Source organism: Ylistrum balloti, unplaced genomic scaffold, assembly GCF_031769215.1.
Source record: "Ylistrum balloti isolate Yb309-2 unplaced genomic scaffold, AGI_CSIRO_Ybal_v1 Utg370184, whole genome shotgun sequence".
Taxonomy (NCBI): Eukaryota; Metazoa; Mollusca; class Bivalvia; order Pectinida; family Pectinidae; genus Ylistrum; species Ylistrum balloti.
Window position 1 is genome coordinate 390,382 of NW_026782168.1, and position 133,872 is coordinate 524,253.

The 133,872-nt window shown below is 36.8% G+C and overlaps 5 protein-coding genes across 5 annotated transcripts; 2 read left to right on the top strand and 3 right to left on the bottom strand.

Moving 5' to 3' along the window:
- Positions 1-975: 975 nt before the first annotated feature.
- On the bottom strand, positions 976-8,271 carry LOC132551195 (leucine-rich repeat and immunoglobulin-like domain-containing nogo receptor-interacting protein 3). Its single transcript, XM_060215305.1, has one exon. The coding sequence runs from the start codon at positions 8,093-8,095 to the stop codon at positions 6,572-6,574; it is 1,524 nt and encodes a 507-aa protein (XP_060071288.1). The 5' UTR covers positions 8,096-8,271; the 3' UTR covers positions 976-6,571.
- A 66,032-nt stretch (positions 8,272-74,303) lies between these two features.
- LOC132551178 (uncharacterized) lies at positions 74,304-75,449 on the top strand. Its single transcript, XM_060215286.1, has one exon. It carries the CDS (start codon positions 74,304-74,306, stop codon positions 75,447-75,449), a length of 1,146 nt encoding a protein of 381 aa, XP_060071269.1.
- Positions 75,450-81,012: 5,563 nt separating this feature from the next.
- On the bottom strand, positions 81,013-89,393 carry LOC132551179 (NK-tumor recognition protein-like). The gene is made up of 12 exons (XM_060215287.1): positions 89,322-89,393; positions 88,992-89,136; positions 88,260-88,307; positions 87,836-87,908; positions 87,254-87,318; positions 85,243-86,581; positions 84,919-85,035; positions 83,819-83,894; positions 83,382-83,503; positions 83,069-83,127; positions 82,484-82,570; positions 81,013-81,671 (listed from the first exon to the last, which is right to left on the bottom strand). The coding sequence occupies exons 1-12, from the start codon at positions 89,391-89,393 to the stop codon at positions 81,553-81,555; spliced, it is 2,322 nt and encodes a 773-aa protein (XP_060071270.1). The 3' UTR covers positions 81,013-81,552.
- Positions 89,394-95,627: 6,234 nt separating this feature from the next.
- On the top strand, positions 95,628-103,654 carry LOC132551186 (uncharacterized protein C6orf163 homolog). Its single transcript, XM_060215294.1, has 4 exons — positions 95,628-96,081; positions 98,040-98,242; positions 102,526-102,728; positions 102,943-103,654. The coding sequence occupies exons 1-4, from the start codon at positions 95,919-95,921 to the stop codon at positions 103,373-103,375; spliced, it is 1,002 nt and encodes a 333-aa protein (XP_060071277.1). The 5' UTR covers positions 95,628-95,918; the 3' UTR covers positions 103,376-103,654.
- A 4,363-nt stretch (positions 103,655-108,017) lies between these two features.
- Positions 108,018-119,673, bottom strand: LOC132551194 (exosome complex component CSL4-like). Its single transcript, XM_060215303.1, has 8 exons — positions 119,567-119,673; positions 117,105-117,223; positions 115,047-115,118; positions 113,220-113,308; positions 112,384-112,417; positions 109,460-109,510; positions 108,356-108,437; positions 108,018-108,161 (listed from the first exon to the last, which is right to left on the bottom strand). The coding sequence occupies exons 1-8, from the start codon at positions 119,598-119,600 to the stop codon at positions 108,046-108,048; spliced, it is 597 nt and encodes a 198-aa protein (XP_060071286.1). The 5' UTR covers positions 119,601-119,673; the 3' UTR covers positions 108,018-108,045.
- Positions 119,674-133,872: the final 14,199 nt, after the last annotated feature.

A 133,872-nucleotide genomic window follows, 5' to 3' on the forward strand; every position in this document is an offset into this window, starting at 1 on the left:
AGCAATTGTTTACGAAAATGATGCTTATATTTAGAAGGTATCGTACTTGCCAATGCAAGTATGATTTGTTCGCTTATGAACATTTCGTTAAATTAATGGGCTGGCATTGGTAGACGAAAACATTTGCTGGTAAATATCATCTTAAATTTATATTATAGGAAGTGCTCTTCATGATATGCTAATATCAGAATATCCTTAACTTCATAACAGAATACCTTTAACTTAATATCAAAATATCCTTAACTTAATATCACAATATCCTTAACTTAATATCACATATCCTTTACTTAATATCAGAATATCTTAACTTAATATTAGATTATCTAAACTTAATATTATAATATCTAAACTTAATATAACAGAATATCTAAACTTAATATCATAATATCGGAACTTGATATTACAGAATATCTAAACTTAATATTAGAATATCTGAACTTGATATTACAGAATATCTAAACTTGATATCAGAATATCTAACCTTAATATCAGAATATCTAAACTTAATATAACAGAATATCTAAACTTAATATTAGAATATCGGAACTTGATATTACAGAATATCTAAACTTAATATTTTAATATATAAACTTAATATCAGAATATCGGAACTTATTATCAGAATATCTAAACTTGATATCAGAATATCTAAACTTAATATCAGAGTATCCTTTACTTAATAACAGAATATCTTAACTTAATATAACAGAAAATCGGAACTTAATATCAGAATATCAGAACTTAATATGACAGAATATTTAAACTTAATATTAGAATATCTAAACTTAATATCAGAATATCGGAAATTAATATAACAGAACATCTAAACTTATTATTAGAATATCGGAACTTAATATCAGAATATCTAAACTTATTATCAGAATATCTAGACTTAATATGACAGAATATTTAAATTCAAGAAAATGATATCTAACACGAAAAAGATAGTATGGAAATAAATAACAGAATGCTACATGTTTTGTCATGTTTTATTTACTTTAGTGTTGGCAACTCATCCTTTGTAACATTTCATTTTCACATGATATTGGTATAAACACAAAAATAAATTACAACTGTATATATATATATATATATATTTATATTGTTTAATAAAAGTGTTCGCCTCTCTCGGCAGCCCAGCCAACATTTCACTTTCTCACACTCTCTTCCCTGCACACATTCACACACAAAGCTTCGTGTCGCTCGACGATTACACTGGATGACAAATTTGACATTTAGTAAAGTTAATATCTATGTCAAGTATTCAATTTCATATTTCTATCTTTGTGAACAAACTTTGTTCATTGTAAGATCCTATCATGAGAATTCATCTGAAATTATTGTATGAAGCTTATGATAATAATGGGAACGTACTTGAAAAGATGTGTTTTAAAACTTAAATCTTAAGCTACATCTTTGTTATTTGAAATATGATATGTGCGATCTTGTGAACTAGAAATTATGATACGTTATGCTGTAATACTCACTCAAGGATGAAGAAAATGTCTCAATACATTTATTATAATGAGAAAACTCACAAACCGTAAATTACACCGATAAGAAATGATATATCTAACTAATCTGATGGGCTAAAAGGAGTCGTGACGCATTAAAATGTATGCACTTGATCGGCGAAGCTTAATCACCCTAAGCCTATGATAATTGTCAAGAGATACACATCTCTGTGTACTTGCGAACCAATCATACAACATCATATTGTAATTTCAAGACAAAAATATTTTCGCGGTGAATTCAAAAGGATAGGATTTCAATACACATTTTTGTCTTATATTTTCTCGGTATTTCTGAGAATATGGGTATATTTAAAATAATTTTACAGATATAGATGAATTTGTTGGTTTTTATTAAAACATGGTTCATGTGGTTTTTTTTCATCAATTAGAAATGCCATTAATAGTGAACATTTTGCAGTAATTTCGAAAAGAAAAATCACATTCTATTATATAATACACTTCTTAAATTCCTTTGAAACACACTCAATGGCAAATATTCCTGACAACAACGCAATGGACTGAATAGAGGAAACATGACGTTTACAATTGAGAACTAACTAGGAGGGTATTTCCACGTTGATGATCATTATATGTTGGGTGTCAGAATGACAACCTGGAAGTGAACAGTTGACATTTCAGTAAAAGGATATCTTGTGTGATTACTCGGCTATATAGTGGCTTCTCCCTTAGTCACGAAGGGAAAGTCTAATCGATAAACTTATTTTTTATGATGGAAAACCAGCACGCCATAGGGTTCGGATAACTTGCCACCTACGATATACCAACGGGATTTGCCTTAAATAGCTTTCCAAAGTATCATGCATGCAAAGTATTGATGGTTAAACAAATCCTGGTCATAACTTGTGTAAAGCTCATAACGCTGAGGTTTGTTGCCAGCTTAAGATGATAAAATATATACACATTAGCACAAAGTAGCCGTAGATGTGAAAATGTATTTTTCTACCATAACTTAGTCATTGATTACAGCAAGGAATGTCACCTCTAATACACATGGATGCATTCTTCTAACATGACAAATTTCAGGTTTCCGCTTCAATGATTTATATGTTCACTAAAATATTAATACGCGTCCTAAAATTCAATTCTATCAATTTTCTTGACATTCAGATGCGATCCCTCAAGCGAAGATTGTTTGTTACTTCTGAATATTAAATCAGATCTTGAACTCGATGCATTAGCAATCGTGATAATAGAATTATTGATTCAAATTAAAACCTGAATTAAACCATGTATGAATCAATATTATGCCTGCATCATCGTATGGTGTGATGTACTTTATATTATGTGTCAGTTCTAAGCCTCTGTCACAGATCTCTAACACACTGTTCTGTTTTTCTCTTTTGCAAGGACAATGAAATTACGTGTATATTGGTTTAATTAAATTGAAGTAATTTTAATAACTGATATCTTCTAGGGATAGCCTATCCGTTAATTCAAATCCACATCATCGTTAGTTGATAACACTATTAAAATTGAAAGAGAAAAAAAATCTTTAATCCTTATTTCAAAAAAGTTAGATAATAACTTTTTACCAAAGTAATTATTTGTTAAAAAAAATCCAATAATTCCATGCATGCCACAGATACAGATCACAATCAATAATAGCCTATTAACTACAATAATGACGTCGATCAATTGACTGACTACGGGGGAAATCCCGCATGAAACTATGGAGATTTTGTCAAATTCTTACGTAAACGACATATTCAGATGTTAAGCGGTTTTCGTGGTCCGCGATAACAGTTTGAACCACCATATGGTATGGATTAGACTGCCATTGCATGTCGCGTGCCACAAACATAGCGGCTATTTGTTGCAGTTTTTATATCTTAAATTGTGATCTAGGTTTCTTAAAATTGACTTGCGGTATCATACGATATAGTAAATACTGATGTGTACACATTATAGATATACTGTCCACCACTACGACCAGAGTTATTGACGGACATACAGGACCAGGAAATAATGAGTATATTACCTTTATAACAGTTATATGATCGAATTGTCTCGAGAATGGTTTTTCCTATGATTAATTACATGTCATTAATGATTAACTCTACGTAAGGGTAACGATCTGGATGTCAATTTCCGAGGCCTACGTAGTGTTATTTTATTTGCTCAATTTTATCATGTTTGCCAAGGTAAACCATCAAATCAAGCAATAATATTTGATTGTTTATCCTAATTAATAAAATATCTGCTGAACTGATCTTGTAAACTTCGATATCCGTTATAGATAATATACGGTTTTTTTTATATAAAATATCCCTTAAAGTTTATTTTATTTGAACTCTGCTTTTTCATTCCATTAAGATATCAAGAGGATATTCTCATGCAATATCTGTTCATGAATAATAAACCCACTATTTTCCATAGAATCACAAAGGTTGATGTAAGGTGACTGTTTACCTAAAGCCCTCTCAGACAACATTGTACTCTCCCAGTTTCTATAACAGCAGTTCGGACAGAAGCCATACGAAGTAGCCGCCATGAATAACAAATCAGGTGATTGATATAACATGACGTGCGGTAGATCGGTGTAAGTAGATTATACTACTACAGAGGGACGCCATATCCCGTGTTAATTAAACATCAGTGTGTTTACCTCACGTTCTAATTCCGTCAACTATTTATGTGAGCACACGTCCATTGTGATGTGAACCAGAGTTTAAATATACCGGCTTTGGTTGGGAGTACAGGTATAACAAACATACATCACCTGTCTACAATATCACCTGTTATGTCAAATATCACTAATGTATACCAAAATTTTCCAGGTTGGTGGAATGTCTCGGTTGTAGTCAGAAATGTTCTATTTTACATATGTTGTTCCATAAAGAAGTATTCGTTTTCAGTTAAAATGCAGCTGCAAATTTCCTCATTGATATATTATTGATGTATAAAATCTATTCATTGTTATTTTAAATAGAATGATAATAATCCTTATAGTTATACAGTTGAGCTGTCAAACAAAATCGTGAATATTTGTTTTGTAGGTATGTAAATAAGTGAATTTAAGCGTTGGAGTGACGTTAATGACCATTAACAAAGTACATACTTTAGGCAAATGTATACAATTACATTTTAAAGTATTAAGAAAATAAACATCATACCTCCCTTCATATAATATAAATGAATGGAGATTATATTTAAAGTTCGAGGTCAGCCTGACAAGTTATGTGGCATAAGGTTTCATGTCTCACATGAGGATTATGTTTCATTTTAGCAATTTTGGGACAAATTGTGCTGTCATTCTACCATGTCGAGTATTTACATCATAAATACAAGTGGCATTCATAAAATTCACACCTACTTAGTGCCGACAGTGATAATTTTACTTTACAGTGCTACAGGTGAATATGTTAAATCGCCTGTAGATATTTGACAAGGTCAAAATGTCGAGGAACGCTGTTTTCTCGCAGGGATAAATATGTAGATGTAATATCGTACAGATTGAAGTGTCAATGTTGTGTTACTTGACAAATCAAAAATCGTCGCCACAGGGTGACGATTTCGAGTGAAGCTGGGACAGGTAAAATGTGGGAATGCGAGAGCTGTAGGCAGATGGTAGCATATTATAGAATCATCGGGCCATGGAAATGGAGATAACTAGACGTCTTTGATCCTATCTCAAATAGGTAACATCTCCATATATACAGTTACATAGAGACTATCACAGTAACTAGTCATGTATATAAACAACACCACTAATGGACGTCGGAACCACTTCGTGGGCGATCACGGTGACTGCGCATTATTCAAAAATAACATTCGTTGATATTTTTTCATTAAAGTTGTGATATTTATCAGCTTTAACCAACCGAAGATAATTTGAGATCGAAAAAGGAAAACTCTTTTTTTCCGAGAAATGAATTTAGTAGGCTGCTCTCAAGTCAAAAGTTAAAGAACTGTATACAATTTAGCTATATTACTCTACATTGAATTTTGGGAAACATTCATATTCATATTATGTATTTTTAAAAGGGCAATTTTAAGTGCAATATTATATTTACACCACGGTCGATTTGTAAAGATGAATATCATTTCAAAACTATAAACTCAAGAGTGGTATAGCAATTAGATATTGTTTTCTCAGCAGTCTGTTGATCGACATTTAAAAGTGATTGAAATCAGACCATATCTGTCTATTTTATACATGAAAAGCTAAAAGCGATTAAAAACTTTTAATAAAAAATATGTCATGGATGATAAAATCTATACTTTATGTTTTGTTTTTTCTATTAACTTTTGAGCACAAATGGGGTACACATTCTTACAATGAAGGATCTGGTACGGCAGATGTCAGCAGCTCCAGCTTCATAGAGACAGAAAAGATGTCGGAGCTGGAAAAAGAAACATCCATCACACGACCTGTAAATGTCGGCACTTGACCACTTTTATGTCCAACTGTCAACATGTTACAGGAAATCCCCTTTGACATGGGCACTGACATTCGACTAGAGACCATTTTCATGGTGACAAGTCATGGAGGAGACACACGTCCACAAAGATAAACACTCAACAGATCCTTGTAGATATTATGAAATCACAAATGTAAACATCGAGTTTCAAATTCATACTATTCCCCGCACACTGGAAAAGAGGAAAAAATCAGAAAGAAAACAGCATACTTGTTTTCATATAATCCTGGTACACATTTGAAAACGCTGTTAGCAATCCACGGAATCTACTGGGAAGTTTTGTAGTAATTAGGAGAAATTTCTCCACACATTCTTCTGCAGCGTTCTTCAGCTAATATTCCTCTCTATTGGTGATATTAGTTTAAACAAAGATACATAAGGAAATTACTGTACATAAGTGAAATAACTGACGAATCGGACCCATGCACTCTATGACCACTGGAAATGTTTGATTTAATGACGAACTGTTTAAATGATTTTGTTAAAGACAGTAAATCTCACATACAAACATAATATTTTTGTAATGTATAATATAATTCCACATAGAATGACGAATATTTTGTTTACAGTTAACGAAAAATATCACACATGTCTGAAAAATTTTTGATTTTCTGATCATACTGTGCAGTGATTATTCTGTAGCATTTTCACGTTCTCATTGCGCACGTCCGTCACAAGGTGTTTGTTGTTTGCTCGAGTTTCATTTACGCCATTCTGGTCTCTGTAGAAAAATCGCTCCTGATGACGATGAAAAAGATGAAATATGATGATGCAAGCAAGTAACGTTAAGAGAAATGTACCTACAACTGCACCAACGATATCAATGATTGAAAATATTACTTCCGTTTCCGGTTCGTTCGAAGCTACCTGGCTGATTCCGGAGGACTGTCCCGCATTGATAACTATCTGTTGTTTGTTTTTAGTTATGCTTTTGGTAGCGTTTGGTTCCAGTCGTGGCGGGTGGGTTTGTTTGTTGTGTGGGGTATGGATTTCCGGGGTAGGTTTCGAATCTACGATGCCAGGGTCCTGTACAAACTCCTGTGAGTATGAAGGTGGCCAACGCACACTCAATGTGAAGGTCACATTACCCGCGGGGTTTTTAGCTATACACTGATATTTCACGTTGTCTTCTGACCGCGGATCCGACAAATACAGTACACCCTCATTATCATCGGGTGTGTCTTTAACCTCTTTAGGAGCATAAACTTCCTTTGTCTTGTCTGGTTTCACCCAAATAATTGTAGGAACTGGGTCACCACTGGCAAGACAAGTCAACTTACCTAAAGACTCCACAAAAATAACGTCCACTGTTTTAAACACTGGTAATTGGCACCGGAAGTCTTCTTCTGTCAGTATTTTTAAACTTTTACCCCGTAGTCTGGGTGGGGTACGACAGGAGGGCGGATCCACCCCTGCGAATACTGAATCGTGCGACACATAGAAATTGTATAGCCACTTAATTTCACAGTTACAATGTAAGGGATTGTTGCCCAGTCTTACATAACTCATCGTGTTAAACAAATACTTCCAATCATTTTTGAAATACTCAAGTTTATTTCCATCGAGCCATAACGATTTTAAGGTACCGTTCAACGGTTTTATATGGTCAATTGTGATATCTGCTATGGCACAGTTATGTATGTACAGACCCATTGCCTTCAGTCCCTGAAAAGCATTGGTAGAGAGTACCATTCCAGGGTTATCGTTCAGGAACAAATGGTCTAAATGAAGTCCCTGGAATGTATTGTCATAAATAATCTTCAGCCGGTTCTTACTTATATCCAGCCATTTAAGTTTCTTCAGGTCAATGAAAGTATCCTTCTCTATGTATTCTAATCCACATTCGATAAGAAACAGTTGTTCCAGTGAAGTTAGGTATGTAAAATTACTCCGACTTAGGTTCGGGTTTTGGAAGTTGTTTTCATTCAGAGACAAATGCGTTGTTTCATTAGATATACCACTTGGGATGAAAGGAAGATTTTTCCTGGAACAATGAACATATCGAGACACTGATGGACAGAAACAAACACCCGGACACCCAAAAGTTGCAACTACATTGACAAATCCAAAAAGGAGTAATGTCCATTTAGTTCCTGGGCGAAGGGCGAACCAGCGTTTCACCCTGTTCGCATCAACCATGATTGATTTTGGTTGTGCCTTGTATCATGTCCACGAAGCCGGGTCCACGAAAAGGTAGTGGGGTTCGGATACATCCTTCATCACAATACTGTACGCCACCGTCCACGCTCTGCCACTGTAAACACAAGACTAACGCTGGAACACTCACGGCCGTGTGTGTACTATCGCTAGCCAGCACCGCCCCCTGTCGGCGTTGTGTGCAATGAGCCATCACACCACAAGGAACTCCACACGCTAGTGTGTACTAATGGCTATACGGAATGAGAGGCATCATTGGCGCTCGGGTTGGTGTGAGTTCTCTCATACATAGGTAGGCCTCTGTCAGACACCACTGTCAAATACACACTCAACTCACGGATTACCTCTGTTGCTAAACATTTCTCTCCAGATTTACAGTCACATCGAATAAGAATTCGGCGCAAAGAAACATGGAAATGTCTGTTGTGATAATGTTACTGTTGCCGGGTAGACAGGGCTAGACGCTTCATTCCTCTCTCTAGTCGCCACATATTATCAACTACTTTCATAAATGTCGTTTAGCATAGTATAACTAATTGGTAATGGGTTTGTAAAGAAGGAAATATCCATGTCTTATGTCATATTCCTTCGAGTGATGAAAATGTGCTTGTAATTTCCTAATCCCTAATCAGTATCTGTCCTAGCCAGTAGGAGCTTCGGTTTCATACGCAATCATCTCTTTGTACAGTGTACATACATATTACCTAATTAAAGAATTACACCTGTAGCACCACTCAATGCATTAAAGGATTCTGTGAACCATATGTAATTACTACTGTGGATCTTCTTTTAATCAACTGTTAACTATAGCTTTTCTCATGTTAACGTGCAGAAATATGTCCTTCGTGCGTTCCAGGAACGTTTGTTACACCCAATGTCTACACTTTATCCTTGATGATGTTTCCTTCGTTACACAATTCCTTGTTTGGACTGAATTTTGGGATTTTATTTATTATGTTTATCTGAATTATTTTAAGACCAATGTCATTAAACTCGTATTTGTTTTTGTTTATCTGTGATCTATCTATAAATGGGTCATTCATTGTTATTATTGTTCAGAAAATACTGATAATATTGCTATTTTTAAGATGAATAAATCTTGAGTTTTAATAACAAAATTAAAAAAAACCATGAAATTGTTTTAGAATATTCCAACCGTCAAAGAAGACGTGACGTTAGCCTGGTAATTTTCACCGCATGTGACGACGATTTCTGTTCCTTAACACTACGTTATAGTAAAATGGACAGGTTTCCCTCCAGTTCAGTGTTGACGATAATCATGGAGAACTACAACGTTCCCAGGACTTCTGTAAATGTTCAGTTTACCAGATGTGGACCTCCCTAGAATGTTAAAAAAATTATAATTAATGTATTTTCGCTTTCAATTGATTAGTTTACTATTGAAAAAGTAGCATATTAGTGATTAAATTATTAAGTATTTGTCGTAGTTGTTGTGGTCCTCATAATCAGCCCATGCTATCACACCATCATGACTAAGCTGTGACTGGAGACAAGATCTGACGGTATCCCTTCAGTTAAAAACAACGTGACAATTGTCTCTAATGAATAAAGCCATAGATTTAGTTCCTACTTAAATAACATACAGAAGTTTTCCCTTCCCATACCTCTGCTTATAATTTATATTTCCTGATGGTAAAAGTTTTCATATATTATCGATTTCTGTTTGTGTTGTGTACATAAAATGATAATATGGACCTAACAGATCAATACGTTGTCTGTCAGAGTCTCCAGGTGTGCATGCTTTGTAAGTATCACCTGTCTGGGCTTTAATTTAATTGTATACCGTAGTATGCAAATATTTGTTACATACAGATGTACTTTATAGTTTATACGACACACAAGGATGAATAGATCCGTGGTTTGTAATGATAATTCATTCCCTGAAAGTTTATATATGTTCATGTGTGGGACACACATATTTACAAATTTCCTACCGAGTAAAAGTTTTGTCATGATTTTTATAACTCAAGTCCATTTTAACAAGGTATAATGTTTTAATGAGTATCCTGTTACAAATTCAAAATTAATGAAAATCAGATAGATTTGATAATCAAATATAATGAATGTTTAAGACCGAATTTCTAATAACTTTCCAATCCTGAAATCATTATGTGAAATACTAAATGATACTGTTATAGAGGCAAACTAACATTTCAAGATGAGAGATGCCCGTACACTGTTGGTATGTAACAACATATTTTAATAAACATTATTGACTTAAAGTTACTGCAATATGTTGCCAACATGAATTTTCTCGAAATCTTCGTTTGACGATAGCGGCTTAAGAATTATCCACTGGTATGTCAATTTTATCATCTTATGAAGTAAAACGTACTTACAATATTGTGTTGTTTTATGCGCATTCCTTTTCACTTTGTATACATCAGAAATTATCAAACGTACACGAAAGCATGTGCGTACTGCAGTAAAAGAAAAGCTAAATTCCTCCGTTATTTAAATGTATAATAGAGTCTCTGATGTATCTTTACAGTAAATACTATCATATTGCAATTTGCATAATCATATGCGGGTTTTTCCTTTGTGTTAAAAGTATCTTATCCTTCATAGCAATGCCGGCTGGAGCTAAAGCAAACCTCCTTTTACTCAAGTGTATGTAAATACCTCTATTTCTTTAGCTAACAGTAATAACAAGATTCAGAGTTTTTTCACGTTCTACACACAGGAATTATATGAGAATCATATCATAAGTTTTATGGTACGGTAAGATGGTACAGCGAATTCAAAGCACTCGAGCACATCTAGATTATGATGCAACAGGGGCACATGAAGAATCCAAATTGATTCCGGTGCAGTTATGTGATAATATTTCTATGTTATCTGGCTTAGGGATGGGTGAAAATCATATGATATTAAAAACAATCTAATCTTAAATTGTAAAATGTAACAAAAGAACACGATAAAGTTTTGAACGGCGGGCATGTTTCCCCAGATAATGAACGCACTGTTTCCATGTGTATATAACTTCAGGAACCTGATTGTTTTAGTGATGTGATTTAACATGGCGAATAGTTTCATAATTTTGAAAATATTTCTAATCTAGTATCCAATCCCATTCAAGTGCCTAAAAATGAATAAAATATCAGTTTATTAGAGATTAAATAAATAGATGATAACAGAAAACAACAAGAAAATACCAGCATGTCAATAAATTCAGTAAGACTAGGGCAGAATATTAACAAAAGAACAGAAACGACACCCGCCATGTAAATCTTGTTCAATCCAAGTAAGTAATGCCCGGTGTGTTTTTTAAACGGGTCTTAGGTGTTTTAGGCTAGCAAAAATAAAAACGTCAAGACGAGTTTTATGAAATAAAAAATAAATACTTTTAATCTTATAAAAGTTACATATGGAAAGTTTTTATGATGAGGACAAAATTAAATAGAGGCAGCCATTTGGTGCGCCATTTTAAATTCATGACGTAATTATCCATGTTATGACATCACAATCGATTTCCTATTGGTGCAACCAATAAAAAACGCTCCCGAATATATTACACTAGTGACATATGCAAAAATAGTAAATATTCACTGGATTACAGGCCGCATTGTACAGAAGGAGCCCCTACAGTTATGTATTGGGGTATTTCCTATCCTACTGTTTTTGCATTTTTACGTAATATGAAAAAACTATCCAGAATGCGTTCATTATAAAAAATATGCAAAGACATTGTAAACAATGCAGTTTATACTTTATGAAGATTCCTCACCAAGACAGTGAACAGTTATTCTAAATCTTATATATATCATGCTGCCCATATCAATTGATTAAAATATTGGTTGGTTAATGCCTAGAAACTTTCAAAAATAAGTACATAAGTGCATGATTATTCATAAAGTAAAAATTTAAAATCTCAGATATTACTATGATGATCTGGAGATTTCATTTAAATGTACCAAAATAATTTATACAGCTGGAGTTTCGTTGCTAAAGACGTCGATAACTGGCACCTAAACATGCATTCGTTACAGTGTTTTGTACAAAATGTGCAGACAAGACTTCATAAAAAGGCCATAAAGATGCATACAAGTATTGTATTATAAACGAAATGCGCATATTTAAATTTCCCCCGTGGCATCCTGCACTAATTTTATAATATCTTACAATCAGTCGTATTTTGAGCAGAACAGCATACAATAGAGACCCTATCTCCACTGGCGTGACGGTATTCACTGCACCATAGACTCTGATGATAGTAATGGCCACATCAACCATATTTGTTAAAATTAGATACTTTTTTTGTCAGACATTGACTGTCTTCCTTAGATAGACACACATGTTCTGGTTCTGATGACAATACAAGAAAGTCAATGACAATCAGCATACAGATACATTCAGGAAAAAAATGGGATCAAAACACAACAAAGGATTATAGGCAATTGTCAAACAGACACACTCAGGCAGATATAATCGAAACAGCGGCATAAAGACAATCTGTGAACACCACAGGGAACCCGACACAATGGCTGAGTAAAACACTGCAGTTTAATGAGGATTTATGTTCAGTTCAGTTGCAGATATGTTTGAATTCTCAACATTATCGGACGAATTCGACGTCGTCTGTCCGCCATTACTAGGAGGGACAGTGAGGTTAATGGTCGGGTGTTTTCTACGCCATCAGTTACTGTCGGGTTAAGTATATGTTTCTCTGATAGGGCAAGCGCCGCACGTGCAGAATTGTGCATGAGAAATGACAAATGCAGTGTTTCAGAACTTTATCATTCAAACACTTTTATTCTCAGAAAGGATTTGGTATTGAATTGATTTGCAGATTTCAATAAAAGGAGTTTACAGAAGACATCTCAGTATTAGATAGAATTACATACAACTGTTCCATATCTCGAGGAATGCTCACAGATATTAAAGACCTATATCTCATTTTGGATGGGAATGCTTCTTCCTGTATGTTAATCAATTTACTGCATTGTGATTAAACACTCATTATAACTTTTACATTCCTGTACCGTGTGTAATTATTTTTATCATTGACAATGTTGTAAGACTTTCAAACATGTTCTGGTGAAGATATCAAGAAGTCTGTGACGAATAATTATATCTCATATAACATTGTAATCATGTTTATAATCTCTACTCTGATGTAGAGTATTTACGGTAAAACTCCAATATCAGTGTCATATAAAATTGTAATCATGTTTATAAACTTTACTACGATGTAGAGTGTTTACGGTAAAACACCTCTATCAGTGTCATATAACATTGTAATCATGTTTATAATCTCTACTCTGATGTAGAGTATTTACGGCAAAACACCTCTATCAGTGTCATATAACATTGTAATCATGTTTATAATCTCTACTCTGATGTAGAGTATTTACGGCAAAACACCTCTATCAGTGTCATATAACATTGTTATCATGTTTATAATCTCTACTCTGATGTAGAGTGTTTACGGTAAAACACCTCTATCAGTGTCATATAACATTGTAATCATGTTTATAATCTCTACTCTGATGTAGAGTATTTACGGCAAAACACCTCTATCAGTGTCATATAACATTGTTATCATGTTTATAATCTCTACTCTGATGTAGAGTATTTACGGTAAAACACCTCTATCAGTGTCATATAACATTGTAATCATGTTTATAATCTCTACTCTGATGTAGAGTATTTACGGCAAAACACCTCTATCAGTGTCATATAACATTGTTATCATGTTTATAATCTCTACTCTGATGTAGAGTATTTACGGCAAAACACCTCTATCAGTGTCATATAACATTGTTATCATGTTTATAATCTCTACTCTGATGTAGAGTGTTTACGGTAAAACACCTCTATCAGTGTCATATAACATTGTTATCATGTTTATAATCTCTACTCTGATGTAGAGTATTTACGGCAAAACACCTCTATCAGTGTCATATAACATTGTAATCATGTTCATAATCTCTACTCTGATGTAGAGTATTTACGGCAAAACACCTCTATCAGTGTCATATAACATTGTTATCATGTTTATAATCTCTACTCTGATGTAGAGTATTTACGGCAAAACACCTTTATCAGTGTCATATAACATTGTTATCATGTTTATAATCTCTACTCTGATGTAGAGTATTTACGGCAAAACACCTCTATCAGTGTCATATAACATTGTAATCATGTTCATAATCTCTACTCTGATGTAGAATATTTACGGTAAAACACCTCTATCAGCTCATCATATAATATTGTAATCAATTTTATGCAGTTTAATAGCTCGAACCGATTCGTATTTTCACTATTAATCAGGATTATGGTCTTTGCTTCATTATTCTGAACAGAAACAATACAAGTGCACAGTTCTCTCCGTAAATAGCCTCCAAAACGGCATTTTGTGTCCCAGTGGAGTCGTATCGGGAAGTAATCAAGCATTTTGTATCTGTGTTACAGACGTCGATGGTTAAACCTGTATTACCTCGGGATTATTCGCGTGTTACACAAACCTTCGTCAGGAAACTGCCAGTTTACGTAATCAGTAGCGAGATCGCGTAAATTTCAATGAAATAAAATGAAATAGAAAAAAAAATTATTACCATGGCCTATCAACCCCACAGAATCGGTATTAAATGAAATAACATGCACAGAAACAGCGTATATTGAGGCTACACGTTTAACACGAACATCAGCTTGGGGAAATAGCTTTAATACGCCCTGATTGACGTATCCAATTTTAAAGGCGCTATGGCTGAACATACAGAGTTAAACATCAATAGTATTGGTAGAATTATCCCGAACTTAAATCTTCCATTGAAAATAGGATCAGCCCTCTTAGAGAAAAAAGGTGAGACACTCGACATTTCAATGTAACACCTGAATTACTGGTATCACGAGTACCACCAAAGGTACCGCGTTCCTCACTGAACATTCATCGAGCATTGTCAGGCTTATTGCTTACTTAATCAGTTGTTTGTTTGATAACCAGTCAGGATAGGGTATGACCGTTTGTAATCAGTTTAAAACGTTACGAAACCTGGGCAGTGAAAACACTTCAGACTGACCGCTTCAAACGTTTATGTTCAAATCAAATTAGGCAAAAGCTTAAGCTTTCAATTAATAAAAATTGTTCATAAAGAAAGGGGAATTTCAATTTCATGTCCATCGGTCACACTCATTTTGATGCTTGGTGTGGGATAAGCTTTAATATAAAATGGACTGAGCCTTGATAAAGAGCCGGACATCACCAAAATATACCCTTTACAGTTTCTGCTTATTTTTGTTTTTGCAATTTCATTGTCCCGGAAATCTGCAAGGCCTCTTTGGAAGACTTTAAATACTTTAGAATCGTCATGAGTGTAGATTCTAACCTCAGCTGGAAATCTAATTAACCAGTTTTACTAGATAAGAGATTGACATACCGGCTAGTATCTATTTATTATAGAAGTATTCACCACTAGAAAGGGTTCTGGTGTATGTAGGTATGTCAGTTATATAGATGTATTACTTATGTGTTTACTAAATAAAGAAGAAAACACGCAAATTTTGCGGTTTGGATTGTTTTGCTATTTTGAAAGTGTCGCTAAATTCACAAAAATTAGATACCCGCAAAAATATCCAGATATACTGTATATTCTGACTTTTCATGATTATGCACGAAGTACTAGCTTATCCTGTTACTTAAATTCGATCAATATTTTTGTTTTCTATGTCTTATTGACTAAATATAAGGTTAATGAAGAGGCGGAAATAAAAGCCACGAACTTTAGATCTGATATACTTGGTATTTGTTTCGTTTTTCCCCTACTCTTGTTTGTCCTCCGCCACAGAACATCAGTGTCCACTTTGTCAACACTTTCTGTAGGAGACGATGACCAGTCCGAAGCATCCGGCATGGACACTTGATCCTGAGTTACGAGACGTCCCGGGGCTATTTTCTTGTTGTGACGGGGTAATTGTGCCTTATGATGTGTCAAAGTAAAGTGTTGATGGCCAACGCTTTGTGCCTCAACGAGCTAAAGCATTCAAATGTCCACACCTGCCGGACCCTCCTCGTGCACGATACACTGACCGTGGTCTGTTGATGACTCTGTTAATCACAAAGACATCTATGGTGACAGTAGACACGTGAGACTCGTAGTCAATGTACAGACATGTCACGTAGTTCTGTCTTCATTATCCCGACAGATGTTGATGGGACTGGGAAAACATCAGAACTCATTTATAAAATATGTTCCGTAGGTTATAGAAATAATGAATTAATGATATTGATACAGGACAGTATAACGACCCGACAATATCACCAGTACGCCGAGGGTCGCACTTATATAGCGACGGTTTATTTAATTAAGGTTATATCAACATGACGTCATATCTAGTATTCTGCTCACCCCTGTCTAGAACGTAGACCTGTACAATCAGGACATTAATATAAACTAGAATTGTGTATAAGGCGGATGCAAGTAAAAGAACTACTGCATCTTGGGTAAAATTGAAAATCGAATTTGCTGAATTGTATAAAAGGGTTTATTTTTAACTTCTTTACCATATATCAGACGAAATAGACACATCGGACAACAATTTTGATGTGTTAAACTTAAATTTGAATATTCACTAAGGCAATATTCTCGCGCAGTAAATTCGCTGAACGCGTCGACCTATGTAACGTACTTCTGTAAAATTGTATCTATATCTCCTTGTGATATAATACTGATTTTATTAGTTTAGGAAGGGACACTTGAACATGAACACAACTTGATCTCGTTAGTCGTTATGTTTATGATCTACTTCTGTCCATAAAACGTGCTTAAGTACCAAACACCATAGATCGTCAATGATTCTCGTCCTTTGATCAAATAACTACGTTCTTATATGTAAATCTATGTTTTCTGGGCTGATCTGATAAGTCCGAATTGATCAGGTTGTACGTCTGTCTGTTTGTGTAAGTCATCGTAATAGTACAAATACACACTCGGGATTTAATCAAATCAGTATTATCGAATACTGCCTTGGGCGTGAGGATTAGTGTTTCAAATAGGAAGACTTAACGTTAAAATATGACGTAACTATAAACTTTGAAAGTGTGAAAGAACTAATCCATTTTCACATATCTCAGCAAAAAGATTTTTTAAACGTGTTCTTTCATTTATTTTATTATAAGTTTAACTGTCAATTGAGGCTATTGGTTGAACAGAAACATTGCTTTTTCTCTTGAATATATATAAATACTGAGATTGTACATTTCCTATGGTGAAATAATGACAGAAAATTAAAAGCCAATGCAATGAGTCTACTCCCGGGGTCGTTTCACGAGTGTCCACACAAGTCATAATCGTTTGTTCCATCATCTATCAAACACTTTCTTAAATCTAACTTGACAAACTGAGGTTTGTTAAGTACAACTTAACTAACGTGACGAAGAAGACACTCCCCACGTGTATACAGCTGTGACGTGCACTGTTAATTATGTCTCTTGTACTAAAGATGTTGTATCCCCGTATTATACTTACATATAATTGGCTACAAAAATAAGTTTCTGTTTCCGGTAATTTCTATTCTGTGGTTTTAACTACGCCAAACCTCCTTAAAACCTGCAAATGAGTTACATTCCGCGTCTAATGTTTAAGGGGTTTAGACTTTACTGGTATGTTCATTGCTTTAAACACAATTATTCTGATAATTACTTAAGAGTTTTATACTCCCAAGCCAAGTTTTGATGAAATGCTTCAGTAATGAAATTTCAAAGCAGCTAAATAATTCAAATCCCCTAAATCAAATTTATATATTACGTGTGACGTAAAGTTATGGTTTAAGATAATTTTCAGAAATATTTCCAATTTTTTGTTTCGTTACATTATGGAGATACAGTTCATTATCATTCGTCAGACTTTATTGTTAATAATACAAACAAGATTTAGCATTGAAAACACTAATAAAAACGTAATTCAAATGTATGTATAACTTTTCACACTTACTTAAATCATTTTTCTTCTCTCCGATATCATTATCCTTATGTTCATTCCTATGCTTTCATGCGCGTGGTTGACCTAAATACATGTTCATGATCTAATTCCGACGAACATTTCATAACAGTTGTTTGTTAATGTTTCCTGGCACCATGGAAGCTCGTTGTTATTTAGTTCAATTCTTGAGGGAAAATTTAGCTCCTGATAGTATTACCTACATGAACAATCAACGCCAAAAACGTATTTTTTATTTAATTTTTTTATTTATTTATTTTTTGTTTGTTTGTAAAATAAATGTTTAATGACCATCAAGTACCCAACATGCCCGAAAATACACGTGGTATTCATTTACCTTGTTATACGTAACCTGACAGTATCACACTCGTTCACTAATAAAATACTGGACAGGTAATATAAACGTGTTCACGTTTAATTTTCCTTGGGACGATGTAACAGTCTGTACCAACCTTCCGTCCGGAATAAGTAAACAAAGCTGTTGCAATTTGTATAAAGTTACACAATGAAACACGTGCATTTCGAGACGTTGCCATATCGCTTGTTGTAATGAATGTAAACTTTCATTATCTTTAACATTGTTATTATGAAACTAGATATGACTTATTCATGAAATGGATTTCTAGCGTCCATTGACAGCAATATTCTCTGAAATATCTACCGATAAACTTCGATAAATGTATATCGACCAAGGTTCAATTAATTATCACCTACAAACTCATACGGCAAATTTGAATACAGAGGTCCAATTTTGTGGAAATATTTGATGGCAATATCGTAATTGGGCAATGACTTTCGATTTTTTTAATATGACGCAGATATTCTAACGGTAAGGAATGCTGGTGACTTCATCGAGGTATCCGTACTACTTCAATCGTATTTATGGAAGGTAAATTGAGTCATCCTTTGTATTTATTTACAACACTGCGGATTAGTGTTTTTGATTGGGCGTGACTCACGTGATGACAAGTCCAGGTAGACGGAAATGACCTTGACCCGTATTCACTGACCAATCATAATACCGCATTGTCCAAGCTGCTGCCGTGGTAAGTCTCTGATGGTGACACATGTTATTTAATTAATAATTGTAAATAGGATTATGTACCTTTCATAAAAAATGTGAAATTAGCTGCGTCAAAACGCAAATGAATTAATCTTTTTCTGAAATAACTTTATTTCATATGAAATCTGAATATACATGTATTTCAAAAGTTTTAATATGAACGGGCTAATTCATTCACATAAAGCTTTCGGACACAATAAAATGTGCTTTTACACGTGCAAGCTAAAATATTAAGGACCAATCAAATGCCCGCGTGGGGTAGTATATCTTATCAAGGATTCCAAGGGCATACAATTTAGAATCAAAGCATTTATGTAAATAAAACTTTCGATGAAGCATTCTTAGAAAATACAACAAACAAACAAAACAGCCAGGGGCTGACCTGAAATAAAATGTGTCTCATGGATACATGAAATACGTCTGGTACAAAAAAAAATCATATTTCGAATGGATAGTGACAGATTATTATGTTAACATGCATTTAATATCGTTGTGAATATTTATAAAGTCAATAGTTTGAATAAAAACAACATAGAAAATACCAACATGTGAACATAACCGTAATCCAAACTCAAATTCAATAAAAATAGGGCAAAATATGAAAAAAAGAAAAGATTTATAGGGAAACTCCTGAAAAGGTACACAGATACTCAGATCAGGCGTTCCGGAAGGACAAGCGTATTTTTCTACTTCGTCGACGACATTCGCCATATAAATATTGGTAAATTCAATAAGGGCACTACCACGTTCCCAAAATGAGAACAAGGTAAACAATAATGGAACCAACAGGTATAATAACGAACATCAAACACGTCCACCTTCATATCGGAAAAGGAAATAGGAGATCATTATTATAATAAAAGTTGTAATCGGAAAAATATGGATCAGAAATTATCACATGCCACATAATCTTGTAGTCACAACTGCTTCGTGAAACGAAGTTTGTATCCGTACTGCACATCACAATATCACTAAAAATGTTTACAGTACAACAAAGCTAAACAGTCAAACACTACGAAATTGGTAAACGATAAATTCCCAAAAAACAGACATAACCAGAATCTAGATGAAACTAAAACCAAAATAACTAAGATCATCGCCATAGTTACAAATACATACAAAGAAAGAAACAGTGAAAAGATGGACGAGGAGGCACCAACACAAAAGAAAAAAAAACGTATACCCACGAGACGTTGAAACAAAGGGGGAGAACAACGTAGGATCAGTATAAAACAAACCTCTCACAGCACTCATATCAAATCAATGTAGCACTCAGCAGTTTGTATACTTCAATTCGTAATGGTACTATTGGCCAATTGTCTTCTGAAAAAATCCTTTTATTTGGATATGAGTATGAATACCAACTGTTCGACTGTTCATATACAGAACATGAGACAGACATTTTGATTATCCATTCCCAATCTACAAGCGTTTTAACGTCTGGTAACCTTACCAGATCAAATGGCGCCATGTTAATGATGATTTGCTTTGACAGAATTTTGTCTGGCTTGTGTAGAAAAGTAGCGGAAGAGAGACCATGACGACTGCGATATGTTGAAACAAGATCAGCATAAAATAACATGAGACAAGCTTTTCTCTCACTTCATGGAGTTTTTTTTAATTGGTGGAGGGGGGGATGACATTTAAATGAATTTATTTCAAGAGTTGAAAATGAACAAAATTTTCATTTCATGTGGAAAATATCATTTTTCTTTTTATGTGTTTCAGCAGAGATAAATTAGAAATTAGATTATGGTAATGTGTTTAGAGATTTGCAGCTGTACACATCTTCTCCTACTGTCACTAATTTAATCAAAATGGTGACGCGGAGGGAATTCATAACAGTAGATATATGCAACAGTATGGTTACTATATACCATATGACGTCTTAAAAAACCGAGTTATTTCCTTTCTAAAGTTTAATGTCGATATACTCAGAAAAAAATTGATGTATGAGATACCAGCTGCAACACCTGCCTTGGTTTTAGATGAAAAATTCAGTATTAGAAAATAGAACTTTGTGTTTATAAAAAAAATTTTGGTTGATTCTTCGATGGGGACGTCGACTGAAACTGCCTATTGATATAAATAAGAGAAAGCTGGAATATGGTTGGGATATATACTACACTAGCCTGCACTTACATATCATAAAAAAACCCTTTATCAATATTACATATCAAATATCTATCATTTAAACAAAACAACGATAATGTGACCATGAGTCACATCATCGCAGTGTTGCAATGAATCATCTGTACCAGAATTGAAAACCAGGCCACACATTTACAAAATTGGCGCATGCATTACGTTACAATTGCACGGCCCAAAGACCGATAAATCGCACGTTGTACAGATTGTACAACGATTTAGGAAAGAAGAACTAGACAGGACAATAGGATTACGACACAGTGTGTCATCCCCTGGTAACTGCCCTTTGTTTGGTGCCGACCCTTCGTCAAAATCACGTGCGATGTTATCTTTCGAAATTAACGTATTCTTCTTCAAACTTGCATACTCCAAATTAGTTTTCCAAATTGTATGCACTTTTCACACTGCAGTGTTATTGCAGTATTGAAGTTTAATTATAAACTTTGACCGGTTCATTACGCGCGGGGGTCTAATGACCGCTTAGGTTTCGGTAAAACGCGTTTTCACCCCTTCAGTGCCAGTCACCATCTGCTTTGGTTACAGTTCAACGACAGGAAAACATGCTTTACATCTGTACGGGATAGACATCCAATGAAATATGTATTGCGGCAAATCATTTTTGAAATTTCATTATTTGCAATAAGAGATTTGCCATGGATGTCCTCCTGCAATGATACTTTGCGGCTATCTGAACGGTCGTTATGGGAACCACATGGCAGACAGAAATATTTCTAGAACGGTTTTTTCTCAATTCTCCGCTTCAAAATTACATACAGTTTCAATGAGACATAACAACGAAAAGCACCACTTTATGGCTCCACAGTTATGGACGTTAGTACTGTTTAATTTACAAAAAAGAATACAAGAACGTTTCAATTTACAGAATTCTTTGGGTCAATAACATAAGAACGTTTGTTTCTACATATTGGCTATACTGTCTGATTCATTCGTTGGGTTTTGAGAGAACACCTTCATACTCCTCAGTACTACTACTAGGACTGTTAAAAGAAACAATACTTCATTTGTAGCATACAATGAATAGCACGTGCTATAAACTCGAACACAGGTTTACATCCTCACAACAGCCAGTGTCTGGTGAAGACGATGACCACAGACGATGAAATTTGTATGTTTGGACTAGGTAACATTAACACCCGACCCGGTTATATTATACCGACAGCGAGCTATCTGGTCCTTGTGTATTCAATACAGTGCTCAGCGACAAGCAAGGTGAACAAAGTACCATTTCATTGACTTATCTATCACGAATGGGGAACAGAACTTATAACCTTCATTTTGGCATTAAACACTAAGGCCAAAGCTGAAGGAGGATACTTTTTTACCCTGCACCTGCAGAACAGGTTAATACAAGGTATCCTATAGAAGTTTATTACCACTGGCGATAACAATTGAAAAAACTAGAAACTAGTCGACAATTTACTTACTTTGTTGATAACTGGCCGTTTTTAATCTAAAATTGTTTGACACACGTGTTTTTTTTTTTTTTTTAATTTCACAAGCCATTATCCAAAAAAAAAATCTTATCATTTGGGACAATGGGCTTCTCCTCCAACAAATCTTCCCCTTTGTTTAGGCAGATTTCCCTCACTCCACTTTTAGATTTTTATCTTTTAGGTCGCTTGCGTCACTGAGAAATTTAGATTTCCATCCTCTAGGTCGCTTGCGTCACTGAGAAATTCTGAATGGTTATATCAGTTGTAGGAAAGAATTTTATTCATTTCTCAAAATAAACCGTACATCATACTTAAGTGATGTTTATTTTCGTGGGTTTGATGAAGTCTTTATCAACTTAGATATCGTATAAACATCTTAGATATAACGGATGTTGTGAAGCGTCCAAATATATCTTATGGAGTCGTTACACAGGTATTCTATCCAGTTAGCGACATGATTTGTAGTGTGACGGGTGAGGGGTTCCGAACTGGAGTCTCTCTGCCCGTCAGATAGAGGACAAAACATGTACATAAATTGCTTCTATCTTGAAAACATCTCTTACTGATAGAAATCCGGTACCTCTGGAAGTGATGTAGTCGACTCAGGGCGAAATGTACCGTCACTGTAGGTGTCTTCAATCGGTCGTAAACAACAGCTATTTCTACATCGTATCTCAACGGCAGTCACTGCACCGTAAGCAGTTGATGCACACACTACACCCTCCAAAAAACAAACAGTTCTAACGAAACACTTCATGCTTTTCTCTGTAACGTGTAGTCCGGAAAATAGTGACAATGTTTAAATGATGAAAAAGGGATATACTGACCAAGAAAGAAACACACAAAAACAAATAAAACAAAATCAAAAATAAAAACATAAATAAAAATAGAAAAAAACAAACAAACAAAAATCAACAGCAACAAAAAACCAAAAACTAAAAAAAAAAAAAAAGTGACAAGGACCGTTTAATTGTCATATAACCGTATCTTGGCTATGTCAGGAAGGGCCACTTCAAAAATTTCTGATGGCTTACAGTTGCGATAAATGAGAGGAAAATCATTAACATTAACACGTGTATGTTTAATACTGTGTTTTATCCTCAATCCCCAAACATAGGAAATCTGGTATGCAGGCCTTCCATTAATTCTCTTTTGATATTGTAAAGTTACCATTTCTATCGATAAAGGTATAATGAATAATTATTGTTTTATGTTTACTAAGTGAGAAAGGTTAAAAAATATGTATTCAAATGTTTGATAACGCGGAAAGCGTCTGTATTCAATAAAAACGATATTGCCTAAAGCTATACCAGTAAGCACGGTGATCTTTCTGATAGGGGTTTGTCGTCGTCCTGCTGGAGGACCGGGATAGTCGATACAAGACCTCTGAAAGTTTTTACGACAGGCGAAGGAACTGGAATCTTCAACGGCCGAATGAGATTTCCCAGATTTACGACAGGTATTGAGTCTGGATCGTGTAGAACAGATCGTAACATGTCGGCATGGTTGTAATCATAAACACCGAGTTTTCATGACACACTAACATGCCTCGTAGACATGGTTACCTGCAGATCACCGTTTACTAGACGCTATTTCAGATGATGGCCAATCGATCAAATCTATTAATAAAAAAATACTGTGATTAGGTAACGGTCTTAAAACTATCCTGCACGTGTCTTTCATGTCAGCCGGCCATTAATCAGTTTTCCATTCGTCGTGTTTAGACCAATCACTCACTGTTTCTGTCAATTCGCATGGCTCTTTGTCTTAATGACCTTACACATGCATGTTTCAAACAAAATAAAAACTGATTGATGTTTGTGACAGGATGGAGACAGAAATATCTTCCTTTCTTCCTGCAGCGATATATTTCGTATGTAAATATACTCAGAAGTGTCAGATAGAGATAGTTGCACGAATGTTTACTGTGAATATGTAGAAAGACACCCGGATGTAGCGTTGCCATGACATTGTAGTATCAGGTTGACTGATGCTATAAGTCTAGATCACAAACACGCTTTGGAAAAGCCTAACGAGTTTCTCACATTTACACAAAGGATTACATTTCTACTCTGTGAAGACATTACGTCATAACAGGTTATGTCACAGTGTAGATCTTAGCTTGTAACTCCCGGAACATTCACCCACACGTCTATCGTCTCCAGTCATCATGGCAGCAAGCTCCAAAAATATCACAGAAACGTGTATCTGGTCAACAGCGTTTACAAATCTTATAAGAAGAAATCAAAAGGCGTTGCCAAGGCATCAGCGTACTGGTATTTTTTGTCGGATAGCAACAGCTTTATCGGGGGCACAAAAAGTGTAAGAGCGTTTCCGAGTTAATGTTTCCACTCTATCTGAAAAAAACCCGCGTAAATAAATGAAAGCAAGAAATCCTGAACAGGTATATATGGCCTAGTCAGATTTCTTCTACTTTTGTTACAGTAGTGAAGTAGCGTAATGTCAGAATCTCTGTCCCTTGCGACAAATAAAGTATAAAAATGAGACCGACGATAACAAGAAAAAACGCATACATATCAACCAACGCGTGCAATTATAAAACCCATTAAATAGCCATAAAGCATCTGTTCTCTATACAAAGATACACTGTAAGTTACACGAGAGTGTACGGCAACAGCCAGACGATCTTGACGACATCTGAGCCTGGAGGTTTTTAGGAGGACGCTGCTTTGGCGCCTCTTATGTGCGTTAAACTCGTCGATATAATGTTCATCGCCAGTATAAGTAATAACGTCTACATGTCATCTAATGTATATGTAATCAATTTGTTGGTAAATGTAATTATTCAACCATTAATCCCCTGTACCAGCTGTAGTAAGGGGAAACAAGTGGGGTAATTCGATATTCCCTCCCAGCCAGTAGAGGGAGCTACCGCTCCCCGATTGAAGAAGTCTCCTGTCTAGACGGTCGGGGTTATCACCACACGAGTCACAATTAACTTAATCTTATTGATGATTAGACAAAATTAAAAATAGAAAGAGAGATATAAAAAATTCCACGATACCATTTGAAATATACATATGTATCTATGGCACTGCCGCGTAGTTGCACAACAGCCACAGAAGTTAATTACGTTGTCGAATTAGTCTGTCATGAGTCCCTTAGGACTGTGGGGAGGGCATTCCTGTGGTTCTCCAATGAGACTGGAAAGCACGGAAATATAGCGTTATTGCTCGGTTAATAAAACTAATTGATTAAACCATGGTTCTAGACAAATATACCTTTCAAAGAAAGATTACTTCATTTAACAACAGTAGGAATTATTCCCTTGGCGACAGAACACCTACCCACAAGGGTCAGACATAGTACCTTTAATTCTTGAACTTGGCACTCCGTTCTCTACAATTATAGAAATGTAGTTCTTCCCAGTTAGGAAAATGGTTATTAGTTATAACTAGAATATACAAGAATTACCAGATAAGCGTTTTAATTTGAAAACATCAGTTGCTACTTATACTTAAATATTTTTATTAGTCCCTATCAAATCAGCAAGATTAGATTATATACTTTGTGTATATATATATGACACAACAGTTTATGACGTGTCGGTTAACAGCGTTTGTGTGTGATAAACTGTATGATAGTTGTGTATAAGCTATATGATAAAGTGATTATGATAATCTGAATGTGATAAACTGTATGATAACTTGTGTATGAGAAGATGTGTGATAAGTTGTGTATGATAAACTGTATGATAACTTGTGTATGAGAAGATGTGTGATAAGTTGTGTATGATAAACTGTATGATAACTTGTGTATGAGAAGATGTGTGATAAGTTGTGTATGATAAACTGTATGATAACTTGTGTATGAGAAGATGTGTGATAAGTTGTGTATGATAAACTGTATGATAACTTGTGTATGAGAAGATGTGTGATAAGTTGTGTATGATAAACTGTATGATAACTTGTGTATGATAAGATGTGTGATAAGTTGTGTATGATAAACTGTATGATAACTTGTGTATGAGAAGATGTGTGATAAGTTGTGTATGATAAACTGTATGTGTGTATGAGAAGATGTGTGATAAGTTGTGTATGATAAACTGTATGATAACTTGTGTATGAGAAGATGTGTGATAAGTTGTGTATGATAAACTGTATGATAACTTGTGTATGAGAAGATGTGTGATAAGTTGTGTATGATAAACTGTATGATAACTTGTGTATGATAAGATGTGTGATAAGTTGTGTATGATAAACTGTATGATAACTTGTGTATGATAAGATGTGTGATAAGTTGTGTATGATAAACTGTATGATAACTTGTGTATGAGAAGATGTGTGATAAGTTGTGTATGATAAACTGTATGATAAAGTGATTCTGATAATCTGTATGTGATAAACTATATGATAAAATGTGTGTGATAAATTTTATTTGATAAACTTTACGATAAACTGTTTATGATAATCTGTATGTAATAAACCGCATGTTACTATATAAAACAGATCGATGACATGTTCCAAGACAAAGGGAAATACGGACACATTTAATGCCGCTTGGTTTCACAGAATGCAAATCATAAAATGATTTTACCAATTTTATTTTATCTCTGTCTTGGTGATAAAAACTCGCCAAAAACCCCCGGTAAACATGTGGATTACACATCAATAAAGGACAACATGGTACCATTATATATGTTTACGAGAGTGAACATTCCAAACAGCATCGCGACCACGGAATCGGTATGTAAACACCAAAATATGCTGATTAACAGATTCGGGGAATTTATAAAAGACATCACGATATCAACAATTCATTAGAACTAATTTGCTGACGATGCGAATTTTCGCTGCCCAAGTAATGTTGAACTCTGCTTAGCGTAACTGTTCGGCTTGTATATTTAGTAAATAATTGAGAGGACCATCACTCAATGTGGCGGTGTAATGGTCTTACTGTCACAGAGGTTTACGTTATCAAAGTACAAAACACGTGTATCGGATTCACCCACAACACACTCTAGGTTGTCTTCATTTAATGTAACGTAAAGCGATGTTGTTGGGTAAATCTTTTCTCGGTGGACGTGCTTCTTTGCACGTGCATATGAACTTTTGTGAAATATATATCATGATGCTGTTCACAGCTTGTACATAGTTGTGGTTAAGTCGTCGGTGGCCGTCGCGTGTATCTGTTGGCGGAAATGTACATCACATATACTTAGAAACTCAATACAAATTTACACATGAAGTAGTGTCCATAAACTTAAAGGACATGTCGTTCTAAAGCTATCGGATGGTGGGATGTTCGGAACCCCTCGTGACCGATGGTATAAACAACCAGGAGGCGCTGACGGAGATCTGATGGATAGCCTCGTTATCGATTAGAAGCCGTCCCTTTATCGTCGGATCTATATGGAGGTCAGGAAAACGGAGGCTGAAAAGAAACGTATGGTGTTTCTTGGCAAGGGAAGAAGCCCTGGGACTTCCTTGTGTTCTAGCTGACGAATCCACTTAGATACCATCACCTTATCTACATATAAACGTACTTATTCCCTAGAATCAGTGTTGTATCATTTCCATACTTTGACTCCTTAAATGGATTTTAAATCAATGTTATATTATATACACTTGCTATGAGCTCGAAACATTTTGAAACATTTTATTGTCATATAAGACAGACAATTCGACTATAAGAACGACTAGGAACTTGTGGGTATATGTAAGTGATTTTATTGTGACCAATTACGTGTACGACGAAAGCAGCTGTTGATGCACGCGTATACAAACGCCGGCGTCGGAGAAATAAAAACACCTTGTAAATTAAACCTTTAAGTACACAGTTCGGAGGGACTTTTTTTCCCCGAGGTGTGGTACGCACGTGATATTCCAACATTAAATGTCAGGCAGGAGAACTGTAAACAAGACTGGCATTTATAGGTCGAAGTGTAAAACACTCGCGGTTATTTTTTTTATATTTTCGTCAATTAAAGATTTGGCCTAGAATCAGGATATAAGCTGATGATTTTGTACCTCGTCGTATCATGTTGAACCTATACCCTCCAACCTTTTTTGTTTCTGGTGTTTTTTCTTTTGTTTTTTGTCCCAATCTCTTAAAATTTTACTTTTTTTATCAAGTATTATGTCCTCTACAGCTGAGACTCAAAATAACACGTATATTTCTCACGGTAATTTACTATAGCTCTTATCATTCATAGTACATGTCACATTTAAACAGGAAATGTGCCGTACGCCATTTTCAGGCAATCACGATAATGTTGTGCCGAAAACTATAATATTAATGAAGTTTGAAAAAAAAATTACATAATAATCATTAATTTAAAACTAAATTATGATCTATTTTCCTGAAGATGTTCTCTACTTAAATGTTAATAAACCATTCCACTGACAGGTGCGACATTCAGAAGTTCAGAAAAATACCTAACATTTCTGAAATAGTTCAATAGGACTCGAGACAATGCATTTCATCGATGACGTTTCCTGTGAAGTGACTGTTGCAAATATGATAAGACGATTGTCCGTCAGTCAATCCGTCCGCCTCGGTTTCGATCGATCTTATTGACTGGGTAAAATGTTGGATGTTAACACACATTGGTGAAAGTTATTTCATTCTTTTAGTTCCTGTAGCATCAGACTTCGGAAATGTAAGCGCGACCAAATTATTAATTGACCAATATCATGCTAAATCGACTTTTATTGGTTTGTCTCTGACCAAGTTTCCAGTTGATGGATGTTTGGGTGAACGTTTTACCTAAACATACGATACTTGTTTGTCCTGTGACATTCAAACATAACATTTCATTTGCATGAAAATGCCAGTATATCCACTTCTATAACTGACAACGTTTGACCATCATTACGTCATTATCGTTGACTTCAAGACTTACAGTGCCGGTAATATACATTTTCTCTAGTTGTACTTATTTTCAGCACATGATATTGTAACATTCTTATGTGATGTGAATATGAGAATCAATCTGTCTTGTTGTGGCATTTATTGTCGAGAATAAATGACACAGAGGTTTGCAAGTCAACATTCTATACTGCACTAGCTATCGTGAAATATGATTTTAGCCTTCAAAGACCTACCGGATATCATGGGTAAACATTTCTCTAATATCAGTTTACTGTTGGTAAGTAACTACAATGTACTGACCGGATACATGGTGTACAATTATCTTACACCAGTTTACATTTGGTAAATAACTACAATGTACTGACCGGATACAGGGTGTACAGTTCTCTTATATCAGTTTACTGTTGGTAAGTAACTACAATGTACTGACCGGATACATGGTGTACAATTATCTTACACCAGACTAGTGTTGGTAAGTAACTACAATGTACTGACCGGATACATGGTGTACAATTATCTTACACCAGACTAGTGTTGGTAAGTAACTACAATGTACTGACCGGATACATGGTGTACAATTATCTTACACCAGTTTACTGTTGGTAAGTAACTACAATCTACTGACCGGATACAGGGTGTACAGTTCTCTAACACCAGATTATTGTTGATAAGTAACTACAATGTACTGACCGGATATAGGATGTACAGTTCTTTTACACCAGTTTACTGTTTGTAAGTAACTACAATCTACTGACCGGATACAGGGTGTACAGTTCTCTAACACCAGACTAGTGTTGATAAGTAACTGTAATCTACTGGCTATTGGTACGTAACTACAATCTACTGGCTATTGGTACGTAACAACAATTTACTGACTATTGGTACGTAACTACAATCTACTGGCTATTGGTACGTAACTACAATCTACTGACTATTGGTACGTAACTACAATCTACTGGCTATTGGTACGTAACTACAATCTACTGGCTATTGGTACGTAACTACAATCTACTGACTATTGGTACGTAACTACAATCTACTGACTATTGGTACGTAACTACAATCTACTGGCTATTGGTACGTAACTACAATCTACTGGCTATTGGTACGTAACTACAATCTGCTGACTATTGGTACGTAACTACAATCCACTGGCTATTGGTACGTAACTACAATCTACTGACTATTGGTACGTAACTACAATCTGCTGACTATTGGTACGTAACTACAATCCACTGGCTATTGGTACGTAACTACAATCTACTGGCTATTGGTACGTAACTACAATCTACTGACTATTGGTACGTAACTACAATCTACTGGTATACGCTACCAACAGAGAGGTTGGCAAACAAATCGGTGAATTGATTTTTTTCTTTGCTTCTGTTTTGTTTTGTTTTTGTTTTCAGAAAAAAAAAAAACAGTTGAAAGTGTCAGGTCACGTGATCGTGATTGTCTGTTACATTAATGTATTTTAGTTCATTTCGGTCAATATCTAAAATACCTTACGCGTCCGTGCATGCATGTTGCGTGCTTTAGACGATACGCCATGTTGAAATGCTAAGTTGGCGTTTGACAAAGTACACTTGGATGTCTACAGCAAGCGTTTGATGTTGTTGAGCGGACCTTGGCGAACTGTGTAAGTAGCTCAGGCATTCATGTTTAGGTGCGGAATGTGAAAAAAATCGATCTTTTGACACGTCTGGTTTTAGTCTTGGATAAAACAGATACACACACCAGTATTGAAGAACTAAATATTTTGGAATGCTGTGAAAAAATGATGTTATAAATTTTGTTACTCCCCACCATTTCCCACGAATACTAGTAAGGAGGTTTTTTCATCGGTGTGAAGTTTTTTTTTTAAAAATATCCTCGCTTGTATGATAAAATATATTTCTCATTACGTAAAATTATGATTGATGTATAAAACCCATATGCTGGATGTCGCTCTATCTATCTAAGTGTCTGGCTAATTTGTGACGCACAGAGTGAGTGATTGGTTTATCATTATCCCACACATACCCAGCAGGGGCGGCAAAACAAAGAACACTTCATCAAAAAAAAATGTCGAAAACAGCTTGAGATTGGTCAAGAAATTATACATATCTATATTTTTCGAGTTCCAATTTCAACGTGATACCAGAACAAAAAGTGTGTGTGTTGAACATCTGAGAAACTCGTCGGAAATCTAAACATTCCCGTGCCAAGGGAGGTCTTTGACAAAAAATAGTCGAGGTTTATTTCTGATCATTTGATTATTTATTTGGTTACAACAACATACAGATCAATGTTATCCTGAAAACACACATGTTTAGAGAATATCTCCGGATACGTGCGGCTTTTTCACCGATTCGCCACGTGAGTTTCCATAGTAACTTGCCATGGTGTTGTGACAGTTATCTGCATGTATGAAAGTTGATTGCAAAAAAGGCCTCTGGATCTTCTTTGCTGAATATATTCTGTTTTTTGGCCGTTTTGCATCAAGATATGTCTAGTTAGACAGGTGTAGAGCCTAGGTACGTCTAATTAGACAACCGTTTTCCTAAGGAATGTCTGGTTAGAGAGTTATGTCCCCTAACCCTATGTACCTCTGGCAAACAGTTGTCTCCTCTTGGTAAATCTGGCTAGACAGATATAATATTGCAGAAAATCAATAAGGCACCAAACAAGCAAGTAAGCAAACAAACAAACAAAAAAAACAAAACAAACAAACAAAAACAAGCAAGCAAACAAACAAACAAAACTGTATCTACCTAGTATGTATGCAAAGAAACAAACAAAAATATATTGAAAATAGCATTCCCTGTCTCTAATGCACAATAGTCCTACCTACTCATTTATTCACGTTCACAAAGGCGGAGTTAGTCATGAACCAATACATCACAAATAGCTATTATTACAGCCACTCCGTGTTTAAATCGACTTCTGCGAATTGGATAGAAAGCAGTAAGTTTTAAGAGCAGTCAGTTTTATACATTTCAGTCCTATACCACATGTCTTTACCAGACCTCTGATATGTACAGTACAACCTTCAATTCTAGGTCGACTCTTTGAAACGAACCTGTCGGGAAGAAATCGATTTTTAAAGACTTTTTCGCCATATAACACTTTGTCCATTTCAATTGTCTTTAGAGAAGAACAATTTCCTTCTCGACTGCTCAATTAGGCCCCCAAACACCGTTAGGATGATCTATTTCTCCAGCTCTTGTCACGTCGAGGACGAGATCTCGAGGCACTCCATCTCCAACGAGAATGTCTACCATTAAGTGGGAGCTGGATGAACGTTATGTAACTAGCTGTGAGACAACACGGGGAGTGTTTTATCATGTGTCTGACTTTGATCAACAATCAGAACGTTTTATATACTAACCATCAAGCACAAAACTCTTCATTACGCATTATGTCAAGAACCAAGAGTGTTCGGTATTTCGTTTTAACCCGCCTTTATTGTAAAACGGCAAAGGGAGATTACTGAATTTATGTTTGAAGCCATCTATCAAGGTTGCAGCCCACTAATACCTGGTAACAGACAGCAGGTGCGAGGGAAGCGATCTCTAGTGGCACGTTGCATCATTATAAAGACATGTAGGGGTTTGAGCGCCTGTTATATAGCGGGTTTAGGAACATGGTGAAGGCGAGAGATATCGAACATCTGAGAGTTGCTACTTGATGAAACGAGTGTCTATCATTGATGGCGATATAGTCCCCAGTATTCCTACGGCTGTCAAAAACCAGTAATACTGACTCGGATATCCGGGTGATACGAAATGGCAATATTACTACTTCATTCCCCTCTCTTAAATCATCTTCTGATTTTTTTTCTTTTTAATGGTAAACAAGTTGCTGTCATATAGAATTTTACGCTATTTAAAGTAACGAAATTGACATTGTCTCGAATAAAGCATTGCCAGAGAGACAAAGACATCGAGATATGTACACTTTCCGTTACCAAGGAGCAACTATAACCCATCGGAATGAGATTATTTGTGGATGCCCTATAAATAGCACGATCTTAAAAGAGATTACAAAGACGCTGTGACAGAAAACCACGAATAGACGTTAGTTCAGAGATAACATTATCATGGAACTACTATAGATCACGTTACCATGGAACTGTTAGAGATCACGTTACCATGGAACTGTTAGAGATCACGTTGCCATGGAACTGTTAGAGATCACGTTACCATGGAACTGTTAGAGATCACATTACCATGGAACTGTTAGAGATCACGTTACCATGGAACTGTTAGAGATCACGTTACCATGGAACTGTTAGAGATCACATTACCATGGAACTGTTAGAGATCACATTAACATGGAACTGTTAGAGATCACGTTACAATGGAACTGTTAGAGATCACATAACCATGGAGCTGTTAGAGATCACGTTACCATGGACCTGTTAGAGATCACGTTACCATGGAACTGTTAGAGATCACATCACCATGGAACTGTTAGAGATCACGCTACCATGGAACTGTTAGAAATCACCTTACCATGAAACTGTTAGAGATCACATTAACATGGAAGTGTTAGAGATCACGTTACCATGGAACTGTTAGAGATCACATTAACATGGAACTGTTAGAGATCACGTTACCATGGACCTGTTAGAGATCACGTTACCATGGAACTGTTAGAGATCACATCACCATGGAACTGTTAGAGATCACGCTACCATGGAACTGTTAGAAATCACCTTACCATGAAACTGTTAGAGATCACATTAACATGGAAGTGTTAGAGATCACGTTACCATGGACCTGTTAGAGATCACGTTACCATGGAACTGTTAGAGATCACATCACCATGGAACTGTTAGAGATCACGTTACCATGGAACTGTTAGAGATTACATCACCATGGAACTGTTAGAGATCACATCACCATGGAACTGTTAGAGATCACGTTACCATGGAACTGTTAGAGATCACATCACCATGGAACTGTTAGAGATCACATTACCATGGAACAGTTAGAGATCACATAACCATGGAACTGTTAGAGATCACATTAACATGGACCTGTTGGAGATCACATCACCATGGACCTGTTAGAGATCACATTACCATGGAACTGTTAGATAATGCGTTACCATGGAACTGTTAGAGATCACATTACCATGGAACAGTTAGAGATCACATAACCATGGAACTGTTAGAGATCACATTAACATGGACCTGTTGGAGATCACATTACCATGGACCTGTTAGAGATCACATTACCATGGAACTGTTAGAGATCACATAACCATGGAACTGTTAGAGATCACATTACCATGGAACTGTTAGAGATCACATTACCATGGACCTGTTAGAGATCACATTACCATGGAACTGTTAGAGATCACATAACCATGGAACTGTTAGAGATCACATTACCATGGAACTGTTAGAGATCACATTACCATGGAACTGTTAGAGATCACATTCCCATGGAACTGTTAGAGATCACATTCCCATGGAACTGTTAGAGATCACATTACCATGGAACTGTTAGAGATCACATTACCATGGAACTGTTAGAGATCACATTAACATGGAACTGTTAGAGATCACATTACCATGGAACTGTTAGAGATCACATTAACATGGAACTGTTAGAGATCACATTAACATGGAACTGTTAGAGATCACATTACCATGGACCTGTTAGAGATCACATTAACATGGAACTGTTAGAGATCACATTACCATGGAACTGTTAGAGATCACATTAACATGGAACTGTTAGAGATCACATTAACATGGAACATGGAACTGTTAGAGATCACATTACCATGGAACTGTTAGAGATCACATTACCATGGAACTGTTAGAGATCACATTAACATGGAACTGTTAGAGATCACATTAACATGGAACTGTTAGAGATCACATTAACATGGAACTGTTAGAGATCACATTAACATGGAACTGTTAGAGATCACATTAACATGGAACTGTTAGAGATCACATTAACATGGAACTGTTGGAGATCACATTAACATGGAACTGTTAGAGATCACATTACCATGGAACTGTTAGAGATCACATTACCATGGACCTGTTGGAGATCACATTACCATGGACCTGTTGGAGATCACATTACCATGGACCTGTTGGAGATCACATTACCATGGACCTGTTGGAGATCACATTACCATGGACCTGTTGGAGATCACATTACCATGGACCTGTTGGAGATCACATTACCATGGACCTGTTGGAGATCACATTACCATGGACCTGTTGGAGATCACATTACCATGGACCTGTTGGAGATCACATTACCATGGACCTGTTGGAGATCACATTACCATGGACCTGTTGGAGATCACATTACCATGGATCACATTACCTGGACCTGTTGGAGATCACATTACCATGGACCTGTTGGAGATCACATTACCATGGACCTGTTGGAGATCACATTACCATGGACCTGTTGGAGATCACATTACCATGGACCTGTTGGAGATCACATTACCATGGACCTGTTGGAGATCACATTGGAGATCACATTACCATGGACCTGTTGGAGATCACATTACCATGGACCTGTTGGAGATCACATTACCATGGACCTGTTGGAGATCACATTACCATGGACCTGTTGGAGATCACATTACCATGGACCTGTTGGAGATCACATTACCATGGACCTGTTAGAGATCACATTACCATGGACCTGTTAGAGATCACATTACCATGGACCTGTTGGAGATCACATTACCATGGACCTGTTGGAGATCACATTAACATGGAACTGTTAGAGATCACATTAACATGGAACTGTTAGAGATCACATTAACATGGAACTGTTAGAGATCACATTACCATGGAACTGTTAGAGATCACGTTACCATGGAACTGTTGGAGATCACATTACCATGGAACTGTTAGAGATCACGTTACAATGGAACTGTTAGAGATCACATTAACATGGAACTGTTAGAGATCACATTAACATGGAAACCATGGAACTGTTAGAGATCACATTCCCATGGAACTGTTAGAGATCACATTACCATGGAACAGTTAGAGATCACATAACCATGGAACTGTTAGAGATCACGTTAATATGTTACAGTAATTTTAAATAATTCAACGGTTGAATTAAACTTTACCCTAAAACACTAAAAGACTGTCAATGGAGGAACTGTTAAGAAATGACATAGGAACTGTTACAATCCTCACATTCAATATCTAAACACTGAGATATTGTGCAGGAACCGTAAATGTTTCCAGATTTCACAGAAAGTAAATCTCGACCGTTCATATTTTTCAAAAAGAACATCATTTAATCATATCTGGAAAAACTTTCTGCGATTCAAACATTTGATTTTTTTCTGCTTTTGAAACGTGATCACGGTTGTAAAAACGGTTCTTTTTAACTAGAACACGTAACGGTTATCTACACACCAATATATGACATGATCACCTTATAAAAATTACCAAACGTCATTACAACTACTGATTAAGGTTCCTTTCATACCAGAATACTACATGCTTATATCGTCGTGAATTTTATTAAATTCATGAGCACGCATTCATGGGCAATGACTGGTAATGAATGTGATAATTACATCTTCAGACTCTCGTCAGGCTCCCGTACCCTATAACCCCATCACTCGGCTGTCAGATCTCTGCCAACAAACTTGCAGTATATATATACACCACACCAATAGCAATAAAATTGTATCCACAGTGATATGTAATAACAATTTCGGTCTAATTTATGGTAAGGACCCGCCATAGCCAGTTCGACATCTCCGTTAGTCTCCAGAAAACTGTAGCCAAGAAATCAATGAGATAAAATGAACAGTTATAATATGAACAGCCTTAGGGAAGCAACGAGCTGGAAATATATTCTACGATCAGTAATTTCCTTCAGTGAAATAAAAACATTGTAAGTATGCGAAGCTGCAATATTGGTCACGCTGCGGTGTTTTGTACTGGTATGCTGCTTAGGTTAAACGAATTTGTGTAAATAAAACATCCTGGGACAAGCAATAGCATATTGCATATAGACAGGCCAAACAATATACAACACAATTGGGGACTGTATTACGCAGTGTATATCGGAATCATGATACAGCCATATGCTGGTAATTTTCTAGATTTCTACAACACTTCTAAAACATGGAGGATGTGTCTCAATTTTCTTTAAAAAGTCTCTTTTATGCCTGCAAAATTCTTTTCGTCAAACACTAGGTACAAAACTCACGTCGCCACATTTCTAACCACCCTAGTCCTCAACCCCCTCCCAACTTCCAAAAAGAGAACTACAAAAATCCTTTACATTACCCACTACAAATTAAACCCTTCTCAAAACCATCTCTGATCTTACGGGAAAAATCCCTATATTTCCCACAATGGACCTAAGAATAATTTAAAATGCTTTAAGGCATACGAACATTACAGGAAAAACGATCTGGTTCATTATCTGAATACCGTGACAAACGTGCAGATTACTCTGACGTACTTCAGAAGAATATACTGACGTACTGGGCAAAATTTTCTGACGTAACCAGAGACTACATTGACGTACTAGGCAAAATATTCTGACGTAACTAGAGAACTACATTGACGTACTGGGCAAAATATTCCAAAGAAATCAAAGGAACTGCGATGACGTAAGGGGCAAATTATTCAGACATAACTATGGAACTGCAGTGACGTCCTGGACAAAATACTATGACGTAATTGAGGAACAGCAGCGACGTACCGGGCAGGATACTCTAATGTAATTGAGGGAACTGCAATAACGTACCGGGCAGAATACTCTATCGTTATTAAGGGAACTGCAGTGACAAAATGGGCAGAATACCATGGCGTAATTAAGGGAACTCCTGTGACATAATGGGCTGAATACCATGACGTAATTAAGGGAACTCCTGTGACATAATGGGCTGAATACCATGGCGTAATTAAGGGAACTCCTGTGACATAATGGGCTGAATACCATGGCGTAATTAAGGGAACTCCAGTGACATAATGGGTAATTGTAATTAAGGGAACTCCTGTGACATAATGGGCTGAATACCATGGCGTAATTAAGGGAACTCCTGTGACATAATGGGCCGTAATTAAGGGAACTCCTGTGACATAATGGGCTGAATACCATGGCGTAATTAAGGGAACTCCTGTGACATAATTAAGGGAACTCCTGTGACATAATGGGGAACTAAGGGAACTCCTGTGACATAATGGGCTGAATACATGGCGTAATTAAGGGAACTCCTGTGACATAATGGGCTGAATACCATGGCGTAATTAAGGGAACTCCTGTGACATAATGGGCTGAATACCATGGCGTAATTAAGGGAACTCCTGTGACATAATGGGCTGAATACCAATTAAGGGAACTCCTGTGACATAATGGGCTGAATACCATGGCGTAATTAAGGGAACTCCTGTGACATAATGGGCTGAATACCATGGCGTAATTAAGGGAACTCCTGTGACATAATGGGCTGAATACCATGGCGTAATTAAGGGAACTCCTGTGACATAATGTGCTGAATACCATGACGTAATTAAGGAAACTCCTGTGACATAATGGGCTGAATACCATGACGTAATTAAGGGAACTCCTGTGACATAATGGGCTGAATACCATGACGTAATTAAGGGAACTCCTGTGACATACTGGGCTGAATACCATGACGTAATTAAGGGAACTCCTGTGACATAATGGGCTGAATACCATGGCGTAATTAAGGGAACTCCTGTGACATAATGGGCTGAATACCATGACGTAATTAAGGGAACTCCAGTGACGATGTGGACAGGATAGGCTATCGTGCTAAAGGGAACTGCAGTGGCATAAAGGGCAGAATACTCTTACCAGTAATTGAAGGAACTACACTGACATACATAGATAGGCTGGATACTCTATCGTAATGAACAAAACTGCTGTGACGTTCTTGGCAGAATACTCAACATAATTTAGAGAACAGCGGTAACGTAATTGGCAAATTATTCAGACGTAATTATGGAGCTGCTGTGACGTAGTAGATTGTACTGAAATTCGTGCTGGGCAGAATACTCTGACGTAATTGAGGTAACTGCTGTGACGTACTGGTCAGGATACTCTAGCGTAATTAAGCGAACTTATGTACTTTAAAAGACTGCTAATCATATTCAAAGTTATTTACTGCGATTTTTTGTAATGATATCACAGATTTAGGTGCCCGTATGTGGGCAATGGTTTCTTTGTATCAATGAATATACATTTTATGACTTCCTTAACCTCATCGTCGAGTTCCTCTCCTGCCTAACTTGATGTTTGTTTTTCATACGAGGAAGAATTGACCTAAGAGCTTGTTAAAACAGGCCACAAACCTTGGCAAAGTCACTCATTTTCACTATCAGATATATTTGATATATGAACGGCATGCTTGTCATCAACAAGAAACGTTGTATTTATTGACCACGGTCATTGTATAGATCAAGCAGAACTGGAAATCAAGGACACGACAGACTCTTCTACATCAGTCGGATAGCTTTTGACCAAGCGGTACCGAAAGCCTGATGACTTCAGTTTCCAAAAATTTGAATTTTCCCTTCCTGGATAGCAACCCTCCTGCATTAAAAAAAGCTATGGTGTTGACATGTCGTAATTAACTCAATATCCAAGGGCCTGTCACCAATATCATCATTTTTATGCAACATTGTTTTTTTTAATTCTCAACATGGAGTTTCGATAGACGCAAGTTGATGAAAAGTATGGAAAGGTTTTTTGATTCCCATAGAGATCTCATTGAGAAATAATCTACTTTTTTGTGTGATGTAAAGCTGGACGTGTTGATGCTGCTTAGTTTGTCTGTTGGTTCCGCGACATTGCTTACTTGGATTGACCAAGGTTTGCATGGTGGATGTCGGCAAGGAAGCAGAAGACGCATACCTTTCCGGAACATCTGATCTTCTTCTCCTAGAACTATTGACAGGAGTCTCTGTGTAAATAATTCTTTTATTCGTAGTTTGACACTGTTTTATTGAATTTGAGTTTGGATTATGATTATGTTGACATGTTGGTAATTTCTTGCTGTCCCGCTCACCCCCTCTCCTCCAAGATGTACATACGTGTGATAAATACTTGATATAAAGTATGTCTAGTAAGTACGTTGTGTAAACCTGTGTCTCGTTAAACAAAGTGATATTTACTAGTGATGAAACAGATTAGCATGTCAGGTGTTTTCCATGAACAAATGGTCTTATTCTTTTTGCACGTTTTTAGATGTTAAAGAAATCCTTCCATTTTTTTAATATCTAGCCCTTATTTCTTATTGATTTTGATTGTGAATTCTGATTTGCTGATAACTTTCTAATTTTTTATCAGTAAGATAAGGAATGTTCGTGAAAACGGGGTCAGGAAAGACATGCATGGTAGATATTTTTCTGTAAGAGTTTGCATGACTTTAAAAATGCCAATTGTCCCATCAAAACCCATAGCTCACGTAAATGTCTATTAAGTGTTATCTAACTGCAGAGAAAATTGCATTATGTCGAAGAATGATGGTTTACTGCAAGGAAGTGTCAAAGAAACATTACAACATCATCAATCAAATGTGACAGACGTCTCTCCACACAGCTCTCAAAGGTCAAACGTACTGTCTCCTGTAAACAGGTGGGCGTGTGGACTGTAAACAGGTGGGCGTGTGGACTGTAAACAATGTTTATTATCTGGTAACAATGGTTGACATTCATTCACTCCTATATTAGTGGTGCCCAGTACAAATATTTTCAGAATAAAAACAAAACAATTCAAGTGTTAGATAAACGAATACAATAAATAATACAATACTACCTTTCGTATCGTTTTAGTTTAACCCAGTCTGTGTTGCTGTATTTCGTATCGTTTTAGTTTAACCCAGTCTCTGTTGCTGTATTTCGTATTGTTTCAGGACAACCCAGTCTCTGTTGCTGTATTTCGTATCGTTTTAGTTTAACCCAGTCTCTGTTGCTGTATTTCATATTTTTTCAGGACAACCCAGTCTCTGTTGCTGTATTTCGTATCGTTTTAGTTTAACCCAGTCTCTGTTGCTGTTTTTCGTATCGTTCAGTATAACCCAGTCCCTTTTGCTGCTTTCGTATCTTTGTAACGTAACCCAGTCTGTGTTACTGTATTTCGTATCGTTTAGTTTAACCCAGTCTCTGTTGCTGTATTTCGTATTGTTTCAGGACAACCCAGTCTCTGTTGTTGTATTTCGTATCGTTTTAGTTTAACCCAGTCTCTGTTGCTGTATTTCGTATCGTTTTAGTTTAACCCAGTCTGTGTTACTGTATTTCGTATCGTTTAGTTTAACCTAGTCTCTGTTGCTGTTTTTCGTATCGTTCAGTATAACCCAGTCCCTTTTGCTGTCTTTCGTATCTTTGTAATGTAACCCAGTCTCTGTTGCTGTATTTCGTATCGTTTAGTTTAACCCAGTCTCTGTTGCTGTGTTTCGTATTGTTTCAGGACAACCCAGTCTCTGTTGTTGTATTTCGTATCGTTTTAGTTTAACCCAGTCTCTGTTGCTGTATTTCGTATCGTTTTAGTATAACCCAGTCTGTGTTACTGTATTTCGTATCGTTTAGTTTAACCCAGTCTCTGTTGCTGTTTTTCGTATCGTTCAGTATAACCCAGTCCCTTTTGCTGTCTTTCGTATCTTTGTAATGTAACCCAGTCTCTGTTGCTGTATTTCGTATCGTTTAGTTTAACCCAGTCTCTGTTGCTGTATTTCGTATTGTTTCAGGACAACCCAGTCTCTGTTGTTGTATTTCGTATCGTTTTAGTTTAACCCAGTCTCTGTTGCTGTATTTCGTAACGTTTAGTGGAACCCAGTCTCTGTTTCTATCTGTTGTTATATTTTGTGTAACTGTACTTCTGTTATCTTTCGTTTTCTTTTTAGCTTTTTCATAATTTTTTTCATTTGAAAAGAACTTATCACAATAACCTCAAATCAAAAACATATTTTGCGCCCAATAACTGTTATGATTCCAGATAGAACCTCGACATGTAAACCTTTTTTTCTGTTGATATCAAAAGTTATATATTCATCGACATTGTTTAGCGAAAGTAAAAACAGAACTATATGAAGATGTTTAATTCTGTATCAGGATTGATCTTGTCATGCAATATTGCGGAAGGAAGAAAACATTTATTTTTTATAACATTTTCAAATCCGTGTTAGCAATAGAAATATAGCGGTTATTTACAGGTAGGAAATGGTGTGGTGAAGAGGTATGGTGGCTGGATAGATAGATAGTCATTTCTGAATCACCGGAATCAAAATCCACGCCGTAAAACAACTTTCCTACGGTTTGTGTTGGATGAGATATAATTAATCGCATCGCTATCTCCGTAAAATGTCTTAACCGTTTTTACTACGAATGATAGAAACATACATTATCTAGCTGAAATACTCCTGTACGCCAAGGTCGCAGCAGCAGTGTTTCATCTTGTGGCGCTCTACAGCATCCAGGAAATACCACAATATGGTAAAGTGGGACGTCTGATAGAGAACTCAGACCAAACTATTGTAACCTAAACACCACTATTATACAAACAGTTATGATATATACATCAACCATTGCAGTATATTCCAAAAAGGTCAGCCATTCCATAACTCACTTCCTAAATCACCGGCAGCACGCGACCAGGCAATGATAGACAGCGGGTGTACCCATTCATCTGGTTCTATAAGGTAAAGAAGTCATTGTTACCAGTCAATATCGTCTAAGTCAGGCAATTCTTCGTGCTTGAGCGGAAACTGAAATTCATGTGCTAAATATTCATGTAGGAGATTTCGTGTTCACCCACTTCTATCTTTGTTCCAACCTTTAGGCAGGCTTAATGATCTATTTGTCAAGCGCTGGCAGTGCGATGCCATGGTGGGGCCACACAAGGGCAATTTAGCAAGTTAAAGCATTCAATTGCGAAAATTGCTAAATGGAATATATTGGATACAACTAAACAATAAATTTCCGGTTCTGAAAGGTTAACGGTTGCTATATATTTTAACTATTAAATGTTTAACACTTAAATCAAATCAAGAACAGCGTAATAAATGCTCCTTTGCAATAAATGGAGGGATTCGGTGCTTTGTTTAGTGGGACACTCAGATACTGGGTATGTTGGTCTATCGACACCGACGAACTACTTCCGCCAGACACCGGAAGTCACGAGTGATACATTATAGAAGTAGAAAAGCTAATTTATATCGGTTATAATGATTGTGATTGGCAACGTATCAGAGAAAATACACGAGGGTGTATTACTGGACTGGCAGCACTGAATAAACATACGTGAACAGAACTCGGATTGGCAAAAGGTGTCATCTTTCCCTGCACATGACTAGTCTGTAATGGGATAACGTTGTACGTCTCTGGTGCGGATCACAGTTCTTCATTATTGTCCGACAATCGCCTTCCGGAAACGTCGGTAGTCGAGTGTCGCCTGGGACCAGCCAATATGCGGGTTCGGCCAATGCATATCACATGGAAGTCCCAAAGATGTCTGTTTCTTTGAGATGCACGTCTCGAGACCATCTCCTAGAGAAAGCTGATCTCAAGAGGGTAAAGGTCATCTATATATGCCAGCTTCCTCATCCACGAAGCTGGCCATAATAAAAAAAAAAGTGTGATTGGTATATGTTTTCAGAGCTAACATATTTCTTTTTAGTAACTGAGAAAATAGCATTTCTCATTAATTGGTGTTGTTGGTTGTATCCTGTGATGCGATCTTCGCTTTCTGTGTGATTAAACAGAAAACGATTTCCGCGATAAATGCCGTCCATGTGATGGCCATCGGTCAAATGAATCTAAATACTGATATGTTAATATAGACAGAAGATACAAAAGTTCACGTGCCTTAGTTCCGCAAACAACGCCCATTCTGACACGGAACATCACCGACATACATGTAGGGTAATCTTATCAGGGACAGGAAAGATCGATCTGGCCACTGCCGGTCACGTAGGGATACTCACTAAGGACACAGATGACCGGAGATGACCGGCGATACGCACCGATGCGAGATCGATGAGCATCATACTGCCGTGACTTTTGTTGTCAGTAATAATGTTAATATAACGCTACCACAGCCCAATCCGATTACAGTCTAATTTACATCGTCTCTTCTTTCAATCTCACCACAACAACTACATTGGAGACGATTCAGGACAAATGGACTTTAGTCACTTTTTACACGGAATGAAAAGTTATGGAAATAATTCAAATACTGTACTATTGATCATTGTTGTCGAGTTCCATTATTGTAGAACTATCCGTTGAATCTAGTTCACAACTATGTGTTAGACGAGTTAAAAATCAAAACTATGACCTCCTTAGAAAACAATAATTTCCTTTGTTTAATTTGATTACTGTTTCCGAAACTTGAAATTTCGCTCGAGGTAATGTTCCTACTATTTAAATCCTGACTTTAACAATAATTTGAGGTTATGATTTAACAATATTAACACATATATTTCATTTCGGGTAGGAAAACAACCTTTAATGTTAAATGATTCTTTCTTTTATAACCTTACATAAGATGGACTTGCTTCTACTTCTAAGACGGACATTTCTGAAGAAAAGAAATACGCTTACCCTTCCGGAGCACCTGGTTTTACTCTCTGTATTTTTAAAAATTATTATTATTATCCAATTATTTTCCCAATCTATTAGTACCACGGGTTTTTTTTATAAATAAGACAGTTTTCTGTATCTGTTGATGTGCAATATCATTTGGCATGACAGTAGATTCATCACATTAGTGATTACACATGTATGAATTCATTTTTTCGCGTTTACATGTAGCATGGTGGTCAACTCGTAATTGTTATTGATACGGCTGTAATTCTCTAAATGAGAGGCAGCTATTTTGAACTGTCCCAATATTGACTTCGCGTGCACAAAAAACTGCTTCGACACGAACACTAATCCACTGGATGAGATAGAGCCACAGGGCACCTTCCGGGCTTTATACAGAGATTACAATGAGTTCACAGGCATTCGTTCTAAAGTTAGCCGAGGTGTTAATTAATTTTTGAAGTGGCTCGCTGGCTGAATCTGTGATGAGGTGTCACAGTTATCTCTACCCCAGTCTGGCGGTGTTGGCACGAGGCGGGGTTGAGGGTAGGCATGCTCTAATTGATCAAATACTCGAGAATGATTGGCTAATTGGGTCGATGGCGGTAAATCGCTGTAATCCCTACAAACTCGGCATTAATTGGAACAGTTGGGCCATAAAATTCCTATCGATTGCCGTCGTTCTCGCCGAGTGATGTGACCGTAGCTGACCCTGCACCCTTCAAGTACTGTACCTACTGCTTAACTGGAGAGTATTAGGATGAGGGATAATAAATAAGCTGGTACACATAAGGATTTTCTACAATTTAAATCTTTTTATTATCCTTTCATTAAAAATTATCATTTCTCGTGAAGTCATCTTCCATTAGCATCACAGTTACAACTGATAGATAATTAAAAATAATTAAGAACGTAGCCAAATCCATTTAATTTGTCCCAAGATCTTCAAATGTTTGAACTTGTGTACTAGGTGCTAAGTTTTCACGGCTAAATGTTGATAACTCAAGTCAAACATATTTGCAAATTAGAGTTATTATGTACTTTTATGTGAGTTTCTGTGTTAGACTGGCAGTAGGTGCTGGAGGGGAAGTAGGTATTTTAACAATGGCGGCCAAAAAGTCTTCATAGCATGAACTTTATCACTTTCAGTTTCAGATATTTATAAATATATATATATATCTATTACAGAATGTAGCAACAAAAGTTTCACTACATACCTAACCAACACTTTACACAAAGATACAAATAATTTCATTGCACTTTAATGGAGGATACTAACGGTTGATTTAACAACAATACAATTACCGTAATAGATTATGTTATATTTGCATTTGGTATGACCGAAAACTTTACAGAAAATTACATAAAAATTTGCATAACGACAATGACATTATCACTGCAGCTGCACTGTGTAGTAATTCCCTGAAACCTAATTACCTGCTGAATCGAAACATCCAACGCCGAGCCATCCGATATTTTTTTCATTCTGTTGTTCTTAGAAATGAACAGAGTGAAATCAATCAGATATATGTTTTAGTTGATATCAAAAATATATGTAAAGCGAGAATGAATAATTTCCAAACAATTAGAAATTGTCGAAGGAACTATATATCATGTGGTGTTACTATGACTGTTACTATGATCGTGCTTCTAAATTTTCCTCGAAAAATGCTGTTCTAACATCTGAATCCCTCCCGCATACAAACGATATAAATGCCTGGTATACATGTATGTACTCGTTGGCTTCCCTACTTTAAGTAAACTCAATTGTAATCGGGATCTATGGAATTTGTCTAGAAATTCATTGTCGTTATCATCTATTGAAAAATGTTGAAAAAATAAAGATTACTCCTCAGATAAGTGTGTTCAAGACTGTGGAATGTGCCAGAGTTTTGATAGGATAATCAAACAAGTAAAGGAAAAATATAAGAAAAATCCACATTGAACACTGGTCTTATTTTACCGGAAAAAGTAAAGCATTTCCTTAACTATATATATCGATTACACGAATGGTTGCAAATAACCTCTCCAATTACCCGAAGCATAATGACGGTAATAAGCGAACTTCCTGTCACGATTGGTTTCTTATTTAAGTGTCTGACCGTTATATCGTCTCTATGGTTAGCAGCTTCGTCTATATCGTAATAGGTGTTTTGTGGATGAAGGAAGAGTCTCACGCACTCGGTTTTATTCTTTAAAACGTCTTGACCCTTGCGAAAGCCTGGCCCGAGTTTACTAAAGGTCGTAAGTCCACACGTAAACTAGCCTCTAATATCAGTGATATACAACCGGAGGCGGAAGTGTACAACTAATATACAAAAACGATACAAGCCGGACATACCAAGACGATACTGAATAACTCTGGTTTACTGGTGTTTCTCAATCATAACAATTAATCAATCATTTTAATTCGATATTCAACATTTACATTTTGATACATTTTATAACGATTTCTGATAAAATACGATACGAACTAAAGAATTAAAGGAATTTGTAGTTTGAATTCCTAAAAGAGCAACATCAACAACAGTTAGGTATGTAATCTTACATATCATTTCTATAGTTTTTTTCACCTTTGCCAGTTGGTATGTTACAACAGGTATACAGTTCCTTTTCTTCTATAATATAACAAACTTTTATTTGTTAGTTTCCATGACAACAAGTACTGTGTACTCCCATCAATAACCATGTCAGATGTCTTTTTGATCAATGCTGATTGTCTTGTGAATGTTATTGTTTGCTTACACGCTTTGTAAATGTGGCAACGGTAAACATTCAATCCAACTGATCTACAGATATTGTAATAGTTCCATGACTCATGATTTCCACTGAGCCATCAGAATGTCCACTAATCGAATGATGCGCATTTACTGTTGACATGGAAAAGCAATATTGGCGAATTAATATTACAATCGAAATACAAAGTCAGATTTTTTTTCGAAAGAAATTAATATTAAAAGAACGAGGGAAAATTGAGAAGATACGACTTTTATCATTATTATCATATAAATGTTTAATAAACTTTGTAAGTGACAAAGGGTAGAGAAATCAATTTCCTCGAAACACATATAATCGGGTTATTTCTTAGAAAACGCGCTTACGTAATCAATTATTAAAATTAACTTTATCTCTCAAAAATCAGTGCATGAAATAAAATTAGTTCGTTTATGTTATCTGCATTGTTACTCTCTACATGAAATCACAACCAATATCCATGTGATGAGATTTGAATGGAACATGACGTCACCACATTATCCTGCACTGCGCTGCCATTGTCGGAATACATCTACCACATATATTCGGCAGTGACTGAAAACAGTGGTATTATAGCACATACATGAATTTTACAGTATTACAATTCGATTTAATTAGATATTTCATTTAAAAATAAGATAATTATTTCAATAAGCGATTTTATTAATTGTATCAACAATTGTATCCAGGAAAATTCGTAAAAATTGCTTTTCATATCCATGGCAGTGTAGGACTATACATTTCCGCGTGGCGCTATTATTTTTGAAGTGCGTCATCAGACAAAATGCAGCATTTGTACAGATCTAACGAACTGTTGAAGTTTCGATAGTCTGAAATTCAAGAAACGTAGTAGAATAGATAGTATAGATAGCCTTAAAATATAAGTTGCAATTTTGCTTGGGACAGAAAAACAGAAGTTGCTCGCGAAAGACTCGCTACTTTTGTCTATCATCACTCTCGCTAAAATGCAACTGATATTTTAAGACACTGACCATGTAATATCTATGTACACGGATGATGGAACAAAACAAGGAATTTGTGCCATCACACTGAAATGTTTTCACCTTAACACGGCGGGAATGACAACACACTTGATTCTAACTTTATTGCCAACTCATTATAGTCTTACAACGTGTGTCTCAGCGATAGCTTTCACCAAAACGGCTTCAAGGTATACATCAGATTTTGATTACGAGCAAATCCGAACTCTACACGGGATTCCAAAATAAGTCAGTTGTCACTACATGTCAAGAATATTTTTTTTGGTACGTATATATTATTTAAGAATTCCTGTTCTGTAGACATAAACAGTCATTCAAAGCAATGTATACATTTTCAAAGTGCACGTTTTAATCAATCCAATTTAACAGGGAAAAGACTAGAGTATGTTTAGGGATAACATTCCGAAACATGTCTTTCTCGAAAGCATTAGCTACTGAAGGTAATACGGCAGAAATCTCCATAGAATGGAGTCATTTTCTGAAAGTTACGTAAATACACACAACACTTCATCTACATTTTACAATTTTGCAAATACTAAATTTCTTATATTGATCTCTAGGCAACCACGGGCACAACGAACGCCCAATAAAACACACAGTTGTAAATTTTAGGAAAATAAAAAAAGAAATGTAAAGTCTTTTCTAATCAACGTAACAGAAATCACTCCGACATTTAACTACCACTGTTGGCTTACAATCTTCCAACAGACGCCGTTATGGTCCCATTCTACTCATTAACGGTGTAGGTAAACGTCACTTAACGACATCAGGGGATAGCGACTATCCTAGAATTTCCCCTTATAGAACCTCTTTAACAACCTCATCCCCTCATTGAACCTCGCGACAATCTTCTCATATTAGTTTCCATTTCAATTGTACAGAGATGTTTTATGTGTTATGTATAACACGTTAGTTAGACAGTTGGAGGACAGTAACTTACTCTGTTATGTTTTATGTATAACACGTTAGTTAGACAGTTGGAGGACAGTAACTTCCTCTGTTATGTTTTATGTATAACACGTTAGTTAGACAGTTGGAGGACAGTAACTTCCTCTGTTATGTTTTATGTATAACACGTTAGTTAGACAGTTGGAGGACAGTAAGTTTCTCTGTTATGTTTTATGTATAACACGTTAGTTAGACAGTTGGAGGACAGTAACTTACTCTGTTATGTTTTATGTATAACACATAAGTTAGACAGTTGGAGGACAGTAACTTCGTCTGTTATGTTTTATGTATAACACATAAGTTAGACAGTTGGAGGACAGTAACTTCGTCTGTTATGTTTTATGTATAACACATAAGTTAGACAGTTGGAGGACAGTAACTTCGTCTGTTATGTTTTATGTATAACACATAAGTTAGACAGTTGGAGGACAGTAACTTCGTCTGTTATGTTTTATGTATAACACGTTAGTTAGACAGTTGGAGGACAGTAACTTACTCTGTTATGTTTTATGTATAACACATAAGTTAGACAGTTGGAGGACAGTAACTTCGTCTGTTATGTTTTATGTATAACACATAAGTTAGACAGTTGGAGGACAGTAACTTCGTCTGTTATGTTTTATGTATAACACATAAGTTAGACAGTTGGAGGACAGTAACTTCGTCTGTTATGTTTTATGTATAACACGTTAGTTAGACAGTTGGAGGACTGTAACTTACTCTGTTATGTTTTATGTATAATGTATAACACGTTAGTTAGACAGTTGGAGGACAGTTACTTCCTCTGTTATGTTTTATGTATAACACGTTAGTTAGACAGTTGGAGGACAGTTACTTCCTCTGTTATGTTTTATGTATAACACGTTAGTTAGACAGTTGGAGGACAGTAACTTACTCTGTTATGTTTTATGTATAATGTATAACACGTTAGTTAGACAGTTGGAGGACAGTTACTTCCTCTGTTATGTTTTATGTATAACACGTTAGTTAGACAGTTGGAGGACAGTAAGTTTCTCTGTTATGTTTTATGTATAACACGTTAGTTAGACAGTTGGAGGACAGTAACTTCCTATGTTATGTTTTATGTATAACACGTTAGTTAGACAGTTGGAGGACAGTAACTTCGTCTGTTATGTTTTATGTATAACACGTTAGTTAGACAGTTGGAGGACAGTAACTTCCTCTGTTATGTTTTATGTATAACACATAAGTTAGACAGTTGGAGGACAGTAACTTCCCCTGTTATGTTTTATGTATAACACGTTAGTTAGACAGTTGGAGGACAGTAACTTCGTCTGTTATGTTTTATGTATAACACGTTAGTTAGACAGTTGGAGGACAGTAACTTCCTCTGTTATGTTTTATGTATAACACATAAGTTAGACAGTTGGAGGACAGTAACTTCGTCTGTTATGTTTTATGTATAACACGTTAGTTAGACAGTTGGAAGACAGTAACTTCCCCTGTTATGTTTTATGTATAACACATAAGTTAGACAGTTGGAAGACAGTAACTTCGTCTGTTATGTTTTATGTATAACACGTTAGTTAGACAGTTGGAGGACAGTAACTTCGTCTGTTATATTTTATGTATAACACATAAGTTAGACAGTTGGAGGACAGTAACTTCGTCTGTTATGTTTTATGTATAACACGTTAGTTAGACAGTTGGAGGACAGTAACTTCCTCTGTTATGTTTTATATATAACACGTTAGTTAGACAGTTGGAGGACAGTAACTTCCTCTGTTATGTTTTATGTATAACACGTTAGTTAGACAGTTGGAGGACAGTAACTTCCTCTGTTATGTTTTATGTATAACACGTTAGTTAGACAGTTGGAGGACAGTAACTTCCCCTGTTATGTTTTATGTATAACACGTCAGTTTTACAGTTGGAAGACAGTAACTTCCTCTGTTATGTTTTCTGTATAACACGTTAGTTAGACAGTTGGAGGACAGTAACTTCCCCTGTTATGTTTTATGTATAACACGTCAGTTTTACAGTTGGAGGACAGTAACTTCCTCTGTTATGTTTTATGTATAACACATAAGTTAGACAGTTGGAGGACAGTAACTTCGTCTGTTATGTTTTATGTATAACACGTTAGTTAGACAGTTGGAGGACAGTAACTTCCTCTGTTATGTTTTATGTAAAACACGTTAGTTAGACAGTTGGAGGACAGTAACTTCCTCTGTTATGTTTTATGTATAACACGTTAGTTAGACAGTTGGAGGACAGTAACTTCCTCTGTTATGTGTTATGTATAACACGTTAGTTAGACAGTTGGAGGACAGTAACTTCCTCTGTTATGTTTTATGTATAACACGTTAGTTAGACAGTTGGAGGACAGTTACTTCCTCTGTTATGTGTTATGTATAACACGTTAGTTAGACAGTTGGAGGACAGTAACTTCGTCTGTTATGTTTTATGTATAACACGTTAGTTAGACAGTTGGAGGACAGTAACTTCCTCTGTTATGTTTTATGTATAACACGTTTGTTAGACAGTTGGAGGACAGTAAGTTTCTCTGTTATGTTTTATGTATAACACATTAGTCAGATAGTTGGTGACCATAACGTCTTCATCTTTGTTTATCCAGACAGCTTATCCTTGTATGAGACACTTAAGAAAAACCAGCAACTATTCCTGTGATCGACCTCTGGAGAGTTCGATTCGATCATAAACAGCAGACCTATCAATCAGGAACCCTCTGGGTACAAAATGTAAATAGGACTCTGCTATTTTCTCAGAAGCGTACTGGAGACTCTGTCGTGTGGTTTCTATAACCATTTCACAAATATGATCAACGACTATAATCTAAGAAATGCAAACTTGAATGTTTATCATCAAGACTGGGCTATGTCCCATGTGGCGCTCTAAACCAATAGTTGTCCCGGGGTAAATATCATTGATTCTTGACAGTAACCAAGCATCCGGGTTAGTGGTCGTAACAAAGCAAGGAGAACCTCCCACAAACAGGATGGACCGATTAAATTGCTCAGAAAAATAAAACTATACTGACTTTACATGCTAAATTAGAACTCTTATTTCGGATTTAAACCAGATTGCCAATGGAAAGCACGCTACGTAAGGAAGAAGATCCAGCAGGGAGCGATTGATTTCTATATCACGTGACATACCCAACACATCGGACAGCGTCTGGGACTGACACGTTGTAGCCGTCAGATCCTATTTTTCACAATAATTACACAGTATTCAAGGTCATCCTTTTGACATTAACGGTCAATCGGTCGAAAGTGTCATAGTGTCGAGATCTGGCCATTTTGACACACTGCTGCGCCACCTAAGTATCACGGGAAACACAAAATACCAAGTAGTGGCTTCCGGTTTCTTCATGTATCGGTCAAATTTGGTCATCTTATACCTTTTACGGATCTAAATGGTATATACATGAAACACTATCCTATGATACAAGATTGTATCTCGAGATCACTTTGTATTCATGATTGTCCTGGCACGGAATGCCACGCCCATCACGTTCACTAGTGATTCTCATATGTTGTCCTATTTTTGTTGGTGACGAGAAACTTCGGAGAGTCATCAATCTACTTTAAGCCAAACACACTTCTGTGTTGGCATTTCTTACGAAGTCACCTGCTCTCGTAAGATTGAATGCCCACGCACATAACTAATGTTCAATTCCTTCCCTGAAACATTTGTTTGACCCAGACCCGCTGAATTCGACGCTGATTCTATCAGTGACAGGTTTGTGTTTTTTTTTTAATTTCTCGGTGTGATTGACTTATACTAATCAACCTTCACATCGATATAGATCTATGTTTTTAAGGCTCATACCGACTTAAATGATATCGATGCCTGTGGTTTGTGTGAAGGACTTTGATTGCAGTGGGGTTTCTGTGACCTTTGCCCTGACTCAGTGGTAATGCGCACACTGCTTTTGTATATCCAATCTTACGCTGATCTGATAAACGAATACTTGATCACACTTACATACAATTAATAATAAAAGAGTGCTACTCAAATGACCTTGGAAGTTATTTGACATGTTCGAGACGTGCCGAAGACGGTCGATGGATAGACTGTGTGGCAACATGGCGGCCCGATTTTCTACCTGTTATTAAGGTATTGAATCACGACATCCGCAATCTTCGCGTAATTTACAGTGCAATGATCGCCGATAAACAACGTTATCACACAAAGTAACAGCAAAGTCAATAATCTAAAACACCGTGTGTTTATCAAGTCACGAACATGATACTCCGGTCGGGCGTCCATTAGCCACACATCATAATAACAAAAAAATAATAGTCTCCTGCAAAAACAACAGCCCTATAATATGTCTTCTGCGATGAGAAGCATGGTGTGCTACAGTATCAAAAACAGATAATTCTCAAGTATTTCGATCACTCATTCTCTCTCAATATTGGTTCAAAATGCGTTTTTTTATAAATGGCTTTTTCCTTTGGGAGCAATAGATTACTATATACAGCGGTTTTTGTCAACTACAAACTATTCACGTCGTCCTATTTACCCGTTTCTGTTCCTACATATGATGTATTCTAATGGAATAGTATATTGGCAATCGTGAACGAAATCCGTCAGCTTGCAAAGCCGCCATGACTTCCTACAGACGATACTGGCACCTAAGAAATACATTCAAATCTACCAAACCCCCACTATTGTGAAAAGACACAACCTGGGAGATACAAAAGTCTATACCTTTTACCGAAAGAAGATATTTCATTATGTTATTTGTGGATAATACAGATAAGTAACACCGTAGTATAGCAGAATGCTGTCAAAATACAACATTTTGTATGTAGTAAATGGAATATATGTCCCAACAAAGAAATGATTATTGAACACACATTCAAGGGAGATAACTATGACCAAAATACCACTTCGTCGCTCACTCTCGTGAGAATGGAATATGTCTCTATGTTGTTTGGACATAATAATCCACTCAATCTTCAAAAACAAGGAAACATTTTTGAAACACAAAGTAACCCGCATGACTCACTTTAATTAACTACTAATCTATTACCGTTATTTTTTAATTATTATGTTGGGTCTTTTTTAGTAGTAGTTCAATGCAATACTTCACTAGAGTATGCGGACCATCCAGTCAGTTCAGTCTCTGCTTCAGATGTATGCACAAGTTGCCATTTGAGAGCTTCGCCCTGGAAACCTTAAAAATCAATAGGTTTTAACTTGTTTGAAAATTTATGAACAGTATGAATCATGCGGTGTTGATATACTCAATAAATGTATGAGTACAGATTAAAAAAAAACGGATTGGCACATCTGGGAAAGGCGATACGTTCGTCTAGGTACGTTTAATTTAAATGGCGCAATTCCAAACTTGTTAAGACCTGCAATTGTTTTGTAAATCCTCTGTTCGATGATACCTCGGTCTGTTATGGTCAGACATTGGAAATGTCTGTATACTCGTTCTTCGGGATAGAAAATCACATTCTTATTCATCATAGGCCAAGCAAGCTTACCCTGCGTCTGATAGAGTCATGTCCAGCAAGCTTACCCAGCTTCTCATGGAGTCATGTCCAACAAGCTTACCCAGCCTCTGATGGAGTCATGTCCAACAAGCTAATCAAGCGTCTGGTGGAGCCGTGTCCAGCAAGCTTACCCAGCGTCTGATGGAGCCATGTCCAACAAGCTTACCCAGCGTCTGATGGAGCCATGTCCAGCAAGCTTATCCAGCGTCTGAGTCCAACAGCTTATCAAGTCTGATGGAGCAGTCATGTCCAACAAGCTTACCCAGCGTCTGATGGAGCCATGTCCAACAAGCTTACCCAGCGTCTGATGGAGCCATGTCCAACAAGCTTACCCAGCGTCTGATGGAGCCATGTCCAACAAGCTTACCCAGCGTCTGATGGAGCCATGTCCAACAAGCTTACCCAGCGTCTGATGGAGCCATGTCCAGCAAGCTTACCCAGCCTCTCATGGAGTCATGTCCAACAAGCTTACCCAGCCTCTGATGGAGTTTTGTCCAACAAGCTTACCCAGCCTCTGATGGAGCCATGTTCAACAAGCTTATCAAGCGTCTGGTGGAGCCATGTCCAACAAGCTTACCCAGCGTCTGATGGAGAAATGTCCAACAAGCTTATCAAGCGTCTGGTGGAGCCATGTCAAGCAAGCTTACCCAGCGTCTGATGGAGCCATGTCCAACAAGCTTACCCAGCGTCTGATGGAGCCATGTCCAACAAGCTTACCCAGCGTCTGATGGAGCCATGTCCAACAAGCTTACCCAGCGTCTGATGGAGCCATGTCCAACAAGCTTACCCAGCGTCTGATGGAGCCATGTCCAACAAGCTTACCCAGCGTCTGATGGAGCCATGTCCAACAAGCTTACCCAGCGTCTGATGGAGCCATGTCCAACAAGCTTATCAATCGTCTGATGGAGCCATGTCCAACAAGCTTACCCAGCGTCTGATGGAGCCATGTCCAGCAAGCTTACCCAGCGTCTGATGGAGCCATGTCCAACAAGCTTATCAAGCGTCTGGTGGAGCCATGTCAAGCAAGCTTACCCAGCGTCTGATGGAGCCATGTCCAACAAGCTTACCCAGCGTCTGATGGAGCCATGTCCAACAAGCTTACCCAGCCTCTGATGGAGCCATGTCCAACAAGCTTATCCAGCGTCTGATGGAGCCATGTCAACAAGCTTACCCAAGCGTCTGATTATGTCCAACAAGCTTATCAAGCGTCTGATGGAGCCATGTCCAACAAGCTTACCCAGCCTCTGATGGAGCCATGTCCAACAAGCTTATCAAGCGTCTGGTGGAGCCATGTCCAACAAGCTTACCCAGCGTCTGATGGAGCCATGTCCAACAAGCTTACCCAGCCTCTGATGGAGCCATGTCCAACAAGCTTATCAAGCGTCTGGTGGAGCCATGTCCAACAAGCTTACCCAGCGTCTGATGGAGCCATGTCCAACAAGCTTACCCAGCGTCTGATGGAGCCATGTCCAGCAAGCTTATCCAGCGTCTGATGGAGCCATGTCCAGCAAGCTTACCCAGCGTCTGATGGAGCCATGTCCAACAAGCTTATCAAGCGTCTGGTGGAGCCATGTCCAACAAGCTTACCCAGCGTCTGGTGGAGCCATGTCCAACAAGCTTACCCAGCGTCTGATGGAGAAATGTCCAACAAGCTTATCAAACGTCTGGTGGAGCCATGTCAATCAAGCTTACCCAGCGTCTGATGGAGCCATGTCCAGCAAGCTTACCCAGCGTCTGATGGAGCCATGTCCAACAAGCTTACCCAGCGTCTGGTGGAGCCATGTCCAACAAGCTTATCGACAGTCTGGTGGAGCCATGTCCAACAAGCTTATCAGCGTCTGATGGAGCCATGTCCAACAAGCTTACCCAGCGTCTGATGGAGCCATGTCCAACAAGCTTATCCAGCGTCTGTGGAGCCAACAAGCTTACCCAGCGTCTGATGGAGCCATGTCCAACAAGCTTATCAAGCGTCTGGTGGAGCCATGTCCAACAAGCTTACCCAGCGTCTGATGGAGAAATGTCCAACAAGCTTATCATGCGTCTGATGGAGAAATGTCCAACAAGCTTATCAAGCGTCTGGTGGAGCCATGTCAAGCAAGCTTACCCAGCGTCTGATGGAGAAATGTCCAACAAGCTTATCAAGCGTCTGATGGAGCCATGTCCAACAAGCTTACCCAGCCTCTGATGGAGAAATGTCCAACAAGCTTATCATGCGTCTGATGGAGAAATGTCCAACAAGCTTATCAAGCGTCTACCCAGCCTCTGGAGCCATGTCCAAGCAAGCTTGGACATGTCCAGCAAGCTCTCATGAAGCCATGTCCAACAAGCTTATCAAGCGTCTGGTGGAGCCATGTCAAGCAAGCTATGTCCAACAAGCTTATCAAGCGTCTGTTGGAGCGATGTCCAGCAAGCTTACCCAGCCTCTGATGAAGCCATGTCCAACAAGCTTATCAAGCGTCTGGTGGAGCCATGTCCAGCAAGCTTACCCAGCCATGTCCAGCAAGCTTACCCAGCGTCTGATAGAGTCATGTCCAGCAAGCTTACCCAGCTTCTCATGGAGTCATGTCCAACAAGCTTACCCAGCGTCTGATGGAGCCATGTCCAGCAAGCTTACCCAGCGTCTGATGGAGCCATGTCCAACAAGCTTACCCAGCGTCTGTCTGTCCAGCAAGCTTACCCAGCGTCTGATGGAGAAATATCCAACAAGCTTATCCAGCGTCTGATGGAGCCCTGTCCAACAAGCTTATCCAGCGTCTGATGGAGCCATGTCCAAGCAAGCTTAGCGTCCAGCCATGCGTCAAGCGTCTGATGGAGCCATGCAAGCTTACCCAGCCTCTGATGGAGCCATGTCCAACAAGCTTATCAAGCGTCTGGTGGAGCCATGTCCAGCAAGCTTACCCAGCGTCTGATGGAGCCATGTCCAACAAGCTTACCCAGCGTCTGATGGAGCCATGTCCAGCAAGCTTACCCAGCCTCTGATGGAGCCATGTCCAACAAGCTTACCCAGCGTCTGATGGAGCCATGTCCAGCAAGCTTATCCAGCGTCTGATGGAGCCATGTCAAGCAAGCTTACCCAGCGTCTGATGGAGCCATGTCCAGCAAGCTTACCCAGCCTCTGATGGAGCCATGTCCAACAAGCTTATGTCCAGCAAGCTTACCCAGCCTCTGATGAAGCCATGTCAACAAGCTTATCAAGCGTCTGGTGGAGCCATGTCCAGCAAGCTTACCCAGCGTCTGATGGAGCCATGTCCAACAAGCTTACCCAGCCTCTGATGGAGCCATGTCAAGCAAGCTTACCCAGCGTCTGATGGAGCCATGTCCAACAAGCTTACCCAGCGTCTGATGGAGTTATGTCCAGCAAGCTTATCCAGCGTCTGATGGAGCCATGTCAAGCAAGCTTACCCAGCCTCTGATGGAGCCATGTCCAACAAGCTTATCAAGCGTCTGGTGGAGCCATGTCAAGCAAGCTTACCCAGCGTCTGATGGAGTCATGTCCAACAAGCTTATCAAGCGTCTTGTGGAGTCATGTCCAACAAGCTTACCCAGCCTCTGATGGAGTCATGTCCAACAAGCTTATCAAGCGTCTTGTGGAGTCATGTCCAACAAGCTTACCCAGCCTCTGATGGAGCCATGTCCAACAAGCTTATCAAGCGTCTGGTGGAGCCATGTCAAGCAAGCTTACCCAGCGTCTGATGGAGCCATGTCAAGCAAGCTTACCCAGCCTCTGATGGAGCCATGTCCAGCAAGCTTACCCAGCCTCTGATGGAGCCATGTCCAACAAGCTTATCAAGCGTCTGGTGGAGCCATGTCAAGCAAACTATGTCCAGCAAGCTTACCCAGCGTCTGTCGGAGCCATGTCCAATAAGCTTACCAAGCTTCTTATTGAGCCATGTCCAATAAGCTTTTCATGTGTCTGTTGGGGCCGTGTTTAATAAGCCTACCAGGCGTCTGTTGGAGCCATGTCCAATAAGCTCACCCAGCGTCTGGGGTGCCTGCCAATGGCGTGACCAGTATCTATGTTATTGATAAATAATACATGCCATATGACTTCTGTTCCCCAGGTTGTTACTAAGATAATGTAGAAAGCAGAGACCTCGCACTTGCTATTCCTTACTGTAAGGTCCTCGCTCACAAATACTATAGTTACTTGTCCGTCATGTACTACCAGATAATGCACGCGCTTAATTAGACGTATTTATCGACGAATTCGCATGTTTGTACAAAACGACCGTGTTGTTTGATAACAATTTCGTTAGGCATGCTCATTCATTACTCTAAAATCCTGGTGAGTTACCGAGCCAACATAACCTGGAGTAATCACTGATGCTAATTATACCGCCACACCCGATAATGATGTATAACATCCGTGTGGTTGTCGTATAGTAATATCGCTAGTACGTCAGCTAGTACGCATAATATTTAAGACTATGAGCAACTGAAAAACTTAGAATGATTACGCTTGTTGCGAGAAATCCCTAAATATAAACCGGACATTCCGACAAAATTCCATGTGCATATTTTTTTCTTAATCACGGACAACATCCATTACGGTCAACTTTACATTTGTACAATGGATGATGTTTAATATGCAACACTTAACAGAACAATAGAATGGACAACATCCAGTACAGACAACATGAATAACGATCAATATTTAGTACAGTAACCAATGTCCAGTTCGGACAAAATTATGATTAGCAAATACTTAGTACAGGCAACATTTACAACGAACGATGTTTTATTATGTTCAACATTTAGCAGGACAATAGCTGTCGAATGGACAACATCCAGCACGGACAAAATTTATATGGAACACTATTACGTACGCGTTACATCAAGCACGGACAACATCTAGTGCTACAGTACTTGATCAGGACATTTAGTACTGAACAAAAAATAAACAAACGATATTTAGTATGTATAGCAACAACAATGTACGAACAACAATCGATTCATTTACTACTGATAACATTTACTATAACGAACAACATTTTGCAGGAACAACATTTATAACGGATGATATTTACTATGTTCAACATTTAGTAGAACAAACAGTTATAGAACGCACAACAAATTTACAACAGATAATTTAGTACGCATAACATCAAGTACGCACAACTATCACGGACAATCGAATACATCGAACACGGACAACACCTACAACGACAATACTTGAAAGGACAACAATAATTAATAACAAGATTTACAATGGACAATATTTACCTCTGAGAAAGCGAAAACGGACAAAATCCGAACAAGTACGGACATCTAGCACTGACACCTTTTCATAACAGACAACCATAACACGCACCTGTTATGTTGAATCATCATGGACAAGTCGCCAGGTACACTGGATCACAGACACGTTGCCTGGGTTCACTGAATCAAGGACGCGTCGCCAGGTACACTGAATCACGGACACGTTGTCTGGTACACTGAATCACGGACACGTCGCCAGGTACACTGAATCACGGACACGTCGCCAGGTACACTGAATCACGGACACGTTGTCTGGTACACTGAATCACGGACACGTCGCCAGGTACACTGAATCACGGACACGTTGTCTGGTACACTGAATCACGGACACGTCGCCAGGTACACTGAATCACGGACACGTCGCCAGGTACACTGAATAAAGGATATATTGCTTGGGTACACTGAATCACGGACACGTCGCCAGGTACACTGAATCATGGACACGTCGCCAGGTACACTGAATCACGGACACGTTGTCTGGTACACTGAATCACGGACACGTCGCCAGGTACACTGAATCGCGAATACCTCACCAGGTACACTGAATCACGGACACGTCGCCAGGTACACTGAATCAAGTACACGTCGCCAGGTACACTGAATCGTGGACACGTCGCCAGGTACACTGAATCACGGACACGTCGCCAGGTACACTGAATCACGGACACGTCGAAAGGTACACTGAATTCCGGACACGTCGCCATGTACACTGAATCGCGAATACCTCACCAGGTACACTGAATCACGCACACGTCGTCAGGAAAACTGAATCACGGACACGTTACAAGGAACACTGAATCACGGACACGTCGCCAGATACACTGAATCACGGACACGTCGCCAGGTACATTGAATCGTTGACACGTCGCCAGGAACACAGAATCGCGGACACATCGCCAGGTACACTGAATCACGGACACTTCGCCAGGTACACTGAATCGCGAATACCTCACCAGATACACTGAATCACGGACACGTCGCCAGGTACACTCACCAGTTACACTGAATCACGGACACGTCGCCAGGTACACTGAATCACGGACACGTTACAAGGAACACTGAATCACGGACACGTCGCCAGATACACTGAATCACGGACACGTCGCCAGGTACACTAATTCACGGACACGTCGCCACGTACACTGAATCGCGGACACGTCGCCAGGTACACTGAATCGCGAATACCTCACCAGGTACACTGAATCACGCACACGTCGTCAGGAAAACTGAATCACGGACACGTTACAAGGAACACTGAATCACGGACACGTCGCCAGATACACTGAATCACGGACACGTCGCCAGGTACATTGAATCGTTGACACGTCGCCAGGAACACTGAATCGCGGACACATCGCCAGGTACACTGAATCACGGACACGTCGCCAGGTACACTGAATCGCGAATACCTCACCAGATACACTGAATCACGGACACGTCGCCAGGTACACTGAATCACAGACATGTTGCCTGGGTACACTGAATCACGGACACGTCGCCAGGTACACTGAATCAAGGACATGTTGCCTGGGTACACTGAATCAAGGACACGTCGCCGGGTACACTGAATCACGGACACGTCGCCAGGTACACTAATTCACGGACACGTCGCCACGTACACTGAATCACGGACACGTCGCCGGGTACACTGAATCGCGAATACCTCACCAGGTACACTGAATCATGGACACGTCGTCAGGAAAACTGAATCACGGACACGTCGCCTGGGCACACTGAATTACGAATACCTCACCTGATACATTGAATCGTGGACACATCGCCTAGGTACACTGAAAATCACATAAAAAATGCCATGGCAGGTAATAACATTAATTATGTAACTAGACTACAGTGCCAAAAACGATACAAATAGAAGTTTTATTTGCACGTGTCTGTGAATAAAAAACCACCATCATGGGCATTTAACAAAAATAGATAATGATTTACATTTGGTCAAGATGGTGCGCAATGCGCACTGACCGATCGTGACTATCAATAAATCTCGTGCGAATTAATTCCGTCGTGGCTATTATTGGTCTTCCTAATGACCGCACGTGTCTCTTGGGGATGTCTGAGGATGATCCCTATTGCAACATTGTTTTGAGAACCATGATTGTATCATAAGTATTCAATCTTGTTACTGTTGACATTTATCTAATAACATTATGCTGACTTCGTGTACTAAGCGTCGGACATTGGACAATATACATGAGAAGATGGATTGTATTTATCGGACGCTGGATATCATACAACTGTAGATCGGACGCCTGACATATGTTAGGAATCGGACGCTTATCATCATGTATTGGTATACATCGGACGCTTAACAGTATACATAGGACGCTGGATTTTATACATAGGACACTTGACATAATATTCACTTGAAATTAAACCTAGTTCGGTATAGATCGGACAGTATACATCGGACGGTGGGCAGTCTATACATTATGCATTGGACGGTGGACAGTATACATCGGACGCTGGACAGTCTATACATTATGTATTGGACGGTGGACAGTATACATCGGACGCTGGACAGTCTATACATTATGTACTGGACGTTGAACAATATCCATTGGATGCAGGGCAGTAACTCATCGCCTGAAATTATACCTGCAGTATCTGTCGGACGCTGATTATTATATGTGTAGGGCAAAGTGCGATACACATTTAACATATACATAGAACGGTTAATAGTGAAGAAGATGTTGTAGCCAAACATCATTACGTCACGCCGCTGTGTGCTAAATCTGAATCTTGATGAGGGGGCCCATACACTACAATTTTCGGTCCCCATCGGCCATTAAGCTTATCTCTGTTTCATCCTCTGGTTATCCTGCAATAATTTCTGGATTGCATAAGAGGCGCTCCTTTCCGAGCCGACAAATCAAAACTAGCGACACAGAAAAATCTGCCAAACTTGATGTGGACCGGAACTCTGACTGTTGCTTGCTTCATACGTCTCTGCTTTATCATAATATCATAATAAAGTTATCATTGAAAATACTGTAAGAAACATATCAAAAATTATCGCAGACATTATTTCTCTTTAAAGATAAACTTCTAGATTATAATACTTACTATATCTTCCAAAAAACGATATATTGGGACAGAAAATATAAATGATCTTTGCAGAAGAAATCCAAAACTCGCATTGAAGTTAGAATGTACAAAATGACAACACGTACATCTGTTATAGAAGGAAATCTCGGTCCTAAAAATAGTCTCAGAATGTGACAAAAGAGGGTAAATTTAGTCTGAAGGTTTAAGGAAAATATCCTATCCCTTAACAGTAGTTATGTTTTGACGAGCTGTAGATTCTGTGAGTGTATTTTCCTATATCTGTAAGGCGTGCTTGGTAAAGGATCGGTTAAATAGCATCACAAGAAGATTAACGATCAACACAAGATATATCTGTATATGAAAACTGCTAAATTATTTACAGGAAATAACATGCATCGAAAACATAGTGTAAGTTTCCCTATTTAGAACAGGCAATCGTGAGTTAAGTTTTATGCAGACTATTACTTGTACCAAGCCTGTGGAATTGTATCTGAATGTTTATATGGATTACTTGTGCGACTCTCGAGATAACATCGGTATACATGATACTTTTCTTGATACAAATCCCATTTTTATAGAATAAATCTCCGGATCTGATCCGTCTCTGTGATTATAGAACACATGTTGTGCCAGGCGCTGGGTTGGGTTACCCGAGAGGGTTTGTCGTTAAGTGAGGAGTCGCCTCCCTGGTGTATCACTCCGAATAAAACAAATATGAACTGAAACATGTGGCACGGTCTACGCCAAGATAAAATAATCATAAACTAGTTTTATGTATTGCTTTTAAACTGTTTAGAAAAATTCCATTTCTTTTTATCTAATGTGAACGGCGTTTCTCTTTATCTGTCGAAAAATAGAGCACGTGATGTATCGAGGTGCTCGGTAATCCTTGCTCAGTGGCTGAAAAATCTTTACATTACCTGCTACAACTAAACAGCGAAGTTGAATCACCATTGCAATCAAATGTTGACGTAAACAACAATATTCCCATGCGAGTGATGAGGTTGGATTTGTCAGTGGATGGTGGATTTCCTCCTAACCGAAGTTGTAGGGATTTACTTTTTACATTTAAGCATTGAAAGATGTAGATTCAAATCCTCTACGACGAGTACAACGATTCCTTCTTATATTAATAAAATTTTTAAAAATTCTAAAGACTCAATGTCACCAACAAATGTACATGATGATATGAATAAAAGATGACACTAATTGCTGTGAGTATCAGTAAATAGATTCATCAAGACATTATCACTATTTATTTTGTTGTTAAGGTTAAGGTTTTAACAGATAATTCAAACAAGATGTCTGACACTTGACGCAAAATCAACATTCACCAGTCTATCGCGTCAACAAATAGATACAACAGGATCTAATTAATGCGCATACTTAACGGCGTCAGGAAATACCCATGCTCTAGATAATGTCAACAGAGAGACTCGAAAGTGTAGATGTTTATTAATGGGGGAAATCATATAATACCTCGACAAAATGTCAAATTTGATTAATTGCAGTAAAACAATGGTGATATAGAAACATAATTTATACATGATATTAAGACGAAGGGCGAACAAGAAGTTGACAGATAGACGCAATTTCCAAAATGTAGGACGAAGAACAATAGTAAGAGTTCTAATATATTCTTCTAAAAACAGATTCTGGAAATGTCGCGTCTGGAAGTATCCGAGAACAAGGCCCATGGAGCAAGGAATGGATTGTCCGCTGTGAGTAAGGGGCGCGTTTTTTATCAATAAAAATATATATAAAGATGAATAATTACCTGTATCACTAGATAAATCACGTGATCAACAGGTACGCGAAGATCCATACGGTTGCAGTTCGAATAACGGCCTTTATTTGAGAATTTTGCTACATATTTTTAATCAGAACACCCTAACGTTATACAGTAAAAGTCTAAACCTTAATCTTCTCAAAACTGGACCTCACATACAGATGACCACTCGGAGATAGCTGTTGTATAAATAGCACGTGCAAAAATGACCTTTTGTCCTGGCATCAAAATAAAATAATAAAAAAAAGATAGCCGATTGTCGGGTTCACGTCCGAAATGAAATGGTTTTATTTACTCTATGATGCTAACTGATATACAAGCTTTTGTATATCCTCTGTAAATCTCTCAGTCGCTCTAAATAACCTCGTCTTATAAAGCATACGTGTATATCATGAGGAGTATACACAATGTTTCAGGTGATAAACAAACTTCACCGATATCGTTAACGCATAGTCTGTAGAAAGATCAGAATGAAAACCGAACTTCTTGTTCATAAACACCAACATCGCTTAATTTGTTTGTAGCTATCAACTCCAATGCCCCAGAATGAAAAAAGAAAGTTGCAGATTTATATTCAATACGGAAGTGTTTCTCCGGGTACTGATGTCGGAATGACGCCATTATTGTATGTTTCTACCGGTTCCGAAGTCAGAATGATAAAACCACATGACATTCGTTCCCTGTAAATTTCATGACGTCATAATTATAACATTGGATACGTTTTCTTCGTAAAACAAATCTACAAAATACATACATTTGTTTGATCTTGACAACTATAATAATTAAGAAGCAACAGATTTATATATTTTCATATTTTACCACAGCATAATGGAAAACGGAAAATTTCACAACGTAACTGCTCTCAGCATGCATGGTCAAATACAAACTGCAAATAAAAGCATTTCAATAACTTTTCTGGTTATCAAGAGGACTTTTTCGTCCATTGGACGACCTATCAATTACTGCTGATATATCCAGTCTTGAAACTATAAAGTTTTGCTTCTTCAACTATTTTTTATGATATTTTTTTTTTCAAATGAATTATTGATATGTTTCCACTGGGGTCGGGTTCTGAACCCGCCATGACGCATGTCGGGCTTTGACGGCTGACGGACCTTCCCGTGGGCTATGTCCGTAAAACTACTTGACTGAAGGCTATTTGTCCAGTAGGGGGTCACGAATTTACAAACGTGCCATAAAAATCTATCCTTACATACTTGTATATGCGGAAGTAATTGGTGAGGGAAATGACATATAATTTGATCCTAAATTTATTCTCTAGCTCTTTCGTCTAAATTATAACATCCGTTACACATAAAATCCCACAGCAGTCATACCCTCGTCATGTTCTGATAACAAACGTTTATCGTTAGAGCTGAAATATAGTATCTCACCGTTTCCTTTGTCACAAACCAACATTCCCTCAATTATAGTTCAGCTGTTTTGGAGGACTGAGAGTCCCTATCATTTGGGTTATAATTTATCATTTGATATTTAATTTGACATATTTCCTCTGTGTATACTTATAGTGTCTAACTGTGAGGTATTCTATTTTGGTCCCTGAAAAAATGAACACGTAATGATAACAGGACAGTTATCTTTTTTTACACCATAAAACTTCCCCATTGAATCACAGTTCGATTCTCGTGATTAATAATACCGATATTCTGTCAATCAAGAAATCCTTAGTCGTATGGTTAAACGTTTGACTGCGTTGTGACGAAGCAAGACAGGAATTCATAAAACGGTCGTCGATTATTGTAATTTATTAACAAAAGTAATTATGGTTTCGGGACCGGATATTGATGTACTAGTATCGAGAATTCAGTTTAATATTTAACGCCTATGTCTATCCATTAATAACTGGTTAATACTTAGCATGAGGAAGAGGGAGGAGGAAGGGAGAGAAGGATGAAGGTGAAGGAGAAGGATGAAGAGAAGAGGAGAGGAGGAGCAGCAGCAGCAGCAGTAGGAGGAGGAAAGGAGGAGGAAAAGAGGAGGAGGAAGAGGACGAGGAGGAAAGGGAGGAAGAAAGGAGGAGGAGGAAGAAGAAATGATGGAGGAGGAGGAGGAAGAAAGAAGGAGGAGGAAGAGGACGAGGAGGAGTGATGGAGGAGGAAAGGGAGGAAGAAAGGAGGAGGAGGAAGAAAGGAGGAGGAAGGGGAGGAAGAAAGGAGGAGGAGGAAGAGGAGGGGGAGGAGTGATGGAGGAGGAAAGGGAGGAAGAAAAGAGGAGGAAGAAGAAGAAGTGATGGAGGAGGAGAGGGAGGAAGAAAGGAGGAGGAAGAAGAGGAGGAGGAGATGGAGGGGAAAGGGGAGGGGAAGGAAGAAAGGAAGAGGAAGAGAGGAGGAGGAGTTATCTCGTTCTCTCGTACTTCTACTTCAATTAACTATTCGAAAGTTGAATAAGGAGTGATATTTCAATTTACCCTTGTGAATTACGTAAGAAAGATGAAACGTTGAGTTTCACGCGAATCTGTTAGAAATTCACTCTATTTTTCATTCCTTTGTATGAATCATGAATGAATTATTAACGAGGCTCTAAAAGCCCTGTGTGTGTCGAAATTCCAGGCATAATGGTAACAACACGGAAATCATGTTCATTACGTCATGAACGTCTCGGTATTGATGTTAAGTAGGTAGAAAAAATGTTTTGTTTTTTTTTCAACAAAACTGGATTCTTTCGGGGATATTGATGTAAGCAGTTCAATGTGGATCCGTGTTTTAAAAATCATGGTGTGGTAACATGGTTTATGCTGACCGTGATGTTTGTTGATTACGATGGATGTAATGAATGCAACACAGACTATATAACAGAAACAAACACCTGTGACACAGTTGTTCACATTTTGTCTGCAAAAGATAACCTTCACAATATCTCACGCGCATGTACACGCAAATGTACGTGAGTTACGTCACTCAGATTACAATATCTGAAACACGTATTGTTTGTTCGGGTCATATGAACACTTGATAAGGAATGTATATCGGTGTTGGTTCGTGACAAGCGTTTTAGAATTTGTGTACCTGATGAATACGAAATGTGATGAGGTCGGTAGCAGTGCAATGTGCACATCCAAGTTCCGAGTCTAATGTTTCGAACCTGCGGTTTAAATTTCAACAACGAGAAGAGATATTTCCCTTGTAATCGATCAATGACAAGCCTTATAGGATCGAAGAGATCAAATTACTAACTAGTTTTTCTTTGGCATCCGTCAGAGTTTTTTTCTCTTTTCTTTGCTAATGCATCTCTTCAGTTCGTAATTGCTTCAGTAAATAACATCCTCAAATTTCAATTTTATTATTTTTTCATGAAAATCGTTCAACTTTAATCAAATTCATTGATGAATATCGCTTCGCTGTACAAATTAAGGACAGTTGCACTTCCTGAATTATGACCCGTCATTAGAAGTATTGTATACTTCTCCCTAAAGGACTGTGTCGCCTTATACAGGAATGTGTCACCTTATACAGGACTGTGTCATCTTATACAGGACTGTGTTGCCATACATAGAACTATGTCACCTTATACAGGGCTGTGTCACATTATACAGGGATGTGTCACCTTATACAGGACTGTGTCACCTTATACAGGACTAGCCACCTTATACAGGGCTGTGTCACATTATACAGGGATGTGTCACATTATACAGGACTGTGTCGCCTTGTACAGGGATGTGTCACCTTATACAGGACTGTGTCGCCTTATACAGGACTGTGTTGCCTTATACAGGACTGTGTCGCCTTATACAGGACTATGCCACCTTATACAGAGCTGTGTCACATTATACAGGGATGTGTCACATTATACAGGGATGTGTCACATTATACAGGACTGTGTCGCCTTGTACAGGGATGTATCACTTTATACAGGACTGTGTCACCTTATACAGGACTGGTTCACCTTAAAGAGGACTATGCCACCTTATACTGGACTGTGCCACCTTATACATGACTGTTTCACCTCAAACAGGACTGTGTCACCTTATACAGGGCTGTGTCACATTATACAGGGATGTGTCACCTTATACTGGACTGTGCCACCTTATACAGGACTGTGTCACCTTATACAGGACTGTGTTGCCTTATATAGAATTATGACACCTTATACAGGGCTGTGTCACATTATACAGGACTGTGTCACATTATACAGGACTGTGTCGCCTTATATAGAACTATGTCACCTTATACAGGACTGGTTCACCTTAAAGAGGACTATGCCACCTTATACTGGACTGTGCCACCTTATACATGACTGTTTCACCTCAAACAGGACTGTGTCACCTTATACAGGGCTGTGTCACATTATACAGGGATGTGTCACCTTATACTGGACTGTGCCACCTTATACAGGACTGTGTCACCTTATACAGGACTGTGTTGCCTTATATAGAATTATGACACCTTATACAGGGCTGTGTCACATTATACAGGACTGTGTCACCTTATACAGGACTGTGTTGCCTTATATAGAACTATGTCACCTTATACAGGGCTGTCACATTATACAGGGATGTGTCACCTTATACAGGGCTGTGTCACCTTATACAGGATTGTTTCACCTTATGCAGGTCTGTGTCACCTTATACAGGGCTGTGTCACATTATACAGGGATGTGTCACCTTATACAGGATGTGTCTTCTTGTACAGGGATGTGTCACATTATACAGGACTGTGTCGCCTTAAACAGGACTGTGTCACATTGAACAGGACTGTCACATTATACAAGACCGTGTCACATTATACAGGACTGTGTCGCCTTATACAGGACTGTTTCACCTTAAAGAGGACTGTGTCACCTTATACAGGGATGTGTCACCTTATACAGGATTGTTTCACCTTATACAGGACTATGCCACCTTATACAGGCCTGTGTCACATTATACAAGACCGTGTCACATTATACAGGACTGTGTCGCCTTATACAGGACTGTTTCACCTTAAAGAGGACTGTGTCACCTTATACAGGGATGTGTCACCTTATACAGGATTGTTTCACCTTATACAGGACTATGCCACCTTATACAGGCCTGTGTCACATTATACAAGGATGTGTCACCTTATACATGACTGTGTCACCTTATACAGGACTGTGTCGCCTTATACAGGACTGTTTCACCTTAAAGAGGACTGTGTCACCTTATACAGGGCTGTGTCACCTTATACAGGATTGTTTCACCTTATACAGACTATGCCACCTTATACAGGCCTGTATCACATTATACAGGGATGTGTCACTTTATACGTGACTGTGTCACCTTATACAGGACTGTGTTACTTTATACAGGACTGTGTCACCTTATACAGGACTGTGTTACTTCCAACAGGATTGTGTCACCTTATACAAGACTCTGTCACCTTTTACAGGACTTTGTCGCCTTATACAAGACTGTGTCACCTTATACAGAACTTTGTCACCTTATACACGACTGTGTCACCATATATGACTGTGCCAACCTATAGGACTTCGTCCTCTATACTCATTGGGTTACGATCACTTTCGCACTGTGCATCCCTGGAACATGTCTTGGGAAGGGTTGATGTGCGACACCTTTTAGGGAAGACGAAAAGACTAGTTTGATCATTTGTTGTACAATAAACGAATCTTGATGTCGTTTAACGATATATTGCAATCTCTAATCAGTCTGTGATTGGTCAATTTTTTTCTCCTGTAACCAATCAAATTACTCCGGTTGCTCCTTCAATTTTGCTATGACATGTTCCAGGGGATGAGAGAACGAAAGTGATCATATCCCCTGGAGTATCGAAGATAACTCAACGTTTGCAGATTCATCCACAACGTCTCACCCACGTGCCTATATTGTACCGGTGTCGTTATTGATTTCTGCTAGCACAATTATAAACATGTACGGTTTTTAATTGTTCTTTTCTCTGCGTTTAAATGTATGTTTTTTATTCTTATACGTGAATTAACCATTTTAACCAAAATGCATATCTTATTGTACTACAATATTTATCATGGCCTCGCGATATTTACCAAAAAGAAACAATGATCTTATTCCTGTCTATTATTATAACATGACTCGTTAATTACTTCCGGTTTGACTATACTAGTATGTGTTTTATGTTTATCATATTTGTATAGAACACGATATTTTCGTTCAAATCATTGACTAATGGATCGATTTATTCTTTGATTTGTTAATGTTGTTAGTTTACATATTTTATTTGGTGTGTGTGTGTGTTTGTGGTGTTTTGTTTCTTTTTCTTTTTTTTACAGCAAAAACGAAACAAATAAATATCTTTTCAGTTTGAATTTAAGCAGATTATTGTGCATGTTATTATAAGTTCATAGTTTTCACGACATATATCGAAAATCGCTCTAACTGCACAAAATAGTGATAACTTACCCAGTGCTTTTGGCTATCGGGATGTCGCTTTTCAATTTATCATTGAAGGGGGAAAGTCTTAACTAATGACGAACGCGCCGATTAAATACCTTTTCAATCAGACTTTAGGCGTAATATTGTGCGTTTCATTTGAAATTCCATAGTTTTCACAATATATATCTAAAATTGTGATAACTTATCCAATGATATTGGCCATGTCTTTTTCCCTCCAATTCATCAATGGAAGGGAGGTAATTCTTACTTAATGAAAAGAATCGCACTGTTGTAGCCGTCGAAAGCATCGCAGGTATTTAACACCACAAAGGTCTGACATTTTGTCGATAAGAATATATAACAATCGCTATATATTACAGTAAATATTATAAACTGTCTAATTTAGAGAACGTCAGGCTACTGTAAAGCAAAACACCGTTAAAACAAACTAAAACTGATCAACAGCGACAACAAATTCCATAGACTGACTTTATATACATGGAGTAATTTCATAAGGATTTAAGACTAAAATGGTAACGTCGATGTTATTTTCATCGACCATCTGAGAAGTGTTTGAAGAAACATTTAAACTCGCCGACAATTTAGAGGAACGAACAACAGTTCATGAATTACCTTAATAATTAACGGTAACAACTGCTGGTTTGGTGTATGTCCACTTAATGCCGAACAACGAAAACTATGTTACAATATAAAAATATTTACTTTATTTTCTGTGTTTTTCAAATCTACTTTTCAATAGAACTAGTATTCGAAGCAAACACGCGCACGTAAACAAGGCGATATATCGCCCACAGTCTGTTTAACTTTGTGTTTTTGTGTAATGCTCTTGACATTTACAACTGTACAAATGACACCTACATAAAGATGACAGATGGGCGTGACAGAAGCACAGGTGCGCTCAGGTGTGTAATCACCAAACACGTCTCGCTGAATTCTCGCCCTTTGTTTTAGAAATAGCTTTATTAAAAACAGAATCTTCTCCGCCATTTTGTCACAATGAGCCTATCTTGTCCTGTCGACATTTCATCGTAATATAATAACAACATCGACAACGAGACAACGTTTGACAACAATTACTGTCAGGTATCTATATCACTGTATTCACCTGTACTCAATTAGCATTTTCCATTCGTTAATGAAGGCGTTAAGATGTTTCATACTAACTCAAATGTAATCGAGGTGATTTCCACGTGGTAAAACAAAAAGCCAATGTTGTATCATTAATCCTCTAAGTATCGTGACGATTTTCAAGTTAGAGAAAAGGAGGACATTCAGCCGTCAAACAAACCTCCATGGTTTAGAGCCGGGGGATTCGACACTCAGTCAGGTATCATAATTAGAAGTTGTTTTTGCTTAGTTTATTTATTAACTATTAGTCTAAATCAATTTAGAATAAAAAGGGAAAGGCTTTGTGCGAGAGGTACCTTTTTTGTACCTTTAGATGATTTTATTCGGTTTGGTATGAAAACAACAGGTGAAAAATGTATATATACATTTGTGACCCTGATGACCGCCGAACCACTATAAACAAACGAACCTCTACAACATACATATATTGTATAACTGTGAATCAATACAGTCCCTAGGACATAGATACTTCGGACGGAGAATCGCAAAGTCTCAAATATCAATCGGTCACCTATTTCTGGTTACCCAACTACAGCAGACTCTGGCGATGGCTAGTGTGGGAAAATTCCCATCTCGATAGTTCTATAGTTCATTTCACAATATCTTGACAATTGCTTACACGGAGTCATTTTAATTTCACATGTATCAAAATAATAACATTTCAATGTCATGTTCAATGGAAAATTTGCATCCGGGTTCTCCCTAGTTTTCAAACTACTCGCGATTTGTTTATTATCACGTTGAAGGGTGCGGTAAATTTTGTACATAAAACCAAACAACATCGGTAACTGTTTGTACTTTTTCGATTAAAAGTTTGTTCATATCTATTGAATATTAATTTTTCGCGACAGCTATTCCGAAAAAAGAAAAAACGAAAACAAGAGTCTGCGGTCATATTAAGCTTTTGTAAACAAGTGCAATACATGTCTAGGGCGATTTGTGTTTCTTACGAAATGGAGATCACAGACCGTCCCGTTCTTGATCTACATACTTCACTCTAATTGATCTGGATAACACGCGATGGACCTTCAACATTGTGTTCAAAGAGTTGAATTCCAACTACAACAAGGGGCCCACATTTCAAAGACACTAACTGTTCACGGGGTGATAAACTTTGTAAACGAAAAAACAAATTGAACTTGTTTCCTCTTAGATCACGTCACATTGAGTATAACTGCGGATATCACATACAATTCCACATACGTAATTAAAGCTTGAACGCATAAAAAGTAGCGGACAGAGTACCAATCAAACATATCGAACATTAAGTCGAACTATTTCAGAGAATGCTGTATAAAATATATATGTCTGGACATCAATGTGAAATCAGTTTCATTTATTCTGATTCTTATTTATACACTACAGAATCAGTACCATGGACAACGCTGCTTTTACAGAGCAAGATGTGGAGAGCAGTCTTCCCGGTTCGTCCGAAATTACACTGAAAACGTCAATCAGACCTCGGTCTATCGGGGTCCAGTCAGATGACTCAACATACACGTCCGCCACGGAGTCGCATGTGTCAAACGAGGAGGCGTCGTCAAGCCTCGGCACTGGCAGAACTGGGATAGATCACGCGGGATTCTCCGACACGGACCTCGAAAGCAGTCTGGCAGGATCGTCTGAGGTGACTATGAAAACCTACTTCCGGTATGTTCCACCAAGCATTGTGTCTGACACAACTTCCGAGTCTAGCGGAGGGACATCCAGTGTCGACACGAAATCATCTGTAGAAACTGTCCAACCATATGCTGTGTCCAATACCCTTGGTTTGACAATAGATATAAGTCAGTCCGCCATAGATTCGGCCTACCATAATCCGTATGCGCAGGCTTATGCTGTAAGTAAAATTGAAGACGAGAATTTAGCTCAAGGAGGGGAGATACCCGGAACTCCGGGAGCAGCGGCCATTGTTCCTCAATCTCCAACGTCCGATCTGTCTGCAAGGACACCAAAGGTCTCTTCTCCCGGGGTTTTCACGCGACAGCTCAACTTGTTCATTGGAGAGGAGTGGGAGGACGTTCAGACAAGATGGCCGAGCGAGCGGAAGGCGCTCAGTTGTCCAGGAAGTCTAAGGATACCACGTGATGTTGCTCAATCACAGCGAATGGCGTTTAAACACGACCAGAGTAACCGCCAGAGACTCGAGTACCTACAAAACAGGCGACAGCAGTTGTCACATGACCCGTTACGCTACTTCTTTTACAACATGTCGCACGAAGAGCCGGTCCTGCAGAAAGATTACATGGTCAAACCAAATCCTCATAACAAGATAAATCACATGATCCACAGCGCCCTACACTGTCCTTGCTTTTTCTTCTTCTACCTCCTCTGTTGTCTTCCCGGCGTGCACCTGATGACGAAGGGCGACCTTGAGTACAAGACAGGTCACGATGATAGCGCGAGGAAATTCGGTCGCATTGCTACCGTATTGTACATTGTAGGGTTCGTGTTAGGTACCTCGCTTCTCGGCACCGTGGTTTACTTGGCTGTAAGTTTCGTGCAAGGTCAAGTCGAATAGGGTCGAGGCCGATCGAATAGGATCAAAACCATGCAAGTATGTCTTTAATCCGGAGTGTTTCCTGTCTCAATATGCATTGTGATAAATGTATGTCTGCAGTCTCTGTGAGATGTGCAAGTAGTAAAATTAAGAGTGCATCATGTCCAAGTTTTAGTATTTCTAACAGTTACTACATCAGTGCATGTTATTACTGTACCAATAACTCCAATGTTTACGAAGTGACATCATTCCTTCACTACTCGCGCTAATCAAACAGGATGAAGAAGTTTCAAATAGTATCCGGATAAGACGACTTTTGATATGTACATATAATTGTCAAGTGAGCGTTTTCACGCCATCTGAATTACTTTATGGATCCTGTGCAATATTAAAAATCCTCCTGGGGTAGCGCTTTTCCCGTTCTTTTTCTTATATTGATCCATTTACAGCAGGTAAAGGATTATATAGGGATACTGTGCTGAAGACATTTGGTGGCCTCCAAAATCGGATTCCAGTATATATGATAGAGAGGTTCTACTGTAAACATCACGTGTCTTTAAATTGAATCACATATGCTGACTCATGAAATGCAGGTTCTGATTAATTCCCCTCCCCTCAAAAAGGCAGGTTCTACAGCTGGTGAGCTAAAAGGCAGGTTCTGACATATCTACAGCTGGTGAGCTAAAAGGCAGGTTCTGACATATCTACAGCTGGTGAGCTAAAAGGCAGGTTCTGACATATCTACAGCTGGTGAGCTAAAAGGCAGGTTCTGACATATTTACAGCTGGTGAACCCCTAAATGCAGGTTCTGACATAACAATTAGTGACCCCTAAAGACAGATGCTAATGAATCAACAGCTGGTGAGCTCCTAAAAGGCAGGTTCTGATATGTCTACAGCTGGTGAGCTAAAAGGCAGGTTCTGACATATCTACAGCTGGTGAGCTAAAAGGCAGGTTCTGACGTATCTACAGCTGGTGAGCTAAAAGGCAGGTTCGGACATATTTACAGCTGGTGAACACCTAATTGCAGGTTCTGACATAACAATTAGTGACCCCTAAAGACAGATGCTAATGAATCAACAGCCGGTGAGCTCCTAAAAGGCAGGTTCTGACATGTCTACGGCTGGTGAGCTCCTAAAAGGCAGGTTCTGACATGTCTACGGCTGGTGAGCTCCTAAAAAGCAGGTTCTGACATAGTGAGCTCCTAAAAGGCAGGTTCTGACATATCTACAGCTGGTGAACCCCTAAATGCAGGTTCTGACATAACAATTAGTGACCCCTAAAGACAGATGCTAATGAACCAACAGCTGGTGAGCCCCTGAAAATGCAGATTCAGATGAATCAATAGCAGTTTTAATAAAGAAAGAAAGAAATTCTTTTCCAAACTCATTTATTTCATACAAAGTATACAATCAAAGCAACTTTAAAGATAATAACTTTCAATATTAAATAGAAACTATAAATGGAGATAGTAAGTTTGAAGGTAGCAATGTGATGGGTAAAATGTTTATAAATGCAATGTAACTCTGCAGTACGAAAACTAACACATCCGTTCTAATGACAAGTAATAAGCTTTATTAGTCAACAACAGCTTACAATGGATACGAGCAACAACTGATCTCTCAAGCTGTTATTTATGACCAGTAATGTTTTATATATTGCACATGTTGGCAAAAAATAACTGATTTTTGTTTCCTTTCTTGTAGAACAAGATTTTCTAATATATACTGATAGAGCTCTCAAACGTCAAAAGAGGTCAAAAATTACAAATGTAAAATATTTCAAAACAAGTAACAGAATTAATGGCAGTTTGAGTACCAAGACATTCGGATTAAACATAAAAACCAATGTCTAAAACAACCTAACACATGATTCACACATTAACACTGAATTAAACAGTTCAAAAAACATTCACCAAGCCCACTAGGTATAGGTCAGTTTATAACATCTGTATCAAAGACAATACTTAACAAGGGACAGGACACAAGGTTCAATACAATAACATTGGTACTTAATCATATAGCTTTGAAAATGAAATGTATTAAAACATAAGCACCTATAGGTAAATCTATCATTTCTCTTAAATTTGTACTTGATGAAAAAACCAAGGGCAGACAATTCTGCTTAGACTTCAAATCTAATTATCAATTAATATGATTCATATTGTATAAAATAGCCATTTTGTGCTAATTCAAGGAAACCAGGCACAAATAAAATCATAAATGGCCATTCATCGTCTAATGCATCATGCAAATTTTCACTCTGATTGTTTTTACTGGAGTTTCAGTAATTAACACCTGCTGATCTGTATAATATTATATAATACAAATACCTGCAATTGTAGCAAAATTAACAATTTTTTTTTGCACTTCTATAAAAGCTTGGCACAAAAGTGGGTGTGAATTCTCTATATAACACAGTGTATACCAGTATGTATGTAAATATTCTTATTTTCTATATGACATGGTGTATTCTACAGTCAAGCTGTCCAAGGGACTGACAACAAATGTTTGATACATGAAGATTTTGCACCATTCGTCATGGGTTATATTGAAATATCCATTTTCATGTTGAGTAAATGTAATTATGTTACGGTGTGTCATTAACCAACATTATAATTAAGTGTAAACAACATAATACCTTGCCAGGTAGTGCCTTTATGAAAATGTGTGAAATTCTGCGACAGGGCCAAAATATCTGTACAATACACCTAAATGTTAAAGTTTCAAGGAGTGTTATGACAATTAACAATCTACCAAAAAACTTTGATATGTTGAAAAGTTTGGTTTATAGAACTTCAATTCATAAAGTGGTAGGTATAGAATAATATTCTGGACTGGACAAAAAAAATTAACACATTGAGAAAATTGTATCACTGAAGTTGATTCATAGAAGTTTGACTTAAGAATGAGCCTAATATCCATTAGTTTTATGGGTTTGCTATTATCTTTTCTCATGGATTAAATTAAACCATGAAAAATGCATGGCATGAAAATAAGATACACAGAGTTTGGTTTCTGTGAAAATTGTACACAGAAATTACAATCACTGAAAAAAAACCCAAATACCTTTAGAGTATATAAAATTAATTGAGGGAATCAAAGAAAAAAACTTGATAAAATGTCTGAAGAACTAGAGAGGGACACAAAGTATTTATCAATAGATACATGGGGACACACTGTACTGGATAAACACAAAGACTGCTATCATTACAAAAACGTATCCTGTAACGTTAAATAAAATCTGTGAAATTTGAAAACAAATTACAAATTGTAATATAGAACTTTTGATTAAACCAATTTTCAGGATAATCTAGATATACTGGTAACAAAAGACCTCAAAGTTAGCAAAGACATTCTTGGTTACACCAATACAGCTGAATTCAGGGGAGATCACTCCTATAAAATACCAGGAAAAGAATCATTGTTGTACAGAATCAAAGATGAAACAAGTGACCTTGGGCTGGTTTCCTGGTCAGATAAACCTGCATGTAAAATAATCATATGGTAATGTTATATAATTAATTGAATGAGATCAATTTTTGTCCTGACACACAACTGCATTCTAGTTTCCAATCCGAACTGCATATATATTTATTTGAAATTATGCAATACATATGATCAACAATGAAAAAATTGAAAGTACTGCTGATACCTAAATTCTAAGGTGCTCTCACATAAAATATGTATAATGTGAGGTTACATTATTGTGAAGGAGAAAAAAAAAGAAAAAGAAAAAAAAAAGAAAAAAAAAATAACAAAAAAAAAAAGAGTAAAAAGTAAAAAAGAGAACACATCTTGTCTAGCAATACCCTATAAGTAAATGTCACATCCTTTTGTTTGTAGGTCTGGAATTTAATGTCATCATAACATCGAATATCAGTTAATGCACCACTCGAGGGCAAAACTTTTATAGTAAGGTGAGTTGGACACACAAGAAAATTCTATTCGTTCGTATAACACTGATTACACTGAATGTTCCTTAAGGAAGCATGATCTGAAACTTGTGTTCAGGTAGTCCAAGAAAACAAGAAATATTTTGTGGAAACACAACATCCTCAATCACTTATCCCTTCCCATTCCATCCCATCTTTTCTTCACAATGTTCACCCACCACAGTCCCACAAAACAATATCCTCATCACTTCACCCTCCCCACCACAGTCCCACAACACGATGTCCTTATCACTTCCCGCTTCCCACCACAGCCATCTACACAACATCCTCACCACTTCCCCTCCCCTATTACATCAATACAACATAACATCCTCACCAATTCCCTCTCCCCCATTACATCAATACAACATAACATCCTCACCAATTCCCTCTCCCCCATTACATCCCTACAACATTTCATCCTCACCACTTCCCCCTCCCCCAGTACATCCCTACAACACAACATCCTCACCACTTCCCTCTCCCCCATTACATCAATACAACATAACATCCTCACCAATTCCCTCTCCCCCATTACATCCCTACAACATTTCATCCTCACCACTTCCCCCTCCCCCATTACATCCCTACAACACAACATCCTCACCACTTCCCTCTCCCCATTACATCCCTACAACACAACATCCTCACCACTTCTCCCTCCCCCATTACATCCCTATAACACAACATCCTCACCACTTCCCTCTCCCTATTACATCCCTACAACACAACATCCTCACCACTTCCCTCTCCCCATTACATCCCTACAACACAACATCCTCACCACTTCCCCCTCCCCCACTACATCCCTACAACACAACATCCTCACCACTTCCCCCTCCCCCACTACATCCCTACAACACAACATCCTCACCACTTCCCCCTCCCCCATTACATCCCTACAACACAACATCCTCACCACTTCCCTCTCCCCCATTACATCCCTACAACACAACATCCTCACCACTTCCCCCTCCCCCACTACATCCCTACAACACAACATCCTCACCACTTCCCCCTCCCCCACTACATCCCTACAACACAACATCCTCACCACTTCCCCCTCCCCCACTACATCCCTACAACACAACATCCTCACCACTTCCCCCTCCCCCCTACATTCCCCCTCCCCACTACATCCCTACAACACAACATCCTCACCACTTCCCCCTCCCCCACTACACAACACATCCTCACCCTCCCCAACTCCCCCACTACATCCCTACAACACAACATCCTCACCACACTACATCCCTACAACACAACATCCTCACCACTACAACACAACATCCTCACCACTCCCCCATCCTACATCCCTACAACACAACATCCTCACCACTTCCCCCACTTCCCCCTCCCCCACTACATCCCTACAACACAACATCCTCACCACTTCCCCCTCCCTACATACAACACAACATCACACAACATCCTCACCACTTCCCCCTACATCCCCAACACAACATACATCCCTACAACACATCCTCACCATCCTCCCACCACTTCCCATCCCTACAACACTCCTCACCACTTCCCCCTCCCCCACTACATCCCTACAACACAACATCCTCACCACTTCCCCCTCCCCCACTACATCCCTACAACACAACATCCTCACCACTTCCCCCTCCCCTTTTACATCCCTGCAAAATCCTTAAGAACTATAATTTGTTATGAAAAGATTCCATTTAACATCAACCCAAGAAGCTATTGTCTACAGCTGGTTGTCAATATTTTTTTTTGGCCTGCTTCTTTTGAAAGAGGACTCAAAACACCACAATGGAGAACACAGAATGTAACAAGGTATCCTGAACCCCAGAAGATGAACTGCTACATACATTAAACTATAAAATGTTGATTCTTGGTGATTTGGTCATTAAAGATGGCAAACATTTCTCTTGTACACACAGTCAAACACTTGATATTCACAAATCTTATTTTCCTGATTCATTAACCAAAACTTATTCACCGGAACATGTTTTCACAAAAAATTCAATTCAATCTCATTACGTAGAAGTTACTGTGTACTATCACAATATCAGAAATCAGAATCACATAAAAACTATCAGAAATCACCAATCATGTTTTCTTCCATCACCATTCATTAACATCAACAATTTCGACATTCTCCAACATCATACAGGATTAACCATCATTCATCACCAGTTGTCAGTCCTAACATGTCCAATATCAAGAGGATTTTCCAATTTTCTTCTTAGCTTGTTGAAGAAGCTGATCAAAGTCCAGAGGTTTATTTGAATTCAGACTCTGTAGTGGATTTAATTCCTCCATCAATTCAATATCTCCATCTGCATCAATAAAATAAAACATCTTATACAACAACATTATTATGAAATGTGAATGAAATATGCAATAGCTCTGATGATGGTGGGCTAAAAATGACTTGTATCTATTCAAACAGCAATCCATGTGTTGCATGACAATTTAAAATTAAAGAATACAGTTATGTGATATCAATAATTTATAAATGTACCTGGTACCTATACAATTTGTAAGAGATGTACAAGGAAGAATAGTCTTGATATATGTAAAAAAAAATCTTTACATCTCTTTCACTAGTTTCCTTTCCTTTAATCCTAAATGAGACAATTAATGTTTATTTGTCATCAGGTTCACCTTGTTATGATCAGATTGAATCAAATTGAAATCCCTGAATAACAAACATTTCTCGAATAGGAATACATGTATAAAATGGCAGCTCCCTTGGCAAAGGGGATGACCAAACCCTCTACGTTCAGTAAATATGAAAGGTATTATCCACTACACAAAGTTAGCTGTATACTGAAGGAAAAGTTGAAATATTCAGCTTCATTAACTGCCAGATATTGGGCATTGTTTTTTTGTGCCCTAGAACGTCACACTTGCCATTTATGTAACCAAAAAGTTTCCTTGCACTAACAACTTAAAGCGTGTGACCAAATTAAGTCAAAACCCCTGCAGCCATTCAAGATTAGCAGCACTTTGCTTGAAATATTGATGATGGAAAGTTGCACCACAGTGTGTGTTTACTTATGGACAATATCATATTGAAACAGGTTACTATCAGAATTTCTGCTAATATTAAGAATCCAAGAAAATAGCTATTAAAAAATATACAAACCTAAATCTTCATATTCCGTCTCACAGAACTTCCTACGACCACCAAAGCAAAGCTCAAATGGTGGGCCATCTTGAAAATCATTACCTTCTGAAATTAAAAGAAAACATTGATACAGTTAAACCAGTTATTATATCACAAAGGAGAGATATTTTAAACATATATGATAATCATATTCAACATCTATTGACAATAACCTTTAAAACCAGTAACAATATGCTTATTTAAACAAAAGAAATTCAGCTATGCCTTTTTTCTGATGTGATGAAATATTATTGTTCTAAATGCAATTCCTAAATATTACTCTAGATGTGAAATTTTGTGAATCTGTGCTAATTTATCAACATACATATCAATTAAAATTTGACCATGTGTTCAGCAAAAGTGTGGTTGAAATTCTTTTAATTTATCATAGACATAGCTGTGACAAACGTCTATATTCAAACTTATTTTCATCTGTGTCACCAAAAGTCACAATACACGTCAAGTGTCAGTAATATTTACCAAGATATTTAAATTAGACACCACTCTAACAGAAAATCTGTTTTAAACCAGAGCAAATAACTTCAATCATCTGATAAAACTTACTCTCTATCGCAGCATAGGCATCACAGGTGTAGGAAAATGTCACAAAGCCATAATTATCACTGAAAATAAAAAAAAATTCAAATATTCACTTAAAAAAAAAAAAAACATTTTAAGAAGTCTGATACCAAAATATGTATATAATGTAGTATTTGATTTTTCTCAAGAAAAGGCTGGTAATTAGACTTACTGTTAATTATCATTAAACTTGCTATAGAACTAACAATTTGAATTGCATTTTACTAATTTAATAATTTTACAATCTACATTTCCTCTCAACTATGAATTATGTCATCTCCAAGAGACATATGCCTACCCATGCTCTCTGAAGTGCAGCTGTACATGTTCTATCTCCCCGAATCTCTGAAACCTTCTTCTCATGTCACGTCTTGTATAATCACTTGGTATTCGGCCAACATAGATGATTCGTCGCTCCTCCTGCAAGATTGAAGAGTTCAGATGAGTAAGTACAATTAAAGTTTTCAACTATATTTTCTAGTCTGATGATGTCATTTTTTCAATATCTTAATTTTGAAATACTGACAAGGAATGATTCTGAAATTTCATATAGAATACTATTCATGTATAGTCTTGTAAGTTAATATAACAGAATAAATTCATACACATTTTTGAGTGGAAAATAAGCATATCTACTTCATCCTTCAAGAAACAAGGTTTTGCCAAAGAATAGTTTTTTCACAATTTGAAGTCCTACTAGTTGCTTCCCTTGATACAGGAATTGTTATCGCTTACCATCTGTTTGTTTTTCTCTTTTTCACGTAATTCTCTCTGTTCCATTCTTCTTCTTATTTGTGAAGGACTTACACCTCTGCAAAAATTAAAAAAATTAAATGTAAGTTCTTTTAAAATCTGTACAGTTAACAGACACTTCCTTTAAAATCTGTACAGTTAACAGACACATCTGTACAGTTAACAGACACTTCCTTTAAAATCTGTACAGTTAACAGACACTTTCTTTAAAATCTGTACAGTTAACAACTAATCAGAATATTGTATGACATCTTGAGTAAAAGCATGGAAATTCTAATTCATAATTGCAGGGATGGTAAAAGCATGAGCCGTTATATGTTTGACCTATTAGACATAATAAAAACATGTGTAAATATATGTCTTGCCTATTAGACACAATAAAAACATGTGTAAATATATGTCTTGCCTATTCAGACATTGCCAGTACTGTAATTTTCAAGCAAACTGTTGAAATTTTTTTTGTGTTTTGTGATGGAGATTTTGAGTTTGGGCCACCGAAACATGAACTCCTCTAAAGCACTTCTTTATTGACTTTTTTTTATCTAAGTATTAAGGAATTTCCACAAGAAATTAAGTTGGGTGATCGAGTGGCAACACACTTGCCTTCCACCTAGTTGTCTGGGGTGTGATTACTGGAATGGATGCGAAAAGGTACGGGGTCACCTGCCCGACCTCATGGGTTTATCCTGGGTACTCTAATTTTTTTTGAACTGCCATCTGGGCTGATAAGAGTGATGAGTTTAAGCTGATAGCCTGTTTCACAATTGTTGTAAAATGAACTTTACATTAATAAAGTTGCAAAGGTTACGATATCGATTTGAGACATGATGACCATCAGAATACTATCTTCAACCTACTGCTGTCAAAAATAAAATTTTGAATCATCCATAATGATCATGTGTGTCCATCTGGCAACAGTTCATGAGAATGGATGGAAATTTGTCAATAAGCAGAATGATTATAAAGGGAAGATGGAGCATCAACACAGGTATGTAAAGTCTACAACCAATTTCAGATCATATACATTTAGACAATACACAGTTTACTTTATAAATTCATTTGGAATACTTTGTTTTATGTACCTGTGTGTTCTTTCTCCTGAGTGTGACCTTGATCTTGATCCATCATGGAAGGACCTTGACCTTGACCTAGATCTTGATCTGGAGCTCCAAGACCTTGAACGTGACCTAGAAGGTGATCTGTAAATAGGTAGTTATATAGAGTGTTGCTTCATTAACTCCAACATTACACAGATAGTAGCCTTTTTTTACAAACAGACAAACGAAATCAGGCAGAAATTCATAATAAACTGCATAATACATTTTAGTATGAAAAGGGACAATAACATTAAATAACATAAAATATTGAATAGTGGACACTGTATAATTTCAAGAAAATGTACCAACCTTGACCATGACCTTGATGAAGATGGTGACCTAGAACTTGACCCAGAATTAGATGAATATGAACGCCTTCTTTCCCTCCTCCATGATCTCTTTCTTTCAGTCCTAACAGTTTCTCTTGATCTCGACCTTGAGTACGACCTTGAGCGGGAGCGAGAGCAGGATCGAGATCTTGATGAAGCCACCGAGGGTGACCTTGAACACCGACGAGAGTCTATGACTAGTGACGGAGTCTGACTTCGACTAGAATAGCCACTACTACACATTTTATTACTGTCTTGAGAACATTCAGAGTTATTTCCCTTCTCTATGCCAGCAGCATTATCATACTTAGTACTGTTTGTAAAACAACTGTAGTAAGCTGGCAGCTTGTTGTACAAAGAAGGGTCTCTTTTTGGGGAAGGATTCCTGGCAAAGTAATCCTCCACAGTAATACCTCGACGACCTGAGGCAGTGCGTTTGTATGTGATCTCCTTTGCCTGTTTTACAGGCTTGTTAGGTATCGACAGAGCTGTGTAGTATGCTGGAATTTTATCAAAGTATTTCTCTTCCTCTGCTTCTTTACTCTCTATGCTTCCAACATCCATGTTGTGTTTGCGATAGTTCCTCTTACTAATGTTTTCACGCTTAAGAATTTCAACAAAAGCAGAACATTTACTCCGTCGTGACTCATTTGATACTGATGTGGAATTATTTTTGAGATCATCATCAACATCTTTTTCTAGTAGTTCATCTATATCCTCCTCCATCACCTCTGTATTTGAGACGAGATCTTCATCCCGCTCCTCATCACAGACCACTATCTCTTCGGCTACAATCGGAACCTCATCCTTCATTTCACTGTCTAAAATCCTAAGTGGTACATTTGCACAGTAGTCATGATCAATGATCTCATCAAAGTAATCATTGCTGACTTCAAATTTGTTTTCTTCCTTCTTTGATAAATTGTCATCTTTCTTCTTTTTTTCTAACTGATCATTTTCCTTCTTTGATAACTCTTTACTTGACTTAACCACAGCTTCATGGTTAGTATCTATTGGTTTTTTATCACCAGAGTTATCTTCCTTAGTCATTTTAGCAGTATTTGCATTATTGAGAAGGGAAACACCTTTGACAGAAGTGTTGTCCCCAGAGCAACCTTGTAACTTTGGTGTGACTGAAGGCATGTTCACAAATCGCTGCAGTTTCAGAGGAGCACAATTAGCGGGCATTGCTGTTGCTCTCCCTCTGCCTCTTTTGGAAGGCATTCCCATCGGAAGCATAATGGTTGACTTTCTCTTTGTTCCAGCACGAATTTTATCAATGACATGTTTAGAAGGTGTAGAGTTTTCATCATTTTCATCTGCAAAATGAACAAGAATTTCATGTATTTATCTGTCTTACATGTCCCCACTTATTCATTAGGTTAGGAGCAAATGTATTGCATGTTGTGTTTGTATCAAAGATATAAAAGCAAACATGCATGGGTCTGTATATTTCCCAAAACCTCCCAAAGTTTTTTTGTTTTTTGAAAGGAAATCACACGAAGAAGAAACATTTTACACTATCACTGAATATGCTTTTTGTCCCAAGATTTACTAACTTTAAATTGGGAGTATCCAAGTATCCAAACTTTGGTTGGCCTAGCACCTGTACATTGTCCATCATAGAATTAATCCAAAAATACAGTCAAATTAATGGGAAATTGCGAGTGAAATTCAAAATCTGAAATGTTTTGGGAAAGTCATGGTTAGATGTAAGTATACATACAATGAGAGAAATTAAGCTCAATACAGACCCCAACACTGACCTTTTGCAATGCACATAGGCCTACCCAGATATAAATATATACCAGGTCTGATTATGGAAGTATTTATACAGACGGAGAGAAATTGAGCCCAGCACAGACTTTTATTGTACAATTAGGTCAATTAAAGGTAACCTGTAGGTGAAATTCAGAATCTAAACTGTGTGTTGGGAAGCGTTGCCTACATATAAGCATTCCTAGTTCAGTTGTAATAATATTGATACTCACTTGTGAAGAACTCCAGTCCCTCTGCTGTAGACGTACTGGAAACTGGTTGACTTGGAGTTTTATTGCTAAAATAAGTGAAAACATCTCTACATATTTGCCATGTCTCAAGAATGAATCAAACATGGTTTAAACTTTTGTTAAAAATATATTTTGTTAGATGCAGATGAATATTCTAGAATGCAAATTATCTTGTGTACCTTTAAACTCTACCCATTTAGTTCAATAATGATTTAGCACACACAGTTTTTTTTAGCATTACAAGCAATTAAATCCAGTTTAAAAATATTTGATTTTTTCAACAGACCATGAATTAGCCAATTATATAGCGACCTACGAATCAGATTTTATAATACATTGTAGTTATTGGTTTTTGGATAGTGCACTAGTACTGATTGTAGTGTACACCTCTGAAGGTTTATTTTCAATATTTTTGGATTAAACCATTTAATTAGAAGTTACTAACAACATTTTATGGAGTGAGACCAATTTTGAGAAGTATTTTGGCATCAAACATTTATTTTTTTTTATTTAAATTAATGACAGTGTATTAAAAATATGCCACCACAGAAGGCTACTGTGTACCTTGCTTGGCTAGATTTTGGGCTGAAGTTTAGACTTGGTTGAGTAGGATCATTGTCACCCAAGGACTGTGAAGCTGAAATATAAAACATTTTTCGTTCACTCTGAGCAGATATTTACTTCTCTCCCGATTCATGCACATCACAACTCTGGATTTAATGAGTCTGTAACAATTGGAAGGTCGAGAGGCTTGGAGGTAGAAGTGTCAAGAAAACTCAATGAGCAGAGCAAAATATACCAAATATATATCAGAATATTTCAAGGTTGATTGCATCCACTTTTCAACTGTATTCTTGGACTGAACAAAATTTCTTCTAGAAACTCACAATTCGATCTGCCACTGGTAAATCACATTGTGAAATCTTGCATCCTAAATAATAAAATTTGAATTTAATATTACAGTATATTAAATTAAGTCTGAACTTACCTTCTTCAAACTGTTTCAGCAGACTGCCCAAGTTTGTTGCTTCTATGCCTTAAGATAACAGAAATGACTTTGTTATGTATAGATAATAAACATTATTTTGCCATTAGTTAGATAAAAAATGTAAAAGTTTATTTCTCAAACTACAAGACAAAGACATAAATGCCCCCAATTCCCTACAAATGATTAGAATTGTGCCAAGACTTTAATGGCACTTTACTTTCGAATCATGAAACACAAACTGATCCAAGTTATTTTCATATTCAACATTTGTATAAACAACGACAAAAACTATCAAGAAGTAGCTGGTGTGACAATTGATAGGCTGGGTTGGTAATATCATAACAAAACACATCCCCACAACCTCCTTCCCCTCATAAAAATGGTATGTATAGAAAGATATTTTACACTGTAAACAGATATTCAAAATTACATTTTTAAATGTAAATAAGAGACATATTATATTGGCAAAGTAGACTGGATTTGTTCAACACATTTGTTGCACGCAATATTAGATCTACTTTTACATAATAATATGATAATTAAGCTGACATCTCGTAGGAAAATAACTTCTTTCCTAGATAACGCGTGCAATGAAACATCTGTTACAGAAAATTTAATAAAAAGAATAAAAAAGTGCAGTAGTGATACATGGACAAGCCATAAAACTATATAATCATGCATTTATTCCTGTTTCATACTGGATCAAAGAAAATGATAGTTTTTCCTCCTTACCATTTAATCCAGGTATATCCCCGATGCTTGGTACATCAAGTAAACCATCATGCTGGAACTGAGCCAAACCTGCAATCCCATCCAACCCAAAGGAATCGGTTTGAAACACATCATTCAAATCCATTGATCTGTTTTTTATCATAAACTGCAAAAAACAAGAAGTATAAAAACTGTTTAAAGGAACAAAATGGGTAGATTTCGTCTTTTTTTCTTGCATGTTTTATTTCTGATGGGTGTTGAAATGCCTGAAATAAATCTATTTGCAAAATAATAACATTGCTCATGAAAAGTTTGCAAAGAGTGCCTACACCAAACATTTTGTTAATATACTATAGTTGCTGTGTCTGTCACTACTGCTGATCTGATTGTCATGTAAAGTCTGGTTTCAGTGGAATATTTCATGTCGACAAATCTCATTAATACAATAGATGGTTAAGTCTTTTTATTGAAATTGATACAATACATGTGTACATATGTACATAAGTAAAATAGGTTACTGAATATCTTGTGTGTTCATAATTCATCATCAATACAAATGTTCATTTAATTTCATGCCATTTTAAGCTTTACGCTCAGTGAAGTGTTGAATCTTGTCATATATATATTTGACTGCTTTAATAATCTAACAGACTGGAAATATTATTTGAACATGTCACATGATAGTGAAACATGAAAACAGAGAGGAGGACTCTACCCTTGACAGCAAAATAGATAAATTGAATTGATTATAAATCTACCAAATGATTAAGATTATGTCACAGATTCCAGTGTGCCCAATACAGAGAATTAAGATCACAATGCCATTAAAGTTAAGGAGAGAATTTTTTTTTTATCAAGATAGGTTTTTTTAACATGTACTGCAATATCAGGGCTCTCGATCTGCCAGATTTGGTGCTGATATTCAGCCCCATTCCCAATGCAAAATAGTATCTTTTTTTCCCCAATTTAGACCCCAAGTTTTCCCCAATTTAGACCCCAAGTTTCCCCAATTTAGACCCCAAGTTTCCCCAATTTAGACCCCAAGTTTTCCCCAATTTAGACCCCAAGTTTCCCCAATTTAGACCCCAAGTTTTCCCAATTTAGACCCCAAGTTTTCCCCAATTTAGACCCCAAGTTTCCCCAATTTAGACCCCAAGTTTCCCCAATTTAGACCCCAAGTTTTCCCCAATTTAGACCCCAAGTTTCCCCAATTTAGACCCCAAGTTTTCCCCAATTTAGACCCCAAGTTTTCCCAATTTAGACCCCAAGTTTTCCCAATTCGAAGGAAAACGCCGCTATTTCATTTTGATCATTAACACAAAGTACATAACTTTTAACATAGTTTTTGTCATGAAAACACTTTTTGTCAGTTAACACATGACTTCAGTATACAATGTAATAAAAAATGTATCTCTTTGCCCTAAAGAGAAATACCAGCCACTTGGTTCATGATATCTAATAAATTTACTAAATTACCGCCAAGATAATTTCATCCATGGAAACTGTTTTATTGTAATGTCACACCACCCAAATTGATGCAAATTTTAATGTCAACTTAAATATTTAAATATTTCTGCTTTGTGAATCCCGTCTTTATTTTATAATGAGAAAGAATGTCCTGCAAGTTTTCATGTGTTCCTATCTGGGGTTCGAGATGAAAAGATTTGAGATTTCAATCAGTTTGACCCATTTTGGCATACACATCGGCTCCTGAGTATTAATCAGGGTCAATTTGTGAATACCATAAAAATACCATCCCAAACATAGAATCCCAACTATATTTTGATATGATACCTCTGAAAAAATCCTACCATTGATTTTACCCTTTCTCACAGGGAAAATTTTGATAAAGAACCTTAATGCCTTTCATCCATGAAGAATATTTGATTATATATCTATGTATTACCCCTGAGAAAAATATTATTGAAAATTTCTTTATTTCTAGTGACCTAAATATTTATTTTTAGATTTACCATAATATCAAAGATAACCACTGACCAGTTGGTTACTCCAGTCTCCTCACATCAACATAATACTGAATCAAAACAGCAAAGACTATTTCAATATCTGCTTCCATACCATGATCAGACAGTACAACTTTTCGTCCCTGTTGACTTCATAACTCTGGCTTTATAGTCAGTCATATAGCTCAATTGTGTTGCAAGGTTATTTATAACTTATACATGAATAAGGTATTCCTTTAACGAAACAGACCCAGGTGTTGTTCACATAGCTTCATGCATGACAATTTTACCATAAAAAAAAACATGCTTGTATTTTGTATTACTTACTGCTGGTATTTTTGTGTAGCACTATATAATGAGGCGTTACCATAAATATTTAATCCAGTATGACACTGTAGCATATGAATAATGCTGAATGCTAAGATATTACCTTGTGACAGTCCACATTTATTGCTGTTATGGAAAAATGACAAACAAACAAAATGTAATGCACCATACCTAGCCAACAAAATACAGTGCACCTTACCAAGCCAACAAAATACAGTTCACCATACCAAGCCAACAAAATACAGTTCACCATACAAGCCAACAAAATACAGTTCACTATACCAAGCCAACAAAATACAGTTCACTATACCAAGCCAACGAAATAAACAGCACCATACAAGCCAACGAAATATAGTACACCATACAAGCCAACAAAATACAGTACACCATACAAACCAACAAAATACAGTACACCATACAAGCCAACAAAATACAGTTCAGCATACAAATCCAACAAAATACAGTACACCATACAAGCCAACAAAATACACTGCACCATACAAGCCAACAAAATATAGTACACCATACAAGCCAACAAAATATAGTACACCATACAAGCCAACAACATACACTGCACCATACAAGCCAACAAAATACAGTTCACCATACAAGCCAACAAAATATAGTACACAAACAAAACAAAAATATACAGTTCAATGTGTCATCTACAACATATAATATGCTGCGTGGATGAGACCTAATGTAAAATGCATGGGTTAGTACCTGGAAATTGCTACATACAGGCTTCAAACCTGCAAACCGGAGGTGTAGGGCTAATGACAGATAGGTGGTCAGACGTCAAAACCACTCAAACTAAAGAAAGATATGCACCAGGTAAACAACTGGTACACACATCTCCAGGATGTAAACATCCAAACAAGTCACTTTTATTTACATAGGGATTTCATATCCTCATGCTGGCCTGAATATGTAATGATTTATTGAACCAATCAGCCTAGACATGAAAATGTAAAACTATGATACTGAACATAACACCTTATCTTACATGACTTGCTTGTAGGATTTCCTGAAATTGGGGAAACTATGAAACATATTTATATTAAAATCATTCCGAGGTTGGGTCTCCTTACAGCAGCTAGTGGCTATTTCATCCAATAACATACAAGAGACCTGTTGAATTCAAGCCAAAGAAGTTTGGGTGAAATGTCTTGAAAAAGAACACAATAAATCAGAACTAACCAGCCTTACTCAGTTTCTTGAGAAACACAAATTGCCAATAATAGGAACAAGGAACCACACAGTCAGGATCTTCACCTGATGTTACTTAGGCACAACACTCAACAACTGAACTATCACAGTACTTTCACTTGTGTTAATGTGTTTAAAAAAAAAAAAAAAGTAATTTTTAATCCTTTTTGGTCTGGAAGCATTGGGTCAAAATCATAAAGAGAAGATGATCTATAGACTGTTGTTCAACTTTTATTGGTAGAATATTAAAATTAATTGTACATAAGAGTTTTAGACCAAATCAAGCCCAAAGGTCCCAGATATGCTTCTTAGATATCATAAAAACATCATAAAAAAAAACTTGCACTGTGTGACATCAACAGGTGACAATGGTGACTGTTGAATTGATAAACAGGACATATATAAACATTCCACTGTAGTTGTGATGCTGCATCCTGATGAGACAACACTTATTCATATTTGCCATTTAATCAGTAGGATAGTGGGGTTGGGATATTGATATTGTTCTTGGTCAACTATTGATGATTACTGATGACGCAACATAATTATCATGTTTAGTGTTAAAAATGTTAGCATTTTTGGTCCTCAACTATTCAATTTCATTTTAGCTATCATTGGCAATATGTATTGGTTGGTGTCATACATTATGTTCATGATAGGCAAAATTAACTTGAAAAAAAATATGTTTGAAGAAATATTTCACCTTGAAATTTGTCACACCTTGAATACATGTTACAGCTACATGTAGCTGGGGCAAAGCTACTGTATTTGCATATTTACTCTGTGATATTGTGCATTAGCAGTGTTTCAGATTGGGCCCGGCCATCGGCCAATGGCCGAAAAAAAATGAAAATGGCCGAAAAAAATAAATTGGGGACATAAAGGCCGGTAGTATTTCAGGTTTTCAGACTAAATGGCTGATAAATTTTCCATTGAATAAGACATCTGACAATAAATTTCAGCAATTAATCGGTTTGTCAAAATACTCTCATTCAAGGCCTAACGAACACAGTTCGACTGGATTTCGACCATCTATTCTCTGAATGCATGTCGTGGAAGCGCTTCTTAATCTTTCACTTGGAACACCTCGCCTAACCCTTCCAACGTAGTTTCTAAAGAAAACGACAAATGGTATTCCGAACGTTTCTATCGCTCAGACGCTTGAAATAAAAACATGGCGCCAAAGAAACGAAAGTACATTGAAAAGGGCCAAAAACATTATTTTCTTGCGGTGTTTCTAGACCAACACCAGAACAGGACGAAACAATTATAATTACCAAACAAGAAGAAAATAAAACCACCACAGCCAGAAAATTTCAGCAAAAATGGTTACAACAATTTAAATGACTGTGTAGCTGTGACTATGCTCAAATGCTGCTATAGGCTTTTTCACGAGAAAAAAGCCTTTTCTTGCCTGTATACTGCTATGTACAACATGTAACAAACTTGATGTACTCTACTACTGTGACTGTCTTGTGCATAAAAATAAATGTTTATCGTTTGACTGTGGCCTAAATGTTTTTGTTCTTTCGGACAAAATGGCCTTAGAAAATTTCAGTCTTTAGGACATCTGTCCTAAAGAAAGCTGGGCTAATCTGAATCACTGATTAGGTGATCAGTTTTTTGAGCACAGTTCTGATTAGGTTACACAAGCGCTGAAGCCACAAGAACTATCATTAGATCTTGGTATAAGCTTTTACAGTGAAATACAGGCCCAACAAAACTTGCATGCTTTGATATTTTAACATACTTTTGACCAATTAGATGACAGTATTTGCAGAGAAAAGTGAAACTCAATTTTCTCTAAGTAAGTTCTTATTTAAAACCTTAGGAACAACAACGCCGGTAGATGTAGTCTTATGAAATATCAAGACAGTCTCACTCTACTTTAATGTATTAATCCTGGTGAATTCAATCACTACAGTGTGCTATACTTATGTTATGTTAAATAATTTAAAGATCTGTGTCATTGATTTGAAACTAAATATCTGTATTTGTTATTATAGAGTACACACTTCAAACAAAGCGGCAAATTCAAACTGGTACCTATGAAAGTTTTAAGAAATGTAATAAAATAGAATATAATAAAATACAATATTGTTTTGTGCACTTGTGAAAAAATATAAAATTTTCCACCCACTCCATAAAAACCCATTGAATATTATCTGTATATCTTTAATCTTCACAATGCAAATTTATATCAGAACCAGCTCATACTTTCAGCAGCATGGCTTCACCATTTTTTTCTTTCGTGTGTTTAAGTCCACAAATAAAACCATAATATACATCGACTTTTTATATGTGAATTAATTAATACTAATAAAGCTTCAATAAAAAATACTATAGGTTAGGAAACCCTTTTCGATTATTGATGACAATAAAAAGCAACCCCGAAACCTACACGCAGTCTGCTGTCTATAGTAAAGAAACCTTACACAGGTATTTTAGATTTGCACCACACCTGAAATAGTTGCTGATGTTTAAGTTGATGAAGTCACTACCATTCTCGCTTTGTAGCATCAAGATACAATCAATGGCAGTGAAGAAATTGTCGCCTATGTAGAAGCATTAAGAACAACATGCAATTGTCCGTGCACCACGTGCGAGGTACAACAGCGCATCATCAAGAGTTTAGCTAGTGCACGTGGTCACATATTATTTACCATTTTATGATCGTAACATACAACTGTTGATTTAACAACAAATTAATGAAAATTATTTCATATGGCGTATTGATTTACAACACTATATTACCTTACGTATGGAAGGTCTGTCCTTTCTTCATGCCGTACCTTAACTGCTGGTAGCACAGTGGTCTTAATATTTTTTGACAATACACATCTAGTGGTGTGCCCTCCTACATCACTTCCGGCAATGACGAAATATATCTCGCATAATCCCGCAGTATTCTCGCGAGATCACCAGTAGCAACCATGGACGCTTTCGTTTTCAAAATATATCACTGCGCAACGTGTTGTATCTTATCAAAGTCATTGGTAATAAATAAATAACAGAGAAAAAAGGTTTTCCCCAATAATACATTAAGTTACATACATGATATTAAGGAATTCTTCTTAAAGAAAGACATTTGTGCACTATTTCTCTAAAAAACAATCACTTCCGGCGAGGCCACCAGCCACGATCATTGCTGATGATGTAGGCTAGTTGCTGAAACTAAATTGCTCGTGACATTCGTAAGATGACACGTCTGTAGTGTGTAACAAGAATGGAAACTACGCTGAATTCATTCAACCATCAGAGAGTTTAACGCACACTAACGGACAAAGAGCTTATATCTTGTATACGTAAGGACCTGTCAAATTTACAGCATCTGCATGGTTAATGAAAACAAGTCCACGGCGTGGTTTTGTTTACCATATGAAAGCCTAAATTGGCCACAATAGGTCTATACTCTATAATCTGCAATAAGTGAAAAGTCGTTTTAAACATGTCGGCACACACAGAACAGTCTAGACGGAAGAGCACGGACAGGTCGACACAGAACCTTTCTTTCAGTTTGCCTTCTCTGACAAGATACAATGGAGTTCCAAAAAGATACGAGGAAACACGACCGGTGCTGATTCAGGGCCATGCCCATAGAAGAATACTCAGTATGTTATAAACACGTTTTCAAACATTCATTAAATGTGTGATAGGAGCTGGTTGGTATGGCTTGCACATAATGTTAAATATGGTCTCTGTCACTCAGCCGAAGAAGTATGCTTCTTTGGTTCAGTTGATAGAGCAGGTCGATTATCACACTGCAGAGCCTGGTTTGACTCCTAATAGAGGCACGTGACAGGAATGTATGTTCTTTCGCATTGGCGCTCAACAAAACCCCACGGTTTTGATATTTGGAATTTAAGAAATCTATGAAAAAACAAATAGATAAAAAGGGGGAGTAGTGTGAAAGGAATGGGTTAGTATGCCTTGTACATAGTGTTAGATACGATTGGTGTCACCCAGCTGATGGTGCATGCATCTTTGGCTCAGTTGGTTGAACAGGTCGATTATTACACTTGAGACCCGGGTTCGATTCCGGGTTGGGGCAATCAACAGGAATGTGTTTTTTCCATATTCTTTCACAGATGTTAAAATAAAGAGATGAAGGGTAACATTATGATAATTACAACTTGCTCATCCAATATCTTTTAGACAGAGGTTTATTTTTTATGATGGAATCTCTGGAGTATAATGTGAATACCTAAACTCCACTGCCCAGGCCATATAATGCAATGTTTAAAAATAATATCATTTGTTAAAGTAACCCATTGACACTGACTCTCTAATATGTTATTTTTATCTGATAAATTCACTGATAGTCAGAACTCTTAATTCAGACTTTGGATTGAGGTCCATTTGTAAGTTGTCATCGCTAGGTACATATCTACTAGTAATTCTTGTTTGATGGTGTGATATTCTCACTGCTGAATGTGATCCCAGATAAACACCAACAATATTAAAGGGATATCACTGTAAAAATGTTTTCTATTCTATAAGAATGCATTCTTTTCTGTTGATTGTGGGTGTCTCATACACTTTCAGTCACGTTTCAATGCAATCCTGATATTCACTGTTGATTTCCACTGTCCAGTTTGACCACTCAGTTTGTACGGGAAATCCCTCTCAAATTTAGAGTTGTAGCATTACATGACATGATTGAAAATCAAGTAGTTCATTTGTTTACAAGATCACATGAGATGGTGCAAAAATGTAGTGACAAATTATGCAAACATCTGTTTTTTGGCACCTGAATCATGGACAAGTAGGAGTTATTTTATCACTGAAATTTAATTTAAAATCATGTAAAAATATGACATCAATAGCCATCCTTTCTGTAAAAGTCTCACTCCAAGTGTACAGGTTTTGTAAACAATATGTAAAGCATTAACTTAATTCCACTTGGTCAGTCTGTCAGTCAATCCAACAGAACACATAATTGTCTTTTTTGCTTTCTCAGCTGATAAGTTACCATCTGCCATAGTAAGCTTCTTTAGCAAATTTCTTGGGTTTTCTTCTGCCTCTTTGGCCTTCTTTTGCTTTGTGGCCGACATTGTAACATTTTTTTTTAACCACAACTGATTCACATAGGAAGCCATTCTTGTTTACTAATGTGGTGTTTTGTGTATATGCATTATCATATATAACACAAAACTTTATACATAGAAGCAGCAGTTATAAGAACATCAGGAAAAAAAAAAGAAGGTTTTTGCCGTTGATGTTGCTTAAATAAAAAAAAAGAGTGAATATGATGATTTGTGATTTGTCATCAGATGTGTTACTATCAAGTTCTAAAATGTTAATATTCATTATTATCTAGCAAATGATTTAAATTAAGTTTGTTGCAAATTTGTGACTAACTTCCTATGGAATTTATTGCGCAATGTTCCTATGTGCTTATTTGAACCTAGTTGCAGATATTCATATATATTTCTATAACATCAGAATATTTTATAAATGCAAAATTTTGTTACCAGTGATGAGAGATGAACTAAAGGACTGAATGCAAGAATAATGTCAGAAATTGGTTTGTCTGATTATAAAGTAATTATATTTAATTCTTTTGTAGATATTGGCCATGAACTACATCGGCAGACTTTGGATATTGCCGAGCTTGAAAAGCTGAAATCAATTCGGGATGCTGAGTCTGCATTGTGGGCAGAGGCAGAGCAGATCAAAGCTGCTGCAGTGGCAAAGGCTCGAGAGGAGGCTGCCATAGAACAGGAAAGAGTCATTGAAAAATTCAACAAAGTTCATCAGAAGGCTCTGAAGGCAAGTTAATTTAAACATCCAAAAAAAGCCATTTGTTCTGATTAATAAACATGAAACTGGAGTCTTCTGTAAAATGTGAAGTTCTGTATGAAATTGGGATTCATCTTCTGCGAAATATGTCTCCCTTTTGTCCATGGAGAGTATTTAAGTCTATCATACCTGAGTGTTTAGATAATATTTGGAATTGGAGTCACTGTCATCGATTTTGGCCATGGGTCAGAGTCCATCTGGCCTCTGAGGATCAGGCTATGTAAAAATGTGCTTATCATGTAACTGCCATCCCATAATAATAATTCTAACCAGAATAATTTCTGACTGAAGTATAAGCAAATTATACTCAAATATGGAAGTCAGTGTTAGTAAACTTCATGCTGGTCATTTGTCTGATAAAGGTGGCAGTACAACGTCATCAAAAACATCACACTAAGTCATTTACTGGTCGTGTTAATGTAAGAACACCTATTCAATTGACATTACTAGCCAAAGGAAAATGTTCCAAAATGTCATTGCCTGATTTCATGTACTCGTTAATTTTTGTCATGTAATATTAACAAGGCTTTATCCAGTTTCATCAGCCTCATAATTATCACCTGTGAAGATGAAAAATTTACCAATTCAAACTAGCTTTCACTTACATGACTGTGTGATATACACTTACATGTAAACATATAATGCTTTGAAAATGGAAAGAAAAAATATTTACCTTCATCAAGTGATCCACCCATTGAATAAATTTCCTGGGATGATCAAGCAGTTACATTACAAAAAAAAAGATATGTGGAATATTTGTCCTATATCACTTTACAATTATGTAATATATGACAAGAGATAGAATGAACACACATTATAAACTCAAACATTAGTATGTGTACCGTCAGTTCTGTGACTGGGTCACAATCCATGTGGTTCATCGTTCGTTTTATCATGTCTCGGAGTTGATGTTGACCTCCTGTTGACCCTCGGATATTTATGCCCAGTTTGGCATGGATTCTGTGCTCAATTCTGATCAAAGGTGAAAATGATATAGCCAGTATTTTGTACAATTGTTGATGACATGGAGACAGTTTGTTGTAGTAAAAATTCACTTATCAGTAGGGTGTGTTGTTGCAAACAACACTGTACACCAACCGGTACAAAGGCAGGGAGTTTGTATAATCAGGTGCATACACTGTATAAAATATAATTACGATATAACTGGTATATATATACACTTCTATTCGGTTATGGTAGATTTCTAAAATAGCAAGAAATATGGACTCAGTTACAATCATAATTTATTCACTGAACTTAAATTTGTCAAATTATTCCATTAAATAATGGGGACCTAGCTGTATCAATCATTCAGGGTCTCCAGCACTTCTTGATATTTGAAATGTGAGTGCATTTGAAAAATGTTAGACATATTCAAAGCAAGACTGGACTTGGGGAGGGAAGAAGGGGTAGATAGGTCTTAAATAGAATAGGCACTGTTACCAAGCCTCCCACTATAAATATGCATGGGGAGCATAGGTTTATTTACATTACCACCATGATGGAAAATTGAATTCATAGTTGGAGTATATTTTCATGCGTGTGTGAAGGCCATACATAACAGGTCAGCTCACAGTACAAGCATGTCACGTTTACATGGTGTTGATAAAACATGAGCAACATGCATCCTATCCTGTGGCGTGGAGAAGTGTGTCATTCAGGCTTATCTCTGTCTAGTCCAGATAACACCAGATGTTAGCTGTACTTTGACTCTAGATAAAACCTACCTATTACTTCATACATACACGTACACATACCCTGTCGGGACTTCGGTAGTAAAGTATATTTCAAATATGATAATACTTTGTCTCGACTATCCTTAATTAATTGACTACATACTGTAGAGGGACAGAATGATCTCAATTACTATACCAGTGTCTATGTTGAGTCTACTGTAAATCATATTTCATGAATATTTCATTTGGTGAACTTCCCTCTTGAGATGTATTCACGAACACATGATTTCACAAATGCTGATCTGGAAATGACTTTGAATTCGCGAATGATGAGCAGTTAGAGGCATGAACTCTTCAAGACTCTGATCTTGGTAACCAACTCATCATGGAGGCCATCCAGAGTTACTTAAAAATTATCGCCATAGATTTGAATTTGTGATCAACTTTCCTCACGTTAAAACATGAAATAAATCTTGAAGAAAAAATATTGATGGTGAACAGATGACATTTACATTGTACATTTATACAGACAATGGACGAACAATGCACCATGGCATAAGCTAGGTCATGGGGACAGGTGAGCTAAAATGAACACCTACACAACATCTAGCTGACTATGGATTGAATTGAGGGCGGGATTTTTTAATCTTTTGTTTTTGGGTTACAAAGATGAGTGCGGGTACTATATTTGCATACTAAAGTTATGGTAATTATTACTGAAATGAAAATAGTTTACTATATTGAAACAAAATGCTAAATAACTCTTACACTGTGTATGTTACTGGTAATTTTACCATAGATCACCTAATTTCACCGAAGATCCTTATAACATGCCTAATTGTGCATTTACTTCACAATGTGTTGTGTAATTATGCCTAGTGTTATGCACAAGGTTATATAATGCGGATTTTAGAAATGTTGATCTCAGCATGCATGTCCAAGTCTGCAGTTGTAATTACAATAATATTCTACCATTGCTGTAAAATAACACTGCTCAGTTATGATATTTATATCCAGTGCTATATTGGTCTTCGTTAGTGATATCAATTATCACTCTGCTTGATCTTAATGTGGTGTTGTATTATCATTGTCTTGATATCTTGTCCTACTGATGCATTAACTCAATTTGAAACCCTTCTCCAGAACAAAAGGCCCATGGGCCTTAACGGTCATCTGACAAAAAGCAAGCCAAACCTAGAAAGTGGGTTGAGGTCATTCATTTGAACAAACTTGGTAGCCTCTCCTCCAAGCATCTTACAGGCCCAATATCAGCACTCATGGACTTTTGCTTGTTGAGAAGAAGTCGTTTGTATATTTTAACATATTTGACCCCTGTGACCTTGAAAGTGGGTTGAGGTCATTCATTTGAATAAACTTGGTAGCCTTTCCTCCCAGCATGCTACAGACCCAATATCGGCACTCATAGACTTTAGCTTATTGAGATGAAGTCCTTTGTATATTTTAACATATTTGACCCCTGTGACCTTGAAAGTGGGCCAAGGTCATTCATTTGAACAAACTTTGTAGGGCTCCATGCCAGCATGCTATGGGCCAAGTATTAGCCCCCTAGGCCTTCTAGTATTTGAGAAGAAGTTATTTAAAGATTTTGACATATTTGACCCCTGCGACCTTGAAAGTTGTTCAAGGTCATTCATTTAAATAAACTTGGTAGCCTTTCCTCCCAGCATGCTACAGACCCAATATCGGCACTCATAGACTTTTGCTTATTGAGATGAAGTCCTTTGTATATTTTAACATATTTGACCCCTGTGACCTTGAAAGTGGGCCAAGGTCATTCATTTGAACAAACTTTGTAGGGCTCCATGCCAGCATGCTATGGGCCAAGTATTAGCCCCCTAGGCCTTCTAGTATTTGAGAAGAAGTTATTTAAAGATTTTGACATATTTGACCCCTGTGACCTTGAAAGTTGTTCAAGGTCATTCATTTAAACAAACTTGATAGCCCTTCATCCCAGCATGCCACAGGCACAATATCAGCAATCTGAGCCTTTTGGTTATTGAGAAGAAGTTGTTTAAAGATTTTAACATATTTGACCCCTGTGACCTTTAAAGTGGGTCAAGGTCATTCATTTGAACAAACTTGGTAGTCCTTCATCCCAGCATGTCACAGGCCCAATATCTACACTCTGAGCCTTTTGGTTAATGAGAAGAAGTTGTTTAAAGATTTTAACATATTTGACCCCTGTGACCTTTAAAGTGGGTCAAGGTCATTCATTTGACCAAACTTGGTAGAGCTCCATGCCAGTATCCTCTGTGCCAAGTATTAGCCCCCTAGACCTTCTAGTATTTCAGAAGAAGTCGTTTGAATGAAAAGTTTACGGACGGCGCACGGCGCACGACAATGGACGAAGCATGATGACTAAAGCAAAATTATCAAAATTTGAGATGGCTGCCTGTCAGCTTTTTTGTGTTCTAATCACTCTTGAATTCAAAAGATTACTTACATATGAAATTTCAGAACTTTTTAAGAAATAGTGAAAATAAGAACTGATGGTGGACTACTTGGTCACCACATATAATGTATACTCATGTCGTATACAATCCCCTACTCTTACAGGAGGAGGCTCTACGTGTTGAGATGGCCATGCAGAAGCTTGCCATAGAACAGGTGAAACAGGCACGTATGGAAGGGGAGGAACGTTTACGCGAGGCTGTCCATGCTGCTGAGGAGAAGGGGCGTGCAGAACTGAAAGTCGCAGTAGAAGCCGCCAGAAAGGAGGAGAAGGAAGCAGCTGCGAAAGAGGTAGCACGTATCATTAGGTGAGGAATAACATTCACTGAAGTGTTGATACAGCTAGTTTCGGTACACTGATTCAATTTTCTGTGTTAAGGTCAGGTGTGTCGAGTGGACCATCCAATATATAGATAGCTAAATTATCTACATTTTACATGGATGAAATTCTGTGTTAGGCTGCCAATCAATTCATACAAAACACATTAACACAAAAATTGCAATATGCTGTTTTTTTTTCAGAATTCATGAAGACAAATTCAAAGCTGCAGCTGTTAAAGCTAAGGAAGAGAAAAGGATAGCTCTTCTGGAATTAGAGGAGGCTAAAGACAGGGAACGAGTGAAGGCTGTTGCAGAAGTGGAGCAACGTGAGCGAAACATTACCGTAGAGAAAATCAAAGCATTAACTAAGGAATTTCAAGAGAAAATAACTTTACTAGGATTGGAGATACAAGAGAAACTGGCAGAAATTAAAAAACGAGAGCAACGAATTCTTGAAGTAGAAGAAGAAAAGAAAAATGTTGAAGCTGTATTGGCAGAAACACAGAAAGATTTCCAAGATTTTATAGATCGTATTCAACACTTTGAGGACAAGTGTGGCCAGGCAGATTACATGGTGAGACCTGTCTACTTAGACGAAATATCTAAAATCAAGACATTGAAACAACGTGTGTGAGGACACCACAAGTTTACCAGATCGGTTTTGTATGTCGCTCTTCACCTTCATACTGAATTATAAAACTGCAGTGATCATGAATTTTCATTTTTTAAAGGCAGATATCTGTTTACATTTCTTTTTTTCGACATTGACATTTTCAGATGTCATTAATAGTTTGAAATGTATATTATATATATAAAAATATTTGTCTTATGTTTTACCGGTAAATGCATACTAGCTTAATTCTAATGCAGTTTAGTTATCAATGTCACTACTTTTTATTAAAAACACTTAAAGTCTAAATTATTTTATGAGTTTTTTAGCTTGTTTAGTATTATTGGCTGACCTATGTGTAACAAATACAGAAACTTTTATTACCAAAACTGTATAATGATGGAAGTTATTGTGATATATCTAACGTCATTTATTTTGCCTGAAATTACCGACATGACGTGACGATAGACAATCTAAGTCCGCAGAAATGTGCCAAGTTAGGTATAAGTTTGATAGTTCATAAGTTGTGCTGCTGTTATCAAATTGATTTTATTTTTAAATTGCATAATAGCTGTACATATGAAATTGATCAGTTTTTAAAAAAATCTATCGATATACAGAAATGTAACAGCTGCATCTTGATAGCTAGGTAAATATTTGAGATCTGAAAGCATGGTATCCTTTATCACTTATTACGAATGAGAATTTTATTTAATGACTTATTGACTTGTTGAATAGGTTAACATCAAAGTACTCTGTTTATTCCTTTCACTTACACATGACTTTGATGTGCTGAGATTTGTTATCAGTATTGGTGTTCAGGTGTTTTATTTTCGGTGATGGGATATTTCTTTTTGACATTCTGGTGCCTGCCTAGGATAGTCTCATTTTCCACAATCAGTTTCACAAATTTTCTGAACTTGAGGAAATTTTAAATACCATAGAAAAGCATTACATTGAGAAAAACTTAAATTAAATTAAATTTCCTTAACATTTGTAATGATTTTTCATGGGAATTTCAAGTTAAGGAAAATTCCATAGTTAAGGGAGATCCATGAAAGTGGATAATATAACAAAAATATAATGAGGCTTTGTTTTGATTGTAATTTTGACCAAAGTGCTATTTTCTTGATAGGTTTCAGGATTTTCTTCATTGCTTGTTTTCTCAACATATATTTTAATCAGATATATATGTTTCTGCAATGTGTTGTTTACAAACTAGTCAGGAATTCACAGGTTTTACCTGAAAACAATGTTTTTATTAATTGTTTTGTTGGTGTATTCTCTAATCTTAAACAGTATTAAGTGACTGTGCCAGCTGGTCTAGATCATAGGTAGTTACCATTGATGTTGGATTGAATGCCAAACCAGGACAAACTCATTTTGTAACAGCTGTAGTAAGACAATAAATATAAAGGTTGGTTAAACTCGTTAGTTCTCACTAACTTCACTTTATGTCATTTAGCACAAATGTGATTTGTTTTTACTAATACATTATTGATATTATCATAATATACTACCAAAAAAAATTAAAATGTTTGAAAAGGGATCAAATTCAACAAGAAGAAGATAAGAATGTGACTATAACTAAATAAATTCTAATTATCTGCAGAGATTCTACTGACGCTGTATTAACAGAAAGTAATCTCTGTGCAATAACACCTGTAGATAGCAGATATTAAATATTTTTACAAATGTTATAACAATAGATTATACCCAATATAGCTATATGATGTTTGTATACACCAGTATTTGTGCCTTGTGTCCTGTAAGGACTAGTAGAGATGGAAGGTTGTTTATATTTGTATAAGTTCTATTTAAAACTTCAGCATTAATTTATCAATAAATATATACACATGCACTATTAATTCCAAAGATTTAGTTTCAAAATGTTGGTATTTATTTAGTAAATTTATAAATGATAAATTTATGTATCTTCTTATAATCATGGGAATATTTGTTGTCACTTTTTATCCTGTGTGTGAATATTTATGCTGATTATAAATAGGCCTCAAATTAAAATGATGTTTTGGAGGGCAGAAAAAATCTCATATTTAACAAACGACAGTGGTTTTGTTAGTGCACGTTTGTTCTGGGTGTGGTGTGTTTATGATCATGCATGAACAGAACATATATACCTAATTATTTTTGTACCTTGCATCAGTATTTATTCATTTAATAAACTTAACTTTTTACCTGCTTTTTGCTTATTTATCATTAATTGAAGCAATTTCCAATCATTTTTCTAATCCAAACAAATGGTATCTATGCATAATTATCATTATTACCACTAAATATAACACTCTCAACTAGTACACAAATTTCTGTGAAACAAAACATAATCATACACTCAACACACAATATATTTTACCTGAAAACCCAAGTGTTCTAGTTTTAGGGATCCAAGAATGTTTGAGATTAATGTCAATTAGACTCTATATTTCTATTTTGTTACATTTACATTTTTGTAGGTGACAAAATCTATACTCTAAATTCCAATCAAAATCTATAACAAGAGGCCTAGCGGCCTTGACGGTCACCTGAGACTAAGCAATATTGAATATAAAGGTTAAAGGGTAGTTATCAAGTGTCATGAAACAGAAATTGTGACACTGAATATAGTAAGCCAGTGTCAATACATGCATGCCATCAAAACTGTCATCCTATACTGATTATTCTTATGAAGTTATTTTCAGTGGGATTTCATTAATATAGGCATACCATCAAGCCATCATCCTTTACTCATAATTCTAACCAAGTCTGAAATATTTCTAATGAAAATCAAACAAATTATGCTAAAAAATCTAGTTTTCCTATATCAACTATAGTAAACTTTACCCCCTCCCCACTGGGAAATGTGAGACCCTGGGGCCATGAAATTCACAATTTTGATAAAACACCTTAAGATGCTTCCATCCATGCAAAGCATTTGATTTTATCATATCTGGGTGTTAAAAAGAAAATTTTTGAAATTTAAGTCAATTTGACCCCTTTTGGCCCCACCCATCAATTCCTGGGAGTCTGTCAGGACCAAAATGGGCATACCATCAAGCCATCACCCTTAACTTATATTTCCTTTGGAAATTAAACAAATTGTGCTAAAGTATCTAGTTTTCCTATATAAAGTTTAGTAAACTTTACCCCCTTCCCATGGGGATATATGAGACCCTAGGGCCATGAAATCACAATTTTGGTAAAGTACCTTAAGATGCTTCCATTGATGGATAGTATTTGATTCCACCATATCTGGCCCCACTTGTATAAAACATCTCAACTTGAGATTTCCTCAAGTCGAGATTTTCCTCAGCTGATATCTCCTCAAAAACGGCTTGTATAAAATTTTCACAAGGAACAGGAGGAAGGCATCAGTTAGGATGTCCTGAAATTCCTTGAGGAATTTTCATACAAGATATTTTCAAGGAGATATCAGCTGAGGAAAATCTCGACTTGAGGAAATCTCAAGTTGAGATGTTTTATACAAGTGGGGCCTGGGTTTTCAGAAGATTTTTGAAATCCGATTCAATGTTACCCCTTTTGGCCCTGCCCCTCAGGCCCCTGTGGGGTGGGGGCTGTATAATTCACAATTTTGGTTCATCTTAGGCCGGGGAAATTGCAAAATTTCATTGAAATCAAATAAGGCTTTTTGAGAAGTCAAAAATGTTTAATTGTTTATTGACGCACGCTGAAGGTGGTCACAATAGGTCACCATGAGACTTTGTCACAGCTAGATGGCAATCATTAATTTTCACAATAACCTTGGTCAAGGTCAAATTTGTACATCCTAAATGTTGACATTTTTTGAAAATATTGTGTAATGAAACAATAGAAACAATAGGCGAAAGTGAAATACAAGAGTATACATTATTGTATCAAAATGCAAAATATTATAATGATTGTCCATATAACAAAAGTTTTTGTAACAAACATCACCATAAACAATAAACCAAACTCAAATTCAATAACAATAGGGTAAAATATACACAAAAGAAAGAGACTCCTGGACAAGAACAAGGAGAATAAGACCAGGTGTTACTGAAGTGTAAGCATCTTCTGCTTCATCAATGACACATGCATGTTAACCTTGGTCAATCCAAGTCAGTAATGTCACATGCTCAAATGAGAACATGGTAAACATGGTATTCAAAGAACCGAAGACACAATTTTAAACTTTTTTCTTAAAAAACAAATATTTCATCAAGTGATTTCTAAAGTAAATCAGGTGTTTGCTGGTGTTCCAGTATACCCTGTTACCATTTTCAAATACAATTCTTTAAATCATCAAAACTGCAAGAGAATAGATTGAAATACTGCAACAAAGTGATTTCTGTTTCAAAAATTGTTCAATTGAACTTGTTTAAAATACACTTTCCAAGTTCCAAAGAGATCAGTTGACACCAGAAAGTGGAAACAAAGTTGAAAAGCTTGGAAAAATAGAGACAGAAAAAAAATGATCAAAATGATGATTTCTCCCAAAATGCTTTAAAAAATCATAACTTCATGTCATGGTAATTCATGTTTTGCATATTAAGTCAGTTGAAAACAGAGATTTCTATGTTTTATATGATAGGTGTTTTAAACCTGACAGTAAATCACAGAATTTAGCATATATAACATTAATAAAAATCACTACATGATGGAATGACTTGATAGAAAACAAGAACAAAAATTTTATAAAAATGAAAATAATTTATTATTCAAGTATCTGAATAATTAATATAATTTGCTTGCACCTTTGCAACTTTGCGGTATTCTTCTGCCAATGTTTTAGGACACTTCATCTTGCACCAGCTCACTGGAGTCATGTTGGAACCTGTGTAAAGGGAGACAACTACTTTCAAATGATACAAAATCTACAGAAGGACAAAAACATCCAGTACAAGTTAATCCATACTTTTCATTCGAAAGAGTGAAGAATTCCAATGGATTTGATATCTCTAAGAATGTTCACCAAAATTGATTTTGTATAAGAAGATTAAAACTGAGAATTGCGATTGGAACACTTACCAGCCTCACTTGTGGCCATGACAACACCAAGTTCATTTTCTGCTGTAGACAACACATAGGAATGGGCATCTCCTAATGACATCTAGACATTGAGTCAAGGTGAACAGCAATGTTGCAATAACCAAACATTCTAACATCAAATACTGATTATACAATCAATGTTATGTTGATAACAAAGTATCTTGCGTTACAGTAAAATACCTTAATCATTTTTGTTTGATAGAACCGTTAGTCTCCTGTATCTTGTAAACACTTTATCTCTGATTGTTATTGTGATAAAGTGACACAGAAAGTCATGTAGGATTATTACCCAAAACAAGCTAATCTTCAAAGTACTATTGTCAATGTCGACATTAGTGTCTATTAGAAATATTTGTGTTTATATCACAGAAATCCTCCTGTATGTTAGTGTCTATTAGAAATGTTTGTGTTTATATCACAGAAATCCTCCTGTATGTTAGTGTCTATTAGAAATGTTTGTGTTTATATCACAGAAATCCTCCTGTATGTTAGTGTCTATTAGAAATGTTTGTGTTTATATCACAGAAATCCTCCTGTATGTTAGTGTCTATTAGAAATGTTTGTGTTTATATCACAGAAATCCTCCTGTATGTTAGTGTCTATTAGAAATGTTTGTGTTTATATCACAGAAATCCTCCTGTATGTTAGTGTCTATTAGAAATGTTTGTGTTTATATCACAGAAATCCTCCTGTATGTTAGTGTCTATTAGAAATGTTTGTGTTTATATCACAGAAATCCTCCTGTATGTTAGTGTCTATTAGAAATGTTTGTGTTTATATCACAGAAATCCTCCTGTATGTTAGTGTCTATTAGAAATGTTTGTGTTTATATCACAGAAATCCTCCTGTATGTTAGTGTCTATTAGAAATGTTTGTGTTTATATCACAGAAATCCTCCTGTATGTTAGTGTCTATTAGAAATATTTGTGTTTATATCACAGAAATCCTCCTGTATGTTGCCAGAGTTTTAGCAACTTTATTTTATGAATTTTTATTCAATTTAAAAAAATGGCCAAGTAATGTGTTTAGAGGACAAAGTCTGTGACTGTAAATGTACAGTGTTGGAGGAGTATAAAAGGATACAACACGTGCCACCACTATGTCACCTGGTCGGAAACATTTGTACATCTCTATCTGTAAATAAACAATACAATTAGTGTAGACATGACATCATGTATAAAAACTTCATGTTGATTACAAAATTAATGCAAATGATAGCCATTAACACTTTCAGTACATGTATATTGTAAATCCTATCATTGAAGAGTACATGTATATGTGTAAATCCTATATCTCTGAAGCCATTAACACTCAGTACATGTATATTGTAAATCCTATCACCTCTGAAGCCATTAACACTCAGTACATGTATATATTTGTAAATCCTATCACCTCTGAAGCCATTAACACTCAGAACATGTATATTGTAAATCCTATCACCTCTGAAGCCATTAACACTCAGTACATGTATATTTTATGAAATTTCAGTACATGTATTATTCACCTCTGAAGCCATTAAAAAAATGTACAAGTATATGTGTTCCTATCAGGACAAAGTCATGTATATTGTGAGCCATTAACACTTTCAGTACATGTATATTGTAAATCCTATCAAAGCCATTAACACTCAGTACACGTATGCCACCACTATGTCACCATTAACACTCAGTACATGTATATTGTAAATCCTATCACCTCTGTAAATAAACAATACATGTATATTAGTGTAGACATAACAGTACATGTATAAAATCCTATCATGTTGATTACAAAATTAATGCAAATGATAGCCATTAACACTTTCAGTACATGTATATTGTAAATCCTATCACCTCTGCAGCCATTAACACTTTCAGTACATGTATATTGTAAATCCTATCACCTCTGAAGCCATTAACACTCAGTACATGTATATTGTAAATCCTATCACCTCTGAAGCCATTAACACTCAGTACATGTATATTGTAAATCCTATCACCTCTGAAGCCATTAACACTTTCAGTACATGTATATTGTAAATCCTATCACCTCTGAAGCCATTAACACTCAGTACATGTATATTGTAAATCCTATCACCTCTGAAGCCATTAACACTTTCAGTACATGTATATTGTAAATCCTATCACCTCTGAAGCCATTAACACTCAGTACATGTATATTGTAAATCCTATCACCTCTGAAGCCATTAACACTCAGTACATGTATATTGTAAATCCTATCACCTCTGAAGCCATTAACACTCAGAACATGTATATTGTAAATCCTATCACCTCTGAAGTGATCTGATTGAAACTATGCATTTATGTAAGTACTACATATGTACGTTTATATTCTACATGTAAATTAATTACCTGGTTGAAAATATTACAAAATTTGTACATATAAGCTCCATTTCAATATTACAGACTCTAGCTTATACAGGAGTTATCAAGAAATCCCAAAGTGATCTTAGCTTCCCATCATTATTTGTTCTTTAAAAGTTGGATCTTTTTCTTTCTTTCCTTAGTTATTACTCTTAATCTCAGGAAATTCAAATATTCATCTGAGAAATTGCGATAATAACACAGTGTAATAATTATAAATTGTCAAATCCAAGAGGTAAAAGTTTAACATCTTTTTTTTTCCTGTTTGTATGAAGGTATTGTTAAACCACTGATTTTCATTGGGGATTTATTTTTTGTTGACGTTGTGGCTATTCTACAAATTTAGATGTCCATGAACTGTTAAATCAAGTTTACACTGATTCATTGAGATATATTTATCCACATATATAAATGAACACTAAACAGTTTTTTTTTTTGTTTTTTTTGAAAAGCATGAAATTTGTTACCCCCCAAAAATATAGAATTTTACAGTATTTTGTTAAAATTTAATTTGAAGCTTTGAAATTGCTAATCCTTTGAGAAAATAATATAATTGTGAACAAAAAGGTGCCCTCCTCTGTTCTTGCTCTACATTATATGGAATTTAAAAATTCTTAAGAATTAGTGATACTAATCTTCAACTGTCAAAATTCAAGATGGTCACTTGTCTGCTGTTATGTATGTTTAATCAGGCCCAAAATTACAAAAAAACCCACATCTAGTGGACAAGAGGAATCTACATATAACAAGAGTGCCGTGGACACAATATACAAAAAATCAAGATCAAGATAAAATGGCATAAATCTTACAAAAATCAATGAACCGTAAAATCGCCCCTTCATGCAAATCAATCCAATGTAGTAGTGACATTGAGCAAGTTTCGTGAGAACTGAGAAACATCCATCCATTATCTCTCACCAAATGGTAACAACGAGAATTATTTACCAACAGAACCTGGACATAGGGCAATTTGATAATCCAACATCTGATGATGGTGGGCTAAAGATTCTCTATGTAAACCAATATAAAATAGCAAAGACATTCTTGTGACTAATTTCTACTTTGCCTGCAACAAAAAGTGTCGAAAACGAAACTATGGTGTGACATTTGCCAGGCGATCATCATCATCATTACCTGGTATATGTATTTCGCTTTTGAAAAGTTGTGTGTTTAGATATGTTCCTTCAATAACTTTAACCAAACTTGGTATGTATATTTGTAGTTATATCTGTGACCATATCATCATACTGGGCACCTCAACACATCCATCATTTACAAAATATTTTCCAGAATTCACTGTCCAGCAACCAGGAAAACTATTGTTCTATTCACTTTTGTAATCAGATTTAGTCATATTGAATTATATACCGTTAAATTTCTGACATCATTTCTCTTCCCTCCCTGAGAAGGTGAATTTATCACAGTGAATTTTGAGAATTAAATAATTTTAAACAACTTTATATATTACAATGCATATCAGAAATCAAACATGACAACAACAAATCTATAGTGAACCTGTAACATTCGTCTTTGTTGTTTCAATATTTCATTTCAGAGTGATATTAATATCCATGCAAAGTATTCATGTGATAGCTTTAGATATATTCTCAACATTAATCTTAACTTATGTGAAAAAGAACATACCTTATCTTTTTCTGTGGCTCTCACATCTTCTTTTCTGAAACAGGATATAGAGGAGCTTATATTTGACATGTGTATGATATTGGTAATTGAAAGATGTGTAAAATTTGTACATTTAACTGGGTACAGCAGTGTTGATAATGTCTTACATCTCTGGTCCAAATACTATCTAAACAGTATCCTTAGACACAGAATTTGTGCATGAACAAACTGTATTAAGTACATATCAAGGGTTATGAAATGAGATGGTTAACGACGGCAAAGTAAATACACAAATGAATATTTCTACAGTGCCTACGTTTAGGGTTATATCAGAAAAACACCTCCAACATTTGAAGTGATAATAACCTAATTGGATGAGGTCCCTGGTGGGTTAATTCAAACTAATGGCTGCAAAGTGACAGTAAATTTACTGGATGAGGTTCCTGATGGGTAATTTTAAGGGTAATGACTCCAAAGTGACAGTAAATTTACTGGATGAGGTACCTGATGGGTAATTTTAAGGGTTACCCGTAATGACTCCAAAGTGACAGTAAATTTACTGGATGAGGTTCCTGAAGGGTTATTTCATATCAAGGCCTCCAAGGGTTTTCCAGAGCATTAACCCTTCCAAAGTGACAGTAAAACTTACCTGAAAGTGACCATGAAGGGTTTACACAGTAAAGCCCCTAAATGGACAGTAAACTTACCTGATGCTGCCCCAATTGGTTATTTCAGAGTATTAAATTGACTGGCAAGGCCCCTGATAGGCTCATTTTAAATTATGCTTTCAACATCTAAAGTGACAGTAAAATTAAGAAGAGTGATGCTGCTAACATTTAGAGTGACAGTAGACCTACCTGATGAGGCCCCTGAAGGGTTCTTTTAGAGTTATGCCTCCTACACTTAAGATGGAACATTTGCAGAAACGTGGATTTACATTTGTCACCTAAAAAATACAAAGACAGAAATCTAAATAAAATCTTTTGATAAAAAACAATATCTACTGCATCAGAAATCAGAAAAAGAAAATGAGCTAGAGTTTACAACTGAAGAAAACAAGCATGTTAACTCTCACTAGTTCACAAGTATTGAGATATATACTGAAAGGATAAAGAAACGCAGGGTAACATTTATTCCGATATTTTGAAAACCCATTCTCCAAATAAAGTGAAACTTTGTGGATTGAGTAATTAGGTCATATTGCACCTTGTCATGTATCGAAAATTTAGTCATGGTACAGTGCGCAGCTCTGGTAAATGGAGGAAGGAAAAAACAAGAATCTCGTGCACCGTGTTGTTCTGGTCTCATGCAGCGTTGGTCAAGTCACTCTTCGTTAGTCTTTATACAGACCAACTGCTTCCCTAAAATTAATTGAGAATTTGATTCGTTTTAAGAATGGCATGACTCACAGAAGTTCAGAGGGGTCAAGCCATTCAGATGCTGATGCAAGGACAGCTGCAAAATCAGATTGCTAGGCACTTTGGTGTTAATGTTTCCACCATAGAACGTCTTGTATGACGTCTGCGGGAAACTTGGCGATTGGCCGATCGACCTAGGTCAGGACGTCCGCGCGTAACATCACAACGTCAGGATCGCTATATCGTCGTCTCTCATGTGCGTAATCGGCACCTTACTGCCGTTGAGAGTGCACTTAATGTTTGTGGAAATCATGGGCATCCTATAAGTTAAAAAACTGTAAGAAATCGATTACGAGAAATTGGTTTAAGAGCACGTCGCCCTACGTAGGTCCACACCTTACCCATGCTCGACGTCAGCGTCGTATGGCCTGGGTCGCTGCACATGCTCCACGACGGTTACCACTGAGGCAGTGGAGACAAGTTTTCTTCACGGACGTGTCTCGATTCTGTCTTTATCGATCTGACGGCTGTCAACATGTCTACCGACGTCATGGCAAACGTTTTACGGATGCTTGCGTTGTAGAGAGGGATAGGTTTGGGGGCAGTTCAGTAATGGTGTGGGGAGGAATCTCACACGGGTTAAAATCACAATAGGTTGTTATTGATGGCAATTTAACTGCAGCTAAGTATAGACATGAGATCCTCCGACCCCATGTTATCCCTTTCTTACAGCAGCATAATCTAACCCTCCAGCAGGATAATGCTAGGCCCCACGTAGCAAGGATTTGCCAAGCCTTTCTGGCCAACAACAACATTCAACCACTAGATTGGCCGCCATATAGCCCTGATTTGTCCCCGATCGAGCATCTTTGAGACCAGTTGGATAGACAGGTCCGAAAGCGCCAGCCACCCTCTGCTACTCGAGAGCAGTTGACCAGAGCTCTGATTGAAGAGTGGGACAACATCCCCATCAGACGGATTAACGCTCTCATGAACTCTATGACTAGAAGAATAAGGGCCGTGACCACAGCAAACGGCGGACACACAAGATATTGATGACTCAGTTCAATTTCAATTTCAAAATCCTATGGGTCCATTCAATTTTACCATTAGTACCTCTAAACCAATTGCCAGATGCAAAATACAGACTTTGGAAATTTTTAAGCTTTAATTTATCTGTAAGTATACAAAATTTCGTTTTAAATGAAGCCCAATATCATACTTAATTTCTGGTTTAAAGTTCACCCTGCGTTTCTTTATCCTTTCAGTATAATTATATAACAAGGAACTGTCTACCATTTCTACAACAGCAGACATTGTACTTACTCTGGTTGTAACTACTGCATCCACTGTTGGCACAATGTTCAGCTCTGTGTCTGTCTTCACTTCCAAAATCACCTGTGGTACAAGGGACATTAAGTAAAATTTGTCTTTCAAATACTTCACAGGAAATCATAACAAATTTCTTAAACATTCTACTGTCCCATTACAGCAGTGAATATCAATGTCTCATTACAGTAGTTAATATTGTACATGTCTCATTACAGCAGCCTGTATTGTACATGTCCCATTACAGCAGCATGTTGTGTACATGTTTCATTACAGCAGCATGTATTGTACATGTCTCATTACAGCATCATGTATTGTACATGTCTCATTACAGCAGTGAGTATTGTACATGTCTCATTACAGCAGCATGTATTAAACATGTCTCATTACAGCAGCATGTATTGTACATGTCTCATTACAGCAGCATGTATTGTACATGTCTCATTACAGCAGCCTGTATTGTGCATGTCTCATTACAGCAGCATGTATTGTACATTTCTCATTACAGCAGCATGTATTGTACATGTCTCCTTACAGCAGTGAGTATTGTACATGCCTTGTTACAGCAATATGTATTGTACAGGTCTTATTACAGCAGTTATTATTAATACTTTACCGAAAATTGTACATGAAAAATATGAAGTAAATGTTGTGATACTGTTAGGGGTTAAGATATAGCCATCAAAATAGGGAAGATTGAGATCTTCTTTCATCAGTACAACTGAGTAAGTTTTTTTATAAGCTGCATCAGCTTTCATAATGTAAATTCCAAAACGTTAAACCTTGTACTTTCAACACCTCTCCACCAATTGTCAAGAAATTCTCAATTCATATCACTACTTTTTTTTGTCTTAAATGACCACACATAACCTTGCGGGTTAGAATTGAAATAAAATACAAATATAAGCTGTATGACCTAGCTTTTTCAAAATAGACCAATTACCAAAAAACTAAAGTTAAACTGAGACAAACTTCTTCCATTTATACCTAAGCTTGAACTAAATACCTGACAATACTAAACATTTATCAAATTGAGATTGGGATCAGGTATTCATATCATAAATAATTGATAACATAAAGATTTTGTATTAAATAAGCATACCATAAAAGGTATCACAATAACGTATGCTATGATGATGGATATGGTGAATTAAATAGTTCCTCTAATGATCACACAGCTGTAATTGTCGACAGTTATACATTTGGATAAAGACGACTACACCATCACTAATGCATCATGGTTCTACACCATTTTCCAACACTACAGACAATCATTATTTGTGTATCAACATTTTAGAATGGGTAATGGAATTGTCTTTTATTTAAAAGAGGCCTTTCTGACAATAAAGACATATATATTAGATGCAGAAGTACTAATAGTAGTAACGGTACTATAAAATGTTTGGTGAGTTTTGAAAAGTCTCCTCCATTCACTCCTACAAACTTTCAGCTCAATCAGAACACTGGATCATTTGTGACAACTTACAGCTGAACCCGTATTTAGAGAAGAAGTTAAAAAAATAGGTATCATTCAGAGAAACCATAATTACCTAATCATGTTACAAAATAGCCACCATGCATGGCTGCCATATTGAACTTTCCACTACGGCCAACAAAATAACAACATTTTGTTGGCTTTCATTCTTCAATATCCCTATGAATTTTTAGCTCCATGGCACCAGAGGAAATTGAGAAGAAGTTTTAAAATGTGTTTTTAAAGTTTTCAGTAATGGTGGCTAAATGGGTTTCGTACCTACATTAAAAATAACCGTATATAGTCAGGACCATCTCAGGATTATTTCAGAGCAGTTTCAGCTCAATCTTACCTTATATCCCCAACAATTTTCAGCACAGTAGTTGGACTCAAAATGAAGTGAAGTATGTTTTTCAAGTTGGTGGCTATATTGGATTTTGGACTGACTTGAAAATAAAAAAGCACAACACAGTGGAAAGTGCACAAATGACTGATTAAACAAAATGGCTATAGGTCATACTGACCCTACAGGTCAGATGACCAAAAAAACTATGAGAATTAATGATATTATGAAGATGTACCTGATCATCATCAGATTTTGTTGTTAAATATCCAGCCAGACTAGAATAAACAAAGCCAGCTCGGGTGTAGGTACCATTTCCAGCCACCACCTTCTCATCATGTCTACAGATTCTTTGACCTGCAAATAAAACAAAGATGTTAAAATTCACAAGCCACTGAAATTATTATTTTTATCAGGAAACAAACGTCAGACTGAAAACTGATTAAACAAAAGTTGATATTTATTTTATGTTTGAATCATACACATGTATAAGACTGAAACAAAAAATAGTATTAAACAGTACTAAATAGTATTAAACAGTACTAAATAGTATTAAACAGTACTAAATAGTATTAAGTTCACATAGGATTAAGGTCAGATACACATACGATGTAATATAAAACACTGGAATACTAAATGGATTACATATTTAGAATGAAGTATAAGCAACAGAATTTAGAGTCAAATCATTGCAGCTAAAATGTTAGAAGGATGTCATAATATTTTGTGACCACATCTAACATTCAGTCAAAATGACAACCTCTGCCTCTATCATTAAGGGTGTCATTTTAACAGGTCATTGATCTTACACACTGAAATATGTAACAACCTCCTGAACAGACCAGGAAATGTCTTAGTCTGCTAAAATTGATCACAGGATTAGATATTTTGGTTGGTTGCCTGTTTATAGTTTTTGTGAAAATGATTATGACAGCCAGCATGTTTTGGTATTGTGTGGTAAGTTAACACCAACAAGCTGCCCATAGGATCAAGTTTAAATGAAAGTTTGGCTGGAACTTCAAACTCATTCCTGTTTCAAGAAAATCTAAAATATATTCCTCTCTGCAACTCTGTAATGGAAACTAATGTACATTTATTTTGGAAATGTGATCAATTCCAAAATCTAGATATGTTGTTAGAGGCTTTATTCATACCCTTTATATCAAATAAACAAACTCCGTTTTTGGTGAGATCAGTAATTACAACATTCCAATATACATGTATTAAATTGACTTAATTAATTAATTTATTTGAAAGGTTAAGTCTGCTATTTCATCAAGATAAAATCAATAATCAGGTTACCTGTATACTGCATATAAAACAAACCAAGTCACCTTAAACATTAATTTATTACTCTAGATATTCCAACTAAACTTGTTTGTAAAGGGGAGATATGCACAAAAATTTGTGTATCATTCAAACATTGGAAAAATCAATAAATATTACAGATTAATGTATGTAATATTTTTATAAATAGTAATATTTAAACTTACAATATGCATTAATACAGCATACTTCATATAGTTGAAATTTTATGTCAGTTTTTTTATTCCAAGTCTCTGACATGGTCATCGTGCATTAGCAGCACAATATACCAATACCACTGCTACTAGCCAATCCCCATCCCTTCCTTTTGTGTACTCTCCCTGCATCTCTCTCTCTATCTCTCTCCCAGTTTTATACTTTTCAAGTCTTTCATTTGTCTGTCTTCAAGTTGTATGATCATAAGTACACAGGTTATATTTATATAGAAATCTTATTCATTTCAACCATATACTGATCATTCCTGATGTAAGCACGCGAGGGTTTTACTGTGGGAGGAAGGGAAGACAATCTATCCATCCAGCGAATCAAACCCTAGACAGCAAGGTGAAAGACAAGTGCTACCACTGCACCATCCAACCATAACCTGATTAGGATGAAACAATAGAATCTAGAAGAAGAAGAAAATGTGAATTAGTTGATCAACTTGTGCTCCCTTCCAGGCAGTGCCTATTTCATATCACATTGTAAATAGTTAGTAATAACAGACTAGAAAGGTCCATATTCACCATGACTAAAACTCATTTTCAGGCCCCTGTGTCTTTGTACTAATATTTATATCCTGCCTGTTGTGTCATTGCTATCCATGTCTAAGTTTGAATTATACTGAGGTTTATCCACTTTTTATATCAGTTTGTTCTTGTGATCAGGATCTGGAGTCTGTCGCTTTGTATATACCGACAAACTGTTTGGCAACACAATGAATGAAATATTTCTGACTTACCTAGGCCTGGTAGCCTAAATCAGAACAAACTTGCAATTATCAAAACGGGCTTCGATTCAACAAGACAGTTTTACATATATATGTAGTCAGAAAACAAAACATGACAACGCATATGCCGTACAGCTTTACTTAAGTCGTTAATTTAAAAACTTGTCAAATTAAACCATAGTCTGCGCATTTATTAAACGTGCTTCCTCTTCTTGATGTGGGTATCTATATAGTGGGCAGATGAAAGTAATTAACAAAAATATCTTACTTGTACATATTGCTAACTTAACTTCTGGACTGTGGATTTTAAATCGGTGTTAAATACCAGATAACCTGAAGTACTACGTATGTGACAACTGAAATCAAATTTGATTTATATTTATACAGTCAACAAAAATAAACAATGACATTGTAGTATCATGTTTAGCAAAAGAAACAAAACAAACCTGGGACACACACCTTCTCCATGGGGGCAGACATCTTGTTTGGATGAGTCTATGTTCGCTTGAGGTAGAAATTAAGCGAAGTTACTTTGTAGTGAGCGTCCCCGTACACCATACGTTTTTATAGTTCAGACACAACTCAAATATTATCATTCCAAAACAATGTGCTTACAACGTAAACGTTGCATTTGGCAGTTACCCTATATCATTAATATAAAAACAAAACAAAAACCCCACACATTTTAGGTAATCCCTTTTCCGGTTCCGGAGGTAAGATGGTGGCACGTAGATACTACTTCAACCCAACAGTACTTCATATTACCATGTATTATTAAATAAAGAGGTACAAAAATATCATTCTTTGATTTTCTTTTTTTAAAAAAAATATGATGTAAGCGTCGAATATTGTGTCAATGAAGATGAGTTCCGAACATTTGGTGTGTTACAGTTGTCTCCCCTATGACGAGGGTTGTATCCCTATAGTTGTCCATTAACGTTCTGTCACGTTTTCCACCCTTCAAATGAGCAATTAATACACCAAGTTTAAAATGATCAGGATATGACGCCCTATCTATTATATCATTAAAACATGTAACAATTGTGTTAAGACAATTGGAACTAGCACAATTCCGTCATGCTCACCGGCTTTACCACTGCTCATATTTTTAATAGCATGTTTAACCTCGGGGACTGTGATGTGATCGTCACAAATACCACCAGTATTGTTAAAACTATCAGTATATGTATACCATCGACTAAGTGTTCAGTGTGATTTTAGAATTCGTCGTCAAAATGCGGTTCGTTAACGGGACTTAATAAATCACGAAAATGCCCATACCATGCATCCCTCAGAAGCTCAGGGTCACGAATAATCTTTCCATTTACTGACAATTCACACGATGAAGATTGTTTATTTATATTTCGTTTTACACTTACGGCTAGAGTTTCTAGTTTCTCAAACTGCTCCCTTTCGTACTGTTCGCGAGCGAAATTTAACTCTTTGCGAAATAATCTCTTTATATTCTTGTTAATGCTGTACGCCTCGTTAGCATGCCCGCGTGAACGACCTTCATCTAATATATCCATACAGACCGTAGACGTCTCGTATCAGAATGTATGGATTTCATATTATTATGATTCCAATAAGGTTTCAAGTAATGTATGTAACGTTTTCAAGGGAAAGAAAATTTAGCAGCGGCATTCACTATATAAGCAAGCTCGGTATATATCATACGGATTTTGATTCTGTTCTAAAAGCATATCTAATCGCTGCTGGTAGCTGCTTATGTGCTCTTACGTTACTTTTTTCCAGTTAATAGCCGTGTCCGGCAACGTATAATCACGCTTATGACATACCATTTGTAGTGTAAGCTGTATCGGGCGATGGTCGGATATATTAAGGGAATGGTCATTACATACACGACAGGAATCTACAAGGTCTATTTTTCTGTGAGTATGTGATCTATCATAGAGACATGCTTACTATCGCTAGAGATGTATGTATAATTTGAACCACGTGACAAGCTTTGGGAGTAAGCAAATATCAAGTAGCGATCTTGTACGAATTGCTCTATAATACGTCCTCTCTCATTGGCTTCATTGTGATTTTTGACACCAATTGCTTTGACAAATGAGCATTAGAATCACCCATGATAACAACAGAACCTGATTCAATGTATTTGTCATACAAATCGCTCAGACATTGGACTGTGTTAAAAAAAACTCATGAAAAGGTAAATTGGTAGATGGCATGAGAACACCAATAACATACATGCTAGTGTTTTTCGTATCAATACAGATGCTAATTATTCGGTCATTACCATCTTTAAGTACCTTTACGCCACAGCATAGCCACTCGTCCAAATGCTTTAAAATCAGTATCAATAGTAGCGAGAATGTTCCGGCAATACGCCAGTGTTCAGAACAAAACTGACATCAATATTACGTAGCGTATCACACAGATACGGGGTGCCAAACATGACACAATATTCCAGCATTGTAATTTCATTCTTGTGAAATATAGAATGAAAATAATACAAGACACAACAATTTCTCTGCACTTTCTAATATACATCACTGTCATAGTCATACCAACTACTCACCTCATGACGTTTTTCTTTGTGAAAAGTCTCTGTATTTGTCTGTCCTGTAACCATCCCCGTCAGAAGCGTTATCAGCCCTGTCGAATCCTCCTGTTTTGTTGCCGTAGTTGCGTTCCCGTTCTTGGTTCTTCTCCCATCTCGGCACAGTGCTATGTTTGTCTCGTCTTTCTGGGCGGTCCATCCAGTCTCGAACTAATACTTCTGAAGGCCAGAACGAGTTCTGTATTACTCTAGGGTAGTTCTGTTCTATTGTAGCAGTTGTTCTGCTCCGCGTCGCAATGTACGAGCACCACAAAGACGGCAGTTCATTACCAAATGGTTTATTCCCAATTAAACCCTAAAACAACAATATAACAATACATTAAAACCAATTCTCAAACTCACACTACCTGAACAAGTTATGAACTCGTCCAGATCGAACACGACCGGTTAACGCACTCAGCACAAACACGCTTCACTATACAAATACTACTAAAGTAAAATACTGAATAACCGAGTCACTATCATACATTACAGAGCCGAAACTCATACGTTATAAGTTACGATACACAATACATTAAGGCAACAACCTACCTCTTCAAAAAGGGAAGAGGGCTTAAGCGACACAACCCGCGGATGACGGTTTAGCTGGCCACAGAACGAAACAGCGGATCTACAAATTATGTTAAATAATTAGCAAAGATAACAAATAGTTAACTTTCAAGAGAATTAAGAAACAATTATAATGATCAAAAATATATTTCAACACACCTCCTCTGAATAATGTAAAAGATAACCATGAACTCCAAACAACATGAAATTCAAATCACCAAAGATCGATTCACTCACAATTTAACAGAGCCTATTAAATATATAATTCGACATCGATCTTTCGATCAGGATGCAATTATAATAATTGTAAAAAGTTACTTATTTACAATACATTCAATATACAACATGACCGGTACTTACTATAATTTCCAAACAACAAAGGACGACAAAGGGCCTCTCTCAATAAAACCCAACCGTCATCATTCAAAGTCCACGGGAGTGTGAATTTACCGCGCGCTTTGCGCGATGACCACTGGGCAGTCCGATAAAAATAGATTTGCCCTTTGACATATCACAGAGCCGGTTTACAATACATTTTAAAATAAGACCTACAATTACGTCACACAACATTGGACCGCAACTTGGTCACTTATATTAAAAATACCTTACAAAGCCAATTTACAAAATTGTACCCTACTACACTACCACGTTTATTCTGTTTTGGATTGTCCGAATTTCAAAATTCTAAGATACGAACATATGTGATTTTGACAGTACGCTCTAACACGTGAGACATAATGGACTGGGCAACCTCAGCGTAGGAACCACCAGCGACATTAATATACGTTTGGTCCTTTGTCGACGATTTACACCTGTAAACACATAAGTAGATTTAGTGTTACTGTTATTGTCCTTGTGTTTGTCTCCCTTTGTTTCATGGTGTTTATTGTCTTTCGGAAATTTCGTTTTGGGGCGCTTCCCGCCTACGTTGTGATTTTGATTGTGTTGTAGATTTAGCCATATCGGCATATGCTGGTTTTGGAGCAGTGTCAATAATAACATCGCTTACTTTTGTGTTTCTGTTATAATTCAACGATTTCTCTGTGAACACCTTTTTGAATTCCTCTTTATGTATACATGTATCGGCCTTCAGTACTTCTGGTACTTTGATATTTTTGTTCCTTCGTGCATTTTTCATATCCTCAATTACAGTTTTTAACTTTTATTTCATCTCTTAAGTTTCGAATTTCAGCCTTCATTTCACATTTGCTTTGATACACTATGTACTCGACTCGATCCAAAATATCGATACGCATTGCTAATAGCAGCACTAACCGGTTATCTATATTCTCACCCGTCCCACTCGATGAGACCGTATGCGTAACACTTGGGGCGGGCGAGTCACATATTGACTGTATATGATCCTTATACCTGAGTACAGCTTTTATATCTCCAACCTCAATATCTCCACCAATATAATGAAACAATAAATAGATATCTTCCAAAAGGTTTTCACTTGCTGACGAATTTCCAGAATTAGTTCGTTTTACAAGAGAACCTTGCGGTGTTTCACTTTTGTCTTCAATGCGATATCATACAACGATGATCGCGTGTGTATCAACTTCTCTACGCTATTGCTGTAAATTGATTTAAGCTTTTGTTGAAATGCAACCTTGTCTAAACTTCCATCTAAATAAGAAATATGCTGATAAACGTCTCTGTCTATTTGTGAACTTGTCATATCGATACTGTCCTTGGTGACATGGACATTTCACCTTGTGCAGGTTCCTCACCAGTGACTCCCATTGAATATTGTTGATATGTACGATGCTATTAAATATGATAAAGAAATTTAATTTAATGGGATAATAGTGAACACAGGCATTTCTGCCTCTATATTCACATCAATACAATGTATTATTAATATAAACATAATATTAGACTAGATATAAGACGCTGTATGATCGTACTTCAGTTCAATATCTTTCCAGAAATCGTCTAGGTGTTTTTCAAAATCATGAACGTAAAGTGATGAAATTACCCATTGAGGGAGACTTTTCCAAGTATCAATTATTCTTTGAGTAAAATAATGTTTTCTGACATTCAAATGACAATGTTTTTTTTTTAAATGATCTTTTACTATGTCCACGAGTTTTTCCTTGCGCTGCAGGGTCGAACATTCCCTTCACCAGCTTTGGATCAAATATCCCATTCATGAACTTAAACACGTTTATCATATCTCCACGTAGACGCCTGTATATCAAGGTTGGGAGATTCAACCGGCTTAGCCTCTCATTGTAGCTTAAAGTTTTAAATCCCGGTAGTAGTTTTGTCGATCTCCTCTGGACGTTTTCTATCCGTTCTATGTCCGTAATTCTGTGTGGGGACCAAATACTTGCCGCGTTCTCTAGGTGCGGTCGAACTAGAGCTTTAAACAAATTCCTGAACATATTGTCGTCCAAATAAACAAATGATCTTCTTATGACACCTACCATTCTATTAGCTTTATTTATTGCTTGTTGGATACGTGTTGTAAAACTTAAATCTTGATCTACCACAGCTCCTAGGTCTTTTTCCAATGCAATGGTTTCCAATGTTATGATTTTACCTTCATTGTTTGTTATGATATTGTGATTATCTTTTTTAATGTTTTGTTGACACAGTCATAACTTTACATTTATTTGGATGGAATCGTAATAGCCACTTATCCGACCACTTCATCAAATTACAGAGATCTTCTTGGAGTAAGTGCTCATCGTTACCATCCGATATTGTTCTATATAGTTTAGTGTCATCTGCAAACATGTAGGTTGGTGAAGATGTGCATTCCGGTAGATCGTTAATATATATGACGAAAAGTATCGCACCTAGTACGCTCCCTTGTGGTATTCCGCTAATAACTTTGTGCTGTGCTGATGGTGTACTGTTTACAATAACTCTTTGTTTCCGATCTGTTAAAAAACTTTCAATCCATCCAACTAACTGAGTGCTAAAACCATAACCTTGGAACCTTAGAAGGCGTTTATGTGGAACTTTATCAAACGCCTTCATAAAGTCCACTATATCCAATTCTCCGCCATTATCTAAAATTGTAGTCCATTCATCCATGACTTTCAGTAGTTGTAGCACTGTTGACCTTCCAGACAAAAATCCAAATTGTTTATCACTTAATAATTTGTTTTCCTCCTTACGTAGTATCATCTTGCTTCGAATTAATCTTTCCATTATTTTACAGACAACACTTGTTAGACTGACTGGTCTATAGTTTGCAGGGTCTGAGCGATCGCCCTTTTTAAATATGGCCGTTATATTTGCATGAATGAGGAACGGTCCCTTGGTGAAGGGATGCATTGAAAATAGTTGTGAACGGTTTACATATTGAATTGGCTAATTCCTTTAAAAATTTGGGGTGTATTTTATCGGGGCCCTGCGATTTACTTGGATTCAACATTAACAATTCCTTTTTCACTCTTTCTTCTTCTATATCACTGTCTTGAAATTCCTTATTGAGACGCCTTGGTTCGAGTATAGGTACTTCTCTGTAAATACGCTGCTGAAAAAGCCTGCCAGGACATCCGCTTTATCCTGATCTGTAATTGCGGTGATCGATTAGGAATTATCCGTCTTAGAAAATATACCCGTTAAGGAGTTTAAAAAGTTATATAAAGGTAATGAGACACTTGATGTCACATTATATAACCGCTGATGTGTTCGAATACAACAAACTCACCGCATAACTGCAGGAAAACAGCCATTACCTGATACATGATAGGCATGGTTAAAAGCTGTACATAGCATACCTTCTGTACAAACCAGTTAATCTTTTTAGTACGACCTATACTGTATATTGCTACGTGGTACGGCGAGGCGACTATTCCAAATGGTCTCTAAAAATTGTTACATTGTCCTGTTGAAAAGTAGAATTTACATGTTTGCAATTCGAAAAAAAATCAGAAAGGGCTGACAATAACAATGGATTGTGATAAGGTTTCGGATCTGAACATAGAGGCATAATGCCTGCGTTCAGTAACTACTAAGCTATACTAAGCTAAGCTATACTCATTTGCTATTGACAAGCAACTGTATAATATGATGAAAATTACCAGCATGTCCAATCTCCTGCCCATTACTATGCGTACAAGTGATATTCCGTTTGGTGACACGATAAAATTGCTGGGTAACCAGCAGAAAAGAAAACTACAGAGCTGCTGCTTCAGTCTTTCAGTATAATTCTTCTTTATTTCAGATACAGAAGAAAGGCCTTCCTCTGTAATATATTAAAAACATAACATTCCAAAGAAGCACAGACAATAACGCACATGTAACAAATTAAAATAAAACAGAGAGTGAATTATTAGCATTTTTCCAACATTAGACAATCGACTACGTTCTAATCATTCCACTCACACAACTACATCCCATATATGATTACATACACATTTTGCCATAACTTAAAGGGAGAAGCAGTGTGTATGGACATGACCTATGTCAACAGTGATCAGAACAGTGTTCACAACATATCTCACTCTAGGTAAAATAGACGTGACATAATCACATAGTCCTTCTTCGCTATGCCGAGATGAACACCCGAGATGGATAAACAATCTCATTTAATAGAAACTTACGATATATGAACATTACAACAATAAAATACAGTAACTTCCGAGATTCAAACCTCGGCTACGAGAATGAAAAACCGTCTCAAATTAGACGCGACCTTATCCATTACATTATCGCAGACGTTATCAAATAGTAATAAAGCGGATACATTGACATGCACTTAGGATATAATTATATATATGTAGATACAGGTAAAATATTCATCAATAGCAGAGATCACAAATACATGTAAGTTGTATTACACGTACTATCGTAATGATCCATACTTTTCAAATTGCAGTTATACTAATTCATATATTAAACTATAAGCAGATATATTACTTAAACCCCATTCATACGACGCGAGTTGCATACCTCAGTATATTTAACACATATGTAAATTTACTTACATGTGCAATTTTTGTCGTATGAACTGATTTGCTCATATGCAAATTCTGCACAGTTGAGTAAAGTTGCACATGGTCAGGACTAGGTGCAAATTAACTTTTGCATACATGTTGTCGCAAATTATTTGCTCCCGTGTGTAAATTTTGTCGTATGCACACGCAGCAAATTTACAAATTTATTTTGTCATGTGTATTGCATCAGTCTCTATTTTAAGCGTTGTTATGGTTGTGTGTGCTTTGGCGGGAAAAAAATATATATCTTTAAACATGACGCCTTTCAACGACCAAACGAATTTTCAATGGTCATTCGTGCTCTACTTAAACGGTGGTTGAAAGTAGACTAAGTTTCTGTAAGGGTAGATCTGTTGATGTGTGACTTCAAAAGCCAAGTCTTCAAAATATACGGTGGGTCGCCAAGAAGAACGACTGACATAGTACTTTCCCCAAATGGCTTTCGCTACTGTGGAAACAAGGAGCCATGATTTCCTTTGAGATAAATTTCCGAATTTGCATCGTGGACCCTTCCTGGCCAAGTTATATTTTTGTCTCTAAAGATATAGCTGTGGTCGCAAACACCCTGCAAAATCAAGGAGTAAAACCCGTTCCAGTTCAAGGAGTCTCCATGGGACTGCTTTGGAGCTTTGATAGGAATATGCGTGCCGAGGCCAAAATTTTCAAATTTTTCACAAAATTTTAAAAAATGTTTCCTTTTTCATTCGAAAATTCTCATACCAATCTTCGTCCTTAAAGTCATTAAATACGGTTCTGTCGTACCATTCAGTGGATCGGACTTTCCTCCTAGTTTCCTTGATTTGGGAACATCCAATAGCTAATCCTATGTCCGAATTGCAAGAGAATACCTTTTTTCTGTGAAAATTCACCAGTCTGAATCGGTCCATCTCCTTATTTCAAATGACAATTTGGGGATTTACTGACGGTACATAAATCTCTTATGAACGCATAGCAAATTAACTTTTACTTATGTGTGTAAATTTACTCCTGTGTAAATTTGCATATATAAAAACATTTTCGTCCTATGAATGGGGTTTTAGAAATCAAATTGCTAACTCGGACGATTGGAAACAAGTGCAAACTGTCAGCTGTCCGATCTTGAACTGCCAGATCGATCACAAAGAAATTAATTTGAACTGATCAAATTTGATTGTTCGACGCAGTTCGTTTTATTTCGTTAATAAACTTTAAATCTTTTATCTAAATTACGTACTCGTTGGTAATATATACTGAGCCTATCAGTAGAATATAATACGTTTATACCAACTAATAACAATTAAAATCACTGATATTCATGTAGTGTTCACATACATTGTACATTTGGATCACGTGACTGTCATGTGACATAGGCAACATCGATATCGCATTATATTTATAAAATCTTAACAAGGAATTAACAAGGAAATACAAATGATGTACAATACACCGTGTTACATATGTTATCATTTCCATCCCGATAAATGAGCTATGTTTTTTGGGTATATTATATAACAATAATACCAAATAAGGAAATATATCCACTAAGTAAACCAGTAATGTTATTTTATAAAATGACATGCTAGCAACAATATCATCCATGTTGTACAAACATAATTACGACATACACAATATCATAATTTTAATATAGTCCGAAAGATGAAACAGGAAATACGCCACAGGCCTGTGATGCTGTCAATCATAGCAGTACAGCGCCATTTTCCGGAGTGCGACATTCTGCAGCTCTGGACTTTTTAGTCAGCTTTTAGTATTATTCTTTAGTTTCGTATTTTTTCGAGTCAAAACGTATTATACAGTTTACAATACCTAATATCTTTTTTCGCTTAATTTCACATGTGGTTACATTTGAACACTACAGAAAGCAGGTATAAACATACTTTGAAAGTAACTCGTATAATCCCGAGTCATCCTTCTCCCCGAACAAAATTGAAATATTCCGAAAGTCATGAAACTTCTTTTCGCGCCGGTCCACAAGCACGTGGGTGGTCGAGTGACGCAGTGGTAACGCACTCGCCTTTCACTTAGCTGTCCGGGGTTTCGACTCCTGGAACGGACGTGAAAAGGTAAGGGTCACCTGTCCGACCACATGGGTTTTCCCCGGTTACTCCGGTTTCCTCCCATAATAAGTCCCCTCGCGCGCTTACATCCGGGCCAACAAGAGTGATTAGTTTAAGTTGAAATAACTTGTCTCGCAATTGTTGTAAAAATAAATACAGTTTATACGTGGGTCCGTAAAAATTGTATTTCTTGTTTGTAAAGCCAATTCAAAAGCAGATTTTGTTCTGAAAATATGGTGATGATTGCAGTTTTAGGATCCTCACATCTAAGGCGATTGAATCATGATGATGAGTTGATCTGTGGCACCACAGTTTCCAAATTCCGGTGGAGAAGTGGTGGTGTAGTTGACTGCATGTACGAGTTCTTGGCTGCCTTGCGCACATTTAAAACAACTATTGAATTATAGTTGACATGACCAATATGTTTCTAAATCTAGTTTAAATGAAATGTTTCTTAGTGCATAAGTTGATCCATAAAATAATTTCTTTACCTTCTAGTTAAAAGGCAGAAGCAGTTTTCACACATCCAAATTATGAAGTACTCTGAAAAGATGTGTCAGATGGTTAAGATAATTGAAATGAAATGTCAATAAAAAGTACAAAAATCTTCAGTTTTTGTGTAACACTCCACATCTTGTTAAAATTATGTCTATAGCTCCACACCGAGGTTAATTTCGATACAAAAACCAATCATAACAAAATATAGAATATCTATATATAACCATCCAAACATATTTTCACAGACAGTTTAAAGTGAACTTGAATTTAGTGATTAATTACAGCATGTTAAATTTCTGGTTAGCTCGGAACTTTATAAGTTGTCATCACATAAAGCAAATTTGGATTTTTTTATGTTTCTGTATGGCCATTCCAACACACATTTTAACTCCACATTGAACTTAATTTCTAACCAAGTATATAATCTGTCATAAGGAAACAATCTACTTAACCATCTAAATACACATTTCAGATTCTGATTTTCACCTACAATTTCTTATTATTTAGACTTTAATAATTATGCCATTAACAGTGGCATTTTAAAGTTTTTTCCCATAATTCAGATCTACATGGAGCTTGAATTCTCTCTATGTACATACTGGTATGTTGTTCTGAAAAAAAATTTAAAATCTAAAATTGGCCCTTGGACTGAGTTCCATCCTTTATAGACAGTTTCTGGATTATAGAGGTAAACACATTAATGATGAAGAACTGGCCCCTCTGAACTTTATTTCTGGGTTATACCTTTAAAACGGTGGAAATCCCCATCCCATGATCATATATATTTATAGAATTTCTTGATATCAAGAGATCAACACATTTGTTATGTAAGAATGGACTCTTGGGTATGCCACACCTCTAGGGACATTATTTCTGGGTCATATATTTTACATAGCTGAGATACCAACCCAATAACAATATAAACTTTTACTGGGAATCAAAAGAGAAAGACAGTAATGGTATAAGAATTAACTCATTTTTCTTTCACCATGAAAGGGGTTACTTGACTGAGTTTTAATTTGGAAATATTTAAAATACCCAATATATAGGCGTGTATACCGTTACTGGGCTTTAAGATCCAGGTGAGTGATACAGGAGCTATGGACCTCTTGTTTTAGTGTATTACTGTACAGTGCAGCTGCCGTGATGAAATTATTGTAATTTCTAATGATTTGGTCATAACTAAGGTAAATATATAGTTACACAGTTATTCAAGCAGCAGTTTTAATTGATTTATTTAGTAAGTTATGATAGTTTTAATTTTTTAATGTTGTTGATGATTAACTTGTCTCTTTCTCGGTTAGACAATGGACAACACGTGATATTGATCATCATCATGGTCTTCAGTACACCAATTACACACATGGACAGCTTTTAGGATTCAGCTAAAACAAGTTCCAGTCTTCAGTATGATTTGCATAACACACAGTTGAAATATTGATGTATGTTGCTTGTAGGAAATATTATATTATGAAGTCCTCGTAGACACTGTGTTGTCTTATTTCATGAATTTGTCTAAAAGATGTTCCTCAGGCTTCAGGTATGCCCTTTTAGACATTTCTAGCCCAGATAGATTTCATCCATCAACAATCCTTGCTATCACTTTTTCTTATGAAATAATGCAGGTATATTCCTCTTACTTATATCTAGTTTCCATTGGGTCCATAGTTATGCCGTTTGAATTTTGTACTGATCAAAATCACAAAAAGGCTGAAAAGTGATCACCTTGAATTCGACAATTAATTATTGGGCCACCTAAGTTTCATGGTGACCTGTTGCAAACACCTTTGCAGAAACCTTTCCTGGCCTAAGATGAACCAAAAATGTGAATTATACAGTCCCCACCCCTCAGGGCCCTGAGGTAGTCCATTATGGTGGACCAGAGAACTCGAGAATAACCCCAAGTATGGCATATTCCTGTGTATACAACACACACCCTTTTTGACAAGACACTTTAACCTAAACACGTGTGTACTATACGTGCAAATTTATAGTATTCTATTCAATGTGAAGCAGAATTTTGTAAGGAATTTGTGAAGTAAATGTTTCCAGAATATTATTATTATTGATAATTGCAAGTGATCTAGGCTTTACGGAAAATTAATCGGAAGGGCATCTTACTATCATAGTGACTACAATTACATTCAGACAATTCTTAATAACTCATATTTACCCAATGGGTCCAAATGACCTATTGCTATCGTGTATTGTCCATTGCTGTGAGTAAACTTTTTCTTTAAAACACGACTTTTGCTTAACACCAAATTAGGTCTGAAACATTATTTGGGGTGGGGGATATTTTTTTAAATTCTGAAATTTGATTTGAACCCTAGGGACCTGGGGTTTTAACCCCAAAAGGGTATTTAGACAACACTTCACTTAAAACGCTACTTGTCCTTAATGCTTGCGTGGATTCCATTCAAATTTTGTCTGCAATATCAGTAGGGGTTAGCAAATAATTATTAAATTTAGAAAGTTGATTCAGCCCTTAGGGCCCTTGGGGAGGGGCTCCAAAACGGGTAGATTTCAATCAGATTTATAACACATTATTTCAACAGCTCAATAATAACATAAAGCAAATAATTTCAATATACAACATAAATATATTTATTATTATATAAACATATAACAAAACCGTGTTTTGAAAACGTGATAGATTTACATGAGCGATATCAAGATACTGAAAAAAGACGAGATAAGTGAATATAGATACTGTGTTTACGTAGTATACAACTATCGCACGAGTATCTCAAATACTTATATGTATTACTTATATACTGGACAAAATAAGTTAAGGATCATAAATTGTGACCATAATATCTTTAAAAATTCAAATCATGTATTGCCGGTAATTGCACTCGTAGTTTCTCCAATATGTACCTAAAGTCATGTCAAAGGTGAAAGCACGTGCATCTGAAGGTCTTGCCGTTCCGCTCTAGTTAACTATGGTGGTGTGAAAAACTGACTGGTCTATTACTACAGAGGAATCTTGCAGGTTTTGATTCTGTTACTTCTAAGCTAAAAAAAGTTGAATTTGGAAACATTTAATCAATTTGTAACGAAAACTTGAAAAACTAATCATGCGAAGACATTTAAATGATATGGAAGCCGCGCGAGCTATAGGGCTCCTTCAAGCTGGTCAAACTCAACGAAATGTGGCGGCACAGCTTCATGTTTCTCAGAGCGTGATTAGTAGGCTATGGAATCGCTATCAACAGACAAATAACGTCCGTCAACGCCCTAGATCTGGACGACCACGCTGTACGACAGCCCGACAGGACAGATTCATTTGCATCACGGCACGACGTCAGCGGTTTTTGAGTGCTCCTGTCTTGAATCTTCAGTTTCAGCGTGCTACAAATCTAAGGATTTCATCCCAGACAATGAGAAACAGACTCCATGCCTCTAATTTACGAGCTAGAAGACCAGCAGTCCGACCAATTTTATCCAGAGGTCATCGACAATCCAGACATCAATGGGCCACTCATCATTTGAATTGGCAATTACGTCATTGGAGAAATGTTATGTTCACAGATGAGTCTAGGTTTTGTGTTGACTTCCATGACGGTAGGAGGAGGGTATGGAGAACCCAAGGAGAGCGCTATGCAGACTGCTGTGTTGTCCAGCATGATCGCTTTGGTGGTGGGTCAGTGATGGTTTGGGCAGGGATCAGTGTTGACTTCCATACAGACCTCTACATCATAGACAATGGATCTTTAACAGCTGTTCGATACAGGGACGAGATTCTACACCCTATAGTAAGGCCCATTGCAGGAGTTGTTGGCCATGATTTTATTCTGATGGATGATAATGCTCGTCCTCACCGTGCTCGTGTGGTCAACGACTATCTTCAACGTGAAGCAATCGTTCGCATGGACTGGCCAAGTCGTTCTCCTGATCTGAACCCTATCGAGCATGCTTGGGACACCTTGCAACGCCGGGTTTCAGCTCGACCTAATCCGCCACAGAACCGCCAACAGCTTATGATTGCTCTGCAAGAGGAATGGCAGCGCATCCCACAGATCAGCCACCGACGACTAATAAGGAGCATGTGCAGACGTTGCAGGGCAGTTATTGATGTCAACGGAGGTCATACTGCATATTAA

Excerpts from the sequence above, each read along its gene's own strand:
- LOC132551178 (XM_060215286.1), top strand. The coding sequence starts at position 74,304 with ATGGACAACGCTGCTTTTACAGAGCAAGATGTGGAGAGCAGTCTTCCC.
- LOC132551194 (XM_060215303.1), bottom strand. The coding sequence starts at position 119,600 with ATGTCTGCCCCCATGGAGAAGGTGTGTGTCCCAG. Across the intron at positions 112,418-113,219 it reads CCCTTCAGGGGCCTCATCAG|AAAAGAAGATGTGAGAGCCA; the intron begins GTAGGTCTACTG and ends ATCCTGTTTCAG. Across the intron at positions 109,511-112,383 it reads GAGCCACAGAAAAAGATAAG|ATAGAGATGTACAAATGTTT; the intron begins GTATGTTCTTTT and ends GTTTATTTACAG.
- LOC132551179 (XM_060215287.1), bottom strand. The coding sequence starts at position 89,393 with ATGAAATATTCCACTGAAACCAGACTTTACATGACAATCAGATCAGCA. Across the intron at positions 88,308-88,991 it reads GGATATACCTGGATTAAATG|GCATAGAAGCAACAAACTTG; the intron begins GTAAGGAGGAAA and ends TGTTATCTTAAG. Across the intron at positions 81,672-82,483 it reads GACGGAATATGAAGATTTAG|ATGGAGATATTGAATTGATG; the intron begins GTTTGTATATTT and ends TTATTGATGCAG.
- LOC132551186 (XM_060215294.1), top strand. The coding sequence starts at position 95,919 with ATGTCGGCACACACAGAACAGTCTAGACGGAAGAGCACGGACAGGTCG. Across the intron at positions 96,082-98,039 it reads TGCCCATAGAAGAATACTCA|ATATTGGCCATGAACTACAT; the intron begins GTATGTTATAAA and ends ATTCTTTTGTAG. Across the intron at positions 102,729-102,942 it reads GAGGTAGCACGTATCATTAG|AATTCATGAAGACAAATTCA; the intron begins GTGAGGAATAAC and ends TTTTTTTTTCAG.
- LOC132551195 (XM_060215305.1), bottom strand. The coding sequence starts at position 8,095 with ATGGTTGATGCGAACAGGGTGAAACGCTGGTTCGCCCTTCGCCCAGGA.